Source organism: Diadema setosum, chromosome 19, assembly GCF_964275005.1.
Source record: "Diadema setosum chromosome 19, eeDiaSeto1, whole genome shotgun sequence".
In the NCBI taxonomy this organism is placed as follows: domain Eukaryota; kingdom Metazoa; phylum Echinodermata; class Echinoidea; order Diadematoida; family Diadematidae; genus Diadema; species Diadema setosum.
The window spans coordinates 32,049,115-32,193,293 of NC_092703.1; the positions used below are offsets into that span (position 1 = coordinate 32,049,115).

Consider the following 144,179-nt stretch of genomic DNA (forward strand, 5'->3'; position numbering starts at 1 on the left):
TTAACTCTACTCTTCGTAGATGAGATAGCTTGTTAGAGCATGGTAGAGAGGGAGAGAGAGAAAGAGGGAGAGGAAGAGAGCGAGGTCGCAAAAATACAAAAGCAAAATCCCAATGTGCCAACCCTTCACTTTAAGGCGGTGTTACACCTTACCGGGCAAGCCTAGCGTGCGACTTGCGAGGAACATTTTTTTACTACCCGGAGGTCCCCGCAGATGACCCGCACATGACAGTACCTAGCACGTATCTCACCCGTAGTCCCCCGGAGGTGCGCATGCAAATCTTTTTACCCGCAACCCTGTTTAGGCCCTGTCACACCTATCCGGGCAAGCTACGTGGGCTTCGCAGAGGTACACGCAGAACACCAGTAGGAGACCCTTGCCGGCAGCACCTCGCAGGCAACTCCAACGCAGGTACTTCTCAGTACCTGTAAGTCGCTCTAACAGAAAATGAATCTGTTTCACAGCTCTCACGCAAGTCACACGGAATACACGCAAGTAGAAGGTAAGTAGGAAGCGTCTAGCAGACAAGAAACAAATGCGAAACTCGCAAACATTCTTGTCCGTCCGGGAAAATTCTCCTGCGTGCTGGAAAATCCCTCCTCGCGACAAGCCCGCGTAAGGTGTGACACGGCCTTTACAAACGATTAAAGAGAGGTGCGAGGGAAAAAAATCGAAACTCTTGATCAGACCTTTCACTGCCTATAATATATATTTTTATCGCTCTCCCTCTCTTAAAGGTACTGTTTACCATTGGGAGCAGTGTTTTCAAAAAATGTTCGATTCATCAATTTTGATGCTTAGGTCAGTTGTATCACAAAACATCCTACCATGTAAAAATTTTTGCAGTAAAGACTAAAATACAAGGAGATAATTATTATCATTTTTTTCTCAATAAACAACTGTAGACGGTTTATTCTAGAAACAACTTTATGATATCTCTTGCTCAGATTTTTAATAACACTTAACATTGAATATACTGATTAACATCTTTATATTGGTTGTTTTTACCCCTAACTCATATTTAAGAACTATTTTGAAGCAGTAAAGCCGGATTTTGTTTCATCTGCAAATGGTAACTAATGTACTGTAAATAGTACTTTATCAAAAACAGCACAGTCAGGTCAGGGTACAACCCAAGTCCCCTGTCATTGTGTATAACTACAATTAATTATAAGCCTTTCCACATCCCTTCCGTTTATTTGATATTATCCAAAGTGTTTGCCTCACAAATCTTGATTAAATTGTAAAGTTGTCTCATTGGTCCCGTGAAGTATCTCACATGATGGAAAAAAATAAATACCCAAATCAAAACAAGACGGATAAGCATATTGGTGGTAATAATTTCTGCGCCCGTCATTGTTTATGTCATTACACATGCAATTAAAATCTAACATAGTGGCCAAAATGGCTGCGACCACAAACATCAGCCGGTCAATAATTGAATAAGTAAACCTGGAAAGACAATTCATAGGTTTGTAACCTTAAGTTTGCTATAAGCAAACCAGTATTTTAGTTTACAGAATAGCATTGTCATAGTGATCAGCTTCTCTACCATATGACTACCGTCATATTTGATATATTCTAACAACGTAAAAATACTTACACCATACTGGAAACTTTGATTTAAGGAAAATTACAGATTCGAAGTACACGATTGTAGCCTTGAGCTTGAAATGAATAGGAACCAGTATTTCATTTTGCAGCATAGCATTGTCACAGTGATCAACTTCTGTACGAAATCACGACAGTTATTTCAACTATATCATAATACTGCAGAATATTGCAGAAACTTTGATTCAAGGAAAAATACAGTAGTTTCTACATCATAGCATTGTAGAAACATGAAAGAAACATTGATGGAGCTTGAAAAAAAATAATGAGTGGCATGCGGGCTGCAAGTAAGAGCAGACTTTTGTGAAACATATGGGCCCAAACATGGGGGATCAATGGACTTTTCTCAAAATTAGAGCTTAAATCAACAATTTCATCAAAATTGTACTTGACAATAGGCAGAAAAGTCTAATACATTGGTCGGGAGATTCAAACATATTCATATCGATCTCACTGTGAAAATAATGGACGAGTATAATGCGATATTTAAAAAAATGCATTAGCTTAACCAGGTATACCCACATGGGCGACAGCTTACGAGGAAGTATATTAAAATAAATACATTACAATAACACAACAAATGCATTAACTTCCAGTAGCTACAGGGGAATCCCACATTTACGACCTATAGGTCATGGCCAGTCGTCGCAATGCTGAGCATGTTGCGACTCGTGACTAATCGACATGTCCATAGGCCGCGTTTAATTTCTCTCGCGATATTTTTTTTTTCCCGGAATTCAAACTCAACGTTCTGGTACACTTTGGGTGCAAAAAGGCGATCTTGTAAAGGGATTTTATCGTTTTAGTTTTCATCATTTTCAGTAGATTTCATGTAGATATCAATTTATTGTGTTTATGTTATATTTCGATGTCTGTAGAATATGTATATTTTTTCATCGTGCTATGCTTTGCACACTAACTCTCAGCGTGCTAACTCTTTGTTGAAAATGAAAATAATGAAATGAAAAAAAAAATGAATATTTCGGGAATTTTTAATCAAAAAGTGGAAAAAATAGAATATATTCATGGAAAATGTTAATAGGTAGGCCTAAATCGTATGGTTATCTGTCACATGTTGTTGTTGTTCCGCGTAAACAGCGCGCTTTAGATCTGCGACGCGAATGCTAAGATGACGCAGCTTCCCGGGTTGAACAATAATCTATAAAATGGAAGCATCTGTCCGTGCAGAACACATTTTTTTGTTTGTTTTTTGTTTTTTGCCGTCGTCTTGTAGCGTTTGCGTCGCAGATCTAAAGCTCGCAAAAAGGTAGCGTAATTACGTCGGAGCGATGCTCAGCCGAGAATATGCATATATGCTTTAGGATTACGGTTAGAGTTTACTCAGTTTAGGATTATAGGTTAGGGTTACAGTTAGGGTAACGTTGATCTCGGCGTCCGAGGGTATGAGTAAACTCGATCTAACCCTAATCCTATAAACATACCTATACACTTGTATTCATATCCTCGGCATGCATCACTTCAACATCATGCTATAAACCTATAAACACCACTCGCAAATATGTACAAGGTCTATATAGGTGGATCCCGCTCATTGGCAATGACTATGACAAAACTAACTGCAGTGAATGGAGTGATGACATGTATCTCACAATAGGACAACGAGAAATGTAAATCTTAAAAAAAAAAAAAAGACGTCAGCTACAACTGATTTTCTCATATTTACTAATCAAATTATTTGAAAGTCTAGCATCCAAGTTTTCAGCTGACTTCCGTAGATGTTCCTCCTCCTTCCCAGTTACTTGCCGGAAGACAGAGGGACAATATTGACTATCACGACACGATTATATTGTAAACAATGAATGTCGTTGCAACGAACAGAGAATTAAGAATGCTGAAGACGAGAATCCAGTACTGAATAAACACAACTTACCTAATTGGGAACTGGGTAGAATACACATGTTTCAGATACGTACAAACTGGCGGAGACCCTTTCCCCGTTCTCTCTGAGTCAGTGCTCCAACTTACAGAAGAGAAAATAGCAGTGTGACATCAGTCAAGGTATCATTCAGTATTCAGCAAGAAAACAAAAATTTAATGTATTGACTTCTCGGTTATCTGACTGCGGCGGACTACTGATCGTCAGGACAGCGCAAGTACGTAGATGTACTTCAAGACACTGATACAACTCTTTGGGCGTATGCTTCATTGTGATAGCGACATCCACTCATGATTTATGATTGTCTTGATTTTTATGATTAAATGAGTATAACTGAACATCACTGAAACTACGACCATGTCTCTTTTACTATTTTCAATGTCATTGATTTCTCTTGAAATTGCAATGGGTCTGAAAGCTCAAACTATCAGAACAAGTGCGCTGACTGCCTATCGCTACTGGGGAATCCCACACAAATAGCCTCATTGCCAGCCGCTCGCTGTACACAGCTGAGCAGTCACGTGACTTGTGACTGACACGTGTACTAGTAGGCCCTATTATATCTGCACGCGTTTTATTTTTCTCGCTATATTCTTTTTTTTTTCTGTATTTTGGTTGAGGTGCATATAAAATGAGCTTGAAAGCCAGAAAAACCAAAACAGAAATAGTTGTCTACGAGCAGTAGACGGGCCTGCATGGGCCCGGAAACCCGGCCCGAGCCGCCCTCCTCTATACAACCTCATACACATGCCATATACCATATATGTCCCAAAAAAGTATTACAACGTGACCATCCGCAATGATAACTTTAAAAATATAATGAATCAATCCAAATACAATTTCAGTGTATGAAACTTTGTCTCATTACCCACATCTTACAGGAAACTTCATTAGATTTGATTCAATGGTCAAAGAGAAATGATTTTTTTTTTTCCAATTCTGGAAATTGCAATGGGTCTGAAAGCTCAAACTATCAGAACAAGTGCGCTGACTGCCTATCGCTACCATGTACCACAGAACTCTTCAGTTCTGTGATCGCTACTGGGGAATCCCACAAATAGCCTCATTGCCAGTCGCTCGCAGTACACAGCTGAGCAGTGACTTGTGACTGACACGTGTACTAGTAGGCCCTATATAGGGTTGGACCTACTACTAATCGACCGCCTAATGTTTATTTGCTTGATAAGAATATTTAACACTGAAATTCACGTAAAAAACTTGACCTACGTGATTGAGAAAATCCAGCTCTATCAAATGCCGTTGTTCCCTTTTCGATTCGAAGTTTCAGTGCAAAAATATCGCCGACGAACTTGCGTGGCCTCGTTTCAGCTCCCCGCGGTAAATCGCGTTTTTAGGATCGACCGCTGATTTTGCATTGACAATGCACGTAAACCGAGTTGTATTGAACACCGTGTTGTACGAAGCTTTTTAGAAGCCTTTTAGAAACTTCCATAGACATTACATTGTGCTGTCATTACGATTCGGTGAAAATATTCATTCGAAATTTTGTCCTTGATTAAAACCATTAATGAAGAGTGAATTATCGCGTTTTCCCACACCATCCTAATCTACATTCAAAGCCAATCCATTTTTATGTGCTTTGCGCGCAGAGAAGTGCGTATTAAGTGTTCAGTGCGCGAATTATACGCGGTCGGTTTCAATAAGGGTGGTCGATATGTAGTAGGGCTACCATACCTGTATCATACGCATTTTATTTTTCTCGCGATATTCTTTTTTTTTTATGTATTTTGCTTGAGGTGCATAATGAGCCTGAAAGCCATAAGAACCAAAACAGAAATAGTTGCCAATCTACGAGCAGTAGACGGGCCTGCATGGGCCCGGAAATCCCTTGCAATATAACCTCATAATTATAAACATGCTATATACCGCCGGTATGTCCCAAAAAAGTATTACAACGTGACCATCCGCAATGATAACTTAAAAAATATAATGAATCAATCCAAATACAATTTCAGGGTATGAAACTTTATCTCATCGCCAACATCTTACCGAAAACTTCATTAGATTTGATTCAGTGGTAAAAGAGAAATGAGGAATTTTGTAGAGCATGTCAGGAATTTCTTCCCTCCAAGTTCTGTCTATTGTGTTTACACATTAATGTGCAGTTCCAAGAGCATTCAAGTGCTAAACTTGACATGACATACTTTATAATAATCTACATTTCTCTGTGACCGCTCAACAAAATTAAATGGGGTTTTCTGCAAGATAGAGCTAAAATGTTATATTTCAAGATCCTGAAGTAGCATTTGGACACTGTAATCGTATCGGGTGTTATCAATGCGAAAATCTGATTGTAATTTTTTGGGGGGACATAATGTATAAGGCACGAGAAAAGCACGTAAGGGAGTATACTGTTATTAAAAGGTACCTTTTTGGCATATGCATAGGAGGCTGTTTAAGAGACTATTAAGATTGACTATCGTCCATAGACAGTGATCACAATAGAACTTTGTACTTATCGATCGTACGCAAATGCATCACTGTTTTCAGGGCAGGTTTGACTTTTCAGTTCCTTTGTTGTTGTTGTTGTTTTTTTTTAATCCGCAAATTCTGAGAAACCCTTCGCTATTTCTCATCAGAACTGAGTTTATGGAGAATTACTGAAGCAAGAGAAAATGTGCTGTGGATATAATAATCACACTACCCAATAAGATCCAATTTTCAAATTTGTTGAGCTGGAAACGTTTAATATAGTAAACAATGCATTTGAACATGGAGTGATTAGCTCCATTGCGGTAACTATGTGACGCAGGTTAACTAAATAAACCAAGGAGTTATCAGTCTGAAAACTCCTTGACTGAACGCACGCGTAATTTTCCTTGCTGAATGGCAGTGGTTTTCCCCCGAGCAGTGATTTTCCCCGGGTTTTCCCTGGCGGTGGTTTTCCCCACTCCGCTTGGCTCCCCCTCTCCGATCGACAGATCAGGTATCAGACTGTACCCTCCTCGCACAAAGCGTGCTCGTTTTAGAAGTTCTTTTGTCCTGGATTCCATTCACACATAATGCCAGAGTAAATAGATAAGTTTTTATGATTAGTTTTGTTGTATTTATATTATAATTCACATTATGTCTTCTCTTTTTTTAATTAATTTGAATTTGCATTGGTATATATCAATATTAGTAGTAATTTTTTTCGGGGGGAGGGGGTGGCAGAAATTAGATGTTAAATGCTGGATTTATAGTGTCATTTGGTATATTGAAATAATCTAACAATCTTTATTGGGTTGAATATTCATTATGAAATTATATTATGATATGGTGTTTTATTAAAAGATGTAAGGTTAGTTTTGTTATTTGGTGATGTTAGATTAGGTTAAAGTTATGAGGTTAATGGAAAAAGTTATATATTGGAAATGTTATTATAGATTGGGAGATGGAGGTGAGATATTGTTTCGTGTATAATAATGATGAAGGAAATGATATTAATGAATATATTTATGAGTTGAATGATTGTACTAGGTGTTACAAAAAAAGAAAATTCCCACTTTTGATCCTTGATAATTCGAAAACTACATACACATCACATCACACTGTCATTGATATGAGTAATAGCTGAATAGTGTACAGTTTAGTTGGAGGCGATTTGAATATGAAAACATGAATCAGTTTTGTTAAATCTATGATTAATTTTAAAGTTAAGTTCCAGATTTTGGCCAAATTTGAACCCTCTGTACAAAATTGAACTTAACACAGGCACCAATGATGTGTACGTGAGTGTGTTCTTACAATGACCCTGAACAATAGACATGAATACCACCTTTTCAGACCTCTGCTGACTATACTTCAATAACGTGTCATTTATTTTTGTAAGTCATTCTGCTTTTATCATTCCATGTCACTTTTACACTTCAGCGTTTCAGAATAAAAATTTTCCACATTTCCGATATATGATACGTCATGAAAATTGTTTGTCATGCCATGACATGTTATGCGAAGAAGGCACGTAGAGATATATTCCCACGAAAGGATTTCGCATGTCTAAAATTTTGAATTCAGGAATTCCTGAAAATCATAAGACGCTGTCTTTACACAATTTTAGAACAAATTTCAGCATTTAAACATCAGAGTTTGACTGCCAAAGTCGACTCATACCATTTTCATAGTATCACATGTGTTTTTAATGGTAAAGCAATCTCGTACTGTCAACGCGTCTAGTTGGAGTCTCCTTTTTGTTTTGTTTTCGTGCCTATTTAATATATATCTTTTTTAACACAACGTTTTCTTATGTTGTAACTTTTATCATTTTGTGTTGTAATGTTGAAAACCGAAATACGTATCATGGTTAATTTCCATTTATTAAATTTAAGGGTAACTCTATTTTAACAGTATGTTAGCCGAGTTTGTCCTTCACTGAATTGGACCTGTTACACTTAAAATTCTTATGCTGTACAATATACATGTATTTCCATACAATTTCATTTCTGGATAAATCTATGAATTAATTGAATTTTTCTTTATATATACGTAAGATAAATGATGATATGTCATGATTTACAAAATATTTTCTGAAGGGTGCTTCTTGATGTGAAAATTTACGATCAATATTGGAATTAAGAGTCTATACCTTATGGGCACCATTGCGTAAAATTGACATTTAGATAATAAACTAGTACCACAGGAAAGGGGACATTATTGGTATACCCTGGTCACTATTGGGTGCAGAACAGAACTTGACACAATGTTCATATTATAGATATCTTTGTTCATGGGCACATTCGTTTTTAAAGGGAAATGAAACCTAAATACTAGTATGTTAATAAAATGAATGTAGCAATATCAGAACATCGCACATCAGCGAGGAAAATCGAACAATCCGTTGAAAAGTTATGAATTTCTCAAATTTCAGTGCAGTCATCACTGGATAATAATAAATGGTAACAGCCCCTCCCTTTGACAACACATAGGGTAGCCTATCACCAGTAGAGCAATCCATCCTGTGCATGCGAAGAATACAGCATGGGAATACATTGTAATTCCCGTGGACTTGCCTTGCGGGGGTTGCCGGTATCGAGAATTAAAAAAAAGAATTGGATTTCCTTCGCTGAGAAAGCAAACGATGTGGTTCCTCTTCGGGTTCGGCCTAAGAAAGCCACGTAGACGCAAGCGGCCGGGAGGGACATTTCCCGTGCCTGCTTACCACCTAGTTGAAAACAGAATGCACCACGGTGGGAATGTGAGATCCCCCCCCCGAAATTCCACCTCTCACTTATAGGAAAACAGCCTCAAAGGGGAGCAGGGAAGGGATAGAGTCTCTAGCCCCTCTTCGGAAATGTTTAAATTCTGTTGCGGAACCCTCAGAAGCTATCATCATGCTCTGAAGCGCTGCCCAAAAGTTCCTATTGACGAATCGGAAGGCCTTCAGGCTCGTTCAGGGCACCATCTGCGAGCAGAAGGAAGGCCAGGACGCGGTTGTCTTCAAAGCATTTCAGGCGTAATTATTATTTATTTATTTAGTCCTACATCATGATTAACCTTTAACAGGGCTATAGGGCTATAGGGTAGAGAAAGGACCACTGCCCGGATCAAACAGCGCTACATGTTTGACACAGTATGTCAGGTGACATTCGCGAAAATGTGTTGCAATGTCCAGGCAGCGAAACTACACGTACAGTTATACATGTACATGTAGAAACCTTCGTGGCACGGTCGAGCCCCAGTGACAATCACCACGATGGGGCACCCATAGAATGGGGCCGCCTAAATTTCTAGGGCTCCCTGCCCAAGGTGGTATGGGCCGGGAATTAGTTTATTGTGATGACGGTGAAACGGTTTACGAAATGGGTAGTGTGTACCCCTCCCTTTGCAGAGTGCCGAAGAAACGGCTCATTTTTTTTTTTTTGATAAGTTACCAGAGGTGTAATACTTGTCCCCTAAATCAAAAAAAAAAAAAAAAAGTTTTACTCCTTCAGATGACATAATAGAACAAATTTTATGATATGTATAGAAATGATCATAAGCAGAGAGGCACCAAACAGGAGGATTCGAATGGTGATGGTTGTAAGGGGAAAAAAAAAAGTAAATCAGGCATCTGATGTTATCTGTAAAAAGAGACCTATGCCATGTTCAAGTCCTGAAGAAAGCAACGACTTGAAAGTTGCGAAAGCTTTATTAGGGTGTCTGATCGCGCACTGCCAACCTTCGGACAAAACGCGCCCCTATCTTACAACACGCAAGCCCCGTAGAACACAATGGAGTCGCGCGCCTACGCTGTTTTGACCCCGCGTTTTGTGCTAAAAAATCGCATTTATTGCAAAATCCCCGGTCCATGCCGCTATCGAATCCTAACAAATTTGGTATCATATGAAAGAGGAAGTTTTGCTCCATAATCTGTCAAAGCGCTGGTACATGACTCCGACGATAAATTGGTGTAAATGTCGTTAGAATCACACCTATCTCGATATCTCGGCGTCTGCTTCGCTACTTGTACCAGCGTGTGGCATGCGAGTAGTTTAGGATGTGCTGAATCCGATGGTGAGGTCAGTTTTTCGCTAGCTCCACGTCTTGGACCGGGGATATTGCCTAGAAGATACCCCTTGCAATAACTTTTTGATCTCAGCGAACGTGTTAGGCGTGGCTTCGTATGCAACAACCATAGTAACGTCCGAGCAAATACGCTCATAAATATGTAAATCTACACGCATTCGCCGCCACATGGCACGCATGCAGCTAGCTCGCGCGCTGTGTGTGTGTGTGTGTGTGTACTAGTATCTCACGGACCTACACGTGTAGGTCAGCAGTGTGTCTACCGCATAGAGCTGTATTTACATACATACAATGTAACGTTAGTTCGCTAGATCGCTGCTGTGTGTGTGTCTACTTGCGAGTACGTGCGCGCACATCCGTGCCACTGAAAACAGACTGAGCTAGCTAGCTAGCTGTCACGTCGCTTCGCTTGCGATAGTTCTACAGCACAGAGTTCTATGGGTATAGCCAGGTGCCCGCACCTCGTCAGGGGCCCGAATACCGTCACCCCGCTTTAAATTGTTTTAAGCGCACTAAACAAAAGTTTATGACCGGGACTGTGTTCAGTACGCTTGAAACTTGGCAGGGCCACCACAACCAAGCAAATTGTGGTGAAAACCAAACAGTTTTTCGCGAAAATCTGAAATTTAATCGGAATACGTGTTATAAGTATCACCACTGTCCCCGCACGCATCTTTTACGTGTATGTCTATGAGAGCATGACGGTCACCCGCACACGTCTTTTACGTGCTTTGTCTATGGGAGTGCGGGTGACGAGTTGCGGGCCCCTTCCTTAGCGCGCAACTTTTTCGCATCGTTCGCGTTTGACGACGATAGCAGCAAATTTTCGATATCGATCAGTGAACTTATGATTCCATCGGAATTTTCAGCATTTTTCAATGTATGTGAGTTGGATTTCAAAGAATTTCAGTGGCGAAATGTGATTCAAGTATGCGCAAACATTAACTGTGACGAGGTGCGGGTCACCCAAGTATACCGTACCGGGTTACGATTGCCCAGCATTCACAATGTGCATGTATGTAACACGCTCGTAAACCACCTGGCGCATCAGTTTCAACGTAGTCAAAGTAACGTTACATGTACTATTACTGGATTGATAATGATCATAACAGGCCTACAATGTATGAGTTATCAATCCAAATGAATGACCATGTAAAGTCATATTTATTTCTTTTTGATACTTCAATAGAAAAGTGCACTAACGATGCACGAGTTACAGTCTTTCTCGCGATCTTATGCAGCACAACAGATAGGCCTAGGCTACACAACGCTCCATATCAGGCAAGTCAATTGTGAAGTGGTACCGCGGTGGAAGGTAGGTACAAATACCGATTTTTACGACTGAACTTCCAATTGACAAAAAAGGGCAGGCAACGATTTTGGAAGCTATACTCTTCAGCCACGAATGGTGGTAAAGTGGCATTCATGGCTAAATAGCCATATAACATTTTCACATGAACTGCCATAGATCTCGACAGCATCGACGTGTTATGTAGTCGTCGCATTCAGTAGCCAGCTTGTACATGATGTGTACACACGTACGTACGTAGTGCAGCGCATATAGCGTGTGTGTACAGTGTGTAGGTAGTACGCAGTACAATAATACACTCAAATGCACGCTCGCTAGCTCGTCCGACGATGTTGGCTGGGCCGCGCCGGAATGCATGCGCTACGTATTCATTCACAACGCTGAGCGCTGTATACGTACGCACAACATGTATTATGACGACACGAGGGGGAGTGGCTTCTGCGCTGGTTACGCGTTTTAGCAATCCGCTGTACGCTCATTAACCGGTCGCTGGCGATCTGCACGCGAATGCTACTTATCGGCCTTGTTTGCAAACATGATTTGGACACATTTTCGTGCGTGCTCGTCAAAAAAAAGTTGTAATATTGCAGTGATTTGAAAGTTGAATTTCTCGAGATAGAATAATTATTTTGCCATGAAATTTGAAATATATGCTAATGACATATTTTTCTTTCATATGAAATAGTTTATAATCCACCTTTTATAGAATTTCAAAAGTTGCAAAAATGCTACAGACACTCTAGCTTTATGAAGTACACCTCGACGGCAGAAGACACTTATCCGCTCGCTGTTATACAGTGTAACATCAGGTAAGCAGATGAGGTTGAAGAGTTACCGTACCAGGTGTAAAACTTTTTGCCCAAATCAGTTATAAAAGCCAAGAAGTTCCACACTTTTAAATGACACAAAACTTGTTATAAAATTTTGAAGAAAGCAACGACAAGAGTTGTGAGAATTTAACGAAGTACACCTCGACGGAAGAAGACACTTATCCGCTCGCTGTTACTGTTTAACATCAGGTAAGCGGATGATATGTTTAAGAGTTACCAGAGGTGTAAAACTTGTCAAACAAATCAACTAAAAAGCCCCAAAGTTCTATACTTTCAGATAAGACAATGGAACTTGCCATGGAATTTTATGAGAGAGACCACATAAGCAGACAGGCACCAAGGAGGATGCTATTCATTGAGAAATGATGATGGTTGTAAAGAAAAGAAGCAAATCAGGCATCTAATGTTGTCTGTAAAAGAGACCTATTCAGGCTCAAGGAGGAATACCCTCGAGTATAGATGTTGGAAAATCAAAATTTGCCTAACTGCGTCCACATGTCCTGCTGAGTAGAAAGTTGCCTCAGTATTTTTGCTTGTGTCTGTACCACTCCAATTTCTCCATTGCTGTATAAATGGAATGCACAAAGTTGATGCTTTGGTTCCAGAATACTACAGTTTTTAGATATATGTAATAATCTGTTCACCTAACTTAAAGAAGTGTAAGTGTATAAGCTCAATGAATGTGATCACGTCCGAGATGGCAATGGCTTCAGAAATCGCTACCCAGTGCGATATTCAGTGTACTGTTATGACCCAGTGGAGCGTATGGAAAGCAGAAGAGAATAGATCAAAGGCTTAACAAGTGCACAGAAGAAGGCACTTCCTGTAAGTTGTACGAGTACATTATAGACCTCATTCCTCAGTTTATAGAGCATAGCAATGAAATCATCAAAGATGCCAGTCACTAGCTTGGAAAGAGATGAAGAATCTGGAAACATCTTCCATGTATGATCCACGTCATGCACTATTGATAAATACAAGGTGACTTTGCTGAATAATACAGGTGCCAACACCAAGAGATGCAGAGTGTGCAATTGGCGTCAAAGCCAAGTCAGCCTATTCACGTCAGGAGCATGGGAGTCTTGTTTCAGACAATCTGAACCACACCAAAGACAACACTTCATTACATACACAAAGTACTTGGAAGACATCCAAGCTGAAGTGATCGAGCAAAGTCTCACTGTGGTTAGACGGACCATCATCCGGGCGGGGTCCCTCAAGGCTTCCTCTAGGACCACTGCTCTTTATTTCATATCAACGATTTGGTACAACATGTCAAAGTATGTAAAGTGCAATTATATGCTGATGATACCGTTTTATGTTTTCCAATTCTTCAGTATCCAACAATGAACTTGCTCTTAATTTGGATTTAGAAAATGTGTATAACTGGATGTGTCAAAATAAGTTCAGTGTGAACTGTCAGAAAACTGTATGCATGCTTATTGGAAGCAACCACATGATGTCCAAACAAAATGTTTTACGAGTCTCGTTACACAACACCCCTCCAAGTTCGTTATATTAAATACTTAGGTCTATGGTGTGACGAAAATTTAAACTGGAAATATCATATTGAAAGTACATGTATGTTGATAAGTATTGGAAATATAGTAGGTTTTCTCGGTAAACTTAGACACTCTGTAAGTGAATCGATTTTGAAATCAATTTATAAGTCATTGATTCTTCCTCATTTTGATTATGGAGACATTACATATGGGTCATCGTTTAAGAAACACTTAGATAAATCACAACAATTACAGAATAGGGCCGGTCGAATTATATTAAGATTACAACCCGATTCTCATATTTCTATTCTCGAAATGCATAACGTTTTAAACTGGCAACTTCTTGACCAAAGAAGACATCATCACTCCCTAACTTTTATGTATAAAATAATGAATAATTTAACCCCTTTTTATTTAAAAGATGAATTTGAATTTGTAACTCATTCCTATCCCTCCCGTTTTGGACAAAAATCAAGACTTACCAAACCTAGAACTGAATATTTGAAGAAATCATTTAATATGCTACGGAATATAATGACCTTCCCAGGATATTAAGACTTTTCCCAGTGTTCATATATTTAAATCTAAAATAAGTATGTTTAAGGTAACTGCCTCGTTAATTTTATTTTTTTTTTCTTTTTGTTGATGAAAAAGAGTTATTACTGAATTATTTGAATTAGTACAGACTATTATAAGTTATGATTTATTATTTTTCCCCTTCTCTTTCCCTTGTATCCTTTTCTTTTGTTATTTGCTTGTATCAGCTGTGATATGTGATGTTGTTGTTTTTTTTTCTCTCAATTTATGTATTTCAAATATCTCCATGTTTACACGTTATGTATTTCACCATTTCACATTGTATTTGTATAACTTCCATGTTCTGGACCCCATGGAAGACCAGCGATGCCATGCTGGCATCGCTGAATATGGGCCATCCAGCCGTTGTTGTTTTATACGGAAAATAATATCAATCAATGAATCAATCCCAGTTCAAAAACCATTTCATGGCAGAAGCGTTGGGAGTACTGCCAGCAAAACATTCATTCATTCAATCATTTTTATTGGTCTATGGACATGACAAGAAGCTTGAATGGCTTTACTTTGCAACTAGTCATGGGGAAGGTGTGGTAGATGGAATTTGTGGAGGTGTGGAAGGCTTTGCATTGAGCAGAGTAAAAACACGTAAAAACACGGTCACCGATGCTAGAGAATTGCTGCACAAAGCAAGAAGATCCGTTTCTCACATGACAGAAGAGGAGGTCTTGCACCGAAAAGAACCTTTTGAACAGGTATTCACCAATGCACCAACACCAGCGAATACAATGTATGTCCAAGGTCCATCGCATTGCAGTGACTGGGGACAAGGTGAACATAAGCCAGCACAGAGAGATAGGAAGGGAGATCCTTTTCAACATGCTCAACATCTCAATCCTCAGAGCATGATTGAATTGCCACACCTGGTATAGAAGTACATACAGGTATAACACTATTGTTTACGTTTAAAACTTAAAAAAAAAATTGTTCAAGACTAAAGGTGATGATATAAAAAAAAAATGCTAATTTGTTGATTTCTTTATTTCTTTAGTGCAGGGTCATTTTTTTTTCTAATACAGTAATTTCAACGGGAAAGAAGATACAATATGTTTATCTATTCTTTTTGTACCATAACCATTCCTTGGTATCTGCCTAATTTGCTGATTTCTTTATTTCTGTGGAGCAGGGTCATTCTTATTTTTTAATACAGTAATTTCAAACGGGAGAGAGGATACAATACGATGTTTATCTATTCTTTTCATAGCATAACTATTCCTTGGTATCTGATACCAATAATAATTGTTTTAATTAAGTAAAATGTATAAACCAGTTCACAATCATGCTTCTTGAGATCAAAGTTAACCCATCATCTAAATGCTTGAGCCTTGGCATATTATGGACAACATGTTGTGACAGTGTAGGACAATCTATTTTCATTCAGAGGTGATTGAGATTATGCAAACTTTTCATTTGTTTATACTTTGAAGGAGAAATAAGAAATAAGAAGAGGATGAAAAAGTAGATGTTAAACAAGGTGGAAAAAAGGAAGAGGTATAGATACCTCAGATAATATTAAAGCATACTCTGTCATATTTGTTCTTATATTCTTTCCCACTGACTTTAAAAATGAAAATTTTATGTTTCACACATAAAATCATACATGCATCTATATTTCATAGTAATTAAGGGGGGGGGGGGGAGGGGCACTGCTAAAATGTTCATAATGTATGCGCCAGAGGGAGTTGAAGATACATTTATTTTTCTTCTGAGAATCTCTTTGCATTTTATACATGCATGTTTGAAAGGTACATATCAGTTTTTGAATTCATGGTCCTTTTTACAAAAAAAAAATATAATAATTCTTCCTCAAATATTGAACCACTTTGAAAGAATGAAAGTGTTCATTTGTGAATTACAGTGTAGATGAAATTAAACAAAATCAGATCTTATTATATGTGTTTATTACTTTTTCTGAACATTGGCACAAGTAGAGTAACATGTGTTATTCAACTTATTTTACACCATTGTCGCCTTGCAGGATTGCGATAAATTCATGAATTATTACGGCTTAAATCTTTCAAGTTATGTAGGCCTATGCGCCAATGTTAACTAACCAGAACAAGTGGAAGTCAGAATTAAAGTTGAAAAGATATAATGAAGAACTGCACATGCATTCCAAAAGCATATTCTCCTATTTTTTACCACTAGTTTGCTTCATTACATGAAAAGATTTTGAATGTTGAGTATTTTTCTTTTCACATTACGTCTGGTTAGAGAGTCTTAGTTGAATCTGTGAGTAATGACAGAAGATTGAACAGAGAATCAACAGTGGACCAAATATAAGCTTTTGACTCTGGCCATTTAAAAAACATAATAATTCTCCTTTTTTTTTCTACCACTAGTTTCCTTCATCACATGAAAAGTTTTTGAATGTTGAGTATTTTGCTCTTCACATTACATCTGGTTAGAGAATCTCAGATGAATCTGAAGGTAATAAGAGTAGATTGAACAAAGAATCAACAGTGGACCAAATACAAACTGTAGAAGCTTCTGACTCTGGCCATCTGCTTGCTGAGTGTGAAATCTGAAGTGGAAGTGAATCCCCAAAATCTGATCTGGAAGTTGGTAAATACAGTACACTCTCGTTACAATGAACACGTTTACAATGAAACTCCGGTTACAACGAAGTGAAAATTCAGGCCTCATCATTATCAGCACTATATTTTTTCTACTGTTTATCAATTCAATTACAGTGTAAAATGAAATTTCACTATTACAAAAGAAATTTAACTTTCGGACAAGATGACTTTTGACTGTAGCATTAAATAATTAAGCGGTATGTCACTGGCAACAAAAAAAGAAAGAAAAAAGAAAAAAAGGTAGGAACCCAAGTTTGAGTGTCCCTGTAGTGGGGAAGAGGCCTTCTAAAACTGAAATGACTTAAAGTGACTGGATTTGTGTCACTGGTCATACTCTTTGATTTACTCTCAAATTATATCATGGATGATAAATGAGCCTCTTTTTTTTCTTTCTTGAGGTAATAAATACACAATGCCTGGAGTGTCAAAGAAAGATGGAAATTCATGCCATTTCAAGGCAAAACCTGTGGGCACAATAAATACATGTACCATCTGTGACTGCCATACTTTCTCCAAACTGGAAAGAAACAATGCTTTCACATTGATATCAGAGTGAACAATGGCAAAGGTTGCATGTTACAGAGAGGCGAGCATGTAAAGCAAAGTTTGTTCTTATTGCTATGGATACACTCACGAAGGAACTGGTCCAAACTCTACAGCATAAGCAGTGGAACGTCATAGCTGTACACCTATCACTGGAATTGGTAATCAAATATAATATTGAAATACACACGTAGATGGTATACTGTATATTTTGCATTACGATTTGAACTTGCAATAAAAAAATGCCTCCCATAAGAGGTAATACATTGTATATCATCTCCAAGGTTGGAAATTGCTAATTCTTTTGCTTGAAAAGTGACAATACTTCTTTCTTATCCTGTCAATGTGGTTCTCAATCACTAATTCAGCCAGTCACAAAGTTGCTTCCAAAATTCCGATTTGCAATACATGTATATACTTGCTACATATACTTAGTATAGAGCATACAGTACGCTGTTTCTCTGACAGTACTTTTGTGCTTAAGTTGAACATTTTTAATACACTAAAGAACAAGCCCTACTTTTGTACAGGTCTCTTTGAAAAGCCTAGCAGGAGTCTAAGCACCATTCATTGGTGCTATGAAGCAAAATGGACATGTGTCTTTTTGCTGCAAACAATACTGTTGTCTTACGCCAATGCACTTATCAAATTATGAAAGGGTGCTTAAAGTTTATATAATATTATGCATGAATGGCTACAGGCACCTCCAGATCATACTCTACCCACTGCAGTAAGGAAGATTAATCAACACACTGAATACTCTCAAAACTGAGGCTTTTAGGAATGGCCACTTGAGCACTTCAGCTCCGATGTCTTTCACCCTTGTCCAGCAAATTTGCATACCACGCTTGTGCATTCTTGGTTTATAAGAGACTGTTTGAGACTGGTGTCCAAGGTGCACTTGACAGTGAACACAGAGGTGTTGCTGGAGATGCCCACACTGCACACAACAGGGTCCAAGACCAAACAAAGGTGTGTCCGTCTGTCCACAAAGATTCATGGGCGTGTCCTCAGAAGTGTCTTTGGTGGTGGCCCTGGTGGTGTTGCTGGTGTTGGTGGTGCTGCTGGTGGTGCCCCTGATGGTGTTGCTGCTGCTGTTGCTGGGGGTGCTGGTGATGTTGCCCATGCGGCATCTTGCTGGAGTGCTGGGAGCCAGAGGATGGGTACATCATGCCCTGCTGCGGTTTGGTGTTTTGGCTCGGTCCGCCCTGGGACCCACTGCTGCTCTGGTATCCAGACATTCTCTGGAAGATCAGTTCAGAGGCAAAATTAAACTCCTTGCTTGTCGGTGGGTTGGTTAGTGTGAATGTAGTGTCTAACTTTATCACTTGTGTCACTTTCGTAATTAATTATCACTTAGATACATGCAGGGGTACATAATTTTTCATAGAATGTTGTATTTTTCTTTTTATGCAGACAAAGAGTAAATGAACAATTCTGCATAAAACAAGAGACCCGTGGGTCTAGCGCTCACCTGAGTATTGCAAGTTCACCTTTCACGCAGTCACTAATCTAAATTATTCACAGCTCTACTAAAATTTGACCAGGCATTCTCAAGTAGAAGATGAAAATGTACAATAAGGGCCCAAATTTTGTAAGATTCCTTAATTTCCTTAATTTGGGGGGATTGGGGCCCCCTGGGGCCCTCTGGGTGGGGCATGGTGCCCATTTGATAAATTGAGATCCTGACCCCCTAGGGATGCTAACTGCCAAGTTTTGACGAAAATCCATCATGAGGTTTTCAGGAAGATGAAAATGTACAGGCCCCAATTTGGACCTTCCAAAGCCCCCCCCCCCCCCTGCCCCCAAGAGGGGCACCCCTGGATCTGCTATGAACAAACTTGAAACTACAGTCATTAATGTACTCACTCATAGTATTATCTTAGCTCTATAACTCCTGATTCTAGAGAAGATTTTTAAAGATTCCTTCATTTTGGGGGGTTTGGGCCCCCCTGGGGGCCCCCTGGGTGGGGCATGGTGCCCATTTTAACAAATTGCGATCCTAACCCCCTAGGGATGCTACCTGCCAAGTTTGGTGAAAATGGGTCTTGGGGTTCTTAAGAAGAAGATGAAAATGTACAATTTAGGCCCCTTTAGGACCCCTCCCCACCCCCCTCCCCTGGGTCCCAAGGGGGGCACCCCTGATTCTGCCATGAACAAACTTGAAACTACAGTCATCAATGAACTAACTCATAGTATTAACTTAGCTCTATCACTTCTGGTTCTAGAGAAGAAGATTTTTACAGATTCCGTAATTTTGGGGGATTTGGGGCCCCCCTGGGGGCCCCCTGGGTGGGGCATGGTGCCCATTTTAACAAATTGAGTTCCTAACCCCCTAGGGATGCTACCTGCCAAGTTTGATGAAAATCGGTCTTGGGGTTTTCAAGAAGAAGATGAAAATGTGAAAAGTTTACGCACGACGCACGCGGCACGACGGACACCGGACGAAGGGCGATCGCAATAGCTCACTTGAGCCTTTGGCTCAGGTGAGCTAACAAATGGCAAATCTTAACTGTGATATCACATTTAGCATGGTCCTACTGATACAAATATTGATGCAAAACTTCACTATTTTGTGCATAAGGGAAAAAGCTGTCATCATGCTGATAAACCCACTGATAAAACTTTTATCTCAACTTGCCATATCGAATACAAACTAGGAGGTTGCCAATAGTACTGACAGCATTTATGCTTAACAGATGCTTAGCAGAACTGCATATTGATTAATCAAGGGTAGGTCCCTCTGATCACACTTACAACCCCTTTAAAATGTACAGTTAACCCTGTCTATAGCCGCCACCCAAAGGAGAAGGAAAAAAGTGGCCATTATAGACAGGTGGCCGCTATAAACAGGGTCTTTTACATGGCTTTTCTCGGGGGACAGGGAGGATCTTTTATTGGCCCTATATATGGCAGGAGGCCACTATAGACAGAAGGCCATAATGGACAGGTGGCTGCTAAGGCAGGTTTGACTGTATATAAGTACTTGACACATCTTGGGAGAACCTTGATATCTATGGTTTGTTCTGTGCACTACAAAAACAGGTACAAGCCAAATATTCAAGAAATGTCTGGCATTTTTATAACAAATCTCTAAAGATGAACTCTGTATTCCGGAACAATTTTGCCATGGATTTTGCCATAAATATTACAATCAGCAAAGAAGACATTCTTGGATTTTGCTTTTTGATTCATGCTGTCAAATCCAAAAAGTTCCCCTTGTCCTGGATGAAAAGCAATGTGCACCTGTTGAGATTGGTATTCCTGGGGCATCATGCCTCCCTGTGCTCCGCCATGGCTGGAGGTGTTCGTGGGCGCCACCCTCAGACGTTTGGCTCCTTGGGCGTGGCTAGATGATCCACCAGTCTGGGAGAGTAAGAAAAGACAGCACATACAAGCTTAACAGGACGCTCCCCGTCATGCCAGTGGACTTTGAGTGATGTATAATCCATGCTGAGACCAATCAGTTTAAAGGGATGGTATAGCATTGGTTGAGGTCAGGATTGGGCTTTGAACTTTTTGTGAGATACCAAGAAACTACTTATTAAATAGTACAGAGCATACCATTCTAAGAGGAATTCAAAGTTTATTTTGATGAAAATCAGTTTTGGAATGGCTGAGACATCCAAAAACAAAGTAAAGCAAAGCCACCATAATAAAGGGTGGGTCCCACACTTTATTAGAATCGCTCTGTTTTGGGTATCTCAGCCTTTTTAGAACCAATTTTCATCAAATAAGCGTTGAATTCCTCTTGGAATTACATGTTCTTTCATATTTCATAAGAGGGTTCTCATTATTTCACGAAAAATGTTAGAAACCTGAAGTTAGGTCTCAACCAAAATGATATGATCCCTTTATGCTGGTTATGCAAGAGCGCCATGAGCATCATTCTTAATGGATTTCAGCGCATTATAAGAGGCCACTATTATTATTATCATTATTGTTATTATTATTATTATTATTATTATTATTATTATTATTATTATTATTATTATTATTATTATCATTATTATTATTATTATTATTATTTGAGACCAAGAGACAGAAGAGGTGCACAGCAGTTTGGTCAAACACAGTGTAACTGCTTTTTTAACCAAGTTATGAATAGATGCTATTGATTATGTGAAATCACCCTCTCCCTCTGAAAAAAAAAATGTGAAAGTATATCACTAACCTGCATGTTATATAGTTTATAGTTAAATACAAAGGAAAATTTTCCTGTATTTCGATGGTTCATTTGGCAAACTGGAGGAAGGATAGGATGGTTACGGGAACCAGTGCAAAGTTAAAACTGACTCGTCACATTATTTTAGTCATGATTAATTTGAGTACTTAAACATGATAACATGTCAAAGAAAAAAAAAAAAACAATGGCACAGTAGAGAACAACTATACCACTAGACTGCCAGTCAAGCCAAGTGATAAGATTGATTGGCTTATTAAGAAACAGCACAGAGATAGATTACATGCCACAGAGAGAAAGGAATAATCTTTCAAACAACTGATAAAGCTCAGTACTTCGTGGTGGGTCCAACAAAGGTATAGAATTTCAGTGCCATCATACCCCTCTTATACATCATAATTACTTGTCAGGTCTGCCCACCAACACAGTGTATTTGAGAGACAAGTTTTCTCCTATTCTTCTATTTACACACTGATGCCTTTTATCTCTATGGCAGATATGGCAACTTGAGGGTTGCAAGGTCACTATGAGACCACAAGCCTCTAAGCTTGCAGAAAGAGGAGAGACTTAACTGATGGACTTCTAGAGAAAAAGAAAGTGAGAAAGGGAGAAGGAAAAGATGTCTGTCTAAATTAAGTGGATGCTTAAAGGACAAGTTCACCTTCATTAACATAAGGATTGAGAGAATGTAGCAATATTAGTAGAACACATCATTGAAAGTTTGAGGAAAATCGGTCAATCCGTTCAAGAGTTATGAATTTTTAAAGTTTTTGTGCAGTCACGCTGGGTGAGAAGACTACTGCAGTGTATGATGTCACATGCGTACAACAGTAATTATTATAAGGAAAATATAAAGAGAATTTCACAAAATGTCATCTTTTGAAAAAAGTACACATTCCCTTGACTCGTTACTGACATATGTTGTGGGTAATATTATTCCCATTGCTTTTAGAAAGAGGCAAGTCAAGTGCTCTTTTATTATGCGAAAAAAGTGAATAAGGAAAATATAAAGAGAATTTCACAAAATGTCATCTTTTGAAAAAAGTACACATTCCCTTGACTCGTTACTGACATATGTTGTGGGTAATATTATTCCCATTGCTTTTAGAAAGAGGCAAGTCAAGTGCTCTTTTATTATACGAAGAAAGTGAAAATATGTTGAATTTTCTTTACATTTTCTTTATACTGTTATACTCATATGACATCACGAGCCTTAGTAGTCTCCTCATCCAGCGGTTCCAACACAAAAATTTTAAAAATTCATAACTTTAGCATCGATTGTCCAATTTTCCTCAAACTTTCACTGATGTGTTCTACTAATATTGCTGCATTCTCTCAATCCTTATGTTTATGAAGGTGAACTTGTCCTTTAACTACAATGACTGCCTAGTTGTGCCAGCTAACAACATGTACCTGTATGCTATCCTTTTGATGAATTCTTAGTCATGATGGACACAGAAACACATGTGTAATTATTGAATTGATAAGAACATGTTTGAGAGATATTCTAGCACATGTACATTCATAGTAACATTTCAGGACAGAATAAAGTGGGGGGGGGGGAGCCTGGATGCAACTTATGATTAAATGTCCCCTTATCCATTAAAGACAAATAAATGAATTTATTGTATATGCAATGCGATTACTACATGATTGATCTCGTAGCTAAGAGTAGAAAAATGTATGTTGCATAAATATACAAATGCATGCCTAATAGTGACGTGGAAATTAGCATAGTGCAAGTGTGGGCAGTTTGTGACACAAAAAAAAAACGTGTAAACACGAAAATCTACATGCAATGTGCTACTTGTTGCAAGCTCTGTTATTTACATGCAATGAAATATTTATGCTAATGATTACGTACGAAAAAGATGAGGACACAGGTTATGTATTATTTCTCACAACGGGTAATATAAAGCCATTGGATTACTACAATGTGCTTACAATGTGTGCTGGGTCACATACACATACATTCATCATATATTATTCACATTATGTCACAAGAGTATGAATTTTGTGAAGCAAAGAAACAGGATAAAAAGGATTTCAGAGAACTATTGCAGAGTGCCACTCATAAGTGGTAGACTGATTACAGGCCTAATTCAATAACAATCCAGCCAATCAGACATACACATATATGGTTATGTGACAAAGTGCTCTGACCTTAAAGAGGAATTCTGGACCAGTGTAAAAGTGTAACACAATGTTATTACTAGCTGAATAACTTCAAAATGTGAGCGTGCACCACAAAACAAACAAAAAGTCGCACCCCTTGATTTTAAGTGAGGACTCAAAAAAGGTGAAATGGTTCAACTAAGTCAATTTTGAGTTTTTCATATTTTCTGAAAGAGCTACTTTTCTTCCATATTATTCTTTAGTTTGGTATCTTAACATGAATGGGAAAGTGTGTTTTTAGCAGTTTTTCTCCAACCTTTTTTGGGGGAAGAATGATCAGATATGTCTTAAAGGCCGCTTCTCATGTCTTGAAATCCTTTGCACACTCTTCACTTTCAAGTCCAATAACTTTTGAAAGGATGACGCTACTGCTTTGAAAGTAAGCATTAATCATGGGCAGAATGTGCTAATAGAACATGCTTAATTTCAGCTTAATCTGATAATCCCTTCACTATATTTGCTCCGGTGGTTTACATCCTGTGTTTTGTCCCTTTCATGGCACAGCTAGCACGGCTTGGTAAAGATTAAGCGCTTGAATAGACCGTGTACTGTAAAACGAGGAATGTTCACGTGCATTTTAATTTCGCGAATTTCGCGAGCGCGAAGATTTGCAAAATTAAAATGCATGCAAAAGCTCTTGTCTACACTATAAAGATTGAATGCCAGTGGCAGTTTGCGAAAATTTCATGCCGCGAAAAGGGCCGTCGGCTCCAAATCGCGAAAAATTCTTGCCGCGAATATATCATGTTTTAAAGTACTTCACAGCCTCTTTTCTCAGTTCACACTTTTCCAGAGTGTGAGCTTTCTTTCCAGTATTTAGGTAGGTTTGGGGAGTCCATTTGAATTGAGTTATACATCATTTTAAAGCGTAGAGTCTGCTCTTTCAGAATCTGTCCTTAACTGAAAATCCATGTCTGGTGACTTTTTGTTGGTTTTGTGCTGCAGGGTCACAAATAATGATTGGTTAGATATACAGACAACTGAGATAGGGGATAACTGTGTTAAAAAAGACACCTAGAAATTTCAAAATTTTATATGTGTACAAAGTACAGTGTATATGGTAAGTTGTATGGCAACCGCATCAACTCACTGCAATGTATTAGAATATTCATATTGACTGTAAAAATAGTTTGAGAAAAATGCTTTTATTTCATAATTCTTTGAATATTTTTTTTAAATCCAATTTGATAATTTTTTTCACTGTTATGCCTATTCAATTTTACTCTCTATTTTTAGACAAATGTTTGACTGATCCGGAATTCCAATTTTAATAAGACCTAACAGTTCAGAAGTTGACAAGCAGAATGTTAATCGAACAGTGTGGGCAATGTTACATTATACACTCTTCTGATTCTGACAACACAGCTAAATGAGAAGAGAAGGTAGATATTAGTATGTGAGATACAATGATCAATGTCCTGATTGTACTATGCGAGTAAGCGTCCATTCAGCTTGAAAACAGAGCCCTGATCTGGAGCCAGCAATGGTGACCACAACTCATGGACTGCCATCCCTTCTTGTCCGCAGGAAATTGACTGTACTCTACCACGTCAAACCTGTCGGAACAGCAACACATTGCAGTGTTGCCTTCCTGTCTTCCAAGCTCTTTTTGTTTTGTAGCAATCAGAAAAGCTTTTTCTCACTCCTCTATCTCTCTGTAATGTGCCCCATCCATGAATTGCACCAAAAAAACATGGATTAAAAGCATTTAGATATTTCATTTACCTGTGCTACATCTTTTCCAAGTTCGTTCTTGCTATTATTCAAAAGTGACATGTCGACAATCGGTGAAAATCAAACCAAACAAATTCATCGTGCTCATTGCCAACAAAACTGTATAATCACACAAAAATCACACTTTTACAAAAGTGGCCCCTTCCACTGTGTTTCTAACAGAAGCCTTCACATAAAAAGAGCAATTTGAATGTCATTTTTCATTTCTATTCCATTATGTTAAAGGCAACTGTAATTGTAATTTGATAGGCACCTAGTGACAGTGAGCATGCTAAACTGTATGCCCAATGCACGTAATAGAAAATTATCATCATATCATACACATCTAGATCAATATGCATAATTTAATCTTGAATTCCTCCCCCCCCCCCCCAAAAAAAAAAAAAGGTACATACAGTATGTGTACAACTATTTAAATATTGAATAGATTGTGAGTGATAAAAGATTTGCCCCAATCAAAAAGTAAATGATGACAAGCACTATCATGTGCCACTCAATAATATAAGTTGACACAAAATTGCTACTGATGCTATTCAACTGGTCAATTTGTGATGATTACTTTATGTCAAATATGTGAGATTAGGTAATGAATTTGGAGATCCACATGCACAGTATACACAGAAATGTGTAAAACTCATACATGTATAAACACACAGCAACCTTCCTCCCCCACCCCAATTCATTTCCAAATTGGTAACTACCAAAAGTACATAAAGATTCTGAAAGAATTATTCAAATTCTCAGGTGGCACATTACTGAACTTTGGAAACTAATGATTTTGAGCACGAATAAGTCAAGATTTTTGGCACACAAATATGAAATACTAGTAGAAGGAATATGTGAATGACAATGGTGATTGTGTTAAACTGATTGAACCATTCAGTGTTACAGACATAACTTTGACTGCCTCACACATAGTATTAAAGGTAATGAATTGAGCTGACTAGAATAAGTATAAGTAAATGTAACAGTGAGAGCTACAGGTATTAATGGAAGTCCTTCACTGAAATACAATAAATGGGAAAAAAGATGGTCAAAAAGAAACAGAAAGGAACAAAGATTGAGATTTGAAAACACGGCAGGATCAAAGGTAAACTATACTGTACATCAAATAGCTTCTTTCTCTAACTTTATCACCAGATGGATGAACAGTTTTGTTTCATCCATGCATGAAAATATGCATCTTTAACAATAATTACACATATCTTTTCATCCACTCATAATGCAGAAAGATTCTGCAATACACTCCTTGTATGTATGCACAAATGTGCTTCTGGTGAATTTGAGATCTTCCTTCAAAAGCACAAACCCAAATCGGTCATACATTTCCTCAATTTTCTATTCATCTTTAGCTTTTTATGTCATTCTTGTGTTTTCTGAAAAATCTGTGTATTTCATCCTTCTGAAAGATGACTCCTGAGATTTTGTTGTTGTTGTTGCTCATTGATAAGAATACAGAATCAAACCAAATAGACAACAATTTACTCATTACTGTTCATTTCTTAACCTGTCTGGTCAAATGCTAATGCTATTAAAGTTTTTTATCATCCGCTGCTGTAATTTTTTTCCCACATACGCTTAAATTTCTCCTCCAAATCAGGCAACAGAAAACTCATCCATGAATTAAATTTTTTGCCCCAAGTGACTGGACAAACATTCCCTCAAGAGCCTCTGCAAACCCCCCCCCCCCATCCCCCAAGCCCTTGCACTACACAGCATCACATCAAAATACTGCACAAGTGATACGACTAACCAGTGCACACATTGCGAAAGGCAGAAGAAAAATGAAGACATGATGTCACTTGTGTTAGCACTTGTATAGAGGCCTAAATTAAAATCAAACTGCAGCAATCTGGGTGACGCACATACAGTACACATGTATGTATGTCTGGTACTCATAAGAATGATTAAATACATTGTATCACTCTACAAGCACACATATGTGACTGCCTAGCACAAAACCCACAAAAAGTTGCAGATTAAGATTTGCTGTAATAGACCAAAATTTGTCATTTTGGTTGACCAATTCAAAATTTTAAGGTCAGTCTTAATACCTGAAAGAGTAATCTTTTCTACAATTACATACTTATCTAAACTTGGCAGCTTACAACAGAGCCAAAATTGAGACATTATCATTTTTTTTTTTCTGGACTATATTTTTTCATTGATTCTCCTGCACAGCACACCGTACTGACCCTACTTTTCAAATACCCTATTCTCCCCTTTCTATGGAACTGCACCTATAAAACTCATTTGCATCTATATATCTCATTTGAATCACTTTTTGAATGGGTTAAGATGGGCGAATTTTAACAAGTTATATATCATTTTACAGCTAAGAGCTTGCCCTTTTAAACTACAGCAGTAGAAAAGTAGAAATTCAATTCAGCCTACTTTTTATGGGTTTTGAGTTGGGCAGTCACATATGGCTTCAAAAGGTGTGATGACATAATACCCTCATCATTCCCAATATCAAATACCACATCCTGCCGTGCTTCAATTTGAAAAGAGAACTACTTAAAGCTACTGAAGACTCTTGCGATGTTGAATATAAATACCTTATACATTTTTTGAAGTTCCTGCATAATGGAGATACAAATAATACATATACACAGATGTTAACATTCCATGAAGATTTCGTATTCTGATGTTATCGAGTACATCAGGGTCAAGTTCAATAAGCCAGTTCGGGGTTAGCTCATGGGCACATCGGTACAAATGACCTTTCTTCTTTCTCAGTTGATTAGGCACTCCACGAGTTTTCAAAGCGAGAGAAGGTATTTCAGCTTACCCGACGTAACAATTTATGGAATTCATCAGTCATGTTCAAAGAAAGAATGAACTTGCGTAGACCAGGTGACCAGAATGATCCATCAATTAGCACTTTGGAAAGCATCCATTTCATTATTTCGCATTGAATGTATTAACAATCTTTTTCTATTGATATTGTCAAATACCGCATTTGCTGTCAGGTGGATGTGCTAGCAAGCACCACTCATAATGATCACTTGAATAATCATTACATCACAGATGCTTATCTCAGTGAATAAAAAACCAACATGCTCTGCCGGTACTGATGACCTTTTTCTGCTCATGCTCAAAGTGGAACCCCGAACTGGCTTATTTGATGGTCCCTTCACAACGATTTGCAAATGGGAGTTTCAAACCTTTTTTTTTTTTTTTTTTTTTTTTGCAATACACACAAGAAAGGTTGACTTCCACTGACTTAATAGACCCTAAGCTTTAAAGCACATTCTCTCAATTGTTTAATAAGTTTTAGATAATTTTGTTTTAGTGGACTAGGAATATCTTTGTTGTGTTAGTGCTATCATAAATTGTTGTAGTCTTCTTATCCAGCGATAGCAGTGCCAAAACTTTGAATGAAAATTAATTAGTTCTGAGCGGATTGTCCAATTTTACTCAAATTTCGCTGATATGATCTATTATAATTCCTCCATTCACTCAAGCCACATGATAACATTTGTGATTCATTCCATTTCAAATGTAATCTGTAGACTACAAGCCAAGGAATAACACCCAAGTATACTGCTGGCTTGCAACTTGTCTACTCCCTGGCAGAAGGTTAGTATGACCACACTTTTGTAATGACAGCAGAGGCCTTCTAGCAGAAAGCCGACCAACTAATCTGATGGCACTTGTCACTTGTTGCAATGTGTCTTCACTTCACAAACCAGATACATGCCTTGAGGTTTACCACATATTCTGTGAGCAATATTTTGAGTCAAGTCACTTCTCTTCACTATGAACATAAAATGTACTACATGTAGGCCTAACACCTCTTATTGGAACAGACCTTAGTGGATACAAATACAAAAATAAGGCTTAGATTTATTTTGCAGAGATATTGGGAATCAAATACTCCTGCATACTAAAGTGCCAGTAGAGATGAATAATCAATGTTTTTCTGGCATTATCGAGGGTAGATTCATCTATAAATATGGAATCCATCTGGTACATCACAATGATTTCACCCACATTTACAGAGACTTTGCATCTTTCAGACCATGTTTCATCCATACTGATATAGCTAATCTGCCCTTTAGACCTTGAGACATGCAATGCATGGACAAGTGACAAAAAAATAAACAAATATAAACCACAGACTTCAATTTTATATGAAACACATCAACATAATAGGATCCAAAGCATGGAAAACACTGAATCTCTACCATTTACATTGTATCACAGACTTTCTCTGAAGGTATATGTGACCCAATACAACAAAAGGATCCGAAAGTCGCTGACGGCTGAGCCGAGAAAATTGAGTTTGAAGTCATATCATCAAAATTGGTCAAAACCATCAAATTTCTATTGTTGGCATAATGTTGTAGTCGAATGTTTCGTTTATCATCTGCCAAAATTTCGAAGCTAAATGATCAAAGGAAAGTTAAGAAATTAGCATTTTTTCTGGGCTATGATTTTCTGACTTTCAACGGAAGACAAACGTGTGCAAAGATTTGGATTTAGTGCCACAGATAGACTCCGCCCCTAAGCAATGAGGGAGTGATCTTATTTGTCAGTGTGTGGCATCCTGGTTACTGATTGGTCATGAGTAGACCACTGGCGCTAAGCCTGAATGAACATCACGGAGGTTGCTATGTATGAGCGGACCTTCTATTGTAAAGAGGTGAAAACTGTCTTACCTCCCCTTGATCACGATTGCATCAGAAAGAAAACCTTGAAGGTGGTTTTCTCAAAACGCTGATTTCCTATACCACTCGACATGCACTAATTAAATCATCAATATATCCGCAACCGAGTACTTTTATGAGTCATGTTACATATGAAATTAGAGAGGAAGAGTAAGGGAATAATGTCACATCATTTACAGAAAATTGACCTCCCTCGACTTTGGATTCTTTTGTTGTGGTGGATCACATATTCTCAGCATGCACCGCCATTGGGAAGTACAATAATTGCATGGGTGTGGCCTTCATGTTTTTCCCGCTACCAGCAAAGTATATTTTGTAGGTTTGGAAGCTTTGCAGCAAAATAAAACAACAAAAAAAAAAACATGTGAACTGGCCTGCCATATATGCAAAGAGGACTACAAATTAAAACAACAAAACATGCAAAAATCAGGAATTATCAGAGCAAAAATCTACAACATAAATCAAAGCAACATTCAGCGCAAGCTGATAAATTTCCTTGCTTGTTCATCAGAAAGTGACAAATTGTTCCTCCTCCCACCTATTATGTAGGGGGGATATTCCAGATGGTAAAAGTTTAACCTTCTACTCCTACTTCTGACACAAATCAAATAATCTTAAACATTTCTGAAGAATTTTCAAGGAATTATGTTGAAAAAATAAAATGTTTCACACTTATAACACTGGAAAAAGAAATTCAAATTGTGATCAATGCAAAAGAATGATTTTAACATTTTTTCTATTACCTATAATGATTTCATTTGAACAAATTATCATCCAACAACATTTTTGATGATTGCTTTCAGCCGACATAGTCACAACAAGTTTGCCTGGTCTACAGCTCCAAAACAGGTCAGAATCATTTAGAAACAACTTCTGTCTTGCAGAGACAGTATCAAAGCCACACTTGATGCATTCTGCTTTTAACAAAGACAGCAATCTGCCTTTAAAGGGACTGTACAGTTCTGGTTGAGGTGAGAATTTAGCTTTTAACGTTTTGCGAGATATTCAGTAACCACTCTATGAGATGTCAAAGAGCATGCAATTCTAAGGGGTATCAAAAGTTTATTTGATGAAAATCGGTTTGAAATGGCTGAGATATCCAAAAACAAGGTGAAACAAAGAGATCCTAATAAAAGGCGTGGCCTGTCGCCTTTTATTATTATCACTTTTTTGGATATCTTGGCCATTTTAAAACCAATTTTTATCAAATAAACGTTGAATACTTCTTAAAATTACATGCTCTTTCGTATTTCATAAGAGGTTTCTCATTATCTCACTTTAATAGGAATGTTATAAACCAGAATCCCCACCTCAATCAGTACTGTACAGTCCCTTTAAACAGGGCTGTGCATCCCCAAAGAAACACTAATACAGATTATCAAGGTCAGTGCTCTTAGAGAACTACTCCCTTGATGGGACAGAATTATACATCACTCAGAAAAACATTGACAAGAATTGTTTTTTCTTTTCTTTTCTTTTGGAGGTTTTTGTTTTTGTAAGGTGTAAGACCTCTGTTCTTGTTATGGCATTTCTGAGAAACAAGCAAGGTTTGTAATTTGACGTTGTTGGCGCCAAAACGTGTATCTTATCACCAGCTGCCTACAGGTACAGGACAGGGCATCCAACAAGGCATGCACAAGGGGGCAGGCAATGGCATCTGATACATGCACAAATGTGAGTGCAATCTGTTCAGTTTGCCAAGGAAAACACACATACATGTATTAAGCATTCTATATATTCTATTATTATTATCATTATTGATATTACATTTACATATATACGTATTTATCATAATTGTTCTTGTTTGACAGATTGATATGCAGCAGGGTGCTAAACCCTGGCTTTTCCTCGTCTATGTTCAGACAGCTGGTGATAAGACACACCATTCCACCTACACTGCCTTGCTGCGACGTAGTGCCAGCCATTGACGTAGCAACGCGCTGGCGACGTGCATCGACCATGTGGGTGGAGTTGCGGCTGGATGACGATTTCTGCAGATTGGAGGAGGGGGAGGGGGGCAAAGTTGTTTGAAAACAAAAAGAGTGCGATAACAAAAAAAATAAACTGCTATCATCTTACATCAGTGGTGTGCTATACTTATCTCTGCCACATGTGCCATGAGCGCAGGTGACTTTTAAAAAATCATAGTGCAAGATATCAACGCAGTGGGAGGAGGGGCAGAAACAAATAGGAAGACAAATTGGAGAAGCAAATGAAAAAACAGTGATGCTTTGTGAATGGATGCTTTGATGGGGGCGTAAAAATGAGATGGAGAAGATGATCTGATGAAGAGCAAAATGGAAGCATAGCTTTTCATGCATCAAAACAAAGTGAATGTCCCAAATACACTTCATTGATGAAGGAAGGGTGACTTTTCAAAACCTTTGATAGACCCCACATGATATCAGATTAATCATCACCACACCACATAATTACAAAATGTTCCTTAAGAAAATACAATGTGCAGGGCTGCAAATTGTAGAAAACCACATGATATTCTAGTATTTTGGCATTATTCAGGTAATTTTTTTTTCCACATCAAATTCAAGTCTAAATCAGTAGGCATTTTCATATGCTCATAAAATGTTGTTTAATAGTCAAACATAAATGCAAAGGAAAGGTAGACTCTATACAGAGATGCAAAATTTAAATGCAAACCACAAAAATGCAACTCATTTCATTCACCTTTACATAGTTACAAAACCAAAGGTACAAGTAAATAAACCACATGATGAATACAAAGCTATAAGAGACATTACATCCAAGCATGGTTTAAATACAAACAAATGCTGACACAAACAAAATCACAAAGGAGCTCAGATGTTTACGCTATGTTGTTTAATACACACAAAACAGAAAGAAACAGGATCAAGTTCATTCACTAATTTCATTGAGGAATGGATAATTATCCCCCCCCCCCCATCACAATAAAGAGACACAAATTACTTTGAATTCTTCTGCTTTCTAATTCTAATGTATTCTCTTCACAGCAAATGGAAGGGGAGCATTATACACCATTATAGAATTGTCAATTTCTGTTTGATTGGTCAGTGGTCATACTTCCAAAAATTTCATAACTTTTTTTATTTTTAATCAGAATTTTATTTTTTCTGGTTCTATTCAAACAAACTTATTTTGAGGATGGACATCCCCTGAACTTCTCATTAAATCTGGTGGGGAAGAGGTCAAAGGTCACTTGAACACAATGTCACAGACAGAATTATCCTAACTGGTGACAAATACAACATGTATTTCAGAGGCGGATCCAGGAATTCTGTAAAGGGGGGGGGGGGGGCGCAACTAATATTTCTGGTGCCACTTCCGGGTTTCATTTCTTTTTTTTCTTTTTATTTCTTTTGTTTTTAACGAAAAATAAAGGGGGGCGTGCGCCGGTTGCGCCCCCCTCTGGATCCGCCACTGTATTCACACATGAGAGATATTCAGTGTTACATGCACATAGTTTAACATGTCTGATGGTGACAATACGCACACAAACTGTCAAACACACAAGAAGTACGATTAACATTGCAGCAGGGACTAGGAAACACGAATAGGTCATATGAAATGACAAGTCAAAGAAGGAGATGACAGTCACAGATCAAGAAAGTGTGAGGTATGGATACAAATGATAAAACAGAGAAATTATAAACACGTATTACAGGGTAATGTGAATTCTACAGTACATGAGAACAATGACAATGCAAGTTGCACAATGATTTTTGCAATAAAACAATATGGCAATATCAACAATACATTTTGTCACATCCCATCACGTGTATTGTTTATAACAATACAAATACACACATATTACTTTGTATGTACACACAGTAGCTAGAAGTCTTAAACACTTAATTTGAGTAAGCATTTGAGGCTAGCATCCTTCCTTTGCACACCCTCTTTCAAATTTGGATGAAATTCACCTTCGTACACACTACTGATACAAGAACACTGCATGCCTACCAATAGTACTGTATACGCTGTTATTTTCAAGTACAGATATTTTCACGAATAAGGAGGTCATAGACATTTTTGCGAGATGTTGTTATCGTGAATTGATGCTGACGCTAATGTAAATGCTCTATCATCCAAGCGCATCAAGACATATTCGCATGTTGCTAAATTTGAGATCCAACTGTGATTCGCGAAATTCGCTAAAATTAAACCCTCGCAAAAATAACAGCCTATACAGGATTTCACGACATGTGTCACATGATTAGGCTATGAGAAGATTTCTTAGATATCCTTCAATGTTCTCAAGTGCTCAACCCAGTGAAAATGCCTTCATCTTTTTCATTTCCTACAAACCCCAGTCTAAGGGCGCTGGGATCACTCTTTAGGAATTTGCAATCATTTTAAAGATAAAGTCTTATTTACTTGAACTGTACACAGTAGCTGTGAAGTTCCCATGCAAATGTAACATTATGAGCACAAACAGACTTTTGTACAGAAATGTACACGAACACACATTCATAGTCAAACACATAATATGCACATGCTCATACACATACAGACACACAAACACACATCAATATACATAAATACACACACACACACGTGTACATAAAACACAAATATGGTCATAATTGTGGAATTTGTGCAAATGTGCATGTATCTGCATGTATTGAATTCAACCGAAGTACAAAATTACATTTTTTTTTTCATGTTTCTGTGTCATTTTGTCAAAACCCGGCTCACAGGAGGGAAATTACTTTAATTACTATTACTACATACACAGTGTAATTATGCAGTTATTCTCATGTTCAGGCGGAAGATATCATACTAAAAGATAAAAGAATGAATCATTCTTTTTAATGTCTTTACAAGGTGTACATTGATTTGTACTCATATATAAAAATGCTCTTTCACAAGGAGAACTAAAAATATCTGAATGTTTCCCCACATGCAGACATAAATACAGAACTGAACATTAATTTAATACTACTCACACTAAAGACAGAACAATGAAAAGCTGTTGGGTGTTTGTACAAGTAGCTGACAATCACAAACAAACTATATCTCAACACATCATACATATTACATATGTGACCCGCTACAACAAAATGGTCCTAAAGTCGCGCACGGTCGAAGCTGTGAAAATCGAGTTTGAAGTTAGGGCATCAAAATTGGTCAAAACTTACGATTTTCTGAATTTGACATATTATTAGAGTCTAACATGTCTTCTATCATCTGTCGAAATTTTGAAGCAAAATGATGAAAGGAAAGACCAAAAAATAGCGTTTTTCTGGGCCATGTTTTTTGGCGTTTCACCGAAGCAGAAACTGGTTCGAACATTTGGATTGAGCGCCACACATAGGCTCCGCCCCTAACAACGACCAGAGTGATCTCATTGGTCAGTTTGCTGCTTGCCGCTAACCGAAGCGTGAAGCTCGCACACTGCCCAGTCGACTGGTGCGTGCGGGCGGGGTGCGCTATGCCTAGCCGCTTCTCCTAACATCCTTGTCACTGATTGGTTGGTGAGGAGACCGCTGACGCTGTGTTTGAATGAGCATTTCGGGGGTTGCTAGGGCTTAACTTCTATTGTCCGGAGGTGAATACTGACTTGCGTGTCTCTTGATTGTGATTGCGTCGCAAGGAGAACTTTTAGGGCGCTTTTCTCGAAACAGTGATTTCCCAGACGTCTTGACATGCTCTCTTTTAAACATTGATATCTCCGCAGCCGACTATTTCTATAAAGCGTGTTATATATCAATTTAAAGCAGAAAGATTAGGGAATTGTGTCATGCAATTTTCAAATAATCGACCTCGCCCGACTTTAGGATCATTTTGTTGTAGCGGGTCACATATATTAAGCATTTATGGTCATACGAAAGAGAAACTGCAAATGTTTGTGTCTTTTGCTTTGTTTTGTTTGTCTGTTTGTTTGTTTTACCCAAGATGCTTTGAGAGACAAATTAATAATAAATTTATAATAAATCCACATTATGCATTTTGGGGTAAATTCCTGTTTAGGAATGTGAAGAAAATGATGGGTTAGCTTGTGTTTTCTACATGTAAACCTTGGAACCATGCTCATGTCATTTTTTTTTCTTTCATCAACTGCACAAAAATGTTGTGGACCCTGGAAAGGCTAGCAAAGCAGTGCTTCTTCACACATTTTTATCAGAAGCTGGAGGAGGGCACAAGGTCTTACCTTGTTGTTGTCCGATTTATCGTCGTTGTCATCATCTGTCAAGAATTCTCGCTTGGGGTACGGGATGGGTTTGCCGTCAAATACACTGAAGGAAAACAAATAAAAAAGGAAGGAAACAAAAAATAGAGTGAGAATTTTATATGTCTCTATTATCATGTGATGTAAGTCTATAAGCCCCCACTCCCCACGTCCCAAAATAAAAAATTGTATTGGCATAACGGGCCATATGAAAATAGGATCGGTAGGTCGATTTATTTTTTTTTTTTTTTACCGCCGAACTTTGCGGTGAAGCAAACACTGTACGGCTTCATATGATGAAGTACGAAAAACAAAAACTTGTGAAAACAACCAAATGTTGTAAAAAATTGTGCTAATACACATGCAGATGAAATAAAAAGAAGCGGATAACTCACATAAAAAATTGGGGGGGGGGGGAATTCTAGGATCAGGGACATTTTAGGGTTGGCCGCGTTATGCCAATGCAACATTTTTTATTTCTTGGCCTAATTCTGAAAGTCAGCACTTATTTAGAATTAGATACTATCTGGTCACATGGTTTAGATCTTGCACTAAAATTCGAAAAGGCTTTCGATATGCATAACACTGTGTTTGCATTGACTGGTGACATAATATTAAATATGGATATCTTTATTGAAAAAGTAATTGAACTAAAAATCCACAAACAGCTTGATACAATTAATTTGCATGCTTGGGTGACTAAAATAATTATTTGTTAAAAACATTTTTGTACAACTTTATGTAATTCTTCAACTAATTTGAAATATTTCTGACATATTTAACCCGTTGAGGACGAGTCCCGAGTATACTCGGGCAGGTGTCTATGGGAAATGTGTGTTGTAGCAAAATCAGTCCGTCCTCAACGGGTTAACGGAAATTCACCCCAAACAGAATATGCAGACTCAGTGAATACAATTTACTATACTGGTACTCCTATCCACTTGTACATATTGACATAATCTTATTCAAATTCTGAAGTCCATCCCATGCTATATCTTCCCCTTACTGTACGTACCACTGTCATTCAGATTCTGAAGCAATTATAAATCAATCTTACTCAGCCGTGTGAAGAGGCTGCTCCTTGAAGTACAGATCACTCATAGCTTGCTCTGATGTCATCCGCTTGGTAGGATCCATCGTGAGCAGCTTGGACAACTGCAAAATCAATTCATTTCATATACGACCATCATCATCATCATCATTGGCTTTATTACTGCTGTGTCTACTTTTGCTGCCTTCCTTACTACCAATTCATTCAATATCACGAATCTATCATGACCAATTTTCATTTCCAATTTACTTTAATTCATTGTATCATCACTACCGAAACTACTCTTTCATATGTCTAATTCTTCTACTACCACTGCTATGAGTACTAAAGGTAATGTGTTTTTCCATCATAACAGTCTAGTAGGTCTCACAGCAGAATGTGCTGAAGATCAATCTTTCTACTTGTTGCATTTGAGTTGAAGTTAAAAGTGCGTACAGAAAGGTGACATGACATTTGCTCCTGCGACAATTGTTCCGGTCTTATTTTCTCTACTAAAGGACTTAGGGTTAGGGTTGGGTTGTGATAGGGTTTTAGGTTTAGTTTGATGTGAAGATTAGGGTTAGGGTTAGGGTTATGCTTGTGGGTAGGTGTTATATTTGGCTTAGTGTACAGATATTTCATGGGAGCAATTGTCGTAGAAGGAAACGTCATGGAACTGTGAAGAAATTGTAACAATGACTCATGGTTTCTCGCCATCTGCGTGTAGTTGGCAACGAATTCATTCATGCAACCCGTTGCTGTGAGAGCCTGATGGAGTTGCCAAACATTGACTTGAAGACTGGTTTTCAGTTACATTGTACAAAATGTTTTTATCAACACTCTCTTGATTTTAACCTATCAATGATATACAAAAATAATCCATATTCTATGTGCAGACTGAGTTGAAAGAAAGATAATTTCACCTCGCATTTATTTCATAACACCTATCGCAGCAAGTGTGCAGAAGCTGATCATGTCATAAACAAATTTTTCGAGAAAATTGGCTTTGAAGATTAGATGCAGTATAGCTGATAGCTGGACGAGTAGGGATTAAAACACAACAGGCAAATTTAAATGACCTACTAATATACTGTAAGAGTAAATAACATACTTCATTAAAAATACATTTTGGGATTTCAAAACATTTCCAAGACATTGAAATTTGCTCAGGAAATGCCAGAGACACTAAACTTCAAATTATTGACAAATTATAACAATTCTTTAATTTTCATCACAATCACCATATTTTTCATATTAGGCAGCTTTAATATCTTCAACTTCATTATGGTAAGGTGGTGACAGTCCAGATATGTTTTGCATGGATATAATAAAATACATAATTATACAAGAACTCACAAGTTGGAATGCTTTACTATCCTTCGACACTTTGTGCTTCTCCATGTATTTCGGTAAACAGCAGCTAGCATATCTGTAGGGTGAAGTTTTAAAAAAAAATATTTGCAATATTATCACATACCACCTTCTCATTCAATTTCAACTAACTATCCTCCTAGAATTCTAATAAGTCTCTTTTGGATTTACAAAGGAAAAGAGAGAAAAGGTTAAATATCTGAATTACAATAAAGTTGAGTACATACAAATGTAAATTTGCCAGGAAATGTTTACACACTTCACAGCAATAACATTCTTTCACGTAATACAGAGTATGACCACGGTACTCTTTACAAGATTCATGGAATTGAAAGCCACTAATAATCTGTTAGAGCTGACATCTGCTGCCACACTGGTCCACTGTGAACAATATTTTGTTGTTTTTGTTTGTTTCTTTCTTTTGTTTTGTTTTGTTTTTTTCCAAGAGAAAAAGGAACAAATGTACACGTCAAATGTAAGTATCTGATATCTACTTTTCTCTTACACTATTCCATACCTGCCAACATTTCAAGATGAAATATCTTACTCGTGGATTGCAAAAATCTTATTTCATATGCAAACTGAAGTTAAAAATCTTACTTTCGGTCAAATCTTCAGAAAATACACATGAAAGGTATATCTAAATATTTTTAAAAAATCTGATTTTGCTATTTTTAACGTAAAAAATCTTACTGAATCTGATAAAATCTTACTAGTTGGCAAGTATGCTATTCCAATGCCTCTGTCAGTTTGTATTTCTCTCTCTCTCTCTCTCTAGCAAGGTACAATTGTAAGAGATGAAGATTTATGGGAAGGCAAAGGGAAGGTAAGGGACTGCTAGTTTGCAGGCACAAACCCTTGTTGGTCGTATAGGAGTCTGCATGCGCCAAGACTAATACACGCACCACTACACTGCAGCTTCTCCCAACAAGGACCTTGTTGGGAGAAGCTTCAACACAGGGCCTATGGGACAGTGCCAAAGTGGTGCATGTAGTAGTCTTGGCGCAGACTCCTTTACGACCAACAAGGGTTTGTGCCTGCAAACTAAGGGACTGCTGCAATGACCTTTTCTTTATGATATTCTAAAAACTTTTGTAGACTTTGTAAAGGAAGCACCAGATTCTGATGGACAATGGGGTAATGACATACTAGGGATGACAACCTCGAAAACAGCATTGCAGTTTCCCAAGAGCTGAAAATGCACAATTTTTTTTTTGGAAAAACAGTATTTCTACCTTTCCAGCAATAGACATGACTGTGTAGTCAACACTTTCTGTGAAACCTGTTGTCAATTTTAATAGCAAAAATAAAGACGAAACAAAAGAAAACACTGAAAAAAATGACAACTGTTTTTCTGTGATATACAAAGAGTGAATGGTCACAAGCGCAATGGTCCAAGATTTCACACGAGATGAAAGATAGAGGCACTCTACAGTATGCAATGAGGCAAAACGAAGACGAATCTTTCACTGCATACAAATCTTGTTCCACGGCATGAGTTATGACCATACATCTTATTTGTTTGTACATCTATCTGTCGGACAGCTCGTACATCAACACTTGTGTTCCCAGGTGACTGCTGAATAGTACGGCAACCTTTTTTTTTTTTTTATGAAAGTTGAATGACTGTCTTTTTCGAGCATGTCACAAGATGAGCAGTACGCAGTCAACCAATCAGAGAGCGAGAATCTTTGAAGGTGTGGTATAGCAATCATCATCTAGGATTTCTCATTTTCTTTCCTCTCTCTATCTCTACATTCTCATCTTCCTGTATCTCTTTTTCTCTACATCTCTCCTTCATGAAAAGAGATTTGAAGGGGGGCAAACTTACCCTCCTCTCCTGAAGTCTTTCATGAGGTTGCTGTGTTCAGGCATCTTCTTAATGTCCTCCCAGTCTTTCTCTGCCATACAAAGGTCAAATGCAAACAAGGATCATGTAACACAAAGGTCATGTAATACAAAGGTCATCATATTATAAACAACAAGGAAAAGTAGAAATTACGCGGTGCGTAAAATATGTCCCCGCCGGAAGTAGCATTTAGTAGCAAAATGTACAATATAGGTAAAAAGATCAAGGTCAAAGGTGAAAGAAGTCAAGGGTCAAAATTCTATGTAGAAGTTTTGAAGCCCTCACCTAGTGCCATCACATAAAGCAAACGGAATCGAAATCGGGTTAGAAATGACGAAGGAGTAGCATTTTGTAGCCAATGTACAATATAGGTAAAAAAATCAAGGTCAAAGGTCAAAGAAGTCAAAGGTCAAAATTCTGTGTAGAAGTTTTGAAGCCCTCACCTAGTGCCATCACATAAAGCAAACGGAATCGAAATCGGGTTAGAAATGGCGAAGGAGTAGCATTTGGTAGCAAAATGTACAATACAGGTCAAAAATCAAGGTCAAAGGTCAAAGAAGTCAAAGGTCAAAATTCTGTGTAGAAGTTTTGAAGCCCTCACCTAGTGCCATCACTTAAAGCAAACGGAATCGAAATCGGGTTACAAATGGCGAAGGAGTAGCATTTGGTAGCAAAAAAGTACAATATAGGTAAAAAATCAAGGTCAAAGGTCAAAGAAGTCAAAGGTCAAAATTCCGTGTAGAAGTTTTGAAGCCCTCACCTAGTGCCATCACATGAAGCAAACGGAATTGAAATCGGGTTACAAATGGCGAAGGAGTAGCATTTTGTAGCAAAAAAGTACAATATAGGTCAAAAATCAAGGTCAAAGGTCAAAGAAGTCAAAGGTCAAAATTCTGTGTAGAAGTTTTGAAGCCCTCACCTAGTGCCATCATATAAAGCAAACGGAATCGAAATCGGGTTACAAATGGCAAAGGAGTAGCATTTTGAAGCAAAATGTACAATATAGGTCAAAGGTCAAGGTCAAAGGTCACAACTGAAATTCTGTATAGAAGTTTCAAAGCTCCTATGTAGTGCTATCATATAAAGCAAACAGAATCAAAATCGGGTTAGAAATGGCGAAGGAGTAGCATTTTGAACATTTTGATCACACACGGACGCACGGACACACGGACGCACGGACGGACACACGGACACACGGACGCACGGACGGACACACGGACACACACACGTACGGAGCCCGTTTAATAGTCCCCTGCTCGAACTCGTTCGGCGGGGACAATTATAAACAAAGGTCAAGTAATACAAGACTATGAAAGTAAGGTAAAGGTCATGCAATTATAAGGATGGTATGTAAGACGAAGGTGAAGTAAGACAATGTTCATGTGATAAAAGGTCATGTAAGACAAAGGTCAAGGCAAAGGTCATGTAATAAAGACATTATGCAAGAAAAAGGTCATGTATGACAAAGGTCATGATACACAGGTTATGTAAGACATAGGTTGCATAAGACACATAAAGAATTAATGGTCATGATATAGAGTCGAAATCAAAATATGCATTGAATTCAATATAAAATAATAGACAGTGTGAAAAGAATATGCAAATTACATTGGCTGGTCTTGCAGGGGAAAAAAAAAAAATCACATAATCATCATGACCTAGGGATGCTGCACAAGACAAAAAGTAATAGTTCTTTTTTATGTTGCCTGATACATGAACTACATGTACCTTGCTTCACTTTAGAAAATAATAAAATAAAAATATTCAAACACAATCTGCTGGCACTGTTAAGAAACGATGTTAACAGAGTACATGAATGAGAACAGAAAAATGCATCACAGTGGAATCTTGGTGTTCAGAATGATAAAATCTGAAGAGTTAAATAATTGAAATCATACAATTTTCCTGTTCCTAAGACCTGTTTATGACAAACAAACTTTCCTGTTCCACAAGCCTCTTTATAGTGAGTTGTTAGCTTTTATTGTTTAATTGTTTAGGCTACTGATATAGCATAGTTCCTGTTATGATGAATAACATTTTCCTCTCAATAGGGCCCATCTGTACCCAGTTGCCACTGTTTGGCAGACAACATCAATGAGGCACAATTATACACAGAGAAGCAATAAAGAAAGAAAGAAATAAAACCAACCTTGTGGGAAGCCCATGACATTGAATATCCTGTCCAGCTGGTCGTGATGGTACGGATTGCTGGTTTTGATGTCTTCTTGCCGGCAGTGGAAGATGGGTTCTGATGTCAGAAGCTCAGCAAAGATGCAGCCTATGGCCCATATATCTGAATTGAATTGAATTGAATTGAATTGAATTGAATTGAATTGAATTGAATTGAATTGAATTGAATTGAATTGATATGAACTGAAATGAAATGAATTGAATTGAATTGAATTGAATTGAATTGAATTGAATTGAATTGAATTGAATTGAATTGATATGAACTGAAATGAAATGAAATGAAATGAACTGAATTCAAATGAATTGAATGGAACTGAATTTTACTGTTATGCATTGAATTGAATTGTGAATTGAGCTGAACTGCACGGATTGGAGTTGAATTGAATTTAATTAAATAAACTTGAATTGAATGACTTTTTTCATATCTCTCTGTTGATAATCATCCAGGTTATCTCACATCTAAAACGTTTTTTGTGTCAGTGATTGGTGCTAATAATAAAGGGTGTGTACAGTTCTGGTTGAGGTGAGGATTTAGCTTTTAATGTTTTTCGAGACATTCAGAAGCCACTCTATGAGATGTCAAAGAGTATGCAATTCTAAGGGGTATCAAAAGTTTATTTGATGAAAATCGATTTTGAGATGGCTGAGGTATCCAAAAACAAGGTGAAACAAAGAGACTCTAATAAAAGGCGTGGCCTGTCGCCTTTTATCATCATCACTTTTTTGGATATCTCAGCCATTTGAAAAACAATTTTCATCAAATAAACATTGAATCCTTCTTAAAATTATATGCTCTTTCATATTTCATAAGAGGCTTCTCATTATCTCACTTAGGAATGTTCAAAACATGAATCCCCACCTCAACCAGTACTGTACAGTCCCTTTAAATCAGTGCTGACTGATCTACAACATGCTACATAGTTTTAACTGTTACAACTACAATGTATCAAGACTATTCCTATCACATGCAAATATTTGTCAATTCATTTTGTTTATCATAATAAAATAACATCTTCTTTATCTAAGGTAGCCTCTTCAGTGTTGCCACTGTTCTACCAGAGGGCCCTGCCATTGTTATTACACTAGTATTGCTGGGTATCCATTCTTACATCTGGGTCAAGAGGGACATGATAGGTTAAAACAAAATTGTACTTACATGAAAATTTGCATATGTCTGCCAGAGGATGAACTGCTCACAATTTATTCAACAAACTCCAGCTGAGACACTGAATTCACTCAGAACTATGTATTCATGCAAAGACATATCACTAATGTACAGGTTAAAGTTGTTATTAGTTTTCTTTTGCCCACAGGAAAGCTACAACCTTTGTGTTGCACTAAGTGCTGATTTGCACAGAAAACCCAATAGTCTTGTACACACAACCCTGGGTTCCTGGCACAGAAAGGGTTCAGGAGAAGAAATCAAACAAATCTAGAGATGTATCACTCAAAACAGCCACTTTACCCACCCATATTGTTCAAGGTATATATGCCCTACAGGCTACAGGTAACAAGAAAGTCGTATCTCCACCAATATAAACTGGCTTGCTGCACAATTTGCTGCATCATACAGTGTAGATATGTTGTCAACTCACCTATTGCTTTTGTGTAATGTCTGGCCCCCAGAAGGAGCTCTGGGGCTCTGTACCAGAAGGTTACCACCACTGGGTCCAAATCAGCCAGGGGCTTGAGAGGTGAGTTGAACAGCCTGGCAAACCCCATATCAGCTGGAAAGGGTTATGAGTAGTTAGTCTTTTGTTATAGATTTCCAACATACACAAAACTTGTCAGGTGAGATGATGTACAAGGCAATCTTGACAGATGTAAAAACATTCTGATGTAAAATAAAGAAATTACATTTTATCACAGAGACTGTATAATTTTAACTTTCCATATTTCCTTCAGAGACAACAGCATTCTAAATATTGCAAGAAGAAACAAGTTGGCAAGTCAAGTCTTGAGCAGGTGATCCTCCATCAATGTACATAGGATAACTATTATAAAAGTGATCAGAATAGCCCCAAAATGCAACCAAATGTCAGCCAATATTTCAAAATCTCAATCACTACACAACATTACCAATTTGATCAATAGAAATCAATAATTGTTCAATATGTGGAGAAAGTCCAATCATGGCAGGGAACATAAACATATATGAACATGACATTTACATTGTTACATATGATGGCACTTTAATGTACCGGTACTAGGGGAAAAGCCTTGAGTAATGAATGGAACCAAAGCCACTATCATCTAATACAGCAAGTTTGTACAATCACATCATGGTACTACCATATAGTACTGTAAAAGTGGAAATTTTTGTGGTGTTGAAATTTTGTGCATTTCGCACAACCAGAAGCTAGCGCAAAAATAAAAGCACGCAAATATTTTTGTGTGCCATATGCTCCAGCAGTTGATGTCTTGATTTTGCCGAATCAAAAACATGTGAAAGTCACTCTTCTTACACAGCCAAGCGCAGAAAATAAGTCGTGCAAAAATAGCCACTTTTACAGTATACCTGTATTGCATTGACACATACCTATTTTCACTCTTCCTCTCTCTGGCCCCTCACCCATCACCAATATATTGGCTGGTTTCTGCTCAAAGTGTAGGAAAAAAACAACAAAATCATGCCTGATTATCACCTTTGAAGGTAGATTTTTAATAACAAGATATACTGTAAAACAAAGAGTGGTCTCGTTCATTCTAATTTTGTGAATTTTGCGAGAGCCAAGATTCGCAAAATCAAAATGCATGTGAAAGTTTTTGTCTACACTATATACACTGAACGTTAGAGGCAACTCACAAAAAATTCATGCCATGAAAATGGCTGTAGGAACAATGTGCAGCTCCAATTTGCAAAATTTCATGCAGTGAAAACATCTTGTTTTACCCTATATGAGAGTCAGCAAATAAAGACATATTTGTGAACACTCCGTGAAAATATGAGGAAATCACAAAATTCACTCAAAAGTAATCAGAGTTAAATTTTTTCGTAATTTCATCCATCTCTTGACAAGAATGCCTTGAAAACATGATCAGGTCAGTATAACAGCATAACCAAATAGACATGGAATTGCACAAATATTCATTTTTGTGAAAAGTACACATTCCATTGACCAGTATTAAGGTATATGTTCCAGCTGTACGGCAAATTCCATGCATTATGGAAGAGCTACGTCGAGTGCTCTTGAGATGTCTATGGCTGTGTTTATCAACTTTCCCCTTTTTAAACCGCTTTCGAAAGCCGTTTCCAAAGCCCTTTAGAAATGGCTTCCAAAATAGTTGCGTTTATCAACTCTTCGCGAACACGATAACTGGCCTGTCACTGCACAGCTGCATTGCGCAATTCGACCCGAGGAGAAGAGGTCATATAAGGCGTGCATGGTTCGTAAATGCAGTACAAAGCTGTTTCAAAACAGCTTTGCGTTTATCTCGCTTCAAAAGGATTCTAGAAACAGGTTTCTGAAAACCTGTTTAGGAAACCTGTTTGGAAAGCCACCAATTTGCGGCTTTCGAAAAGGCTTTCCGAAAGGGCTTTCAAAACAGCTTTGCGTTTATCAACTTGTAAAAATTCCTTGAAAGCTGTTCGGAAAACCTGTTTCTGCCGAGAAAAAGAGTTGATAAACGCACCCTTAGAAAACTGACTCTGGCCATAACAAATGATCTGGAACTCAAACTTGGCTGCATAGGTGCTAGTTGGCACAGAAAATTCCATGGCATTATACACACTATCTAAAGTCTCTGGCACAGCAACGCGCTTTTCATGAAAATATGTGCAGAAAGGATTATCAATGTAAAAACAAACCCTAAACTTACCAAATCTCTGTGTAGTACCCAGTTTGAGTGAAGATAGTGAATGCCATCAAGGATCTGGTAGAGAAGTGATTTCACCATGATCGGAGGCACGGAGGTTGGCCCTTTCTTGCTCGCCTTGTTGGCACGGTGATACTTGATTATATGCTGCATCATATTGAAGAAAAGAGAGAAGTGAATTCCTGTCACTTAAATCCAGTTAACCTCGCCTTTGACACACATGAATTTCAACTTGAGCAATAGAATCGTCACATGTTTATATCCATTTGGGGAACAATTGTGACCTTCTAAAACAAAAGGATCCGAAAGTCAGGGGAGGTCGATTTTCTGAAAATGACAGTATTCCCTTTCTCTTCCACTTTAATTTCATATAACACGAGTAATAAAAGTACTCGGTTGCGTAGTTATCAATGATCTTATGAGAGCATTTCGGGAAACAGCAAACCGCCTTCCAAGTTTTCCTTCCAACGCAATCATGATCAAGGGAGACAGTTTTCACCTCAACAGGAGGTATGCTCCTAGCAACTTCTGCGATGTTTAGTTAAGCTTAGCACCAGCGGTCTACGCACGACTAATCAGTAGCCAGGATGCCACGCACTGACCAACAAGATCACTCCCTCATTGCTGGAGGCGAAGTCTATCTGCAGCGCTAAATCCAAATGTTTGGACACGTTTTTGTTCCACTGAAAGTCGGATAATCATGGTCCAGAAAAAGCACTTATTTCTTGCCTTTCCTCTGATCATTTAGCTTCAAAATTTCGGCAGATGATAGACGATACACTAGACTACAAAAATATGCCAAGAACCGAAATTTGATGGTTTGGTCAATTGGACTGATTTTGGTAATCTGACTTCAAACTCAATTTTTCTCGGCTTAGCCGTCAGCGACTTTTGGATCCTTTTGTCGTGGCGGGTCACAATTTTTCTTCAACCTAGCCAATTTTTTAAGTTGTGCAAGGTCAACTTTGGTGAGGTTGACTGCAGATTTGTTTTGCTGACATACACTGATATGATGTAGAATTGTTGTAAGCAAATCTTGTTATAAGTGGATACCACAGGTACCACTTCACTGAACCCCTACTGTGCCTTCTTTGCTGCTTGGCACAGATGACTTGTCTGGCAACTAATTTTTGTCAATGAATAGAGATTAATACCCAATCTGCCTAGACTCGACTGCATCACCATTGCCTTCCTGTTGGACTGAGGCATTGAGTGGCCTTGCTAACTTTACAACTAGATCATGTCAGTCTGGATGAATTACTGAATACCAATGCTTGGCAAGTCAAGCTAAGAGTCTGGGCGCATACAGGGTTAATCAATTGAAAATGGTGGTCACAAGTTGCAACTCTTCAAACCGTGCTTCCTCTTTCCTGTCACTAATCAACAAAGCATGCAGGGGCTATCATATTGCTAACCTAGCAAAGGTCGGTCAAAAAATTATCACAAAAAAACAAAACAAGAATGTTATTGCATAACATAATCTGACTCTTAATTGTTTACAATTTCTAAAATGCGCAACATACTCTTGACTTTGCAACTGATTGACAAATTGCCTATATCAACGTAAATAAGCACTGAATTGATCAGCGTTTTAGTAGTAGCCATTATAAAAAATCATGGGCGTACATACTCCAGCACGATTCGAACCTACGACCTCCTGATCTCCGGACAGATGTCATCTCCACTAGACCACCGAGCTTCCAAGAGACAGCAAGTGTTGGTTCTAATCCTTAATAGCATTTACGTCCATGTAGGGCAATTTGTCAATCAGTTGCAATGAAAACATCTCGACGGAAGAATTTCATGAATTGAATAATTACGCAGTACCTGCTGCATGCTAAAGGATTAGAACCAACACTTGCTGTCGGGCGAAAGCTCGGTGGTCTAGTGGAGATGACGCCTGTCCGGTGATCAGGAGGTCGCAGTTTCAATTCCTGCTGGAGTATGTACGCCCATGATTTTTTATCATGGTTAATACTAAAACACTGATCAATTCAGTGCTTATTTACGTCGATGTAGGGCAATTTGTCAATCAGTTGCAATGAAAACATCTTGACGGAAGAATTTCATGAATTTGAATACTCTTGACTGTTTACAATTTCTAAAACGCACTTCATAAAACTGCTGACACCGTGTTAGTATTAAGTAAGTCAATACTGTTTCCAGCTTGGACAGTGAATTTGCTTTTTTTAAAATATCTAAAAGTTACCAAAGAGAATTTCTGTCTAGAGTGGAATAAATGATAAACCACACGATGACAAATTTTATTGACACAATCCTGTCACATAAATCATAACACATTGCCCATCCTCATAACAGGAGAGCATTCTGGTTCTATGGATAGATTTTCTTTGCTTAGTATCTTTCAGGGATCAGTACATTTGACGAAATACTTGAAAGTTCCAAATGATATTGATGGTTTCTAGTACCACTATTTTCTAAAAACATACAAAACCACAGTGTTCATGTTTCACATTCACCCACTAATGACGAAAGAGAATATATCATCCAGCACAGGAATTTCAACTTACCCACAAGTCATGCTCTGAGAAATCACAAAGAAGATACACCTTTCTGTCACTGTGCGACAGAAACACTCTTCGTAAACATATCACATTAGGATGTCGCAATTCCCTGAGAAGCTGAAAGCAAAACAGAATATTGCAAGAAACTCTTTCAATTTTCACCATAATGAGCACTGTTAGAGCAAACATCATCAAAGTAGTGAGATATCTAGGCAGGCTTTCAAGTATTACTACATGCTTTACTCTGTTGCTGGAACACTACAGATAATCAAATGTAGTCATGTGAAATACATTCCAGATAGTTAAACTCATTAATCCAGTACACTGAGGATGGTAAGACAGGAACAAGCATACCATGAGAAAAGGTTTGAAATAATACAACTAATATTATAACCTAACTTCTGATACTCCATGAAAATAGATGTTACCTGGTATGCTAAAAGGGGGCAAATGCAAATCATTTCAACTTACACAGGTTATGATGTTGATCTATATTCATTTGATGACCCTAATCATACACCTTCCACAAAATAACAAATGAAGGTTTATCTGGTTTTCAAAGGGAATAGTCATCAAAAGGTCACACTGCAATAAAATATTGATCAACGTCCATCAATTAAACAGCTAAAGACTATCAAGTCTGCTTAGTCCCACTTTGGAACAAGAGCAGGAGTTACTTGCAAATGTTATGGGAAGGGAGAGTACTCTCGCACCTGAAACAGCCCCTGCAGCAAATAGGTACCCTGTCACAAACAGGGATGACTACTCAATGTACACGTATATTTGAACTTTGACCAACTAAGGACGAGTCCCGAGTATACTCAGGCAAGTGTATGAGAAATGTATGTTGAAGCAAAATCAGTCCATCCTCAACAGGTTAAAGTTGATTTTCTCAAATTTATTGGTGGCTGGCTGTCTTGCCATTTCTGTCATTGATTTTCAATTCATAAAATGCGACAAATCATCTCTTTTTTGAAGGCAGAAAGTAGACAATAATAAATAATAATTTATAATTTAGTCTTTTTCATAGCGTATTTCCAATATTGAACTGATCGATGTGCTTTATATCCAAATTCGTCTAAGTGACAAAGTCAAAGTGAATATAAGAACTTATTCTTTTTGAATATCAAAACCAAGGGTGATGAGCCTAGTTCCTTTGGCAAGGTATAATTCCATGCCTTTGGCCAACAAGATGAGAAACTCTGCTCAGCAGCCTTAGATTTTACCACATTGAGAAAAAAAAAAAGATTTGAAGTGAGTCTATCACATCATCATGGTGATGGGTTACAAGTGTACTTACTGCCACCTCTCTGCAAGCAGACATTGAGATACCCGTCCCTTCAATCTGCTTCAGCGCATACTCTCTCTTTGGTTCCTTCTTTGTGGTGGCTTTGTACACATGGCCATAGGTGCCACGGCCAACTTTGCATCCCTCAAAGTCAAACAGGTCTTCCACACTCTCGCGAATCTTGGCTGTCTGCTGCTTGAATTCATAATCCATGCTGACCTCAGGTTCAGTGCTTCTTGAAGATCACAAACTACAGAAATGAAAAGAGAAGTGGTTACGAAGTGTTATGTCTGGGAACAAATTAACCCGTTGAGGATGGGTTGAGTTTGCTACAACATGCATTTCCCATAGACCCCTGCCCGAGAATACTCGAGACTCGTCCTCGCCGGGTTGAAGGGGTAAGAATAGGTACCGAATATAAGTTAAAAGTTTATGTAAAATGTGAAGGCAACTTTGCTCAATAAAATGTGCTGTGACCTTTAGCCTCCCCCCCCCCCCCCCACCTTCTTCAAGGGTCTCATGCCATTCCTGTTATGATACTTATAGCAATTCTTGCTATAGAGTGACAACTTCTTGTGGCAACAACCAATCATTAAGCAAGATTCTTGTTGTTTCCATTTAGGAGAGTTGATCGTATCACCGGATGCTTTTTTTTTGTGGCTCTGAATTCCGTACCGGTACTCAGAAGACAAAATTTCGGCTACAAATTGCACAAGTTATTCACAAAGTCCTGAAAATTACAAATTCGGCAAAATTATGAAAATTATTCACTCCGATTTTTGGAAAATAGACTTCAAATATTGTACCCCTCTCCAAAAAGTTGTCTTTCGCGCGGTGTAAAATCGCATTATTATTCCGGACACGATTTTCGTAATGAAATCATCCATGTCTTTTGCACCTTGTCCTTGCACCAGAATCACAATTCATCCCACGAATCACCGTACACATTCTTCCCGAACGGACGACAAAGAAAAAATCAGCAAATGAGGCTCAAATTTGTATTTCACGGTAAAATGTCTATCTTGAACATTTTGAACAGTTCACGCGATAAAAAATTGACTTCTATTTTACATGCTTTGTCTACGGGAGCACAGGTGACGAGTTGCGGGCCCCTTCCTCGAGCGCGCAACTAATGCATCATTTGCGTTTGAGGACGAAAGCTGGAAATTTCCAGTATCGATCAGTTAACTTGTGGTTCTATTGGAATCTTCAGCATTTTTCCTGTATGTTTAGTGGGATTTCATAGAATTTCAGTGACGAAATGTGATTCAAACATGCATAGATATTAACTATGACGAGGTGCAGGTCACTCAACTATAAATTTGGGGTAAAATGTGAATTTCTTCTCGTTTTTAAATTTTTATGTCCTGTTTTTTGCGATTTCGGTCCACACAACGTTCTGTGAGGCTAATCTATGAAGTCTCACGCGTACTGAATGTCATTAGTACGCAAACATCTGCGTGTCCGGAATTACCATGCTGTCCAGTAATACCATACCTGTATACTGTCTATATACATACACTTGCCACCTTGCAGTAAGAGTCGAGTTGTATCATAGCAACTTTTTTAATGAAATAAATATCCAGTGTACAAACTTAAAGCAACTTGACTGTGGTTGATTTAGACATGGAAGCAAAGGCAGAGACTCCAACTCTCCTGCTTTATAGCACAAGAGAGCATCTAGAACCCTAGAGCAGAATTCAATTCAAGGGCCCTTTAAGTGGGCCCTGGACCTTGGCTGCAAGGGACTTCGCGCTCGTGATTTGTGCTTTGCGCACATCAAGTTGGAGTCTACAGTTTGCTAGCGGTTTCAGGTGGGAGAATCTCCGGATCAGGTGCATGGGGTTGGGAGTCTCTGCAAATGTATGGTCTATGGATTTTCATTTGACGATACCAGGATTAAATTTTACCAGATTCTAGCGACACTTGGGGGGGGGGGGGGGTGGGGAGCTGAGTGAGTGGGGTTGAATTATTAAAGGATGCGATGGAGCTGGAGATTTAATACATGTAATTCACCATTCATTCATTTGCTCTTGAGCTCCCTTTACACTGTATACAATTTACAAATGTTTATCTCCTTGATTTTCCAACCTTCTCCTTCTTATCAATCTTAATCTCCCTCCATTCTGATCCATCTAACGTTACGTGTAACATGTTAGGCCTAGGCAGGGCCTACCATACATCATCATCAATCATGCACACCTCCATTAAACAACACATCAGACATAAAAATGGAGACTCTCAGGGCTAGGGGAACATAGTGTTCGTGCACACATACGACTAGTAGAGAATCTAGGTCAAATGGTCATCACTGATGGTGCACACAACACTGCAGATCTAGCAGACCAAACAGAGACTGAGAGAGAGTGAACAATAATATCTGCCTTTGTTTACCGACTGATGTCACTCAAGCAAGTGATGACCGGTGGCGGTGCGGTGCCTGTGATCAACTGATCAAGTCAGGTCGCAAATCCCGTTTACTCGATCAAACTGCTCGACTAACGAGTAGAAGATATCTCAAAAACACTTTCAGGTTCCTCGTGTCCGTGAAAGGTCGAAGTCAACGCCAGGCCAGGAGCATCACTATTTCTCAGTCAATGTCGATGAGGAGGTCGGTGCACATAACACATGACATAGCACCAGCACTTTCATCAATCCTACGTACCCGTACTACACCACCAGCCAGTGATATACGGTGGAAAAACATCCACAGTAAACCCGCTGCAAACTTTTAGCTTCGTAGTCTATTATATCAAACGCTATTATTTTGGAAAGAGATACAAATAGAAATTACCAACGGTAACTTTCGTATTCAAACAAACAGTTAGAAAGATAATATTGTAAATATTAATATAAAGATATGCACTGATATTGCACATGCATTCAACTTGCTAATAATCACCTTATCTTACGTTAAAGCTTACTGATGTCTAGTAAATACATCTAGTCCGAATAAGGTTGATGTAGCCGATCAAGAACGTGATATCAATTCGATGGTAGCTGTAAAGGGTAATCACGCGACAGTCGAGGGCGTGACATTCGGAACGCAATGTACCATTATAGATCTTCACAGCAAAAAAGAAAAAAGAAAGAAAGTAAACACTTTTTCCAGTTCATATTTTTCATAGAAGATTTTGATAAAAACAATTGTGCCATATACCATATTAAAGGGTGTGTACAGTTCTGGTCGAGGTGAGGATTTAGCTATTAACGTTTTGCGAGATATTCAGAATCCACACTATGAGATGTCAAAGAACATGCGATTGTAAGGGGAATCAAAAGTTTATTAGATGAAAATCGGTTTTGAAATGGCTGAGATATCCAAAAACAAGGTGAAACAAAGAGATCCTAATAAAGTTGTGGCATGTCGCCTTTTATTATTAGCACTTTTTTTGGATATCTCGGCCATTTGAAAACCAATTTGCATCAATGTTGAATCCTTAAAATTACATGCTCTTTCATATTTCATAAGAGGCTTTTCATTATCTCACTTAGGAATGTTCAAAACATGAATCCCCACCTCAACCAGTACTGTACAGTCCCTTTAAAGGTGATTTAATTGGCTATTAACTTGGTGGATTTATGCAAAGGGAAACCTTACGCATGAGTGAACACATTCGTTTTTGTCCTCAAAGCACAACTTGAAGAAATGGACATATTGACATTCATTGGCAAATGCCCTTCAAGATAGCAATGACAACAAAAGACCAATTTAAAGCAATTAGAGACACGAATTCAAAAGCAGAAATAAGTTTCTGTTCCCATGTTTCTCTTTATATTCTCAAGCAAAAACATGATGGGGAAACTGAAGGGGAACTGTAACATAGGGAGTAAGCCGCAAGAAGTGATAATAATGGACAGAATTTCGTTATTTCATCTTTTAATTAAAGAATTTAAGAATTCATGAGGCAAATTTAATAACCAAATATTATTTCATGTCTTTTTGAATATGGATTTTACAGAAGATTCGTCATTTTCCTCCATTATTTTTTTCCTTTCTTTATTTTTGGAGGCTCACCGAGACATTATAGAGATCATAGGTTGATTTTTGCAAATTAATTTGCATTTCTCATTGTGTTGAATTTGTGTTTTGTTCTCATTGTGGAAGAGCACGTACATTTGAATAACATTTTGTCAATTTTTGCAATTTTTACTTGTTTTGTTCCTTGGAAGAGAAAAAGAAATATGTTCACTAATGCGTGAAATTTCCCTTTTTTTTTTAATTGATCTACTAGGCTGATAGCCAACTAAATAACCTTTAACATGGTATAATAGAACATTATATTAGCCGAATAATCTACGAGAAAGATGAACTTTTTTTTTTTTTTTGCTAAGTGTACAAGGGTCTTAGCAACAGTGAAATGCTTACAAGTCTTACAACCTGATGATTAGTGACACGGGGGGGGGGGGAGGTCGGGCAAAGCAAGTGGAAACGATAGAGAGAATCTCCGCCGATAACCAAATGATTTGCTTTTAGTGCGTTTTTGACAATTTTCTCTCAGATTGATAATGTTGCCTTAGTGTGTGCATGAAGCTAAGCTTCATGGTGTGTTAGACGTGTGCCGTGTTTGGGTGTGTGCGCGTTTTTCTTTTTGTTTGTTTTGTTTTGTTTTTGTTGGTTTTTTGCTTTTTTTTGGGGGGGGGGGGGTCAAAGGAAACAGAGTGAGGGATAACGCAGGCTCATATGAGTTCAGGCCTAGACCCCTTACACCAGCAGACAATATTGTTCGTATTTCCTGCTGTAGGCCTGTCAATTACCACACATCCATTCCTTCATTAATTTTGTTTATTAACAGTATATTGTCATCAGTCACGGCTGAGTCAGTCACTGTGCAACTTCAACAAAACAGGTGTACAAAAAAAAATAAAGTACAGATTAAAAAAATAAAAACAGGCCCTTCTATAGTGACCACACAAATATAGTTTACATGTTATATTGGCTACTGGACACAAAAATAGACAAAACAATATATAAGATTACAAAAAGTGATACATCTTCATTAAAACTTATGAGTAGAATTTACAGAGATAACAATTAACGGGGAACAAACAAGTCACAAAGTATCCAATGCATATACGGTAAAAAACAACCAACAATTGAGTTTACATAATATATATCAATGTAAAGATATCCAATCACTATATAAACACTAATCTCCTTCCATATTATGTATGTACTATATATATATATATATATATATATATATATATATATATTATTATGTGTGTGTGTGTTTGTGTGTGCGTGTGTGTGTGTGTGTGTGTGTGTGTGTGTGTAAGTACCGAGATCTAAATATAAAAAATTCCTTTAGCTCTCTTTACTCTAAGGCATCTTCTCAGATTGGAAAATGAACAAACAAACAGTGAAATACAATTATCATGATTCATTGATTCGTCTTTTATAACTCCAAATAAAGCATGCCTTTTTGAATGGCCTATTCCCTGAATTTGAGAAAATCAAACTTGGAGGCACATCGGTAAATTTAGGGGCCTCCTTCCTCGAAATTGGAATTATAGGCCCTATATATGTTTTGATTACCAGGTATTCTTGTCATTTTTCTCCTTGCCTGATTGCCTTGCAAGTACCCTATACATTCATTATTTCAGTTTCAGTGAGTTATTCATTTCATATGCAGAAATGAAAAAAAAATCTCATATTTCAGCTGAATAAATATAAAACTTGTCTTAAAATCACCCAAGATAAGAAAGGAACACATGTTAACTCAGATATATATATTGGAATGGGAACATAGCTAAAATAAAAATTGATCCGAATTTCATATATAACATGCATGAAAAATAGGGTATGATATCAATTCGCTCCTTTGAATATTCATAAGGATTGGTCAAAAATATTACCCCAAAAACGTGAAATTTCAAAATGTCATATTATCTTCTATTCTTTGTTCTTCATCCGATTTTTTGGCATTTTGTATCATTCTTTAGGAAGTCTTTTTCTCTCTTTTTTTTTTAAATGTATTAATTTTTGTGGGTGGATTTCTTCTTTAACTCTCTGCTTTGCCACATTAATTACCTAGCCATCATGAGGTATTTGGGAGCTTTAGATTTTAGACGCGCGGACGTTCAAAGAGAAAAAAACATGATCTGAGCGTGCGCAGTAACTTGATCCGCGCTACTGCGCACGCTCAGATCATGTTTTTTTTCTCTTTGAACGTCCGCGCGTCTAAAATCTAAAGCTCCCTATTGTTAGGTAACATTTGTGCACTATTTTGACCCATTGGCACAGAACGGGTTAATATGTTCAATACTGCTCTTGCTCTCTCCCGCTCCCTCACCTCCTCCTCCTCCTCGCTCCTCCTCGCTCCTCGAGTCTTCTTAAAGGGATGGTACTCTCTAAAAAAAAATCGAGTGAAAATATTCACTCTTGAAGGAGTGAATACAAAAAAAAAGAGTGAATTTAGAGTGAAATTTTAGTGAATTTTGAGTGAAAATGTTCATTTTCACTTGTTTTCAGGGATCACTCCAAATCTTCGAGTGATCCCTGAGGTCACCCCAAAATGAGTGAAAATGAACATTTTCACTCAAAATGCACTCAAATTTCACTCTAAATTGACTCCTTTTTGTATGCACTCTTTCAAGAGTGAATATTTTCACTCGATTCTTTTAGAGAGTATAGTTTCGGTTGACATGGAGATTCAGGTTTTAACTTTTTTGTGAGATAATTAGAAACCACTTTACTGGTATATATAAAATCTCAAAGAGCATATAGAGGTATAATAAGTTTATTTGATGAAAATGGGTTTTGAAATAATTGAGATATTCCACCAACAAAGTGGTTACCCACTTTATTTTGTTTCGGATATTCAAACCCATTTCAAAACCGATTTGCATGAAATAAACTTTTAATACCGCTTAGAATCGTATGCTATTTAATATTTCATATTTTAGTGGTTTCTAATTATCTCACAGAGGGCCTAAAGTTTGAACATGAATCCCCATCTCAACCAATATACCATCGAGTTAAACTCAATTGAAGGTTGTATACGGGCCCGCCAGTAATTAAACAAAGTAATTGTCATTGAATTAAATTGAATCACAAATATATTTGTGGTAGGCCTACACATTCTGCCTCTTCATTTTGCACTTCTCTCCCCCTCCCTCTCCCCCCTCCCCCCCCCCCAAAAAAAGAAGAGTATTGGCCGATATGAATGATCATATTTTTGTGTATATGTTTAATTAAAAAATGTGCCCTGTATTAAATTTCCTTACCAATTTGTCTTTTTTACAGAAAGTGTTCAGTATTCATTTTCAGCAGTCTCATACAGTTAACTCTTCATAGTATTGAACTTCTTGTGACAAAATGGATCAGGCAATCGAAAATGGGTTCGAAAAGTTGCTATAAATACGTACATAAATCCATTTCTGCTTTCTTCCAAATGTGGAGTGAATTTGCTTTTCAACTGCACCATACTGAGTAATCAAACGCTTACTGCTACTCAGTATTCCTTTTCTCACCTAGCTGAACCTGACGTGACGGTCTATTATTACCGCGTATGATATTACACGTCGCCTGAATCAAGGTGGAGCTGCTCGTTCCGCTAGCTAGTTAGTCCTCTCTTGTTCTTCGGGTAAGTTACTTTGATTTGTTTCTGCGTATGCAGTGCAACAATTTTATTAATTGATTACCTCTCCTACAGTTTATTGAAAGAAAATGGTGTATAGAATTAGAACAACGAGAGTCTAGAGTAGAGAGTCGCAGTCTTGACATCGCACAGGTGCCATGTTCAGCTTAATCCGACATTGTTCAGTCCCATATGTTAGGTTTGCTGATGTAATGGGATTGTGAAAAATGAAAGTGTGTGTTGCCTGTGATTTTTTTTTTTTTTTTTTTTTTTTTTTTTTTTTTTTTTTTTTTTTTTTTATGGGGACTGGGCCTTGGGCCTGCGCCTGGGGTTCTATCCAAAATGTAGATCTAGTTACAATGTACCCACCATACCATGGCTTCTTACATCTTTTATTCAGTTTTAAGATAGAGTCTAACGTTAGAACTAACTTTAGACTAGGGCCTATGTGAAACATTATTAGGCCCTACAAACATTTATTTAAAGGTCTAACGTTAGAAACCCTAAATTTTATTGCAAATTAGTGCTAGGCAGGCCTACTACTACTGCTAACGTTAGACAGAAAGATCCGTCTGTCTGGAGGAGTCTTTTATTTTTTTGACGTTATTGCTCTCCTCGGTAGACAGACGGAAGTTAGTAGTACACATCGGCATCGCTGTGTGGATGGTCTTAACCACTGTCTCTATGGAAAATTGGGTGAGGTGCCTCACCCTTGTCGATTGCGTCTTCTAATTCACGGCCCTAGGTCGGCAAATTTAATCTTGTATATTGAAATCAACTATTCAAGAATACACTACACTCACCAGATTAATGAATAATCCAACATTTTAGTAGAGTTTTCAACGTAAAACACACATCAACCAGCCCGTCGCGTCGTCACGTTCAAACTGCAGAAACATATGAATCCATTAGCCAATCACATGCGAGGTAGTTTCTATGTGTTTTTGTATTAAAACACGTACCTCGCATGTGATTGGCTAACAGATTCAAAATGGCAACTTACAGCTAGCGAACGGCGATGTTGCGATATGGATAAAATTTCTGCGTTATAACCTAGTTACTGTGAGTATTTCGATTGCACAATGTGAGAAATTTACCCCAAATATTGCTGCATAATGTGTCATGTCATGTCAAACTTGTTTGAACGTAAAAAAGCTGTCTGAAATTTGGTTTATCATAACGTTTGATCTGTGCGCGACCGCTGGCAGCGCATCCACACAGGAGCCGGCATCAATGACTTCGGTCTGTATACAGTACAGTAGTAGTCGTACACGCTCCGTCCGGGAAATCCGCTCATGAGTGATGAGGGGGGCTCCATCTCACAAGGCACTTCCCCCTCCCCCCCCCCCCCCATCATGAGCACCTCTTGGGTACTCAAGAGGCTCCCTCCCCGCAGTGCTCGTGAGGCCTCCTCTTCACTTCTCGTCCATCTCACATCTGATATAATTCATAAAATTGACATGTAGCTACAATAAATGGTCGCAAGTTCGCACTGTGAATATTATCTTATTTGTGATTTTTTTCTTACAAACACGTCCACTCTCTATGATGAGAAGAAGAAAAAAAAATATCTATCTGGATGACTAGATCTAGGCTATGTCTATTTGTTTTGACAAAAACGGAATTTTAATAAAAATGAGTAGATATATTTTTTTCTACTTCTCATCATGGAGAGTGGACATGTGTGTAACAAAAAATCACAGTGTGAACTTGCGACCATTTAGATAAGATATACATGTACATTTTGTATCTTAAGAGTTTGTGGACTTTGTGGCAGTAAAGCTTCTGACACATCCCCTTGAAATTACCTACATACATGTAGATGTAAGTTTGTGGGTTGTGTAAGATTATTTTTTTCCTAACATTTGCATGGCAATATGTTTCTTCCTCAAACAGCTTCACGGAAAAAGGAGAAAAGGTCATGGAAGGTCCCAGTGGAAGTTTTCCTCAGATCGACCTCAGTAACAAGCTCATTATCAAAGCCCAGCTTGGTGACGACATCCGGAGAATACCCATCCACAATGAGGACATCACGTACGATGAACTGGTCCTCATGATGCAAAGAGTCTACCGCGGGAAGCTCAACCCCAGTGATGAGGTTGTCATCAAATACAAGGATGAGGGTACGACTCCAGCAGCTTTCATTAAAACTTAGCAAAACAGACATGCTTGAGTTTGCTCATAGTGATATTACTACATATGGCATCATTATGTAGACCATACAGTTGAGGTGATTTCAAAGTGATGGCTTTCATGAGGGTCTAAAACAGAAGAGTATCATTATATAAAAAAAAAAAATAAAGTGAACAATTTTGTTCTAGAGTACATTTTGTTTTTCTTTCGCAGTATTTGCATGTACATGAATATTCTTCCAACAGTATGTCATGTTCTTGCAAAAAGTAAAAAATGTGTATACACCGTTATGTGCTCTTAAATTCTTGTTCTATAAAATTCATGATGTTATTCTGTGATACTGTAAAACGAGGAATGTTCACGTGCGTTTTAATTTTGCGAGCGCCAAGATTTGCAAAATTAAAATGCACTCAAAAGTTCTTGTCTACACTGTATGCCTTGAATGCCAGTGGCAGTTCACGAAAATTTCATGCTGCAAAAAAGGTCGTCGCCTCCAATTCGCGAAAAATTCATGCCGCGAATATATCGTGTTTTACAATATCAATCAATGTTTAGTCAAAGAAAAAAAAAAGTTTATGAAAGAGTGGTAGTTACGTACTAGTGACAGGTTTACGCCACAGTGCTTGTCATACTGTCTAATCATTTTCATCTTTCTCTGTGTCTGTCTGTTTGTTTGTCTGTCTGTCTGATCATTTTTCTCTTTCATTCCTTCTCTGATCTGTTTTATCCTGTCCAGATGGAGATCTTATTACTATATTTGACAGCACAGATCTGTCCTTTGCAATCCAGTGTAGCCGTATTTTGAAAATCACATTATTCGGTAAGTTTTTATTCATTCCATTCTGAATGTCACAATTTTCAATATGAAGACTTGTTTCATTTGAGATGTTTTGATTTGAAAGTGTCTGTTTGATTTGTCTCTTTTACATTGTCCTTTTTTTTTCTTTTACATTTTCATCTCCTTGACAATTGAAGGTGACATTTTACCAAACTTGGCAGCAATTGTCCAAAGGAAAATAGATCATGATTTGGACCAGCATGGCATTGATGGCTGTGGCCCTTTGGTGGGCACCTAATAACCCAAAATGTGTAAATTTTAATCAGATTTTGAAGGAACCACTAGTGCAAGACTGTCTCTTAGCTTGGTAGAAATAAAGCTTTGTTTAAACCAAAGCAGGCACCAGGTCACAGAACAGGTTTTTTGCTATGGTGCGCCAAAAGGAACCATGTCTATTTCTGTTACAATATTACTTCCCCACTAAACAATTTTGTCACAAAATTTATTTTCTACTGTTGATATTATTGCTCTTGATTTTTGACATAAGAATATAATTTTGGGTGATTTTGTACCACATTACTGATTTTTTTTTTAGCAGAACCAGACATGGTTCCTTTTGGCATACCACAGCGAAAACCAGGCTCATTGCCCATACCGTGCTCGGTGTAAACGCGCCATAAAATGTGGGGCTTTCAGCGATCCCCAAATCTCAAGATTTTTGAAATAGTTTGCATGAGGTGGAGTACCATGAAGGCAAAGCGCAATGCTCAGATGAGTGCTAGACCCACAGATCTCTCTTTCTTTCTTTTTTTTAACCCGTTCCTTACGGGAACCTGGTATACCAGGTTCCCATGGGAGCAACTGATATACGGGAACCTGGTATACCAGGTTCCCAAGATGAAGACAAGAGTGCCTGCTTTCGTGGCCTAAATTCATGTTTCCTTGTGTTATAAAGTCCCCCAAAATGGGTTTCATAAAAAGGTTAGAGTTTGTTCTATCGGCACTTGTTCTCTTTCTGTTGGAAGAATTCGTATATCACAGTATTTTTTACCGTTGTTCTGATTTAGTTTGCCCTTGCTCTGCTACTTATAAACAAAACTCGTATGAACATGTACATTAGAAATCAAAGCAGATCACAGTAGATATCTGTGTTCCCTGACCCAGTCATCGCAGTCTGGTGCCTGATTTGTGTAGAACAAAAGAGTCTGTGAGCCCATCAGTGCACGCTCTATTCGTACATCGCACCCGATCAATATTTCTATTGTTCAAGGGTACATGTAGTTGACCATTTGGAGGGGATGCATGCACCGCTTGACTGCTTTCACATGTACTACTTGTAGGTGGATTACCTTCCGTCTGTTCTCTGTCGACGGGCAAAAATAATCTCGTTTGGGGACATTGAAGGTATTTTGAGAATTGCGAAAGGAACGGGTTAATGTCATAAAATTATAATGCTAAATCCTTCCTGATCTCATTTTGCTTCTTCCCTTCCTCTTCAGTAAATGGGCAGCCTCGTCCGATAGAGGGTGACCAGATTAAGAATCTTAGAAAAGAGCTGCAAACGATCAGAAACCAGGTCAACCACCTCTTGGACTCACTGGAGCCACCCACTGCTTATGAAAAACCTGAAGGTAAACACCTAGACAGGTCAAAGGTCAATCCGAAGAGCAGAACCAAAGGTATTTTTTTTCTCTCCTTGTGAGACCTCGTCATGCTCACACCGAATTTGCCTGCAGCTTGCAGCATGAGCTGTAGTCCCACAGATTGATTTTCCTGTGGTGACTTTAATTGCCTCTAATGCATTGGTGTAATGCATTGCATCATGAGAATGTGATACTCACACTTTATTTTCTATCATGATACATTTGATGATCCATTAAGCACATTTACAGAATGCTAGATATTAATGCCGAAAGTCATCTATGGGTGTATGCATGGTATTTGTAGCACAGTCAACCTCAAGTCGACTTTGCACAAGTCAGAAATTTGCTAAGCCGAAGAACACTGTTAGATTTAAAGGGTGTGTACAGTTCTGGTCGAGGTGAGCATTTAGCTTTTAACATTTTGCGAGATATTCAGAAACAACTCTATGAGATGTCAAAGAGCATGCAATTCTAAGGGGTATCAAAACTTTATTTGATGAAAATCGGTTTTGAAATGGCTGAGATATCCAAAAACAAGGTGAAACAAAGAGATCCTAATAAAAGGTGTGGATTGTAGCCTTTTATTATCATCACTTTTTTGGATATCTCAGCCATTTGAAAACCAATTTTCATCAAATAAACATTGAATCCTTATTAGAATTACATGCTCTTTCATATTTCATAACAGGTTTCTCATTATCTCACTTAGGAATGTTCAAAACATGAATCCCCACCTCAACCAGTACTGTACAGTCCCTTTCAATATTATGCAATGACCTTGTTCAGTTGACTCTGTGTTATATTCTTGTATAAAACAGGAATGCAGTTCTAAGATTGATAAAATCAATCAGCCAGTCAATTACATTAGTCAATCAACAATAATTTTACCGTGGATGGATAGACGTATGTGAATTCCATTGTGTAAGTTGAAATCCATGTAAGCTGAAGGGTTACAAATTGACTTAGGCGATGTTATCTGTCTTGATATTTGTATTAAAGTAATACATCAATTCATCAAATAACACATGCTTTCTACTAGTATTAACCTTATTCTAACTGGGCTATTTGAGACCAAGTTTTTACTGGGGGGGGGGGGGGGGGGTCAATTTGACCCCTCCCCCCAGATCTCGGCAGCCGATCGCGCAATCGCCGCAAAATTTTGCCTGAACATAGAGCCGGATGTCAACTACAAGATTACATGGTCATACAATAGAAAAATGTTGATTTCATATTTTTAAATAAACCAATTATGCAAATTAATGCATGAAATCATATTTTCACCTATAATCCATCAAAAAGACTGAAGGATTATTAAATTTTTGTGTCAGAGTTCCTCAAGAAATAATCAAACAATTTTCTTGTAAAAAAAATAGCGCAATCAAAATCATTTTCTTTGTTTTTTATTGTTTTGTTAATTTCTTATGTATTTTATTGTTTTTTCGATCTTTTGTTTTCTATTGGTTTTTTTTTGCCAAAATTTGTGGGAGGCACTTTTTCAAGCTTATCTACATTAGAAATGATTTATTTCAATGGTTAAAAGCTGAAATAATCTAATTTATATCAATTAAACCAAAAAAACACAGTTTGCATTTTATTTGCACACGAAATCATGAATTCGGTTTTGCGGGTTGACATGCATATATATGCAAAACATTGCATAACTTCAGAACGGTGTACCCGGACGTCGCAAATTTGGTCTCAAAATATGCGGGAGACTTCAATGAAAAAAGTCATGAAACGACGCGGCAAAATCTTTGTGCGTTGCGGAATCGTGGCACGAAACATCGAGGGGGGGGGTCAATTTGACCCCCCCCCCCCCAGTTAGAATAGGGTTAACAGGCCAACTAACTTTCCAAATTATGTGTTATTGACTCTAATGCTAAAGTGTCAAAAAACTTAAATAGTGTCAATGCCTTTTATTGATTAATAGAACTAAAACCCTGATATATAACTGCATGTCCTACTTACCGCAAATCAGCTCATCTAAATCATGCTTTTAAGTTTTAATATGGATGTTGATGATTGTACCACTGTTTTTTGTTTGTTTTTTATGTACATTATGTAGGGTAGAGTCGTCAAAAACATTGCACCAGCCAACAATTGGATAAACATGAATATATTGGCAGAAAATTCGTGGCATTTTTCTTCCATGGTAGAAGATTTTTGTGTTGATAAGTAGCAAACGAGGGAATCAGTACGTGCTGAAATCAACAAACTCTTTTTTGGGTGTTAACCCTAACTGCACTGGGGGGGGGGGGGGCCTGGGAGGCCCCCCCCCCCTCCATACTTTTGGCGATTGCATCGCGACCGCTGGGAATTTCGGATTCTCGCTTCATGACTTTTTCCCCTGAAGTCTTGCGCACATTTTGATACCACATTTGTCCATATCGGACCTACCTAGGGGGTGTTATGGGCCAATTAGTATGCGCATGTCATTAAAACAGCTAATCGCTGCATATATTTGTGTACAGTTACATACTGTCAGTAGACCATGGCTTGCATTACTTTATAAATTTTGCTCAGGAATTGGTTTTCCACTTGGTTCATGCTTCTATATTGTTTGAAATAAACTGGGCAAAGTTTAGAAACAATGATATACATAAGGAATATAAAATAATAATAATAATGATAATGTACATTTATATAGCGCTTATTACAGTAGTTTCTAAGCGCTTAACATTTAAATCTTAAATTAATACGTGTATAAGAATTATGAAAAGCATAATAAATTATATAACATTACGTTACATAATATTACATTAAATTACATTATATTACAGTACAATTACATTACAATAGAAAACATAAGAAATAAAAACAGTACAAAACATAACAAAAAAGGTTTTTTTTTCTCATTTTTTTTCTCTCTCTCTCTGAGGGGGAAATTGAGTTTTTATCCACGTAGATGATTCAAATAACTCTTATCCTTAGGCTGAAATTATGAAAATATCCCCCAAATGCATAAAATATGCATTATGAATAATTAATTAGCTAATTATGCCAAAAAAATTGCATAATTGATTAAAATAAATTACACCCCCACCCCCCCCCCCCCAGTATTTTCATGGAGCCAAATAGCCCAGTACAGTAAGGGTTAAAGCACCAATTGCCTGAGATGCAAATTCACCAAAGCTGCATGTTATGTATTTAGCAGCTCGTTGATGATGCTGCAAAACGGCTGCCACAGAAAATTCTATTTGAAGGTATATGTGTGGCATTACTCTCAAGGTACTTCAACTTACCCACGCAATAAAACAGATGAAAACTTTTATATTCGAATTACACAAAATATGCTTTTCAAATCTGAGGGTTTTAAATGTTTTCCAGGGGATGTTATAAGTCCCTTGACTCTGTCTGGAGACTAATTAGCTCCCTCAATTCAAATCAAATCATTTGAATGGCTCATTCTTTGTGTGTGCTCCTAATCCCTGCCAGTTATCATCTGCATTTCATAATGTAGACCTTTCCAAGTTGTGCAGTAGCATCTACCGTTGTTATGCATATCTGTGTAAATAAAAGCTAGGTTTTGGAGAAAATTGGCAGATCCTGGAAGTGGATATGAAATGTCAACATTTTGAAAGGCTTTAATCACAGAATTTCTAGATGGACAATGTATCTGCCACTTATATAGTAAGGAATCTCTCTTCCATTATGAATTATTTTTGAATTAAGTTTTTAGAGTAGAAGGAATTTGACCTTAGCTACTTAAGTGAGTGTTTTTGCAGAAAATCATTGTTGTGACATATGGTTCTTGGTTTAAAACTTCTATTGCATGTCACTTTGTTTTAATTCATTCTCGTTGTTGTGGTGGATGCATGTTTTTAAAATTGCTGGAAGTTTGCTGGAAGAGGGTCTTAGGTCACAGTTGATTGGACTGGTTTGCAAATGAGTCTCACCTGACTTCTTTCATGTGAATCTGAAGAAGTTATATCCTATGTAGTCAGAGCTGTAGATTTTAGAGATAGTAATTATCTTGTGACCTTTGTTGCAGGAGAAAATGTCCCTGAAGAACCAGCAGAAGTGAAGCCAGCTGTGAATTCTGCCCAGACGGCCATGTTTGATCCTTACAAGCAGCCGGCTGCAAACCCAGCTGTCATGAGCAGTTTTGGAATTGACAAAGATGGTAAGATGATGAACTACCTAGCCACCACCTCTGCAACACTTAAATGGAATGTTTCAAGCATGCATGTATGTGGATGTAGCAGAGTGCAGGCAAATTACTGATACATGTCGGAAGAAGTTACATGTATCACAAAAAGTGTCAGTTGTTTGTTTACGATTGTTTGCATCTTTCTTAAAAACTGCCAGTGCATATAAAAATAAAAAAAAAAAAATTGAGGATCCGCACTGCTCCTGACCAATAATGCAACATAGAAGGAAATATCTGGGCATTTCCAAGGATTTTGACTTGTTTAATAATGGAAGTCCTTGCTCCCTACACATGCAGAGCCTTTTTAATGGAGCGTTATGATTATACAAATGTATTGGCAATACTGTCAGTGCTCAGCCACAGATACATTTTAGCGGCTTGTTTATTCTTATCACCAGTCTTAAGGTTTTGCTGTTAATGGTTTTATGCAAGGACTCTGTATTCCTGTGTAGGCATAAGTTAGCACAGAATCCCAGAAAATTCTCAGGGCACCATGTCTTCTGGAAAGGATGTGAGCTGTACTGGTTTGGAGCTCAACAAACCATGCATTTCTTAGTTAGGTTGTTCAGTTAGTTTTCCTTGTACTTCCAAGACAGGATGCTCCATTGGAGTAACGTGCGGTAGGTAGAGATGTGTCAGACAGAATGTGACTTCACTCTAGTATGATACAAATGTTTTGTTTTGTTTTTCTTCGGATAAAGAAGCAGCCGATCGACCAGCGTCGCCAGCAGACAGCGTGTCCAGCCGGAGCTCAAATCTCAGCCAGCAGCAGCAGCAGCAGCAGACGAGACCCCAGCAGCCCCCTGCCAACCAGCCGGGCACCCCTCAGGCCCAGCCTGGTGCCCCTGGTGGGGTGCAGGGTATGTCCCCCGCCCACCAGCCCCACCCTGGGCAGCAGCCGGGTGCCCCATCCCCACAGCAACAGCAGCAACAGCCTTATGCACGTAAGTCTCTCGCACACTTTCAATGGCATATACCCTCACAAGGCTGTCTGCTGCATGAATTGGGCTGTTACTAAATGTTGTCAAGTGTTACCCACTGCTGTTTAAATTCCCATGTACTCTATACTAAGCACAGTATATTTTGAATTGTTTTTATTTTCATGAATTTCGCAATGCCTTAATGCCTTATCTTTGTGGCATTTTGATTAAAAGAATGGAAATACAAAATTTATTAAAGACAACTATATTGCATGATGATTGAGTTCTAAAATTGCAAAAATAAGTTTTCCTGTTGCTGCCTTATACCTAATTTTTGCTTTTATTTATTAAAGAAGGTGGTTGCTGTTACCTTATTGCCTTCTGATCTGTAGAGCATGAATTCATTTTTTGAAAAGATCAGTTTCACTGTGCATATTGCATAATCTTTCTTGGCCTGTCTGGAGCAAAGGTTTCATGATATTTCTCTATCAGAATGAGTTGGAAATGGTGATTTTCTTTTCAAAAAGAAAAAGAATTCATATTATAGATTATTCACAGAATTGACATTGCTTATTTTATTAAAAAAAAATACACCAATGCAAAGAGGGGTGGAAAGTACTCAAATTCAAATGAATATGCACAATTTTTGAATCAGGTGACAATTATTTCAAGTTATTATTTCATTTTTACTATTTATGACTGTGCATACAAATGTAGACTGAAAATTTTCTTTTTCTGATTCTGTGGTATGCTATTATTGCTGAAGTTACCAAAACAACAAAATCATTGTGGTGCCTGTAATAGCGATAGCTGTTCAGCTACCAGGTAAACAAAGTCCCCCAGATTGTTATTCAAGGAAAGAAGAAGAAGAAGAAAAAAAGAATGGATTTTCACAAAATCAGCAAGCCAATATCTTGGCTCTTGCCACATTGATTGCAATGTATTACATCTGCAAAGAAAGAAGATACCCCTAACCTTGATTCCCTAAAAAGGATGAATACTTGCTCATCAGTTAAAGGGGCATTCCGGACGATTTTCATAATTTCACATCATGTAGTACATAAATCAACAGCTCCATGTATAGATCCGTGGAATTTATTGTGGTCCTTGAGCAGAGAAACCAATAAATTGAAAATCTTAAACAGATTACACTGAACAGTGATGATGACATCAAAGCCTCATATATTTCAGAAATGTAGCAGTGTAATTCCATTACAATACCACTTGCTCAACAAGTTCACCTGTGAAAAATCCATGCTTACCGTCTTCTTTTGTTCTGCTTCCTTGAGCCCCAACTCATGCATTCTTATGGTGAGGCTGTCATGTCATCATCCATGTTCATTGCAATTCACAATAAATTTTGAAAACATTCTCATTACTTATCCTAATCACTATAAATTCTGAAACTCTGTACTCAGTTTGACTAATTTATAGTTGTTCAAATGTAAAAGTCTGAAAATCATCCGGAGGTCTCCTTTAATCGACTGTGGTCTTCACTCTTGTATCGCCCCAATCACAAAATTGTCTTTAATACAAGTCCCATTCCACAAAATGTTATGTTTGTGAAAGTAGAAGTCATGTTGTGTACAGTATGGGCTGGCAGTGTGTCTAACCTCATTACCTTCCCCGCATGCGCCACACACCCCTTAAATTTGTCGAGACTTGACTTGTGTTTCTCACTGTGATGCATGCCTTGTGATTCCTGTCTCTCCCACACACCCCTCAGCCATCCCGACCAGCCAATCCGCCGCCCCTGGGCCCTATGGAGCAGCCTCCTTGGGTTACCCTCAAGGTACTACTTTCAGCACTTCCTATCGCTCTTTCTAGCACTTGGCACTCATCTGTAGCATGGTAGTGCTATTTTTGAGACTGAAGCATCTCATTTCTGGTTATTCAAAACAGCTGACAATTAGAATGAAATTAAATAAAGCCTGGCAGAATTTACATTGGATAATAGGATATCTTGTTTTCTCTTCAGTCTCTTCAGTGAAAGTTTAAATCATGTTTTATGGTCTATCAGTCGAATTCACAAGAACTTAAAGGCTCTCTTGCATTCCAGTAAGCCATGGGAATGCTGTATCCCATGCAGCAATAAGGAGACAACAGTAAAGATGAGGGGATGTATTGATCTTGTTGCTTGTGTATTTGGTTGATTATTTATTAGGAACAGTTTTCTTCTTTCCTGAATGGTTATTGTCTCTCAGACTTTGTCATCAATGAAGCTTCCAGTTGCTCAATTTCTAGATGCATACAGCACTCAGTGAAGGTTGAGGAAAATCCATTAAAAAGTTATGAATCTTTAGATTGATTGTGCCACCATCACTGGGTGAGAAGACAACAATGGTTTGTAGTGTCACTAGAGGACAACAATGTACAAAGAAAATGTAATGAGAATTCCACAAAATTTATTTTTTTCATCAAAAGTATGCATTCCCACTACATGCAACTGACATATGTTAATTTACTCCCCCTGCTTTCTGTAAAGTCAAGTGCTCTTTCATTATGCTGGAAAAATGAAAATGTGTTGAAACTTTAAAAATTCATAACTGTGTGGATAGCCTGCTTTTCCTCAAACTTTGCTAATGTGTTGTACTAATATTGCTGCCTTCACTTGATCCACATATATTTATGGGTATCATTCTCCATTGAAGTGTTAATACCATGTGTGATATATACTGTAAAAATGGAAATTTTGGCGGTGTTGAAATTTTCGCGAATTTCACGCAACCAGAAACATGCGCAAAAATAAAAGTACGCGAATATTTTTGCTTGCCATACGTTCCAGTAGTTGATGTCTTGATTCCGCGGAATTAAAAAAACACGCGAAACTCTTCTTACCCTGCCAAGCGCGAAAAATTAGTCGCACGAAAATATCCACTTTTACAGTATGTCAAGGCAGTTACCTCATAGTGTGTTTGATTGTTGTGTGTCAATACCCAGTCAAGCTTACCTGTATATTTGTTACAGTCATCAAATTGTTGACATGGCCTTTATAGATATCGTCGTTAAAGAAAAAGAGTAACTTTATCATATGATGACTCGAACCTGGTTGTCAAAGCTTGCAGAAAATTGCCACACGCTTGAAGGAAGTATTCATCCATCAAAAGAGCTGATAGACACAAACTTTTTTTACTTATGCTGCAACATTTATGTTCATTTATTTTGGTACTTATTTTAGGCAATATGCCACAACCACAGCAACAGCCAGCAGCATCTCAAGCATACGGCCAGGCACCCTCACCATATGGCACACCGCAGCAGCAGCAACAGCAACAACCACAGGCTGGTGGCTACTACCCGCCACACTCTCAGGCCCAGCAGCAGGGACAGCCACAACAGCAACAACAACAGCAGCAACAGCCTGCCTACAACCCACAACAACAGACACCGTACAGTGGGTACCAACCACAGCAACAGCAACAGCAGCCATACACGGCCGGGGCCGGTGCTGCTGCGGGAATGCCAGCTCCAGGAATGCCGGGCAACCCGTACGCAAGGAACACCCCCTACGGCAGGCCGGGGGCATATCAGCAACCGGGTGTGGGCTATAAATGAAGCACTCTTCAGCCTAGTCTATACATAAATATAAATAGAAACGTATATTTCCATATCTAAAGATGTCTCCAAAATGTGAGGAGTTAAACATTTGTACATTTGCACCAATTCTGAACAGCATTTGATGAATTTGCTGAAGATTAATGTAATCATGAAAAGGTCAAACAGAATTGATTGATTTCTGGATAAGACTGATCGATGGTTATTGCAATATTGTAATGATTTCATAGCTGTAGAGAAGATGCCACAATTGTTAAGGAAAGCCTGTGGCTACATTATGTAGCGATGTGTGTAGATGTTCTCTAGCACCCTCATAGATGAGACAATACCAACAAAAACAGCGAAAGAATGCTTCGCTGTAGATTACAAACTGTAGAGTATAGGCAACCTACTATTGTACAGTGCAAATATAGCAAAGATACTGCCTTTTAGTTCTAGTAAAATATGTGCATAATATGAGTGAAACAAGCAAGATACAATGTAGATCTGTTAAACAGGAAGGAGGCGGCTGAAATAGATGTAGGTGTACCCAACTTTTCTTTCAATGCTTTTGCTACAAAAGAAATTCTTTTCAAACCATGGACAGTAGCAAGAGAAAAAAAAAGTGTTTAAAAGGGCAAAAGGAACAAACATTTTACTTTTCAGCCACAAATGCAAAAAGATCCATTATGTGTCAGAGTGATGTTTCTTTTCCATTTTCCATCTTAATGTAAGATGCCCACACAGAATTTTGAACATCATACTGAGGCTAAATTCTGAATTTTTAAAAGTCTTGCGCACACTACACAGCATGGTGCCAGTAAAACAAACTGTGAAAATAGATGTTTTTATGACAAGGTGTAAAATGATGACCTGCTAAAATGTGCATTTTCAGACTTTGCATATCAGCATTCTTCTTATGTCATGTGCACTGTCCTCCTAAGTAATTTGTGAAGTGATTCTCAGTATCATTGTTTGTTATCATTATTATTATTATTATTATTATTATTATTATTATTATTATTATTATTATTATTATTATTATTATTATTATTATTATTATTATTATTATTATTATTATTATTATTATTATTATTATTATTATCATCATTATTATTATCATCATCATCATCATAACCATAATTATCATGTTATGAGAATATCTTTAGCAGGTGGAAGATAGCCAGATATTTTTGTGACATTCTTGCATTTACATATGCATTATGTCACTGGCTGTGAACCAGAAGGGTGCTATCGGGCTCCAAGATTTGAGCTTTAATAAAAATGAAACAATCGGGATACATGAAATGAACATTTCATTTTTAATCAAACTGGGTAGATCTATAAGCATTGATCCAAATATCGGGCAAAATAGTGACTGTCTGGTTTTAATTCTTAACATTTTACTGAAAATCAAAATGATTTAAACTGACACTATAATGTAGAGGAGATTAAGCTCTACAATATGATACCAATAATTCAGTACAGTACCCCCAAATTTGCTTTAACGGCCTTCTGGTTCTCGGCCGATGATGTACCCCTTCAACACAAGGGAGCACAAAACCATCAACAAACAAATTACTGTATACGCTATAATTTTCGCGTACATAAATTTTCGCGAATTGCCGCTGTCACACATTTTCGCGAGTGGTTAAATTCGCGATTGGGGGACCAGAGAAAATATGAAGTGGCAAAGAAAGTGTGAATTTTCAACTTACAAGCAAATAAGAATGATACTACTAACTAGTTATACACTGCATGAAAAAAAAACTTACCAAACTCTGCGAACTAGTAAGTTAGAATTCAACATTTTTGAAGTGGTTAAGTCCATCGCGCTAGATTTCTGACTAGTGATAAGAGGGGTTGTGATAATGGATTGGCTCTACAGTATTCGTATGTAGACGTGGACTAGCCCGACCACCCCAGACGCTGTTAATACGCTGTGCTGTGCGAATGCTACTTACAGCGACTGGGCTGTGTATACTAGTTAGTAGTTAGACGTGGACGTGCTATATGTACGTAAACAAGCTTAGCCAGTATGGTCTGTTCGGTAAGTCGTGACATGGTATACTCGTACTGAAATGTTCGTATCATCAAGGCAAGGGATTCATTTTTGAAGGTAATATTTTCGCGTGTTGTTAATTTTGCGAATAGCTCCTGACTCGCGAAATTCGCGAAAATAAAACCCACGTGAAATATATAGCGTATACAGTATATCAAAGAAACATCTCTTTTTATATACAGATGTACATGTAGCAGCCTGATGGTTTTACAAACTGCTAGCATATGTACAAAGTTATGGTTATACTGTAATAGCCATTCATTAATCAGTTTGAAAGCTTATATTGAAGATTATGAAGATTAACCTAAAACTAGACTTCATCTATTTCTTTTGGGAGAAACTGATAGCTGAGCATCCTCATCCCTTATGCGTGTAATTGTTTTGCTTACTTTTGTATTCATTATTTCCACTCAGCTCTTTTTTTTAATGTAAACCACCTGATGTCTTGATGTATTACATCTCAGAAAAGAATTAAGTAGCCTTAATACCAATATCTGAATCTGAATGCCCTCAATAAATGCCAGTGTTGTCAGAAGAACTTTTCTGATCTCTTTTGTCTTGTCCAGTCGTGTAATATGCTGCATGTTGCTTCATTGTGAAATGGGTCGAAATAAAGTCCAGTGCTCACTGTAGATGTTTTGTGTTTCAATGTTTTACATGGTGCTGTAATAATTTTCCATCAATACTTCAACATTTTGTGAGGTGTGACTGACACATGGACATATGAAAGAGCCAAAAGTTTTTGCAATTGTAAAAACGTGATGAATCAGGGACCTGGTCATATGAAATTATTTCATGATCTCAAGAGTCACAACATGTAGTATCCATTCCTCTTTCTGGCTGTATCCCACGAAAAAAGAAAAGAAAAAAGAGGTTAAAGAGATGTTTCCTGTGTATAGTATTGGTTGAGATGAGGATTCAGCCTTTAACTTTTTCCAAGATACTTAGAAACCTTCATATGAAATGTTAAAAAGCATACAATTCTGTAAAGAGGAATTCAAAGTTTATCTGATGAAAATCGGTTTTGAAATGGCAGAGATGTCCAAGTACAATTGTACAAAGTACAGCAACCTTAATGAAAGGTAGGTCCCTCCTTTTATTAGGATTGCTTTGCTTTGGATATCTCAGTCATTTCAGAACCCATTTTCATCAAATAAACTTTGAATTCCTCTCAGAATTATATGTTCTTCTATACATGTATTTCATAAGAGATTTCTCATTACCTGAAAAAAAAAAATTATAATAAAAAAAAAATAATGTTCAAAAAACATTGGAAACCTGTAGCCCAATCTCAACCGAAACTGTACCATACCTTAAAGTGTGTTTTGTGTTGATCTGCCAAGAAATATAAATTTAGAAGTGATTTCAAGTCTCCACCCACAGCAGTGGATACAAACTCAATTCTTAAAATGCAATCTTTCCTTGCAGTCCTGTATCATCCTCATTCTACACAAAATTTCTTCCAGACAAAATTATTTTGTTTGTCTTCATGTGAGAAAGGCTGTAAAAACTCCATTTTTGCCAACATTCCTCTGAGAAGCATTGTATCATGCTCATCATATCGTCAGCTGAAACCAGAAGGGCGCTATTGCATTTTAAGATTTGAGCGTAAATAAAAATGAAATAATAAATTTTCTTGAAATAAAAAGTTAAAAAAAAGTGGGTAGATTTACAAGCATTGTTCCAATTGTAGTGTAAAATAGCACCCTTTTGGTTTTAATTTGTAACATTTTACTGCAAGTGAAAATAATTTAAAATTGACACTATGATGTAGAGGAGATTGAGCACTACAACATGATACCATAATTCAATACCCCCCCCCCCCAAAAAAAAAAAAAAAAAAAAGAATTGCAATAAAGCCCTTCTGGTTCTCAGACGATATCATACATTCAAAAAAAAAAAAATTGAGGTACAAGTATTCTATTCACTTTAGATTTGTGACAGAAGGCTTGAGCGCAAATCACTCTAGTCGATGGGGTCTGAGACGGTGGCTTATTAAATGCAAAGTGTATGGTCCGCAGTTTGTGATTTCTCACAGATTAATTCATTTGTGTCCCTTCAACAACTTCCTTGAGTGTTTGACCATTAACAGGGGTGGATCCAGGAATTCTGTAAAGGGGGGGGGGGTGGCGCAACTAATATTTCTGGTGCCACTTCCGGGTTTCATTTAATTTTTTTCTTTTTATTTCTTTTGTTTTCAACGCAAAATAAAGGGGGGGGGGGCGTGCGCCAGTTGCGCCCCCTCTGGATCCGCCACTGATTAAGGATGTTTTTCCAGGTACATTGTACATACACTGTATTCACTAAAGACATGTGATCGGCCATATGTATTCTGCCTTGTGAAAAGTGTTGAACTCAAAGACAGATAGGAGTACAATACATGTATACCAAAGTACTTTCTTTGCTAGTTTATTATGTGACTGTGACTGTGACGAGTTCATTGCAACATTCATGTACATTGGCAATAGGCACATTGTACTTTAGCAATAGGCACATTGTACTTAACCGCGCCAATATGCATACTGTACTTAGCAGACTGTATTCAAATGTAATACATGTATATTGGTCATCGAATGTGACATTGCCAAATAGACCTGGAAAAACAAAACTTGAGAGGAAATTTGTGAATTTTGTATGAACATTGAAATCCAGACTGAACAAGCGGAATACAATGTATTCTCATATTCTCATCTTATTTCTCCTGCACACAGCCAGTCCCTGCTTGAAATGAACTGGTCTAAAAATATGGGAAAATATACAAAAAATAGACTACGAAAATTTAGTTTTTCACTATTTTTCTTGTTAAAAAGTATAGAAAAAATAGCTTGAAAATAGCATCAAAATATAGTTAAAAAATACCAAGAAAATAAATTTATTTTTTATGCAGTATTGGAACCGAAAACTTGAGTATTTTTTTTTTACTATTTTGCAGAACGAGTCTAAAAATATGGGGAAAATAGATGAAAAATACACCACGAAAATATAGTTTTTGACTATTTTTCATGCTAAAAAAAAATAAGAAAAATAGCTTGTAATCAGCATCAAAATATGTAGTTTAAAAATACCAAGAAAATATATTTTATTTTCATGCAGTATTGGAACCGAAAACTTAAGTTAAATATATGATTATATACATGTATTGTATCTATTTCACGAGTATTTTGAGAAACCATGGGGAAAACTGTTTGGAGAAATACATTTCTTCACAATTTCTTTGCTATTTGATAAATAGAGAAAATATAGCACAATAAAGTCTTCAAATATAGTGATGGAATAAAAATGTTTTCAGCAGATTACATAAATCAGAATAATAATTTTATATGTGGCATCCGCTTCGATTAAAAAAAAATGAAAAGATCGGGATGGTCAGTTGGCCAGCAGTCACATTGACCAGCCACATTTGGTGCATTTGAGTAAGGTGGCATAATTCAATTCAAGTCAATTCAATTCAGGTTTTATTTCGAATATCATATACAATATTTCAATTACTGTTCAATGATTACAAGAAGTTAATGTAAAACAAAAATACAGTGTAGTTATAATAAGCATTGGTCATGTTACAAAATAAATGTGACAAAACATAGACATTGGAATCCATCATACATTCGCACAGTGGTGTTCTTATTAAACGGCTAAAATTCTTTTTTTTTCCCTCTCTCTCTTTCTGAAAACAATGTTTGGTGTAATGTATAAGACAGATACCACTACAAAGTTGGAAGATGTCCACAGCGTTTGTAGAAATGAATCTGTCATAGCAAGCAGAAGGTCATTTGCTTCTGCCTTTTATTACCAGTTCAAAGCAACTAGAAACATAATTACTTGCATATTTTCAGTATTACGTTGCACAGCAACATAATTTTCACCAAGTTGTACAGGTTATAGATATATTTCCATTGCATAGGCCTATTTTATTGTGTATTTATTCTTTATTGCAGCCATATTTTATGCTTTGGGTAACATTGCACGACAGCAGTCCATCATTGATACTACGCATTATCAGTGATTTACGAACGCCTCCAGAAAACACGTTCAGACAACCTTGCCATCATGAAATTGCGTATGAGAAATACTTAAAATGCATGCTTAGATCTCTGCGTAAATCATGTACCATACAAGATGCAACTCGTACTTGAGATCAACTTTCAAAGCGAAATCTACATCACGAAGCATAGTCATTGCATGATAAACAATTGGCCAACACAGTCACCTTGATCAGCCACATTTGCTGCATTAGGGCGAGATTGCATGTATAATTCAATTAAGTTCAATTTGATTTCGATTTTATTTCCAATATCATTCTTTCTTCGAATACATTATTACAAGAAGAATATGTAGTGTAAAAGTAGATGAACATACATGTGAAAGAGAGAAAAAGAGAGAAAATAAGCAAGTGCATAAAATACATTCAACACACCATGCAAGCCATATATTTGAGATCAACAATCAACACGAATTCCTATTTTTATGCAAAAACCATTGCATCCACTAATATAAGAAAAGGAAAGAAATAATAATGGTGATGGACAGTTGGCCTACAGGTACATTGACCAGGATCACGAGTACAGAATAGATCCAAAGCTCAAGTCAAAGAGTAGTAAATACCTGGAATAGCCTTTGTGCAGAAGCTGTCGAGGCAACATCAGTTAACTGCTTCCCTTCAAGTCTAAGCTCAATAATCACTGGAAGCAGTAACATAACAAATTTAATCCAGATTGCATAAATTGACCATCCCGTGGATACATCACATGGAACTCCTCAGGCTCAGGATTGAATCATTATTTTGAATGGCCCTCTACAACAAATACTTCAACTTCATCGCAGGGAGGTAATTCAATGTGTAATAGTCCATCTAACTCGACGAATTGTCTTACGAATTTGCTTACAACAGGGAGGTGATCACCTCCCTGCTTACAATCAGGTGACAATAGCTCTAGATAAAACGACTTGTCACAGACATTTCTAACTTGAAAGTTGTGGATGCGAGCAACTGTTGTCCATGCCCTTCGTGAATTGACCTTTCAGTCCTTACTTCTGTCATTATTCAGCCCACCCATTGTCCATCACATCACACATCAATTCAATAAAAAAATTTGCAGCTATACGCGTCATTCATGTTTTTGTATGCATGTTAATGTACTAAACGTACTGCGCATTTATTGATCCTATTAGTGTGTGTAATGGAATCATTGAGGTATATTGTTATTACACTTACGTTACACATGTTATTATCAGTAGTAATGCATCATCACACGTGCTTACTACACCTATCCACAATGTGCCTGCAATACACCATTACCACTGCCTACATACGTACATGGAGGTTCAAAACAGATATGCACGACACTCACTAAACTTGCCTGTTAGACTGACAAAAACATACAACTTATGACACAATGTTGACTGGTAAGAGACCTTACCAGTCAACAATGCATATTATAGTACATGTATATCCATAATTATAGTGATATTCGATTCATGACATAGCGTAGTGTACCGACTCATCTTTTCCAGACAATAATGCGTGCTCGCGAAACAAGTGTTAATTACTATATTGACGCATGTTATATTCATTATCAAAAGCACACGCATGCTTCACAATCAGCAAAACTAAATAACCAGTTTGACAAAGACAATTTAATACATAAATTACAATACATAACGAACAAACTATATAACGTGTTAGAGCGGGAAGCAAAGAAAGTTGAAAGAGATAACTACAAGTCATATCTTTCATCACCAATGATGAGAAAGTATTCTATACGTGAGCGTATTCAACTCATGAGAACCGTATAAACAATGACAAAATGTCATTTAATAGTAATCGAAATAATTTGCCTTCACGTTTATGTTTAACACATATCAAAGCGACAGCACTAAATGCTATTAAAGTCCAAGTGAATTCTCGGGGAAATTATTCCGACAATTTGGGGGGATTTTTATTCATTCAATTTTTCTGCAATCGCTTAAAAGCATACAAGTAGAGCATACAAGAACATCGCATTTCATTCAAATACTAAAATAATAACGTTTTGCCTCTATTCGCGTTAGCGTCTTATTACTGTTTTTATCATTTGCCACTGCATATGATATTCTTTTCTTCTTATAGATTATTGATGAGGGTCAAGTAGCATGTCTGTGACTGACCCCTCCCTGACATTTGGTGGCGCTCTAATCCCTCATGGGGAGACCCCCTGTCAAAGTTCTCATGCGTTGTCTTGGTGATGCAGCCTCGTCTGCCTTGTTTCATTTGCTTTGAATGCTGTCTACCATCTTGTGTGCATGTGTACTGCATCCTGGAATATCCAGCTTGTGCACTACTGTGGCCCAAAGACTTTCTCAATTTAATCGGACCGCTTTCCGAAAGCGGCATCATCCCTTGATCTGTTTCTTTTCTTGGCAGGCGAGACATTTTCCCCAAGTCGAGCTGCGAGTTTGCCTGATGGTGCTATTATTATAGACCGTCTTCCCTTCGCCCCGCGTGATCTATATCCTGGATTTATTTTGGTTGATTGATTGATTGATTGATTTGATTGATTGATTTGATTGGTTGATTGATTGATTGATTGGTGATGGATGGATGGATGGATTGATTGATTGACTGATTGATGCATTGATTGATTGATTGTTTGATTGATTGATTGATTGATTGATTGATTGATTGATTGATTGATTGATTGATTGATTGATTGATTGATTGATTGATTGGCCAGCGATCACGTCCCTCGTTACTGTCAAGCCAGCTAGGGCATCGGCACCAACGAGCCTTGTTTGGCGCTGGCTGTCTCGGCAGGAGAAGTGTCCATACTAATGAATATTATCAAAGTTGATCCCCAGTGAGGTCTTGCACATTCAGACATACCGACAGGTACTGGTCCAAGCCTAGATAGGAGTCGCTAACTAGTAGGAGGTGGCAGACGGTGAGACCTGACATAGAGAACACAAAATCACTTATATAATTTTATTTAAGACTCATCTTAAAACAAATTAATTCTCAATTCGATTTCAGGAAGCAGTATACTGTGGAATTTCTTCTTTATCTCAACGTTCGTGATCACTTATATATTCCTCTTCAAGTAATGCTCTTCATTTCCACGTAGATAACTATCATGATAGCAATAGAATGGTCGTTTTTATCCAGGGTAGCCTCTGGGTGTTGACACTGCTCTACCCGAGGGCCTGCCATTATCATTACCCATAGCGTTGCCAGGTATACCCATCATTTCACACCTGGGTCGAGAGGGACATGCGGTTGGTAAAAAAACAAACAAACAAACAAACATCTTGTCCAAGGACGTAAGGACTGGACGGGATTCGAACTCGGGTCCTCCGATGGAAGTCAGAAGTCTTATATCCACTATGCCACAGTGCCCCAACAACAGACGAAGTTCACAAATTTTGACCTTTGACCTTTAACCTTGAGGATAATTTTCGCCCCCTATATATAAAAAAAAAACAATTACATCTTTTCTTTCCTTTCATTAAAATCTGTTAAATCTTTCTACTTTCTGACCATGAGACATGTTTCTTGTTGAAGGTACAGTGAAAAGATAATATTATATATATATATATATATATATATATATATATATATGTATATATATATATATATATATATATATATATATATATATATATATATACATACATACATAATTATATTGCCAAAGAAAGGCATACTCTTACCCGTTTATGGCTGTTTATGGCTGGAAAATGACATTGACGTCCAATGTTCTTTGACTTTTCCCTTTGACCATGTAATTCGCCATAACCTTATCAGCATAATATACCTAGTATGCCATTACACTTTGGCTTTGTATCAAGAAAATCTACCTTCTAAAATTGCTCAAACAAGATCTATAGCGCAAGGACTGCTGGAAGGTACCACTGACGTACGGATGGTCAACTCGAAATCATACCAACTTTTGTAACGAAAGTATCCCGAAACGCGTGTAGGCATCGTTGGTCTTTGGGCTTACCATAGATTGAAACATTAATTACTAATGGACAGAACTCTGTTTGACAGCTAGAAAGTCACCTCAAGTGACTCTTGCTCTTGTCGTTACCAATGCTGGCACTTTAGTATTACCTCGGACAATACACGATACAAAATAGTGATGTTCATCAGCCAACATTTAGCAGCTTGTTTAGAGGTTAGCAACAGTTATACTGAAAGTAAAATACATTTACCCCCTCTCAGTATCTTACGTCTCCCTAACACAATTTCAGGTAAAGATTACTCATGTAAACGTCTAACCATTCAGATAAGATGGATAAAAAAGGGAACTCAAACCTGCTTTAGCCGGAGTCTTAACAGGAAGGCGAATCTTGCCCGTGCCGCGGGCTTGTTCGACTTTCTTCAATGCTAGGAGTCGATTAGTAGCATTGTCTCCCATCATCACCCACCAACCAACGTTTCTTCTTTTTGGATAGCGGGGAGCATGAGCCATGTTCTGAAGAGGGGTGTATATAGAAAAGAAATGATAGAATCTCATGAAAAATACATAGTATACAAATAATGACTGCTATGAGGGGCACAGTTAAAATTATGGGCTCAAGGTGATGTGAAAACCATAACTATGCCCTCAGCTTCACTTCGGGCATAGTTATGGTTTTTACATCACCGAGGGCCTACATAATTTTAACTGTGCCCCGAATATCAAGCTGTCATTATTTGTTTTATATACCGAAAATATAGATTTCGAAATATAGATACCGAGAATATAGATTCTAGTCTCTTTTACAGCACTCGTACTCAACGCTGATCGACAGCGCGGCGGTCGTATCATTGGTGCGTATACATTGAGTGATTTATGTGTACGGGGTTGCGACTGTCTCCAAACCTATTTACAGAGCACAGTTGATTCTATGCCCCGGGCACAGTAAATCATGACGTCATTTTGATCAAAAATGGGGCACAGCTATTTTCATGACTCCACTTTTAACCAATCAGATGAGAGGAATCTATATATGAGGTATGTAATATGACTTACATCATGCCAGGATAGAGAAGATTTGATATTATGTCATTTCATTTCATTTCTTTATTTCAGCACAGTACATACTAATGTACACTTATGTTTGAGATAATAAACGGAAAGATGTTAACTCCGCAAATGCCATGGGTCGTCAGCAGCACACCAGGGATCACCAGTGTTTCGGCCATTTAAGTGCTGTACACCTCCCCCTGGCTGGCCGGTGCTGCGTTGGGATCCCCTTGACAGCACCCCCATGGCATTTCAAAGAAAAAAACAAAACAAAACAAAACACAACATCACAAAACAAGACAGAAAAGAAAAAGCTTGGCATCAATCACCTCTCCTCACTCCCGAAACACTCTCTCTACACCCCCCTATTCCCACCACCCCCCCCCCAAGCCTTCCCTACTATCCATGCAGATCCTGTCTCCGCTGCCCCACAAATTCTCCTGATCCACCTTTCCCCGTCCCTACCACCTATTCCCATCCCTCTGACCCACCTCCTTACCGATCGACCAGCATATCCCCTGCACCCCACCTCCACAGTATGCACCTCCGCTCTCCACCCCCTTTTCTCACACTCCTCCCTCAACTCAGCATACCGATCCAGCTTTCTTTCCCTTGCCTCATCCATCCTTGTCTCCCATGGCACAGTCAGCTCCACCATTGCTAACCTGTGCACAGACCTAGCCACCAGCACCATGTCCGGCTGAAGGGCAGTTACTACCACCTCCTCTGGCACTGTACGGTTTCCCTCATCCGCCCGCACCTCCCAATCATCCCCCGCTGCTAAGATCCCCCCACCATCATCCCTCTGACCCTTCCTTCTCACACTGCATCTCACACCCTCCTTCACAAACCTGATTCCCCTCACCCTAGGAGGCCCATTCTTCTTCCTTGCCTCCACCGCCACCCTCGCCACCTCCACCATCTCCTTCAACACCTGGTTATGCCTCCATAGGCCTGTAATAGACCTCCACATGCTGACAAAGTGTGCTCTAGTGAGCCCTTCGCCTTGTTGCAAACCCTGCATCCACCATCCTCCACAATGCCCCATCTCTGGAGATTTACTGGAGACGGCAAAACATCAAAGGTGGAACTGATCATGAAGCGCACAGCTCCTGCCAGAGGACATTGACCAAAGGTCATTCCTTGACACCTTCCTCTGCTCCACCCCTTCCCATCGGGTCCATGCTCCCTGCACTCCCTGCTGTACAGCCTTGGCAATAATAAGCAATAAGCAATAATAAGCTTGCGACATGATGCACAGTTAACCTTACAAATGAAAAAAAAAAAGAAATCAAAAGGTATACAAAGTGGACGATAGGGATACTGAGGTAGATTGAACTGAACTCACATTTTCTCCCTGACGCACTGTTGTAAGGATCACATCCAATCCGTACTCCTGAGTCGGCAACACATCGGCATAGTGCGTCTCCACACCTTCTACATCGGACACTGGAAGAGGATGTGACAGTAGGGAGCGAGTAGATAATGTTTGTTCTAAATTATCTCATTCGTTATGACATCTTTAGCGGAATAAGTTTGAAAAACCTCGTTGAGAGAGTTTGATGATTGACTTCTCCATAAAACAATCTCCAGAATGCAAATTACGCGCAGTCTTAATGCTGCAGTGAAGACTATTGTAAAGAATAATATTCCTCTTGGCACGTCGCCTTCCGTCTCTGACAGTGTATCGTTTTCCTTGCCCTGAAGCCTCGTCGGAGGTCGAATACGACATATACTTTCTCTGCGGCCCCATTGTCATGTATTTAAGGACAAGTCCACTTTCATAAACATGTGGATTGAGTGAATACAGCAATATTAGTAGTAAGAACACATTCATGACATCAGTGAATGTTTGAGGGAAATCGGACAATCCGTTCAAAAGTTATGAATTTTTAAAGTATCTGCGCACAGCCTTTGCTGGATGAGAAGACTACTACAGTGTAGGATGTCACATGAGTAGAACGATATAAGGAAAATACAAAGATAATTTTACGAAATTTTTATTTTGAAAAAAGTACACATTTCTTCAACTTGTTACTGACGGATGTTAAGGGCTAATGGGTAATATTATCTCCCCCCCCCCCCCCCCCGGCGCCTTCTGGAAGAGGCAAGTCAAGTGTTCTTTATATTATGCGAGAAAAGTGAAAATATGTTGAATTTTCTTCATGAGGTTTTTTTTTTTTTTTATATCGTTCTACACATGTGACATCACAAGCTGTAGAAGGCTTCTATCTGATCCAGCAGTTACCCGACTGGTGACTGAGCAGAAACTTCAAACCTGTGTAACGTTTGAACGGTTTGTCCGATTTTCCTCAAAACCTCACTGATGTGTTCTACTAATATTGCTACATTCACTAAATCCGCATGCATGTATATCAAAATGAAGGTGAACTTGTCCTTTATTATACAGCTTTCGTCAACGCTAAGTTTGAACGAACCGGTATAGCACCACAGACATGTAATGGATGTGCTGAGCCAAACTTCCTTGTATCATTCAACACTCTTCAGCTACTTGTTCTATTGTTCTCTGGTTCGATTTTTCTTTTTGTCCTTGATTACTTGGAGTCAAGCATTCTCTGGACATAGGATGACCCATGTACAGGTTATAGGATTTGTTATCTATGATTTAAAAACTGTCCATCTGTAGACCGATCTATATATCACAATTATAAAATTATAATGGATTCAACAATGTGCATGACTATAATGAAGTCTGTCTTTTTCGCTTTTACAGAGTTGGATGTGTAAATATAATAGGTGAGTGTGTTTATGTACGTGTATAAACTTTCTTTGCATGCACTGATTTAAGTGATTAAGCAGCATCGACTGGAATACAAGCTGCCTTTTTTTTTTGTTTCATGATTGTCCAATTTCAATTTCAAATTCCATTTTCTATTTCATTTTTCGACAAACACATAAAGACATAATTTTGGGGTAACAGAGAATAAGGTGCGTAAAACTATGTTATCAATATGATGCTGATACCGAACGACATTCAAATTAAAAATACCATAAAAAGTGTGTGTGTGCGTGTGTGTCTGTGTATCTGTCTGTCTAAAGCTACTTACTCCTATTGAGTATATCAACCTCTTGTTGAACATCATCAGTAGAAGCATCTTGCGACCATGGCCGTAGCTCCAAGTCAACCTGTACTACAGGTAGCCTCTCGACAACGTTCCACATCTGTGTTTGTTTGAAGATATCATTTTTTTTTTTCAAAAAAAGAAGAAGAAAAGTTTATGACGTGAATAAAATCATATTCTTTTGAGAAATGCAATCGTACATCAAACTTTAGCAATAATGTTGTTTTTTAGTGCAGGGAGCGACGAAAGGGGAAAACCCACTACTGAACCAAACACAATACGAATAAATCAAGTTTAAAATGATGCAACGAGTGGTCGCTTGAATTAGTACATTGCTATAATGACACCCATGAGGAAATAACCCCCCTCCCTCTTGCTCAGACTACATGGACTAAATAAAATTTAAGTTTTATCCTCTTATTTTTGGAGTGTCAAGACGATTTCATACAGCAAAAAAAAAAAAAAAAATGGCATAATGCCTTGTCCTTAGGCATGCGGTAAGCTTGCTCTCACATTTATTTCCATGATCAAAGCATGATAGTAAGGAATGGATAATTCTTAGAAAGCTTTTAATAAGAATGTAAGCCTTCCGGGGCTAAATTAATTTTGTTTATATCGTGGCTATACACAGTGTTTCCTGTTCATGATGCGGCATTATGGTATACACGTATTTTATGGAGGGTGTTTGTCCACAAATAAAATTCACTTATATTTCTATTTTTCTTCTAAGAATATGGTGCTTGAATGTTTTCCCTAACTTTTAACACAAATCCCTTTGGCTTATGATGACGGTCCCCTGTATTGATTTCTCCTTTGTTCATAAATACAGTATGCCTTAATATGTTGTTTTGATTCATATGTCATTACAGACTGATGTTGTTATGAAAATGACATTTCTTGTATTGATTTGTATGTTAAACTCTCCTTTTTTGCTTACTCTGTATCACTTTGTTCTCATTTGTTTTTGTATTTGAAGAAAGTAACTGCAGAAATAAACCAAACAAAACCAAACAGTAGATGAAATGTCTTTGTAAATAGAAAATCATCTCCGTTAAAGTAAAATTTCGTTATGATGTTGACCAATAGGTTGTACTCAATCGGTGGCAAAAATATGATGAATTATTGCAAATTACATGTAATTACATTAATACCATCCTCCAAAACTTTCTAGTGTACATATTAAAAATCATATTTTTTATTATATCATGAAATTATATTATATTATATCATATTATATTATGTTATATTGTATTACACTGTATTATGTTATATCATATTATATTACATTATATTATATATTATATTATATCATATCATAATATATCAAATCATATGTTTTGCCGTAATTACGTAACTATAAGCCCCCTTACAGGTAAGTAGTGTTCTCACACTCCTATGTTGACTTTGATATTTACACTTGGAATCGAAACAAAGGAGAAAAATTAGAGGTGACTCGAGTGTGAGACCATGATTAAAATCACTTCATCTAATTTGCATGTGCGGTTGTAAAATGCATGGAACTTTAAAAAGCGAATAACTTTCTGATGTAATGTCAGATTCAATGGATTCTATGGTTCAATCTATTTATTCATAGATTTACTTACACATGGAATGACTTTCAAAAAATATTTACAAATCAGTTGAATTCTGCTGCTGTACCTCATCAACCTGATTCTTGCTTAGCCTTTCCTTGAGCATGGCGTTGAGGACGCTCTTGTTACCACCGCAGATTGAAACGAGCTCTCTCACGGTTTTGATCTCTTCTTTGACCAAGGATTCGCCGCTATTGATAGGCAGAAAATAAATGAAATGAATGAACGAATGAATAAATAAATGAATAAATGAACAAATTGACTAATTAATTAATAGTGAATAAATAAACATATGAATAAATAAATAAACTAATTAATTAATTAATTAATTAATCATTCGATTAATTAATTAATAATAAATAAATAAACAAATAATAAATAAATTAATGAATAAATAAATAAATAAAAAAACCTAGTCTCTTGACCATGGTAACATAAGCGTTATCACAGTACTTTACGTCACATCACTTCGGTCATCCCACGGACTATAATATCAAATTGAATCTGCTGACTAGTAAAATTATCTTGTGCAATATCATTGGCCACACTGAATCGTGAAAAATGTCAGTCACCACGGAGAACACAGTTGAATCTTGTATTCAAACGACTGCGAAATATGACTTCATCTAACATCTAAGATAAAATAATGATATAACTGCTAATTACATGCACCGCCTCCCATTTTGCAAGTACAAATAAAATAGACTTCTTGAAAATAGCCCCTAAACTGATGGACAATTCGGTTTGAGTCTAGGTTGTTGTTTTTAATAGAAAACAGCATATCGGGTGTCAAACACGTATACACGCGGAATGAATACTTTGGGCTTATAGTGTGTAGGCCTATATCAGACAGCAATTTGAAATGCGACGCAGTATCACAATTTATAGAAACAGTAACTCACAGACACACGTTTGTCTTGTAAAGGATATGTGCAGTAAAACACGTTTGAGTATCTTTATAATCCAGACAAAGAAAAAAAGAGTAAATGTATTTGCACCTATTATGCACGAAGAAGGGAAGCACGGATTGGAAGACATTGGGTAAGGTGAGAAGAGAATTCTCGCTGCTCCACTGGGCCTGGACGACAGCTTGGGTGAGGTACATAACATTCATGGCTGTCTGATACCACTTCCACAGGTCTGCGATTTCCACCAGTGCCTATAGGTGACAGGAAGCAGTAATCACAATACCAGATAGTATCTCAGTTCGAACACATTTATGTCATTCATCAGTATGTGTAAAGATAAGCTGTGGTTTGTTTGTTTGTTTGTTTGTTATCTCATGAATGCATCACGCGCATTTTATATTCAGTTTAAAAGCGCGGGCCGACACCTTCCGTCAGGAGCTTTCGTTCGGCGCTAGTAATGTGAGTGTTTCTGTCCTGTGCAAACAAACAAAAAAATAAACAAACGATGGCGGATGTCACAACCATAACATCATTCCACCCCCTCATTTCGCCATTTCCCTAGCTCTGAAACGAGAACTTCAGTAGAGGAGCTGCTCCGCTGAATAAAAACCAAGTTGACAGGTGATTGGTCATTTTTACCTTAAGAATCCTATCGGAATGTTCTAGCACAGTTTTCGCGTCCGACTCGTAATCCGTGCACGGCAGGGCCAGCCGACCAATGTGCGCCTGAAGAAGGAGGTTAGCCTTGGTGTGGGGACTGGCGAAATCCGTACTGGGCGCGTCGATTGGGTAGCGCACCTCCTGAGACAGAGTCCTCATATTGTACATTTAAGTTTGTGAACAAAAAGAACAAACAATCTCTTAAAAGGATTCAACAAATGCACAACAACAACATAAACAAAGTCTGCAACTGGACCGTCGCGTATATCAAACTTAAACAGAAGAAGGAGCACATTTGCCAAGTAAGTAGAAAGTAATCATTTTGTTCATACTAAATTGCAAAGTCAAATAACAGTCAGCGGTTGGATGACCATGATGACGTAACAATTGAATATTTGCAATGTTTATCTACAGGCAGAATGTTTTCTAACTTCTCATATAGAAACATACTTTCATTGTGAGCTAACTGCAAACGATACAAAATTGAGGTACCCCGATGCGCACAATGCTTCATGGTTTTATATCAGGATTTATGATAATGTGTTTATATGATACTTCGACAAACATTTACAATGGTATGTGGTCAACACATTCAAGTATTGTTTTCAATCAATTTTCGAGGATGTCATTTCCCCCGACCTATTATACCAGGCGCTGTTAACAGCATTTCAAAGCGATCATTTTCTGTCATCTATATATGCCCCTCTCCCCCCTCCCCCCTCCTCCTCCCCCCCCCCCCCCCCCCCCCCCGAATTGACCGAAACCCTCATTTTGTGTACTGGGTAGGTATCCCTATAAAGGCACGAAGGTATCAACCCAAGTGTATCAACAGTCATGTAAAAATTCATAATTTCAAGTCAGCAAGTTGAGTTGTAAATCTTTTCAAGCAAGTCTGAAGTAATCTTGTGTATTACCAGTTCATGTTTTCTTCTCCAAATGACACCGGTAGCGAGGAGAATTCGATGGATTTCTGTACAGAAAACATGAAACGGCTGGTTTAAACAGCAAAACTTCATATCCACACAACCGGCATAAAATAGTGGATGAAATGAGTGGACATTGCAAGGATTTGTAATTACATATTTTTTATCGTTTCATAGGTTTTCTGGATGATGAAGAGGTCAGTATTAGAGTTGTTTAAAGATATTGTTATAAGCGTACAGTTTAACGTGTGTAACACATCCTGTGAATACAAGGGGGAAGCTATTCGATTTTGACTAAAAGGGAAAAAAAGGAAACTTTCGCATACAGTACTGTAATTTCACGAGAATCATACTGTCAATATAAAAAACTGATATTATAATGCTGCTACTCCATTCACAGAATGGTTTATTCTAGCAATACTGTCAATGGGGAATATCGAATAATGTAGTAAATCCGGTCACTCAATGATATTAAATGATATTGTTTTGGAGCATATTCACTATTTATTTGCAACTTTATTTCTTTTTCATAGCTTCATATTCACACAACAGAGACTCTGGTATACAGCATTAAAGACCATGATGCAGCTCAAATTTGTCAAACTGGAAACATTTATAAGCAGTGCCTTTAGCTATTTATACAGATTGCCCGACGAACACGGCAATTCTCATAAATATAATATGCGTATAAACGTTTACTTAAATGCCATTTTTACTGATAAAAAAATGCCTAGAAAAAAGACCTCATTGTTTTATAAATCACGTCGCACATTCATTTGCTGTTCATCCTTCCGTATCACCAAGAATCTCCAAAGAGAGAGAGAAAAAAAACTAACATAATTAACTTCGACAAAGTTATATACCGAGATGATGGTGAGAATGTCGCGGACGGAACTGTTTGGTTTGAATTGATCTCTGATCATCATAATGGTGTCGTGATGTATGTGATTCAGAGACGCTATCCGGCCGAGGGGCAGCGCAGAGACAGAGCGATCCTCATCCTGACGTATTTCGAAAGACAAAATTTGGGATTACACGGAGGCAGGTTTTGCAACTCGCATTGAGTTATTATGACTTGCCGAAAAAAAAGAGAAAACAAGAAATAGAAATCTCTGTAAAATGAAAGGCATATTTAGATGCTTGGAAAAGAGCAAAAAATTGGTGATCCCACTAGACCGACAACCACGAGCCATACAGCTCACGAGTTCGACATCCAAAAAAGGGTCCATGAGTCAGACAGCCCACAAGTCATACAACTCATGAGTACGACACTAGACAAAGTAAGGCCCACGAGTTCGACACTAGGCAAAAACAGCCCACGAGAGTGATGAGTTCGACATCATAACAAGGGGCTTAATGTGTCGGTCTCGTGGGCCTTGTTTGCTTAGACTCATGGACTGAATGATTCCTGGGTGTCGGTCTCATGACGTGCACCCACAAAAAAAAAAGAAATATATCTTGTATAAGACATTATTTTGTATTATTACATGAATAAAAGCCCATCAAATTACGCCAGTTATATCACTGCTCTTCTTACGAATATAACTGAGCAACAATTTCCACGAGGCATATAGAAGTTTGAAATAGCATGTACATGGTACCTTGTGTCTGTAGATGAATTCCATGTCGGACAAATCTCCCAGGATGGCGTCTACCATGTCATCCATGAATTTCTCCGCAGCTTGCTCACTTGAATCAGAGGCGCCATAGTAGCTACATGAGAACACCGAAAAAAAATTATGAAGGCAATGTGGGCTTAAAGATCAATACACCTATGCAATGGACAGACGCCAGAGGATTATGCAGAGTTCCGCCGGTCAAGCAGAAGGCCTTCATTTATTACAGATTCTTAGAAACATTTCTCTCTTTTTTTTTTGTCTCTTTTTATGGGGGCGTGCTTTTTTAGATAACTTTATCATAGGACTATTACTATTAGATAATTAATGATTTCATGCATTGGATCATATACATGCTCAAAATTACCTGAAAAATGCTCTATGACAGTAAAAAAAAAATCATGTAATGTCAGTCATAAGTACCAAATTTCATTGATTTGAGATGCTCAGTTATGAAGATACCATAAAAAATGGATTAGATGATAGACAAAGACAATTTGTATCTTTTTACATAGGAGATGGGGGAAAAAAGAATTTAAATAAGATGATTAAAGATTCTGTACACGTTGAAACCGAAATGTTATTTACGTATACGTGTTGTGACACATCACCGAAATGTTTAAGGTTTGATCTGTTCCAATACCTTGGGTTCGCTCTCAATCTCGTGTACATGAAAGTTGTCTTCATGTAAGTCCCCACGTCTCCCTCAGTCTTGATGTTTCCCTGTACGATCTCTGTGTTGACGTACTCAGAAAATGTCTTGCTAGTTACTGGCCTGCAATGCATCAAAGCGAGGAGAAAATACTGGGGTAAGTCGAGTCACCAGGTACTCGGGTGGAAAGGATGAACAGCCCCCCCCCCCCCCACACACACACACACACACACAATATATATATATATATATATATATATATATATATATATATATATATATATATATATATATATGTATATTGATTATATATATATATGCACACACATACACCCACATCTATACAGAGTTGACGAAGGAGTGACAACGTCATAATTAATATAGGCAATTGAAAACTACCAGTGTTTCTGGATGCATGTATATGGCACAATTTACACGGCTAGACGTGGGCAAAACGTGAGGAGCAAAAACAAAAACAACAATAAACAGAAAAGCATTACAAATGATATTGCAGAAATCCAAGGTCCTCGGATCTGCTAATTCTTCCTCGACAAAAGAAAAAAGTTCACACAATTTGACGCAGGTTCCCCGAGTGACGTATTTTTGGTACACATTTATACAACATCATCTAATTGCTATTAATTTCATATTAGTATCCCACACAGTAGAGTTGTTATTGCAACTGTTCTGCATCCGAATTAAGATGTCTTCCTTGTTATGAATGTGGTAGGCTGAACAATAACGGTTAATACACAAACAAAATACTACAGCAGGTGTGCAGGTGATATAAAGAGTATTCATGAAAGGCGAATGTGATAAGTAAAGGTTTGCCACCTAATGAGTTTTTCCAGAAAGAGCCTAGGCCCCATTTTATCAAAAGATAAAATCAATTCTAAATTTCCTTACCACACAGGTTGCCATAGACTTACAGTTGAAATCAACTTTATAATCAATTTTAACTCTTCATAAAACAGGGCCCTGGGCCCCGTTGCTAGAAACTTTGCGTTTAAACACAACTTGCAACTGATTGTCACTGGCCAATCAAAATCATTGTTGCATGCATGTCTTCTTAATAGGGCAGACCCTGAGCCAACCAGAATGGTTGTTTCAAAATTAGCAATTATTTGCACTTGATTGCAACTTTCTTGCAACGGGGCCCAAGTCTACTAATTATTTCATTACGATTGCTTTTCAACTCTCAAATCATTTCTTATTTTCCTTTTATGCTTTTGAACCATTCTAAAAAGAAGAGACTATTCCTGTAGAGGTTTAACTATATACTTTACTTTTAGATTCAGGAAAGCTTGGTCTACGTGTGAGTTATGATATTGATTACATTCATAATTGCTCTTATCGTCAGTGTTTTTTTTTTTTAATCTATTGTATTTGAAACCGAGATTATGTGTAAGACTACTGTACAGGAGCCATTTCTAATCACCAACGAGACTCTAAAGTGACCGGATTCCGCAGAGCTTTTTTGTAGAATCCTCTCTTCGTATTCTGGACCAAGACCAGAGCTGTACCACGACCGTCCTTCTTGTTGCGTCCAGCACGGCCGATCATTTGTAGAAGGTCTGCGAATAAATATGAAAAAAAAAACCGGTAACGCTTTGCTTGACTTATTTGAATTATATGAAAATTGAGCAGGACATTATACATTATTCCTCCCAGTGTGGCTGTCCTTGCATTATGCTCCATTAATGGATACCGGAATAACAATTAAAAAAAAAACATACAAAAACACGTGCGAGGATCATACAACCATTGCGCACGCGACTATACAAGAAATTAATCATTCAACTAATCAACAGCCAACCAACCAACAGAGTTCTATCATTGATTACTTTGGGTATATATGAAGTTATCATCTCTAATAGTATATAGGCCTAATACTTGTATCTAATTGTTCAAAGATTAAGTTTTATCATTTAATAGCAATCAGGTTGAACCACAAAGAGAAATAACTAATTAAAATGATTTTATTACTGCTAAATATTGTGCTGTGGTACGTAAATTGGACTTGTGTGCCTTTTTTATAGACTGAATGCAGATTTTGGATGATATAATCGATCAATGTATATCACAAAGTTTGGGAGAAAATATAGTTTAAAATTTGATGTTAATTCTCCTTGCAAAACATAATTGAAAATGCAATATGTCATAAAAATATCTTCCCCTTATGAAGAAAACTAGTATGAAAAATGAACAAAAAAGTGAATGTTATTACAATGGAAACATTGTGCCTACATTTCCAGAAGAAATCCATGAATGAATTGCGAATGGCAAGTGAGAAGTACGACCATGGAGTCATATCGGTAAATGCTAGATGATATCAATAGGAGATTATGAATACAAAATGATTTCCCTTCTGAACATGATAATAACCATTGACAGTGCGAGAGAGGCCTTGTATTGTGCGTTTGAGAATAAGACGTCTGTGGAAAGAAAATATAAGAGACACATCTTGGATCTTCCCAGATTCTTTCCGGATGTCCACGGACTTAACATGGACCTCCAGGGATGCCTATTAGGCGTCTATACACGGATCTCTCCCCGGATCACCCGGGATGAAATCCAGCGTGATCCGGCATGTATGTGTGACTGGGGCTTAATAATGTCAGTTATTGTCATCATCATTGTTATCATCACTGCAGGCTCATATTATCATTGAGGTTTTATGATTTCATTGATTTGTACTGTTTGGCTGATGCCCTGCTTACCAGTGATAGGCATGTCCACATATCGCTGGGCCCTGGTGTCGTATTGTTCGGTCCCCTTGATGATGACGAGACGAGCTCGAAGATCTGTAGACCACGCCAGGTTCTTGGTTGCCACTAGCACCTATTCACAGTGAAATGGCGTGTATACAGTGAAAAAAGACCGACTGACCAATCGAGTTCACCAACGTAATCCGTGCACTTTCGAAATTCCAACGGATAAAATACTGATTGCCCACTGAAATCAGACATCAGATTTCTACGTAAAAGGGAACTTGAATTAAAAAACAAACAAACAGTCGATTCAACCTTTGAGCTATGATAGGATTCATGTTGAAAAGAATTTTGAAGGTTAAAAGAAAAAATATGCTAGTCACACATTTGGCAAGGCTCTAGAAATATAAGCTATGGTTATAATTATTATGACTCTAACACCCCCTCGCCTTGTAAAGATGTGTTGTGTAAAGAACGGAATCATTGTTTGTCTCGAGAATGCATGAACTACTGAAACTTCCTAAAGGAAGTATATAATTTTATTTTCATGAAGAAGATTCGCAGATTCATGATTCGTTTAGCACAAAAAATAAACACACAAACACACTAGGCATTGGTGGTTTTACTGAAGCAATGTAAGAGCCAAGGCCCAGTGACGACCTTTGATAAACCTTTAATTGCCAGTTTGGATGTCCAATATTGCCGGATTCATGATTATGTTGAAGAATAAAATGCGATTCAGCTCAAATTCTTACTGATTTGTACGTTCACATTTATCATGTGCATGGAGGAATATTTACTTCTTGCTGCTAAATCTCCTTTGAAACTTTGTAAACAGAAAAAGTCAGATGGAGTGAAGAGAAAACATATTTAAATAGAAAAGCACTCTGAGAGCGCAGACCTCCGCCAAGTAGCTCATTCCCACCGATACTACGCAGCGTCTCGCCTGAGCAGAGCACGCCCTTATAGAGCGAGTATCACAAACCTCAAATTATACGCGCAGCTTGAACTTCCAGGTTCATTAACCCTACTGCCAAAATATAGCGAGTCCTTTTTAAAAAATCACGAAACTTCCCGGATCACTAACCAACTAAAATATAATCATCTGTTCCTTGTGTCATTATCATTTTGCCTGCAAACTTCATTCAAATCCGTTCTCAACTTTTTGAGATATTTTGCAGACAGACAAACGGACAAACAAACAAATGAACGAACAAATGCCGATGAAAACATAACCTCCTTTCTTGGCGGAGGTAATATTAAAAAATACCGGTGGACTCTACCATCAAAAGTAGCCCAAAGTGATCCTTACCTTGAGGTGCTTGGCACGATACAGCTTCTCCACAGTTTCCCTGTCACCAGTTGAAAGACCCAGATGGTACACGCCCACACCGTAGGACAGCGCCAGACGAAGGATCTTATCGGACACACTTGCCGCCATGTTATCAATCTATAAGAAATGATCGACACAGGTGCGCATTTATGTACAGAGAGATGTACAATGGGAACAATATAATACATATAAATTAGCTTCCATCTTTCGGAGATAGTATGGAAAATGTGTGCCAAGTGTTGTCAGGAGTGAAGCACTCGGATTGAATGGAATATTCAGTATAGTAGAAAAAAGGAGACACAAAGTTGTGCAAGGAAGATCTTGTATCACCTTAATGTATTAATCATAACCATAATGTCTCTTCGAGCTTCCATCCCAAGAAATATTATTACAATGAGGTGTGTTAGAATGATAATAATAGCTAGTTTTTATACAGCGCATTATAGACTTGTTAAGAATCCCAGTGCGCTTTACAGACTATTATATACCCCGGTCACTACATGACGCATCACATGCACTTCCAACCAGCGCTGAGAGTGCTCAATCTCCATTCCCTGGGGAGCATTCCAGCCAGTCGCCATTTTACAGGCGAGCACATGCTGATCAAACAACAGAAACATTCTCATCCTACCGGGTACCCATTAGTGTACTCCTGGGTAAAGAGCAGCAATGTGGACAAAGTGCCTTGTTGTTGCTGTTGTTTTAAAGAAAGAAGAGAAAAATGGAAAAACTGTGCCTTGCTGAAGGGCAAATGTGTCGAGCTATAAGTTGGGCTCGAACGACGAACCCAACGAACCCAAACCGACTCAGAGAAGTGTGCTCTTTAATATCCACTCGCCCACGACACTTCTGCATCATCATTATCAGCTGATTATCATGCCTGATCTCTGTAAACCGAGTAAACCATTATACCACATTACCTCTTCTTTCTTCAAGCGGCACCACATTTGTGGATCCTCCTCGTGGCGGAGGAATGCGATGAGATCGTAGGCGGTGGCTGTTGCCTGTTTCCTGGATGACACAAACACCAGTACGCGCTTCTTCGTGGTCTTGATCGCTGAGGGAAGAAGCGGAGTGCAGAATATCCTCAATAATTCTTCCACTTTTCCTTCAGTTTCTTTTTGTGAGTTACTTTGGCTGCTTGTAGGATCCTTAACTTTTCTTTTATTATGTAAAAGAATTATCTCTAAGAGTGGTTATCACATTTTGGAGTTTGTTATTCGTATTTTCCGATATTTACTGAATATATAATTTCTGGTCCTTAATTGCCATGGGAATTTTTGGTCGGCAGCCATTTGCCTACCAAATGTTGACCAAATAAAGACTGACAGCTGACCATTAGCCTCTACAGTGGTTGCCGACCAGCAATAACAATACTGAAAACTTGTTTCCAGAGCACGTCTGTGTTCATAGTTATACCCAACTTGTTGCAGAGTTTCACACGAAAATCACCCCAACTGGCAGCCAATTTCCAAAGGTCTTCATGACATCGCCAACCATTTGCTGACCATTTGCAAACCTTTCTGCGCGCTATCGCCTATTTATCATCACTTTTTTTTCTCTGTTCGCAAAACGATCGCAAAGCGCTCTTCATTCGGTCGTCAAATGGTTTGGAAAATGATCGGCAACTGGTTTGCAACCGATCGTTATGATCAGTCAGCAAACCAGCCACCGATCAAAATTTCGGGGGTTTGGTCGCCGATTTAGTTATTGATGTTCGCCAGTTAGCTTTGGTACCCAGACATTTTTGGTCGCCGGAAATTTTTGGTTGCTGAAGGTCGGCGACCAGTCTTCGTGTATGTGAGACCAGGCTCTAAAATCGCCGTTCATGTAGTTGAGACATGGGAATAATGGTAAGAAACAAATTGGCCAAGTAAACGGTCGCTGATCAAAGTAATCCAGTGTTTTTCTGTACATGTGGGCGAATATACAAAAACTTTCTGTTTGTATTTTCCGATAACTTATAAAAAAGTTTCCCGTTTCTGATGTCCTCACCGTTGTACACGGGTTTGTTCATTGTTGCCATCCGGATATGGTAGAGTTTGCCGGAGAACCCTACCACGTCCAGTTTCAGTTTCACCGGTCGATCCGCGGTTTGGAAGTTGAAGAGGTCGTCCTTGGAGGAAATCAAAACAAATTAACATTGTCATTTCCACTGTTTAAAGATTCCACTCTCATCGTGTTACAGTTGACAGGTGATCTGCTTAATGGTTTTCTTAGCCACTGACAAAGGAATAGTTAGTTTTAACCACACTACAAAGCGCGTTTAAAAATCTGTTTTAGCGAAAATCCACATCGTACACGTCGTAGTCAAATAGATATAGCGCATGAACAGATGAGTGATTTGCTGCCTACCTGTGGCCTGCTGTCACCTACAGCTTAGTTTATTAGCAGCACCTGATATGTTTGTTATGCGTATTCAATTCAATTCAATTCAATTCAATTCAATCATAGTTCATTTCCTATCAACGAAAATCAAAACATAGTACAAAGTATACATGTCATGAAATAATATTGTTCAAACATTTGCAAAAGATTCATGTAGTATCCGAGATAAATTATATAACAACATATATTTATATTTACATATACAATAATTAGGAGGAACAATACATATATACTTCGTGGGCGTGCGGAAAATAGATTCGATTATGGAAAATAGTGATCCACTAAAAAGCAAAGCTTGTTTGACGTGGATTGCTAGATAAATAATGAGTAAATAATCTATTATTCGAGGGTTTTTTATAGCTATTATATTTGATATATATTATTTAAGTCATTTGTTAAGATATACATGTAGTTATATTGAGATACGCAGGTCGGGGAAAAAATAAGAACAGAATATCAATGCTAATGCCCGGACACTGTTCACTGAACCACGTGTACCGGGAAAATATGACAAGGACAACACACTCGTACACACATTACCCACACACATATAAGACGCGAGACAGTACCGAGAGGAGAGAAGACGGTAACAATACAAGTCTACGAATAACAAAAGACAGGAAAGGAAGAGGAGAGAAGAAAGAAGAGAGGTCTGCATACAGAACACGCCAAGTGCTGCGAGATCAGGACAGGTGAAAGCTCAAGCATGAATCAAAACAATTTGAATTATCTAGAATTATAAATAGAGAGTAGGTGTTTTCTGAAATTGTATTTAAATGTGACGAATTTAGGGGAATCTTTTAAACTCTCTAGATTATTCCAAAGTCTGGGTCCAGTATAAACATGACAAAGAAATGTACTTTGGGCATGTGCGGTTCTCATTAATGGAAGATGAAATTCATCGGATCGTCGCGTGGGATAGTTACGTACATGACTGTTTCGATGAAATGAGTCGTGAAATATTTTTGGTAAAAAATTACTGTTATAATTAAACATAAACTGGCCAAGTTGGACCACATACAAATCTTTTATTTTTAGTATTTTATGGTAAAAAAAAACCAAAGCATCCGTATTTTCTCGGGTAGGTAGATTAAAAAAACAATTTTGAGCGCTTTCTTTTGCAATAAAAAAAAAGTTTATCAAGTAATATCTGATATGTATTGCCCCAAGCAAGAATCCCGTAGTTTAAATAAGGTAATATCAAACTAGAATAAAGAGTTAATAATGCAGACACGGTGGCAGATGAAGGAAGATAATATTTTAATCTGTTCATTACGTCAATATTACGTGAAATAATTTTACATATGTTATTAATATTACTCCTCCATGAAAGCTTGTTATCAATACAAACACCAAGAAATTTAAAGGAAGAAACTTCTTCTAGGGGAGTAGTATCAAATGTTATATTGCCTGGGAGCCTATCTAAAGAGTTACTAAAAAGCATAAATTTTGTTTTTTGAATGTTTAGTGACAATTTATTTGCGTATATCCATTGTATGACCTTTTTCAATTCTTCATTTACTGTTCTTGTTAAGATATTTGGGTCAGGGTGGGAAAAGAAAAGGTTAGAGTCATCCGCGAATAATATGAGTGATAGTTTCTCCGAGGATCTATGAAAATCATTGATATAAATAATGAATAACAGTGGGCCTAGTAAACTCCCTTGTGGAACACCACATGCAATTGTTTTATTTTGAGAGTCAAAGCCGTTGACATGTACAAATTGGGATCTTTCTGATAGGTAACTCGTGAACCACTCCAATGCCTTTCCACGTATGCCATAATGGGATAATTTGGCGAGAAGTATTCCATGGTTAATCGTGTCAAAGGCCTTGGAGAAGTCCAAGAAGATACCTATTGTGTGTGAAAATGTTTCGAGTGCGTGTGTGACTTTGTCGATGAGGGCGAGTAGTGCGTGTGTTGTGCTGTGATTTTCCCTAAATCCAAATTGAAAGTTTGAAAATATGTCGCAGGTTTTAAGAAAACGTGCTGTCCTGATATAAACTATTCGTACCATGATACTGCATGATGTATAACGAGTGACCACATCACGTTATTATACTATAGCCCATAATCCCTTCCGTCCGCGCCCCCCATAATGATAATGATAATGATAAAATTAATGAAATATATTCCCCGTAGTGGCAGGCCTACAATGTACCTTTGAATTGTAAAGAGGTGTTATATGATATAATCATTAACGCAAACTTTTTTTTTAACAAATAAATTGTATTCACTTAAAGGGACTGTACAGTACTGGTTGAGGTGGGGACTCATGTTTTGAACATTCCTAAGTGAGATAATGAGAAACCTCATATGAAATATGAAAGAGCATACAATTTTAAGAAGGATTCAACGTTTATTTGATGAAAATTGGTTTTCAAATGGCTGAGATACACAAAAAAGTGATAATAATAAAACGCGACAGACCACACTTTTATTAGGATCTCTTTGTTTCACCTTGTTTTTGGATATCTCAGCCATTTCAAAACCGATTTTCATCAAATAAACTTTTGATACCCCTTAGAATTGCATGCTCTTTGACATTTCATAGAGTGGTTTCTGAATATCTCGCAAAATGTTAAAAGGTAAATCCTCACCTCGACCAGAACTGTACACACCCTTTAAACATCAGGTTCAAAATAAATGTCACATACAATAAACAATGACAAATAATACAAAATTGACAGGCAGCTACAAAACGTCTAAATAATATGAATACGATTCCAATTGATATTAGATACAAAACCTTTAGGTTTTCAGACTTATATTCGTCTGTTTTCTTCGCTTGCTTTAAAAATTGACAACGTTGGCTAAAATGTAATAATTTGTTTTTATTTCTTATAGAAAATGTAAAATATTTTGCATACAGATAAACCACGTTGTAACACTTTGGGGTTTTCTGTAGAACCAAGTATAAAAGCACTTCTAGTAATTTGAGTTTGATTCTGTAACATAATTTCCTGTATTTGAGCAATAAACCTTCGAGTAACATCGCATTCCCAAAACAAATGTTCAATTGTTTCTGTGCATATATGGAGCTGGAACAAAATTTACAGAGGTGTGTCTCAGATAGTCCCATTGCAAAAAGTAATTTATTAACACCAATATTATATACTGACATAGCGAAGTTTGATTCAGGGTTGATAGATAAGAAACATTATCATATTTTAACCCAGTCTAAGTTTAGGTTATATTTCTTCCCATTTCGTATTTCTCTTTGCATTCTTTACTTTGATTGTAAATGACACATCGACCGCTACGTATTATTTTTGTATCCCTATTTCTTTTTGTATATATCCAAGCTGGACATTCTGTATTATTATATTTTGTTATTTTCCATCGAGAAATACGAAAATAAAGTTAAATTGAAATTGAAAAATTCTTTTCAGATTTAGGTGGTGGAAATATTCTATCACATAATTTTCGCTGTATAGGGACCTACATATATCAACACAAACTTACATCGTCCACCTCTAGCCACCGGGCAACATCTTTGGCGTTAGCCATTGTAGCCGACAGACCAACCAGACGCACGACACGCCCCGTGTGCTTGGACATCCGCTTGGCTCGTGCAACGATAGCCTCCAGTATGGGACCGCACTCATCACCTGCGACATGAATGAATGCATGGAAATAAACTCGTATGAGTCGTATATCCGCGGTAATTCTGAATACGGTGTATGTATACATCACAATCAATGAGCGAGGCTTTAGACGACATGATTCTATAATTTCATATCTGATGTATTAACCAATGGACCCCATGCTCTTATCATTGATTAGGAATTTTCTCGAAGACTAATTGTACAAATTTATGAAGGAATACCATAAAAGATATAATTATTGCAAGCAAAGTCATAAATATATAATAAATAAATACAATTTGACGGACCATGCATCATACATGTCATATCTCTTCTACATATCGTTCTACTGTATTGGATCACATAACCATGTACTCGTTAGTGTTATCACTGCTTTATCCTTTCGTATTTTTTAAAAAGTACGGAAAATATCAACTCGTAAATCCTGAATGCACAATTCCACATCTTTTTGTTTTATTTGGTATTAATCTTTACATTGCCATTTTGAGCCATCTAGAAATACCTGAAAAAAAGTATGACATCATCATTTTAAGAAAAAGTAAAAAACTACTCCAGTAACTGACTAGAAAAAGCAGTATATAATTTTCTGGAAAATTTCTATGCCCTATTAGGAATTGAAGAACATCAGGTAGGTTTATCAAATGAGAACCATTCTACTTCACCACTACTTAACAGTTTAGAGAAATTATGTGGTCCTAGCGATAGATACGCTTTCCTGAAAACGGGCAAGAATATGATACCGACCCCTATTAACAGCTAGCGCACGGTATCAACCAAAGGCATGTAATGTGTTACCATGGTTACGAAAGATGAAGCGTCATACCGAGGAACTGAAGACCATCGAGGATGATGAGTGAGACATCCTTGACAGTCTCCCACGTGCGGCTTACTGCTTCCCAGTTCGCCGCTGTCGTCACTATGACGTCAGCGATCTGGGTGGAGCTTGCGTCTGAGGTGACGTCACCATGCAACATGCGTACTCTGATGAGGAAAAACGCGATTAAACAAAGTCAAGTCCAGTATTTCATTTCATTTTTATTTCATTTCCAATAAAAATGCTATCGCAAATAAACATTTTAATACATAGAAGAATACAACGTTTGGACGTTGATCCATTACTATGCAATACAGGGGGTTGAAAGAGACAAGATGTTACATCTATAATATCAAAGTTTCATAGTTACCTTTTGTTGAGTTTTTTGTCAAATCGAGACTTCCAGTCGGTGAACCGTCTGACAGCCATCGCCACCAGAGGAGCGATGTAAACCACCTGCATGTCAATGTGTAATAAAACAGTAAGCAGAGACATAAAACGTGACAATTCGGAAGAACTTCCATTAAATCTTATTTTGTTCCAAAACGCAGACTGGTGAGGGTACGAAGTGTAGCGGCGTGGTTGTTGTTGTTGTTGTTGTTGTTGTCTTGTTTTGTTTTTGTTTTCGTTTTTGTTTTTTGTTTATTTGTTTGTTGTTGTGGTTTTTTTTTGGGGGGGGGCTTTTTTGTTTTTGGAAATATCTAGTGCCGTTAATATTGCTACTTTTAAAGGTACAACTTCGGAAATACATAGACAAAAGAAAAAGAAATATTAATATCGTCAGTTGTTATACACCACCTCATGAGGTGTGATAATGAGAACAGAGAGAAAGTTTAAAACATGAAAATAGGGATAAATACAGGACAAGTGTAAGGGATACCACTTGTGTGTAGAGTAACGAGTTGCGTTTCTGGTGTTGATAGCAGAATCACTTGTCTTACCTTGGACTCTGGATCTCTCCCGAACACTCTGAGCATGGCGAGTTTAGTAGCCACAGTTCTGCCGGAGTAACTCGGGGCGCCAAGCAGCACGTTACTGTCGCTTTTCGTGTAGACTTGGCCGAGGAAGGTGTTCTATACAGCAACAAGAATTGTCGACGCACAAAACAAGAAGCTTCTTTCAACACATACAGCCATAGTAAATAAACATCTACACACCAAAAAACAAAAAACAAAAACAAAAACAAAAAAAAAAACACCCCACATTACAATGTGTTGCAGAGGATAAGACTGGCGACTCTTAAACTTGTTTACCCCCCCCCCCCATGCTTGTTTCAGATTCCTAGAAATACCCTAAGGGTGGATATTGATTGGGATTAAATTAGGTGTATGAATAAGTATTTTGCTAATATAGGACACATTGTTGGATGAGACTTTGGGTTTGCCATCAGGCTCTCCGAATTCATCACTAGCAATTCCCCATGCACTCTACTTCGTTTCCTTCTCTTCCTCCTTCCCTCTACCTCTCTCTCACTTTCTACCCAGAGCTGGACGGCAGGCACCAAGTGAATTATAATGGCTATACATTTTACTTTTTGTTTCTTACTTATCATAACCTTGTGATAGTTTTAATGCAACAACAGATTATAGCGTATATACCTAAAGTACCCTTTATATGGAAATCATGCTCTATTCCGGAAACCAAAGATAGCACGGTCACAGTATAGTTACACATTTGGTATAGTTTTTTTTTTAAGGCATACCCCGCTTTTCTTATTTCTTGCCATTAAATCACCTGGTCTTATCTTCTATCCGTTCTCCGTTTCTTTTCCACAAACACTGTTCACTCGGGGCCTACAGCCAAACAAGCTTGCTTTCATGTATAGGTCCCATCATACTTTTCTTTGTTCAACCCCATTTCGATTTTGACCAGTTATCATTACAACTGCTCCGTTATCACCATGTATATTGTTTGTTTTCTGCACATTGTTAACAAGGTAAAAGAACTTGTATTATTATTTCTGTTGTAACGTTAATAAATGAGAAGTATGAAAATAAAATGAATATACGAATATGCGAAGACGGGGGATTCAGGTTTTATTTTTCCTAGATATTTTGAAACCACTAAAGAGTATACAATTTTAGGAGGAATTCAAAGTTTGCTTGATGCAAATTTGTTTTGAAATGGCCAAGATATACAAAAACAAAATTAAAAGGTTGATCCCACCTTTCATTAGGACATCTTCTTTTCAGATATCTCGGCCACTTCACAACCAATTTTCATCAAATAAGTTTTGAATTACTTCTAGAGTTGTACGCTTTTTTATAATAGCATTCTGATTATCTCACAAAAAAGGTTAGAAACCAGAATCCCCATCTTAACCACAGCTATACCATTATTTTATAGATTTCCCTGGATGGTTGGAGGGACAGGTCCACTGATGAAGCTACTCTGAGTAAATAAGAACACACTGATATCTCTATCAATAAGCAGGAGTAGTAGCATTATTCATAGTCATTAACATAGACCTAATTGCTGATCTATTTCTGTTAGTTTTTTATTTTGCTATGGAAACAGTACAGGTAAACTAGCACTCATATAATGATAACGGCCAAACAACGCAGGCGGAATGATAAAGTTGAACTTGATAATGCTAAAAGTTTGGAAGGTTCATTACTCCGAACATTCTAATTTCATATCTTCGGAGGATCGTTAACCAGAAATTGCACGGGGCTCATGTGTCGATTGATTGATTGATTGATTGATTGATTGATTGATTGATTGATTGATTGATTGATTGATTGATTGATTGTTTGTTTGATTGATTGTTTGTTTGATTGAGTGTTTGATTGTTTGTTTGATTGATTGATTGATTGATTGATTGATCTATTGATTTTTGATTGATTGGTGTATTCTAACATCGTATATTTTTGCATCAAATGTTATATGTTGTATGTAATAATCATGAGAATCAAAGTGGGGAGCCTAAATCAAAAGCATAGATTCTATTACTTTGGCCCCCGATAATGTACTAGTATTACACCATACTGAGACAATTAGATACATTATAACAGACCAAACTGGTATGAATAACAAACAAATAACAAACGCTCCGCTTTATGGAAAAGTGATGGGAGGAGAGGTTACGAGATCGAGGGAATTTAAGATGAGACAATTTGAGATGAAAAGGGAAAGAAGAGATGAAGAGAGGAGAGGATGTCGAGTAGGAGGTTTTAGGTTTTCAAACACCGAATATCTTTGTAATAAATCATTCCAGGGCCCTGTTTTATGAAGAGTTAAAATTGATTACACCTGGATTATAAAGTGATTTCAACTGTAAGTCTATTGCAGCCTGTGTGGTAAGGAAATTTAAAATCGATTTTATCTCTTGATAAAACGGGGCCCTGAATTGTCTATTAAAGTTAAACGAATTTCATATTTCTTTTGTAGTCACTGAATACCATATGAGTTATCTAATGCAGTTATCCAAAATTTCTTGACCATGGAGCTCCATGGTCACTTATGGTTGAACCAACCTGTATGACGTTGAATTCCTTGAAGGGAAAGAGTATGTTCATCTCGTACTCTGTGAAAGGGTTCTCCACGACAGTCTCGACAGGTTCTGCACAAGTAAGTTAAAACACACACACACAACAACAACAACAGCAGCAGCAGCAACACACACACACACACACAAAAACCAGACAAAACAAGATACCAGAAAATAAAATTTGAACGCAAATACAAGTATACACAATATGTATGAATGTAAACATAATACATCATACAAACACATAGGTATATGCATACTATAGAGTTTTAAACTCATGATAGATAAACATTTTAGACAGAGTGCATATAGTCTGATACACTGTAGTGCCATGCACCTTCTTGCAAACATGACGGTGCATAGATAAATTTAAGTAATCCTATTTTTGCTATAATCCCAACTTGACATCAGAGCTAGGTATGATCAGAGAGCTGTTTGTTTAATTGCAGCATACATTTCATCAGCTGTCCTTTCACTTGTCTGCCTTTTATCAAGCATTTGTAAAGTCTTTTCATGAAATTATTTGAAAAATAGGAAAATGTGATGTCTTTGAAATCAGCCAAATAATTATCTTTATCGGTAAAAGTGGATATTTTCGCGCGACTAATTGTTCGCGCTCGGCGGGGTACGAGGAGTTTCGCGTGTTTTCAATTCCGCGGAATCAAGACATCAACTATTGGTAGATATGGCAAGCAAAAATATTCGCGTGCTTTTATTTCTGGTTTCTGGTTGCGTGAAATGCGCGAAAATTTCAACACTGCGAAAATGTCCACTTTTACAGTATCTAGTATTCTGTATGAGAGTGTACTACCGGAGTAGAATTCGTCCAGGGAAGGCATCGCAAAGTCTTTCAGCTCAATGGACACCTCAGCTGCTACTCCCAGCCAATCCTCGGATACAGCACGCACGGTGTACATGACATCTTGGTTGCCTGGGCGACGAAGAGTGAACATCACCTCCTGGGTCTCATTAGCTTCAACCTTGAAGAAATATAAGACATATTATTATCACCTTTAATTCTAATGATAAGTATATGTGGGGGCGCTGTGGCATAGTGGATAAGATTCCCGACTCCCAATCGGCGGACCGGAGTTCGATTCCCGCCAAGTGCTTACGTCCTATAATAGGACAAGATGTTTTTACCCAACATGTGTATAAATGGGTACCTGGCAATGCTAGGGTAATAATAATGGCAGGACCCTCTGGTTGAGCAGTGGGAACACTGAAGAGGCTACCCTGGATAAAGAATACCTTATTATTATTATTATTATCATTATTATTATCATTATTATTATATAGTATCATTCTTCTTCTTATCATTATTATCATTATCATTATTATTATTATCATTATTATTATTATTATTATTATTATTATTATTATTATTATTATTAGCCTTCAGCATTCTAAAGTGCTTCTCTTGACAGAGAGGTATGAGGATTTTTTCCTGTATTTTGCTCTTAAAGCTCATTTTTTCGTACTCTCCTTTCAAATCGTTTTTTTTTTCCTGTAAGAAACCCGCTGAATAAAATATTTCATACAAAGTACGCGGATATGTTTCACATATTGACTTTCGATTCAACTCTTCAATTCAACTTTATTTTCATTTCCATTAAATACTAGTAAACAAGGAAAATCATATACAAAGCATTAGCAGAACGTATTTGTAATGATTTCAAAAATGTTAATAAACAAAATACATATAAACATGAGTAAGAACATAATCATGATAATTGCATTTTGAAGGTATGTACATATGTATTGTACAAGGATGGGAATGGGAATGAATGGTCCCACTAAAAAGCAAAGCTTGTACGATACGGGAAGTGAACGAATAATGACTTCATGAAACTACAAACAGATATTATGAAACAAAATTAAAAAAAACCCAATGTCAACTGACATGAAATCAATATTGAGAATTTGGTATTACACTACAAACAGTACTGTTCCATTTTATGACATTCCATTTAGTCTTTTCGTCAATAACCTCAAATAAAGCAACTTGTTCATTAACTTTTCATTCGTGTTTACCCATGACAGTTTAACAGTAAGAAAACAAATTTGTATTGAAAAAAAAACACCCAACTCTATTGATATCTTGTTTTTCAGCTGAGATTTGATGAAATGGACAGATATGAAAAGGGCCAAAAGTCTATCAATACACTGAAATAAGCACGGCAACCGTCAAGAACATCTTCTATCTGATTCGGTGCAATTAGATATTTTTGTGACGGTGACTTCAATACACTGTATGGATTGATGGCATGGTGTCTCCAAGACAGTGATTGTCTTTGCGTCTAAGGACGATTATTTTGTCTGTTTGATATGGTAACAGGGCCCAACAAAAAACAGACAGACTACTGACTAGATGGAATAAAAATTGGCTTGAGAACAGAACGGCAGAAGTTGTTCAACCCTATTTTCATTTCGACCAGTTATCATTACATTTGCTGTTTTATTATCATGTCTATTGTTTTGTTTTTGCACATTGTTGACAGGGAAAAGAACTTGTTCTATTATTTCTGATGTAATATTCATAAATGAGAAGTATGAAAATAAATGATCTGAATTGGAAAAGTCATCACAGATTGATTATGGAGTACAGTCAAACATGTCATAGTGACCACCTGTCCACAGCGGCCACCTGCTGTATAGACAGCCACTTTTTCCTTCTTCCTTGGTAGGCCGCTATCATAGACAGGTTTTACTGTATATGTATTGGCGCTGAGCTCACCAAGACATAATGTTACACTTGCAATGTGTGACACAGTGGTATGAAAGTACATCCCCGACCAGTGAATATACAGGGTTTACCTGTCTCTTATTGACATTGAAGTATTCGTAGTGGTGAAGTTTATCCATAGCGCGATCTTCCACCCAAATCCACCATCGTTCCGAGCCGTACACGTGACTACATTTCCCCCAAGTGAAATCTGGCGTCACCTTCAGGCAAATCCGTAGCACAGATTGATCCAACGGCTGGAGGGAGACGCTAAGGTTAACGAGTGGTAGTTGGCGCGCTACCTCTTTGACGCGAAGACCAAATTGGATCTTGTCTTGCACACTCTTGTCCTTAGTGTGTTCGTACACCAAGTTACCTGATGCATATGAAACGAGGATAAAACGCATAAAAAAGTGTGGGAAAACAGTCTGATATCATATAAACTAATCTCCAGTGTATATTTTACAAACGATCTATATATTCTGGCACTTCACTAGCGCGTAATTGTGTGTGTATCTGTGTGGGTATGTGTGTTTGCGCCTAGTGCGTTTTGTGCTGATAGTGATGTAATAGTAATAAAACGTGCATTCGTACAATAAGCATTTAATGCAATCTTCCGAAAAAGACTCTGATCGCTTGCGTACTGTAATAGAATCAATGACAAAATAGAAAAAAAAAAACAATGATATGCGGAGATACGTGTTCAGCATATTCTTCTCAAGCATAATGATAGAACATAAATAATACACACTCTGCATAGTGTTCCCATTTGAGGTGAAATATGTTTTGGTGAGACTATGTTAGACTACAATATCTCCCTTTGAGGAATATCTCATTTCAATATTGCCATGGAAACTATTATTATGTTTTTTGTTGTTTTTTGTGTCAAGTTGTGTTTGTAATGTAATGTATTTTGTAAGGCAGCTCACCACAAGCTCTGCTTTTTTGAGGTTCTGCCTTCCTGTACAATAATTTCATGCATGTGATTTCCCACATGAAAAAGACGGAAAATAAATGTTTCACAAACTTGAACTTGAACTTGAACTTGAGAACTATATCAATGACAAATGATTATATCACTGCATCGTTGACGGCTGAATGTCAAGGCAAACCACGAACCTATTGCCAGGTCACTCATCTCCCTCAACTCTTCGGCGCCAAGGGACTGTTCCGATGGAGCAGAGGCAACGACTAGGGTGCACTCCCAGGACTCAAGTTGTGTAAGAGGGTTCTCCTTGGGCCATATTTTCTGATCCGCGGCCTTTGCATACTTCAGAACTTCATCAGCCATGTGCGGACGTCCTGCATTCACGGCCAACTCAAAGAGCGCCCGCATGAGGCGAACTGCATTCTACGGTAGGGATGGAGTTGGGTACCCCATGTATTAACTTCAAGCGAGTTGAGAAGTAGTACATTAAACACACACACACACACACACACACACACACACACACACACACACACACACACAAAGTCTATCGCTTCACAACAATGCACACATCCTAATTCATAGTCTTGGTTCCTCTTATACCCTCAGATATACGGTAGACTCTCGCTTTCGGCATATCATTTTTTTCTCTTTTTTTTTTTTTACTAAGTGCAGGAGATTCAATGAATGAGGTCAATTATGTTAATGTCTTGGCAACATATTGTGTTCCAAATTGCACAATGCTGCGACAGAGTTATAGGGATAGACCTGAAGATGGGTTATAAAAGGAACACACACTCGATCATAGCGAACTGTAGTTATAATGGCATTGCCACAAGCTGTAAATATTCATGACCAATTTGAAAGAGCCTGTTATTGCAGCAGAATATGAGGAAAACAATAAGAATCGCAAGATATGCATCGGCATAAACACCTTGATCAATATCCGTATAGATTGAGATTGCCGAAAAAAAAAACAGTTTTTCTCTCTATCACTTTGGTCAGAATTCACGAAGGTAGTGCCATCTTTGTCCATGGTTCAAACATGTACAAGGACCGTAGTTTTGTATGGGGCGCCGGTTATCGCATGGCCTATAGTTACGAAATCAGTCATTTCATCTACGAAATGACAATTTCGTTAACGAAAAGACCATGGGACACTTGGCGCCCCATGCGTTTGTCCATGGCTTTCACCAGTACCATGGACAAAGATTGTACCACCTTCACGAATTCGGGCCTATCATATAAGTACAGCTACCCACGCATAAGCACCCTTACCTGTGCGATGTTGTTCAAACTGGAGACCAGCGAAGAGTTTTTTGGTTTCACCTGCGAGATGTAAGTCTGCAAAAGGATATTGACCTTTGCGGGTCCTTTGCTGATGGGCAGTGGTGAGTTGGGTACGTTGATCTTGCAATATCGTTCCTTGAGAGTTCCTAACTCTTTCTGCTCCTCCTTACGAACCTGTCGCATAAAGCCAGTAAGTAATGGGCTGTAAAGTTCTGTTTCAATTTCATGTGCATGATTTTTAGTCAACCATGGTTTTCCATCAAGAATAATTCGAAAATTTGGAGGGTTTGCTAAAATAAATAGGGGATGTGGGTGGATTGCCTGACCTTACAACACTCGTGAAAAATTGCATGTAAACCTAAATCCAACACATGTCATGATATGACAAGTGTTGTATTTGTCACGTAATAATTTGTCTTAATTTATCAATGTTCATCCTGTCAAAGATCATGTAAGGAAATGATGTTATTGTAATGGCTAGAAAAGCAGTGCAGCTTTAAAAAACAAAAGCCTGCAGCAACATGACCAAATATGGAGATTTTGCGATGCATAATGAAAGTAAAAGACAGTGATTTGGAATTAAATGTTTGTAGGAAGAGAAGACCCTATAAATGTGATGTCAAAATACAAGAAAAGGGTATCCCTGGTAGTATGCTTCATACTGTCTGGAATGTTGACGTCATTCACGACGTCAAACACAAGTTTCTAGCTAGGTCAAAACAGGACCATTTCATAGAATTTTGGTTTCCGTGGACAGGAAGTGATGACAGGAAGTGATGACCAATGCAAAATGAGATACTCGGGAAAGTTTTGACAGGCAGAAAACGCCAACCAATAAGAAAAGGGGGCAGGACTTCTTTAAAAACTTTCCCGGAAGTCATCTCACTTAAATTGTTTTACATGGAGACCTATGGTCCAACAAATGTATGAATATACAATGTTTAGGCACAAAATTCAGATGCCATATAATTTGTGGAACACTCAGGACCAGGCTACGGTACTTCGAGATTGCGAAGTTAGAGAGTAGCAGAGTGTTATTAATTTTGGAATCAGTGTGATTCAGGGATTGTTGCATTTCGGCTTTGACAGCCTGACCGTCCAGCAGAGAATCTGGGAGGATTCGAGTTTAAACACCAACAACTGTTGTAAGTACACTATCATTTAATTGAAATTGTTTGTGCCTTGTAAATTTCTATGTAATTCCCGATATGGCATTGTATGTGTGATGTTTGTATGTCAACCCGAATTCTAATTGCATTGTGAAGGAAATAGAGACCTAGAACAACGCTTAGATTTTAATGGGCTGATTAATCACCCCTACTCAACATTGAAAGATAATTATGCATTGTGAAACATTATTATGGAAATTATGTGTGGCTAATCAGTGGTAATATCATGGAATATAAATGTGTTTTGTTCAAGTTATATGAATAGAATCAGGAATAACCAAAGACCACAAATTATAAGGGAGGTATCGTGTTATTAAATTAACAGGGTGTTTAGGGTTCCAGCAAGGACCGAGTTTAGGGTTCCAGAGAGGACCACAGTTCAGGGTTCCGACAAGGACCGAAGTTGGAAAGCCAACGACCAGATAGGGGAGACGACCCGCTACTTCAGGCAGGGCATCATCGACAGCCTATTAGAGCAACCAAGCACGGGAGCTTCTAGAGTTAACAACTGAGCAGAGCAATCAAGCTCAAGATCAAGTGGAATGGGATATCTGTACTCAAGTTTGTACTATGTTATTGTTGTAAACGACCACAATTTTGAGACCAGTATAATAGATCTCATTGATTGATATATTGTAAGAATACTGTGTGATTGGCTACTTATTTCGAGGCACAGGAGTTGCACAAGTCAAAAGAGTTGATTGGATAAATAGTCCGCTAACAATCTGCTGCATTTTGAGAAAGTCAACCTTTGACTATATAGAAAAGATCCCAGTCGCATGGAGGACTTTATTTCCCCACATTCAGAGGAAAGTCCCCCTTGACAACAACCATGTGACACACTTGCCGATGATGTCATGAGATCATCACCAGAAAAAGGGGACAGAAACACTCCTCGACGGTCAATTCATGTAAATTGATGGATCGACCCATGGTTTCATAAAAGCAGATTTGTGTCTTAATTTGTTCTTAATTATTGTTGATATGTTAAGCTTTTAATTAATTGACAGTGTCAAGGCAAGCATGAGATTTTCCCAATTGCTTCAATTGACGATGCCACAACGCACCTAAGTTCCGAATGTATAACTGAGGCATGCATGATATTAATGTCACCTACGTGTATATCTTATTACATGACTTTAGTAGAGGGAACGATCCAAACTGAGAAAGGGCATAGAAATCTATTGATATTTGTCAGTCTCACTAGGCCTGATTGGGAGAGTGACCTTAAATTTAAGCTATACCCAACATGCCCAAAGGAAACAAAATGGAAAGTATTGGGCTGCCGCTGTAATGGCTGCAATGAATAATCTAATGAGGAAAGATGTAATTGGAGTGTTATTTTTCTTTTTTTTTAATGCAACTGGTCTCATCATCACCGGTCTTGCTCATGTATTACATCCACGGAAAAGGAGAATACAGATATTAGGCAAATCTCACTTTGATTCCCTATCGAAATCAAATGGTAGAGGATAGGCACTCTAATCTCTTTCTAGGTGCTGAACTTTTTTAAATTGAGGCGTTAATTAAATGAGATATTTTCTGAAGGCTGTCATAAGGATTAAAGTTCAAAGTTCAAAGTTCAAATTTATTTCATATTTCCATTTCTCAATGATGACATTAAAAAATTATTGACAACAAAACAAGAATACAAAATATATACAATCATGTCTTTTGATCGTAGAAGAAAAGAAACAGAAAATATACTTGACACAAATGTACAAGGTCATATTGTGTGAAAATGTCACTAGTAAGTATAAGAAATATGATGGGGCCTACATAAAAGCTTTAAAGCTTGTAAAACTATAGGTTCCCGAGTTCATAGGCATATAATTTTACACGGAGAACGGATATGTTTGTCTTGACCAACTAAAATTACACAAGTTCAAAAAATCGATGAGTAATAAACTAATGAACCACTTAGATATCGCACAAACCAGACTGCATACAAATCTCGCAGTGTTTGAATAACAAAAATGCTATATTATTAAAAGATGTATCGGTACCATGAAATAACTTGAATGACTTGGTGCTGCGGACAAGGACAAAAGACTGGGAGCATAAAAGGGTTGCTAAAAAACTTGGTAGTGTGTATCCACTAAGTAATAACTGTTTTAATTTGCGTTTGAAGGTGAATAAAGATAAGGAAGAAGTGATATCTAGAGGGAGATCATTCCAATATCTGGGTCCAGTAAATATAATTGTTTTCTTTGCAAAAATAGTGCGAGTACGGGGAAGGTGATAGGCGTCACTCTGGCGAGTGGGATAGCAGTGGATAGAACGATTCCTTTTGAACATGTGGATAAAAACAGATGGTAATTCATTAGTTGTTAGTTTATACATGAAAATTCCGAGATTGTAATAAAATAGGTCTTGAATTTTCAGAATTCTGTTTTGATGGAAAAAAACAATTTGTATGGGCAAAATATCCGGCGTGGTTTATGATTCTTATTGCACGCTTTTGAATACGGAGAAGGGAATCTAGTAATGAGTGAATTGCATTTCCCCACGCCAAAATTCCATAATTAAAGTGTGGAGATATTAAACAAGAATATATACTCTGCAAAATATGAACAGGAAAGAAATGTTTGAGCTTATTCAAGATTCCAATATTTCTAGACAAAATTTTACTTACAAAATTAATATGAGTTTTCCAGGATAATTCTTGGTCAATCCAAAGCCCTAAAAACTTTGTATTATTAACCTGTTTTAAACATAAATCATTTATTTTGATATCATATGGAACAACATTTAAGGAATTACTGAATACCATATAATGAGTTTTTTCTATGTTCAAAGATAATTTGTTCGCATAAATCCAGGATTGCACAGACCTGAGCTCAGTTACATCACAATACTTTTGACATCACAATACTTTTGACAATGGTTTGCTATACGTGGCAAAGTCAATCAAAGTGTTTCTCAAGGAGGAGGCAAGAAACGCATAACAAAATGACACAAATCAGACCGTTTTGGAACCACGTCACCCCACGCCTTCACTGCAGAAACATCGGTGTTAGATTTAACACCATAGGTGTTAAATATGACACCGAGCAAGTGTCAATAGAGGATCACACCCATAGGTGCAGAAAGTACGTTGTGATGGTGTTGAAAAGTGTTCACCTGGCACTTCGTGGTGTTAATTTGACACTATAGCTGTTGACATTTTTGGCACTGCGCATGATGTTGATTCGATACTGCTGGTGTTTATGTTTAAGGTATAACACCCTCCCAGTGTAAATAGGAGACCATACCAACTTGCATTTAATAAAGTGGTGTAAATATGTTCATATCTATTTTTCAAAAATCAAGTAGGCCTACTTTATCGGAAAATTCTTGAAAGTCTTGTTGAAGTTCAAAATCAACAAGAAGAACAGTAACTATACGAAACTATTAAAAAACATTAATATATTGAAATGACACCCGGAGGTTTTAATCTAACACCATAAATTAGCACCGACAATTTAACACCAACTCGGTACATTTCATAAATCTAACACTGGACCTTTTGCGGTGTAGTCTCACCTTGACGTATTTGAACACGTGAGCCCTACTGATCACGTCGAATATGTCTTCCTCGTCGCGAAATTTCGGGATCCTACCGTTGAACAGTCGAATGGTTCGCCAGGAGACGTAGAAATGACTTGCGATACGCCCAATCTCCGTGTACTCCAATGATCCCTTAACCTCGCCGGCTCTCGCCATCCTGGACTCCAGTAACTGTGTCGCTGAGCTGGCCACCTCACCTTCGAGGACAACATCCAAACTTCGATCATCCTTTGAGTAAAACAAAAAAAAAATGAAGCCTCTGAAATCAAGCTACATTCATTCTACACATGGGCGTAAATCCCGGGGGGGATGGGGGGGATATATCCCCCCCAGAAATGGAGGAGGGGGGGATGGCCTGTACAATCATCCCCCCCTGAAATTTGAGAAAAAATGGAGGAAGCAGAAATGTGATTGTATCAATTTTGGCATATTGCATGACGTTCGTACGCCCGCCTTCAGACAGGTAACAGAGCTGAACAGTATTCTTTATCTTGTAGGATCGTAAATAATTTTCTCAAGCGCTCGCTCGCGATGAAAGTAACATCAACATAAGGTATGGTCCAGACGTTGACAACGTCAAATACAGTATAGGCTTACGTGTAAACATGCTATGACGCGAGCAAGCAACTCGGGACCATCTCCAAATTATGTACGAAAACAAACAAACAATAACAAAAACTATTCCGCCATAATTGAACCCCCTCCCCTCCATTTCCTGATTCATTCCTGAAACAATGATGACTCTGATACATCTATGGGCATACCCAGGGATGATCAGGGGCGTCGAATCTATCTCGGGGGGCAAAAGGGCATTTGCCCCGCCCCTACGGAAATGTTGGGAGCAGACAAATCATTTGTCCCCCAAGCAATTCCCGAGATGAGGACAAATCTCGAACTTTCTTCATGGAAAATTGTCCAACTACCGCCAGAACTATGCACCGGATCGTTGAATTGCAATGAGAAATATGCAAAAGCTCCGCTACCGGGTTCCTTTCGATAGACTTTGCACACTTTTGAGATTGACGTTATATTTCATTAAATTTTATCAAAGAGTGTGCAGCAGATCTTTCACTTAAAACTCCCTCATATGCAGAGGCGTCGATGGAGGGGGAGGGGGATGGTTCCCCCATAAAAGTACTGGGGACAAACATATCATTTTGCTCCTCCTCGTAACTCCCGAGATGTGGAAATGTTTTTACTTTTTTGATAGAAAATTATTTACATGTTTCACCCAAAGATGGCTGAATTTCAATTCTGAAAACAGGGGCACGTGCCCCCCCCCCCCCATCCGCTGGTTAAAAAAAAAAAAAAAAAAAAAAAAAAAAAAAAAAAAAAAAAAAAAACTTACGAAAATGGTAATTCAAGGGTTAGTAAACTGCTTTTGAAATCGACATGAAAGGATGATCATGAAAATAAAGATAAACTTTCTTTTTCTAAAATCTCTTTTAACCATAATAAATCCCGGGGGATGGGGGAATGAATCCCCCCCCCCCCTGAAATGGGAGAGGGGAGATGGCCTGTACAATCATCCCCCCTGAAATTTGAGGAAAAAATGGAGGAAGCAGAAATGTGATTGTATCAATTTTGGCATATTGCATGACGTTCGTACTCCAGCCTTCAGATAGGTAACAGAGCTGAACGGTATTCTATCTTGTATAAAGGATAATGTATACTTTCTCAAGCGCTCGCTCGCTTCGCTCGCTCGCGAAGAAAGTAATGTCTACATAAGGTATGGTCTAGACGTTGACAACGTTAAATAGTGTAGGCCTACATGTAAACGTGCTATGACGTGAGCAACTCGGGACCATCTACACATTATGTACGAAAACAAACAAACGATAACAAAAACTATATCGCCATAATTGATACCCCCTCCATTTCCTGAATCTTTCCTGAAACAATGATGACTCTGATGACTCAGTCAGGATACATCTATGGGCATACCCAGGGATGGAATCTATGGGGGGGGGGGGGGCGAGCAAAGGGGCATTTGCCCCGCCCCTACGGTAGTGTTGGGGCCGACAAATCATTAATATTGTCTTACAACCAATTCCCGAGATGAGGACAAATCTCGAACTGTCTTTATGGAAAATTGTCCAAATACCGCCAGAACTATGCACAAAGTCGTTGAATTGCAATCATAAACATGCAAAAGCTCCCCTACTGGATCCCTTTGTACACTTTTGAGATTGACGACTTCCCTAATATATTATTATCCAGTGGCGTAACTACGGGAGGGGGCAGGGAGGGGGGGGGGGGAGCACGGGGGAGCACGTGCCCCCACCCTCCCCCATCCACCGGTAAAAAAAAATACCTAAATGGTAATTCAAGAGTTAGTAAATTGTTTTTGAAATCGACATGAAAAGGTGATCAAGAAATAAGATATTTTTCTAAGATTTCTTTTAACCATAATTAAAGAGGTATATAGTGTGAAACATTGTTCAAAAAGCCCGGAGCCGACAAATAATGATTGTGATTCAGCCTGATTCCTGGTTGGCATTCGGAATACAAGCAGGATGTGCGCAGTGTCAGAAGAGTCGCTGCAATGTTGCGCAAAGTCTCGATGTAGAATGTACACCTTTGTACCTTACGCTTCATTATAATATTATTATCAAAGCTAGATCATTGATTTTGCGGTGTTGCTTCACATACTAGTCTATATCAAAATGCCTTGCATTGCCAATAATAAGACTTGACTTGGGCTATTTCCTAACTTTTTGATGTATATAAAACACACACACAAACAAACTCAAACAATTAGGGGATGTTCTATAAAGTGCAGATTTTGGACATCCTTCCCCAGCTTCGCCGCTTGGTCACTTTGCGACGCCTCCTCGCTGGTCATATACTCAGTACCTCGCCCAATTATGAACATAAACCGACACCCTTGACTACCAGTGGCGGATCCAGGGGGCGCACCGGGCGCCCCCCCCCCCCTTAATTTCCAAAGCAAAAAAAAAAAATATAGCTACAAACGGCAGTTTTTGGACTGTAAAATGTCAAAATTTTCAAACTCGCTTGCTCCGCTCGCTCGCATTTAATCGTTATGCCATTCTCCTGATGTTGCTGCCAGTAATTGCCAGCAGTTGCGCCCGGTGCTTCCCCCTCTTAATTTCTAAAGTGAAAACATATAGCTATATACAAACGGCAGTTTTGGGCCTGTAAAATGTCAAATTTTCAAGCTCGCTCGCTTCGCTCGCTCGCATTTGATTTTAATCGTTATGCCATTCTCCTGATGTTGCTGCCAGTAATTGTCAGAAGTTAGGCCCGGTGCGTCCCCCCCCCCCCCCTTAATTTCCAAAGCGAAAAATATATAGCTACAAACGGCAGTTTGGGGACTGTAAAATGTCAAAATTTTCAAGCTCGCGCGCTTCGCTCGCTCGCATCTCATCGTTATGCTATTCTCCTGATGCTGCTGCCAGTAATTGTCAGCAGTTGCGCCCGGTGCGCCCCCCTTAATTTCTAAAGCGAAAAAATATAGCTACAAATGTACAAACAGCAGTATGGGGACTGTAAAATGTCAAAGTTTTCAAGCTCGCTCGCTTCGCTCGCTCGCATCTAATCGTTATGCAATTCTCCTGATGTTGCTGTTAGTAATTGCCAGCAGTTGCGCCCGGTGCGCCTCTCCCCTCCTTAAATTTCAAAGCGAAAAGATGTAGCTACAAACGGCAGTTTTTGGACTGTAAAATGTCAAAATGTTAAAGCTCGCTCGCTCCACTCGCTCGCATTTAATCGTTATGCCTTTCTCCTGATGTTCCTGCCAATAATTGCCAGCAGTTGCACCCGATGCGCCACCATTTACAACATCAAAATGCAAAAAATTCTCACCGTAGGAGGGGGAACATCCCCCTCCCACACCCACACCCTCGTCCTCTCCCCCCCCCCCACACCTCCCTCGCTTGCGTTAGGTCGCGTTCATAATATTCAGTGTAAGAATCAATACAAGAAGTTTATTTATATGATACCATTTTATAGCAAAATTGTTAAATAATAATCGACATCAAAATATATTGCTATACCTTAAACAAGTGGGACTGTTTCAAGTCGGCAAAACGCGCAAAAACATGCACCGCTCCCTCGCACATCCTCGGTCCGCCGAAAGTCGGCTGACAAAAAAAAGTGTGTGTGTGTGTGTGTGTGTGTGGGGGGGGGGGGCACCAAGCTTCACCAAGCCCCCCCCCCCCCCCCCTCCACCAAGGCTGCGCCGGTCCGCTTATGGGCTTGTAATCGTGGTGATGGTGACTATCTCCGATCATCCCCCCACTCCTCAGTACGGATTTACGCCGTTGATTCTACAACTCAGTTATGGATCTTTTGATATCAAACTCAGCTGCTGAGGCAATATGTAGGTTTTGATAATTACGCACAAAATACAGTAACTCATATTTACCACGACGTCGGATGATAACAGACCGTATCTCTCCGGGTTGAGTCTCATTCGGGTGTAGAGGTATGTGTACTTTAGCCAGCGAAGAGCTTCCTCGGTGTTACTCACTGTACCAAGCACAATCTGTAACACAGGAAAATAACCGTCACAACCATATGGCTAAAATTTGCCTCTTAGTCCAGGAACATTAGTTTAAACCTGGACATTTTTGGTAACAAGCTGATTTTTTCAGGATAGGTCCAGAAAAATGTCCAGAATAACATACTAAAACTCCTCATAAATCCTCTTTGAGCGTTTTCCGCAATCCAAGATGACGTCCAAAATGGCCGCCATATATCCAGATATTCTTATAACTTTTCAACCAGAGAACCAAAATACAAAATTCAAATGTCTAAATATATGTTTTTAAGCATGAAGAACTCAATAAAACACATTATTAAGAGATGTAGATGCACGCAAGTACCGCAATCCAAGATGGCGTCCAAAATGGCCGCCATTTTCTGAAATTCTCATAACTTTTCTGCCAGGTAACCCAAATACAAAATTTAAATGTCTAGATATATGTTTTGAAGGATGAAGAACTCAATAGAATACATTTTAAGAGTTGTTGAATCACGCAAGTACCGTAATCCAACATGGCGTCCAAAATGTTCGTTATTTCCTGATTTTTTTTTAAATCATAATTTTGCAAGTAGATTTCAACTGTACACACTTGGAATGTCGAAATATACGTTTTGAGTCACAGGGAACCAAATGTAATACTTACTCGGATATTCTGAAACACAAATAAAGCACGTAAGCACTTTCAGAAATCCAAAATGGTGTCCAAAATGGCTGCCATTTCCTGTTTTTCTCATAAGCCTGCAACTAGGTAACCGCAATGCGCACTTAAATGTATAAATATATATTTCGAGACATAAGGAACCCAACAAAATACTTATTCAGTGATCATGAAGCACGTAAGTACAAATAAAACCACGTGAGTTCTTCGCGAAAACCAAATGTTGCCCAAAATGGCCGCCATTTGTTTATCAAGAGACAAAGATATTCAACATAATGTTCGAGATTCAAAAACTCAGAAAGTCCAGTGGAATCTTTCCCTAAAATGTGCACAACACGGGTATAGGTTCGCTTGGATGCATCCCCCCTCCCCTTGCGGAAAGGGGTGGCCTGTACAATCATTATTTTCCAAATATTCATCCTGAAGTATATGCACTTTGTCATTGAACTGCAATCATAAAAATGCAAAATGTCCCTCGCTCGGCCCCTTTCCATAGGCTTTGTACACTTTTGAGATTAACAAATTTCCGAATATGTCATCAAAAAGTGTGCACTAGATCTTTCACTTACAAAATGCAAAAGTAAGGGTAATTTGTCCTTCCTACAAAACCCTTCCACCGCTGACTTTCCCAATATGAATTAAATACCCCTTTGATTAACAATTCCCAAATATTCCATCAAATGTGTGTAAATGATATAATTAATTTCATTTCGATTCAAGTGTAAAAGCTCCCTGGGGTTGGAGGGGATGGGGATACTGAGACTATGAATTATCTACTCCTTGAGGATGGACAATCAAAGGTGCACTAGGCCGGTTAATGATCAAAGAAATGCAAAACTCCCTCCAGTCGAAAGGGACCCCCCCCCCCCACATCCTCTACTAGCTCACTGCCTTGGATATACTAGTCTTTATTCTTTAGTCTACTTACAATTTTTAATAGAAACAAAGAAGAGTTTGTTCTCAAAAACCGATAAGTCCATATTTACCAAATGGAGATATTTGCGATTAAAGGTCGAGAAAAATAAGGAGATAATAAGAAAATTTTTGCTTCTTTTGACCATAACTTCAAAAATGTACCTTTATATGTTGTGACCAATATATCATTTAAAAGATGTTATTTTGTACTTTATGACAGAGACCGTACTTCAAAATCTTCAAAAAATGGACTATCGGTTTTTGCGAACAAACTCTTCCTCTAGTATGTCATCAACATTGTGCACCATAAAACCCGTAACCGGAAAAAAAAAAATCATTTTGTGTTAGGGTGCATCACCCCATACACCTCCCCTGCATATTTCCATGAATACACTGTATATATTTTCTTACTTTTAGGACGAAAACAAATCTCAGATATTTCACCAAAAGGATGCGCTAAATCTCTGAATTTCAAATTGGAAAATGCCAAAGTCTCCATCGTATGGGAAGGAGTATTCTCCCCACACACTTCCCCCTCCCCGACACTTTCCTGAATATATATTTCTTCCAGCGTTTAAAAGAAAGCAAATATCTGATATTTCACCAAATAGGTGCAATAGATCCGTAAATTTCAAGTCTGAAAATACGATATTTTGCCCTCGTGTGGGAGCGGGCAACCCTATGACCGCGCACTTCCATGATTACATAACTTTTTTGTTCCTTTTTTTACGGAAACAAAAATTTAATATTTCACTAATGGGGTGTATGAGATGTCTGAATATCAAGTCTGAAAATGCAAAATCTCCCTCATGTTGGGGGAGGGAGAGGAAATCCCCCTTCCACACCCTCCCATATATTGCCCATTTCCCTGAATACTACTTTATATATTTCCTACTCTTTGATGGAAACAATTCAATATCTTATTATAAAACGTTTGCGCTATATGTTTCACTTTCGAGTAAAAAAAAAAGAAGAAGAAGAAGATCCCTCGTGTGGGAGAGGAGTATTCCTCCTCCATGTACCAATAACTATGAGTGCCACATTCTCTGATTTCTATCTATAATATGATTTTACCTAATGTACACGAAACGAATAAGATAATTTAGACACTTTGTTTTAAGGTGGAGCAATATGCTGCAGCAAAGAAATTCACTGTCATGTGATGAATTACACATTGTTTTGTCGCACATGCAGACACTAATTTTCAACAATTATGTAGCACAGACATCAGCAAGAATTGTTTTTACTTCTTGAGTGATAACTGACAGTTTCAAATGTAACTCACCTCATGGTAGACACCAAATGCGTTGGTAGTAAAAAATGTAGTATGTACCAATAACTATGAGTGCCACATTCTCTGATTTCTATCTATAATATGATTTTACCTAATGTACACGAAACGAATAAGATAATTTAGACACTTTGTTTTAAGGTGGAGCAATATACTGCAGCAAAGAAATTCACTGTCATGTGATGAATTACACATTGTTTTGTCGCACATGCAGACACTAATTTTCAACAATTATGTAGCACAGACATCAGCAAGAATTGTTTTTACTTCTTGAGTGATAACTGACAGTTTCAAATGGAACTCACCTCATGGTAGACACCAAATGCGTTGGTAGTAAAAAAAGGGCTAGCACTTAATTTTCATTTCATGTGCTTGAGGTGACGAAAATAGACCATGTGGTAAAAAGATCTAGTAGGCTCTCTGTTTAGCAACAAATCTGATGGTGAAATGTTTCTCTCGCAACAAGGGCACACTCCTTGAGTCTAACATCCAAATGTTTTATTTGTGTACTTTACTCATAAGAATAATTTTTAAATAAAAAAGCTTCTTATAAACTATACTGACATTTATTTACATAACTGTGAGATAGAATTGTGACTGCCGGCCATTTTGCACGCCATTTTGCATTTTAGGAAGAGCTCGAGCGGTTTAATCGGGACATGCGTGCGTCAACATCTCTTCATGTGTATTTCATTGAGTTCTTTATGGTTCGAAACATAGACACTTAAATTTTGTATTGGGTTGCCTAGTTGAAAAGTTATAAATGATTAAGGAAATGGCGACCATTTTGGACGCCATCTTGGATTACGGTACTTGTGTCAGTCAACATCTCTTAATATGTTTTTTATTGAGTTCTTCATCCTTCAAAACATATATTTAGACATCTAAATTTTGTATGTGGCTTACCTGGCTGGAAAGTTTTAGAATTTCAAAATATGGCGGCCATTTTGGACGCCATCTTGGATTACCGTACTTGCGTGCATCGAAATCTCTTGATATGTGTTTTATTGAGTTCTTCATTCTTCAAAACATATATTTAGACATTTAAATTTTGTACTTTGGTTCTCTGGTTGAAAAGTTATAAGAATTTCTGGAAATGGCGGCCATTTTGGACGCCATCTTGGATTGCGGAAAACGCTCAAAGAGGATCTATGAGGCCTTTTAGTATGTTATTCTAGACATTTTTCTGGACCTATCCTGAAAAAAAAATCAGCTTGTTACAAAAAATGTCCAGGTTTAAGCCTTTTTTAGACCTAATGCTCTTGGACTATCTTGGGAGTTTTGCAGTTATGCACGACAGAGCTTATATTAGCTCATTGCATTTTGGACAGTGTTATGAAATTGAGTATTCAACGAAAATGAATTGCTTTTGGAATGTTGAAACAGTGTGGTGTTTCAGAAACATTTTCGTGTTCATAAAAGGGGAATAAAAGGTAGAAAATGAAGCACCAGAATGATTGCTCCGCACTATCTGCAGGGTGGTATTGAATACCAATCGCAATGGTCACTTTATCATATGGCGGTCCGTTTGGGGATTTCATTGACACTTGCGTGAGACCGACAAATTTTCCTAATAATTTCTCTGCTCAACGATGCATTCACGCGTTGATTTTGAAAAACATTGGATTCGACAGAAGCAAAATCGTTCATTTGATAGATAGACACACTTAATTCCTTTCTGTATGAAGCCAACTTCCACCTAGGGACCGCGGACCCTCCCCCCCCCCCCCCCCCCCATTTGGGATCTTAAAAAATCGGGGAAACGTGAGTTAAAGAAATAACAGGACTCATGATTTCCCGAGGTTCCGTCCTTGCAGGTTTTCTTCCTAAGGGGGAGGGGGCACCATCGACTCTTGACCCCTCAGCCCCATCCTAAAAGACAAAAGACTAAAAACAAAACAACAAAACCGCTCCCTATCCTGCCTGTGATCAGTATACGAGGACAAGTCCACCTCAATTTGCATGTGGATTGAGTGCATGCAGCAATATTAGTAGAACACATCAGTGAAAGTTTGAGGAAACTCGGACAATCCATTCTAAGGTTATGAATTGTTAAAGTATCTGCGCAGTCACTGCTGGATGAGAAGACTACTACGTCACATGCGTAGAACCATATAAAAAATATAAAGAGAATTTCAGAAAATTTTATTTTCTTGAAAAAAGTGCACATTTCTTCAACTTGTCAGTGACAAGTTGTCACTGACATATGATAAGGGTAATATCATTTTCCTTGCCTTCTGAAAGAGGGAAGTCAAGCGTTCCTTTGTTACGCGAGAAAAAATATGGTGATTCTTTAATGTTTTCTTTCAGTCGTTGTGCACATGTGACATCACAAGCTGTAGTAGTCTTCTCATTCAGCAGTGGCTGAGCAGAAACTTCAAAAATGCATAACTTTTGAACGAACTGTCCGATTCTTCTCAACCTCTCACAGATGTGTTCTACTAATACTGCTGCACTCACTCAATCCATATGTTTTTTAAGGGGGAATTTTCCTTGAAGATATATTGTATTGTGTAAATCACCACTGACACCCTTTGTTAGGCCATCACCACAAGCACTTACCTCAGCATTGAGATTATCTGTCAGTTTCTCCTCGAACTGGCTCTCGATCGGAGTTTGGGTCATGAGGAGCTTGAGGTAATGCGGCAGCTTAGAGTGAGATGTGATGATATACCCTTCTCCGAAAGTATCATACTGAGGCCGACCTGCTCTGCCGAAGATCTGAAGCACGTCCAAAATTCCGACGTCTTCATAGCGGGACTTCTCCGCGTTGAAATACTGCGTGCCCTAAAAGCATGGCATGATTGAAGTTTGAATTTCAAATCACATAATTTCATCTACATTGTATATTAACCCTCAGACGTTCATCCAACCCCGCCCCCTCTACTCTTTCTCTCTTCCATAAGGAACCTATTCCATATCATAGCCTTATCTGTTAATTCCTTCCACTAGAATTATAATCAGTTCTGCTCTATCTTTTTTTTTTTTTTTTTTTGCACAGACACTTTTATAGTAGTTCCTTTTTTCATCCCCGCCCAAAATGCATTGCCCGTGAGATTATAATTATAGATTGCCTACTGTATTGCAATTTGTATTACCGCTTACTTTAAAGAAATGTGACACAATCTCCACTTGTAAATTGTCTTGTTTTGCAGCAGTATTGTCATGAGTTACTAGTATATTCATCACCAGTAATGTTCATGGTCGGCAGAACGGGGGGGGGGGGGGGGGGTGGGGGGGCACTTTTTGTGCACCATACAAAGGCATACATAAGATAAACTGAAGAACTTTTTTGCACTTGTGGAAAGGGAGAAATGAGCTGAAGACCTTTTTTTCTTTCTTTTTTTTTCCTTGCTTTTTGGCTCATGCAACCCGGAAGTGAGCCCCCACTTATGAAAACGCTCCGCCGGCCTGATGTTTTAAACTGTTCGTAATACGTCACGTTTGTGTTAAAAAGTGGAAATCGATGTGAATTGGAGTGAGTTTGATTTTGAATGCATTTAGACTCAACTGTAATAAATTTCAGTTGTATCATTTCCCATAGCAAAGAAAAAAACACAGATAGATTGCATTCTATTCGCCCTGTATTAGTGACACCCCCCCCCCCCTACACACACACATACGCACACACATACACATAATTTAGTAACCGCCCGAATCCTGTTAGCTTCATGCAGGAAGGTGTCTCACCTCCCTGCTTCATGTAGTCTGGCTTCCATACCCTCTGCTATTACTATTAGGCCCTATTTGCTATGTAGGATATTGACGCCCTCAACGTCGAAAACTGGAGAAGGTTTAGGTGGATTTGCCAAAAAAAAAAAAAAAAAAAAAAAATCGGCCAGAGTGTCGGGAAAGGCGACGACTTCATCGCCGAGGGGGGCGGATTTTGTAAAGGAGTCCAGTTGGCAAAGGGTCTGGAAATCAGACTAGTACGCTTCATGCGATCTCTCAGTTCACCTGAAGAAAGAGCGAACACATTTCTGGCGGTGGTGCAGCGTTGTCATGGAAACATTATGGGGCGGGGGAAACAACACTAAAAGAGCAATTATTACCATCCTTTACAGCATTTTGTCCATACATCAGTCATCATACACCGAGTTTCTGAGCTCCGTGTACCTTGATAATGACGGCATGGGCAGGGAGGTTCACACCCCAGGCCAGAGTGGTGGTGCAGCACAAAACTCGGATCAATCCTTTAGCGAAGTACTTCTCTACGAAGTTGCGGCCCGGCCTCGAGATACCGGCGTGATGGACGGCGAACCCCTCGGGCACCAAGTCCTTGAGAACATCATCGCACTCCTCCAACTGTGTGGCGTTCAATGAAAAAAACAAGCGGATTGATCAATGTATTATTATAGAATCTAAAAAAATCCGGGTCAGAACTGACCCGGAACCGGGTCCGTTGGGGTCACACCTCGTTCCGGGTCAAAAATGATTTGGAATTTGGTCATGAAGACCCCGAATGGGGTCACTCTGACCCAATTCATGACTCTGAATGGGGTCATATCTGACCTGATTCCTTGTCATTTCTGACCCGGAACGGAGTGTGACCCGAACGGACCCTTTCTTGCTCAGTTCTGACCCGAATGTTTTGAGTGTAAACTGTCTTTGCTTTCTTGTGTGCTTGTGTGTTTGTGTGAATTTTTGATTCAGAACAAAAATCTTCTGTGGCCTATCAAGGAAAAAGCTCGGTTTTGTTTTGTTTTGTTTTGTTTTGTTGTTTTTTTTGTTGTTTTTTGTGTTTTTTGTGTTTTTTTTTTTTTTTTTTTGGGGGGGGGGGTTAGTTTTTTTTTTATAGTTTTTTAACCAGAGTCTGCGGACAGAAATAAGCTGCTTCATCAGTAACGTCTTGAACCATTCTCAGAGATGCTATGTTCAAATAACTTTGACCCCCATCGCCATAGGTGCTTGATGGGGAAGCGTTAGGGATTTGTTAACACTGTACATTTTCAAAATATAAGCTAGCACTTCCAATTCGCTGAAAATTAGAACGGTTTCTCTTAGTCACTAGCTGTTTAAATAAAGATGAATTAGATAAAACCTCATTTTAAATCTCTTTGATTCTCATATCTGTGTGGCAGCACCGATGTGCAGGGTGGATCACTTTGATATTCAATTCAATACATTTCTATTCTATTTTATTGTCGATATATGGATATTTGTTTTGTTTGCTTGCATACACATTACATCAGTACATACATAGAATGCATACTTACAGAGCTATAAACATAGATACATAGACGTGATAGACATACTAGAAATATACAGCAATATACCATCAATATCAATGTCTGGAAATACATATAAACCTCATAGAATTCGAGAAAATCTTAATCTGTATAAAATTATATATTAATTAGTATCGTGTTAAGTGTAGTATGCGTATATACAAATATATATACATATATATATATATACTATATATATATACATATCGTATCAGTAATAACTATATATTAGTTTTAAACAATATGAATAAATATATTATATGCCAAAAAATGTATAAAAATCTTGAATGTTATATACATGTGTGTAAATTATGTACATGTGTTTGAATGAGAAATATATACATACATATATGTATTATATAATGATAACTATGGCTACCACAAATGTATTATGATATAGAGAATAGAGTCACCTTTTTGTTTTCATAATTGTCACTCTCGACCCTGAGGAAGACGTATGTGTTCGTCAAAAATTTGGTCTGAATAGATAGCACTGTTGGACTGGATTGCATAACTACCCTACCTCCTCATCTTTTCTTATATATATATTCATAGTTATTTTTATGTATCATACCAACCTCTTTCATTGCTTCGAGGTATGATGCGTGTGATTGTGTAGAAAACAACGTTTTTGACCTGCTTCCAAGTCTTCTCAGCATTTCCTTCGCGGTGTCACGAGTGCCATTTCGCGAAAACACGAAAATTAGCACCTGAAAATGAACAACATATAAATAAACAAATGTTAGAATATCAACTAAAATCTTTGAACATTCACCATGTTCATGGTAAGTGTATTGCCTCTCACCTGCAATTAATCGGACAGGACTTTAATGAATGAATCTTCCCATTAGGTGATAAACTCGGACAAGACGTTGAAGCAACTTTATTTAAAGGTCCAGTTTACCTTTGGGAGCAGTGATTTCAAAAATGTTCAAAATATCACATTTGATGCATATGTGTAGGTCTGTTGTATCACAAAACATCCTACCATGTAAAATTTTCACCATAAAGCCCAATATATAAGGAGATATCAGTGTTTTTCTCAATAAACCGTAACTGTAGACGGTTTTAGATGGAAACATTTTTATTATAACTATTATTCACATTTTGTGTATTTAACAAGACTTATCAACGATTATACAGATTCAAATTTTTGCAGTGGTTGTTTCTATCCCTTACTCACATTTTAGAACTATTTTAAAGCACTAATGGTGTGTTTTTGTTTCACCTGCAAATGGTAAATTATGCCTTTAACAATCAATGTGAATACAATTCTCAGTCTCAATATGAAGTTTTACATAATTCATATTTTTGATGAATAACAGCACTTTGACTCAGCATAAAGAATAATTGACAGACAAGCAAAAAGCACCTGGAATCAGTCTGTAGCTTACATTGAAAAACAAACTGACAAGGTCATATTTTCGAAACAAACATGATGTATATGCCAGTTCAGTGAAAGCACGAAAATGGCAACAATACACAATGATCCTTTAAAGGGACTGTACAGTACTGGTTGAGGTGAGGATTCAGGTTTATAACATTCCTAAGTGAGATAATGAGAAACCTTTTATGATATATGATAGAGCATGTAATTTTAAGAAGGATTCAACATTTATTTGATGAAAATCGGTTTTCAAATGGCTGAGATATCTAAAAAAGTGATAATAATAAAAGGCGACCGGCCACGCCTTTTATTAGGATCTCTTTGTTTCACCTTGTTTTGGGATATCTCAGCGGCCATTCCAAAACCGATTTTCATCAAATATACTTTTGATACCCCTTAGAATTGCATGCTCTTTGACATCTCATAGAGTGGTTCTGAATATATCGCAAAACATTAAAAGCTAAATCCTCACCTCGACCAGAACTGTACACCCCCTTTAAAGGTCCTGTTTACTTTCGGGAACAGTGATTTAAAAAAAAAAAATGTTCAAGATATCACATTTGATGCATAATGTGTAGGTCAGCTGTATCACAAACATCCTAGATCCTGCCATATAAAATTTTTGCAATAAAGCCTAAAATATAAGAAGATATTGCATTTTTTTCTCAATAAACCCTTACTGTAGACGGTTGAGCCCGGAAACATTTTTATTATAACTATTGTTCACATTTTTCCCTATTTAACAATACTTGACATTGATTATACTGATTCAAATTTTTACATTAGTTGTTTCTATCCCTAACTCACATTTTAGAACTATTTTGAAGCACTAATGCTGGGTTTTTGTGTCATCTGCAAATTGTAAGTTATGCCTTTCAGTTCCAATATTAATATCAGTGTACTGACAAGAATGGTTCTTGCGTGATATTAGCATGAGGGGAGTTTATACAGTCGCATGCCCAGCATAAAAATGACACTATTCAAATAAAACGACCAAAATTGGTTATCGGACTCGAACATTTCATTAGAATGGAGAATTTCAGTGTGATAGAAGCTGAGCTATCTGCGAGTTCTTCCACGAAACTAGGCAAAACATCATATTGTTTTCTTCCTTGACCAATTTCAACGAACATTTATTATTCTTATTATCCCACCTTTAATAGGCCTATTTATGCCTTACTGTAACGCCATTATTTATACCTTCACACCCATTAGAACCTTTACAATCTCGGTCGTTGTTCCCCCAATGTCCTTATTGGTAGCAGTGTTGCAACATATGGCCTTACTGTATTTTATTTAGTAACATTTATTTGATCGGGTTTTATGATTTGTTTTAATCGGTTCCCCCAGTCATAGTACGGTCTAAACATAATATCTGTATTTCATAATTCCCCTAATCTGATTTACCACGGGACCTAAGACTGTACAAGCTTGCTTTTACGCAGGCCCCATCATATTTCTCGCATTATGACAATAGCTCAACTCTGATGTATACAGACCTTGTATTTGTTCGAAGACAAACTTTTGTTCATTCCGGTGAAGTTTCATCTAATTAATGTTTTATACAATTTTCGTATTGCATATTCATACTTTTTTGTGTGCTATTTGTGAGAAATATGACAATAAATTGAAATTGAAATTGAAATATTTCTCCATTCCCTTCTAAAGCCTGGAGGAAAATCATGGATTAACCGACCTGATGGCCATATCGATCATTACAACCTGTCCATAGGTTTGTGTGCGAAATTTGTGCACCATTAATTCATTGTTACAGCGTGGGTTAACCGACCTGATGGCCTCCCTTTAGCAGCTTCTTCACCCTCTCGTAGCAGATATCATCCTTTTGTAGTCTCTCAATCTGGCGTGGGAAAATAGCAGATTCCTTCACGCCGATCAGTGACTGCCGGAGTGGTACGGGGCGGAATCGGGCATCGAAGAAGAAAAGCCCCTTGTCGAGATCGACGTGGAGAAACTTGGCGACGTCCTTGTAGTTTGGCAGAGTAGCCGACAGCCCAACGATGCGGATGCTGTTATGATAGGCCTCGACCTCGATTTTAACAAATATCATTTAAGATATGTATATAAAACACACACACATTATATACATAGTCATCAAAATAAGAAAGTTCTGCGTCGGTGTGTAATGAATAGATATCAAGGGTAGAAACAGCGTATCCGGGCAATTACCCCCAGAGGGCAATTACCCCCCGGACAAATACTGGTTAGTGGTAAGGTTAGAGTAAAGATTAGGGTTAGGTTTAGGGTTAGGAGTTTGGAATAGGGTTAGGGTTAGGTTCAGGATTAGGATTAGGATTAGGGCCAGGGAAAGGATGCGGGGTAATTGCCCAGGGGGTAATTGCCCTAGACCCATATATATATATATATATATATATATATCTTAAATGACGATAGATTTAGTCTAGGTCCAAACATGTTGCGAATTCACGTATTGGCTCCAATATAGCGAAGAATCAAGAAATAAACTAGTAATGCATTATTTCGCCAATAAGAATGAGTTTATTGAACAACTCAAATTTTCGGTGGCCTCCACCTTCTTCAGGAGTCTCGACGGGGAATCGAGACTCCTGAAGAAGGTGGAGGCCACCGAAAATTTGAGTTGTTCAATAAACTCATTCTTATTGGCGAAATAATGCATTACTAGTTTATTTCTTGATTCTTCGCTAAATGACGATATATATAGATATATGTATCTTGTTATTGACGTTTCGGTCAAAGGCCTTTATCAAAGATAAAGGCCTTTGACCGAAACGTCAGTCCAATTTTTTGGCTCCTGCGGTGTTTAAACGACTGTTTCTACTCTTTATATATATATATAATATGAAGAACTATATATATCTATATCTTTATATATATATATATATATATATATATATATATCTTATATGAAGAACTTGTTCCAAAAGGCAGAAAATCCAAGGCAGTAAATCCATTATTTATCAATGGATTTAGTGCCTTTTGATTGGAAGCTCTTCATATAATCTTATATATGCCTATATATATATATATATATTTACATCAAAACACAAAAGAAAATTCGTCCGATAAGATCATCTTTGTAGGTAGAGAGAAACATCTTTATGATTCATGACTCACTGGCATTGCACGTCCCTTCCTTTCTGTATAATACGGTTTTGTTTGTTTTTTCTTTCGACTGGAAGGGCCTCTGAGGTCAAGTCTCTACTGTTAATTGTGTACTTATTAATATCTAGCAACACACTAATACAACAATGAATTTGAACTCCTCAACAATTGTCTCGTAAGGATACGCGGGGTAACTATTTCTTGGTATACTTAATGAGCACATTCAGGGCATCACGGCTTTTAAGAACAAGTGCTGCTGGTAATCATCTTATTTTTTATTTTGTTTTTTCTATAGCTCTGTGGTTGAGAGAAAAACTGCGGAAGAAAAGAAAATGGCAGACCGAAAAAAAAGACATTAAAGGAAGAAATAAGAGTAATCAATTACATTTTGATATATAAGAATTTATGAAAGAAGTACTACATGACTCCCCTTATAACGAAGTCCTCTGGACCGGCAGTTTTCTTTCTTTATATTATAACCGAACAAATTAACAATGCAAATACATACAGGTGATAATGTTGGGGCCTGAATTTTGATTCGTTGTAACCGGAATTCTGTTGCATCCGTGTTCGTTTTAACGGGAGTGCACTGTATTTTGCAGGCCTGTCTTCCCACGCTTTGCCGGAAATGGACCTATGCAAGTTGGTATGAGTCAGATTGGTAATAACTTACCATGCCTCAAATGAGCTTATATATCCTACCTGTCTCAAAGTTCGTGCGACCAGGCTTTCGATGACGGCTCCCCTGTCTTCGTGCAGGATATGGACCTCATCGATGATAAAGAGGTTCACCAGATGGATGAGGGCGGCGTCGCCCGTGCTCTTTCGAGTGATGCCGTCCCATTTTTCGGGAGTGACAACGAGCATCTGTAACGATTGGAAGTTGGCTGTAAAATCGTATAACACGTAATTAAGCAATCCAGAGGGGTTTGGGGTGCTCTCAGTTTACATGTGTAATGTTTGCAGTTTCGTAGGAATTAGTGTATAATGTAGCCAACCCAAAAGGTCGTGGGCAGTAATTCTTGACACTGACTGTTGCAGGTTTGCTATGGTGTTATGTACCCTTGCTGCGAACGCGCGCATTTAGAGATTACAACCAAGTAGACAAGAGTGGTAGAAGAGTTCTACTGCACACATTATCGCCGCCGTAAACGTATGTTCCTTTCGCTCTTTGGCAGTAATCGTATTTCCTACGCAGTCAAAGTCAAGACATATCACATGATAACACATTAATACAAACGCAACATGCTAAACGATTCGGAATGATGTGAATTAGGTTTCTGTGGCCAAGATGTAGATTATGATCATTAATGTTGATGTAAGGTTCTGGGTATGACAAATCATATACCCTACTTTGGGAGAGGTTCGGTATAGGGTTTTTGGTACTTTGAAGTTTTTGTTTCAATGATAACGTAAGATAAAACAGTGCAACCTGTAACAAAAAACCGAGGATTCTAGGTAAACGCATACAAGTGTATTCGTTTAAACAAAAAGTTAGTCCCATTATCAGCATGTATGCATCAATAAATGTTCAACACATTCTTCATAGCCGGTAGAACTTATACTATACTTTGTGAGTGTTACATGATCTAACTAGGCTACGGTCACAACCCCAAAAATCAGCCTGCTCGGCGACCGGTTGGCGAGTTTTTAGCCAAAACCGGTCGGACAACGACCGGTGATCGACCAGTGACCGACCAGGCGCCACTGATTTTTAGAGCATCGGTCGGTCGCCGCTGAAGTTTTAACGCGGAGTTAAAATTTCAGCGGCGACCGACCAGTTTTCACTCGCTGCCCAAAATACGCTCGGCGTTCGAGCGGGAACCGCCCAGGCATTGACCTAATCGAGCGGTCGCTGCCGAGCGATTTAGGGAGCAAAAATAATAGAGACAAAAAATGACAACAACACATAAGAAAATCAAGAGAATAGATCGAGCGGTCGCCGTCGAGCGATTTCGGGACTAAAAATGTTAAGATAAAATTGACAGAAGCAACAATGGACTAGATGGAGAAGATAATCTAGCGTGATTTGGAAGAAGCAGGGGGAGGGATAAGAGGCAAGGAAACCACACCAACATCTCAGCATCTCAACATCTCTGCAACCAACATGAGGGACATGGGAAAGATGAAAGCTAAAAGTTAGTGTCGATATTTTGACATAGTAAAAGATGGTTAGGTTACCTTATCATTCATTAAAGGCCTATTGATTGAAGAAGAAATGAATGACGAGAGATGGGGAAAATTGAAATATAAGATTAAATAGGAATAGAAAAATACTGTAAAGTATAGAAGCAAACAAGATATTTTGGAAAATTCTAATCTATTCTACTTTTTGTTCCATCTTGGGTGTTCCTCCCTTTTGTTTTATTTCCTAATTTATAGTTATCTGTGGTATCACATAGCTGCGGTTTGTTAGTTGATAATTTAACTCTTAGATCTTTTTCCTCGAGTTTTAATCAATTAATTAATATAACACATCACAAATCACATAGGTACATTAATAAACATAGGTAGCTCGTGAGAAATTCCGGCAGAGACCGGCGGGTGGCCGCCGATACGCCTACGAGTCACCGGTAGATGACCTATCGATCACCCGTCGGTCGCTGAGCGATTTCGTAAAAAATCGGCCGGTGGCCGGTGGGAGATTGTCCAGTTGCCGATGGGGCATCGCTCGGTGACTGCTCGGACTCTGCGCGTTGCAGATCCCCATATTTCGCCAAAATTTCACTGAAAATCGATCGGTGACCGACGGGAAATCGACAGGGCACTGCTCGGTCATCGCTAGGGTTTTACAGCCTGCTCAACATCTCCAAAAACTGCTGAGCGGTGCCAAGATTTCAGCAGCGACCGAGCAGGCTACAAATCGGTCGGTCGCCGCTCTGAGTTGTGACCGTAGCACAGTAACCTAACTATCAACAGGTTCATTGTATTAGCATGTCGTATGCAAATTGCTGGAAAAGGGGTCGAAGGAGAGGTTCAGGATGTCATTTTGTTACGTGTCATAATTATATCCTGTGAATGTGTACAAGATACACCTGTCATTCTTTAAACAAAACCACTAACCTGTGCCTCCATGGTCTCCGTGACTGAGAGCTGTGTGTCACCGGTCAACTCCCGCACGGTGATGCCCAGCGGCTTGAGGCGGGAACCGAATGTCTGGACCATCTCAGCTGCCAGGGCTTTCAGTGGTGCCACGTATATGATCTGAATTATTCAACGGAAAAATTGGGGGGAAATGCAGCAAATATAATTTATGTATACTTTATGCTTATAAAGAAACATTTTAAAATCGCAAATCTTTGCTCCTCGCCAAATTCGCGGCTTTGAGGTTTGATTCTAAGTTTGATTTGATTTCTAAGTTTGCTTTTAAATCTATATGATTGTGTCTTTGTGTATGCTTGTAGAACACGAAAGGGAAACTGAAGGAATGCACTTCTTCGACGCTAGACACTATTCCTTGAATAAACGAAAGCAAGTAAAAAAGAAGTGTATCCACAGATAGATGATAATGGATAACTGAATCCAGAGATGAATGAATGAATAATCTTTGCTAATGAATAATTCATGTATCAGCTTATTAACCCGTTGAGGATGGGCTGATTTTGCTACAACACGCATTTTCCATAGACATTAGCCGGAGTATACTCGGGACTCGTCCTCAACGGGTTAAAAGGCCACGCACCTTGAATTCATCCGTTTTGACCACACCGTCACAGATATGCTTCCTGACTTCGTGTAGGACCGCCAGCATGGCGATGTTCGTCTTCCCCGCTCCCGTGGGGGCGCAGATCAGCAGATTCTCGTCGGTGTTGTAGGCGGCGTCGAACGCGATAGTTTGAATGAGATTCAGTGTTTCTCTCCCAGCAAAGGCTAACCGACTGACCTTTGGGGTTTAATGTGACGTGGCAGAATCAGTAATCAGTGTTAGTAGAGAAAGCTACCAACATGCGTCAAGTCTGAAGACCATGAAATACTGATTGTAGGCCTACACAGAATTTCGTTGCACTAAGCCACGGAAATCCTCGTAAATCGTAAGATTCATTATGCAGCGATGTCCCAAACACATTACAACAGGATTTTCGTGTTGATGACTTCTAATATGATTAAATTGTTTAAATGCTATTGCTCAGGGTCTTAAAATATAACATCTTAGCTATATTCTGCAGAAAAGTCGGTTAAGTGGTCACAGAGAAATGTGAATCGTCGTAATAAAGCATGTCATGAGTCTGATTCTTCCAAGTTTAGGACAAAATTTGGATGCTCTTAGAACTGGTGTGTGAACACAAAAGACTGAACGTGGAGGGAAGGGACTCCTGACATGCTCTGTAAAATTCCTCATTTCTCTTTGACCACCGTGAAGCAAATCGAATCGAATTTTGTGTACGATGTGGGAAATAAGTATACTTTCACACCCTGAAATTATATGTGGATTGATTCAATGTTTTTAAAGTTATCGTTGCAGAGGGTACCGTTGTATTTTTTTTTTTTTGAGGGGGACATGCGGTATAGTTATTACATTATTAATCTAAATTTGATATAGTATTACATCATTTATCTAAACTTAATCTTTAAATGGAAGTGAATCATTCAAGGTGTCTTACATGATTGATAAAATATGATGATCAATCTATTTTCACATTGCATGTGATTGCAGTCATGCAGGATCTATACCTCATCCAACTCTGTGATTGGAACCAAATCCTGCTCCTCTGCGGCGAGAACAGACTCCGGCGGTGGCATGACGACCTCCTCGTACGAAGGTTCGTCGAAGTGAATGCATTTCTCCGGTAAGTCGATCTGTGAAGTAAATGATAATCTGATGAAAACACTTTTGGAAATTACACTGGGGGCGGGGGGGGGGGGGGGAACCCTTGAACTTGCCCACTACCCCCCCCCCCCAGCCACTCACTTGCGTCAAATTGTACCCCTATAGCAATTAACGACTACGTTGATGGTGTAAGAAGTGTAAGATTTGGCAGCGTGCATTATTCACTCTTATTACAGTCAAACTTGCCTTAGCGGGCACCTGCCGTATGCGGCCACCAAAAATGAATAAACGATAATAATAATGATAATAATGATGATGATGATTTGTTTGTTTTTTGTTTTTCATTGTTCCATATTCCACATTTCAACAAATACATAAAACATAAACATCACAATACAAAAGCCTGGATGAATTGTCAAGTACAGCTTAGAAGACAATAAAACATGTGAAATATGAGGAATCTACATAGAAGCATTGCTTGTAGGGTGTAGATTCCCAGATGCGGATGTGAGATTATTTCTTACTTGGTATATGTAATTAATTAAAGGAATGACAATTTGTGAATTGGAGAAATATAAACGCCAAAAAGTAAAAAGAAAAAAAACAAACAAACAAACAAAGAAAACAATGTCCGCGGCACAAGACTTCTTGAGAGTTGCGTGATCACCCGAGCGAGGTAAAAGTCAGATGCAGTGTACAATAGCAGAGATACCAAATGTCTACAAAGGAAGTTCAGGAGATAATACAGAAATCACGAGCGATGCACATGTTACATAATCGATAATGTCAGTAATGTGAAGTATGAACAGAGAATGTCGAGGATGATTGAAGAATAGCTAGAGATATGAATTCAGAAATACTAGTTTAAGTTTATGCTTAAATGAATAAAGAGACTGAGATTGGATTATTTCTCTATCCAACTCATTCCAAAATTTAGGTCCTGTAGTGGTTATTGTTTTTAAAGCAGATACGGTGATGCAGATATGATATAAAGCAGATATGATGATGATGATGATGATGATGAAATAATGATAATAATAATAATAATAATAATAATAATAATAATAATAATAATAAATCCCCTTAGTGAAAAGCCATGTTCAAGACCCTGTCTATAGCGGCCACCTGTCTATAAAGGCCCATTTGTTCGTCTCCCTTGGATGGCCGCTATAGACAGGTTTGACTGCATTATCACTGCTATTTCATTATATCTCCATCATTATCATCCCAAGACACATGAATCCATCCATATGACATCGTTTATTGTTTTCGCATTAATTTTACACAGAGGTGCGTATAGTGAAACAATCGTATAGGGGACAGACACAGTTATCATACATTAAAAAGTTGCAGTATTTGCCTACTATAGAGGTACAATTAAAAATTCCTCACCCAACCTTTAAAAACAGGTTCGAAAATACAAACGAGTTCGTTTACCTTATCTTTAATAATTATCTCGCTCAGGGGGAAAGGTATATTTTATATACTGATTTTAGTGTGACAAAGATTATGTCGAAAAAGCTTTTACCGACTCACAGATATAACCTGTGTATATGTGCCACATTGAGGTTGATTTACATATAGCGGCAACTGTGCAAGGCAACAGTAGTAGCATAAGAGTATAAATCAACAACAGTTACACTCTAGAGTGTATAACTAAAGTAGCAGCACTTGTAGATGAAGAAGAAGTTAGAAGTAAAGTGATATGATTAAATGGTAATAGAATGGTTATAGAATTGAAAAACACATCGATCACTGTTGTATTAGAAGCAGCAGAAATGATAATCACCGAGGTAATGCGACTCTTTATAACAACAACTCGGTAATGACATTAGCTCCATTATATTGATGATGTGATCATGTAAGTGATCCAGAAACTCGCAATAAAATCTCCGATTCTTACACGCGTTTCGGCAACAACGAAAGTGGCGCATTTTTCATCGGCCATGCTGTCATTTATGTTTGGGTAGATGATCTCTCTTCGTCGTCTTCTGGATGTCTGGTGCATTGGTTTCCTATCGAAGGGAGAAATAATCAATTTGGATGAGTTTAAAAAGTAATGTTTCCCATTGGGAGAAGTGATTGCATACTGTGTAGGTCAGTTGTATCACAAAACATCCCACCATATAAGAATTTTGCAATAAAGCCTAGAATATAAGGAGATATCACTATTTTTCTCACTAAACCATAAATGTAGATGGTTTAGTCTAGAAACCATCTTATTACAACTATTGTTCACATTTTTCATATTCAACTACATTGATTATAATGATATATAATAATGTAAAATATGATTTTACATTGGTTGTTTCTATCTCTAACTCACATTTAGAACTACTTTCGGAAACACCGTAAAGCTTGGATTTTGTTTCATCTGCGATTGGTAAAAAATGCCTTTAATTACTATCTTATCTTACCTATAACATGTTATAGAGGAGGGAATGTATGCCACAAAGGTTTTTGTTGTTGCTGCTGCTGTTGTTGTTGTTGTTTTGCATTTTTATCAATCATGCTGCCAATGGGAATCCATCTCAAGGTGAAAGTTCAAATTGGGTCACTGTCCCTACTTGTGCCTTTCTGACACAATAGTGCACCAAAGATTTAAATTGTAATGATAGATAATCGAATTGCATGAATTAAGGAACCTTGAAGCACTTAGATCTATGAATTAGTGAGATTTGAACATTTTCGCTTAAAACCTCACCCTTGACCCTTGACCCGATGGCCCACAACTTCTTCCAAGTAATCACCATCTTGTATAAATGTGTATACATATCAATGTTCATGACAACATTGAGTCATTTTAAAACTACGCAAAAGTGACACGTAGGCATATTCACTTGACTTCGGACTACAATGGACTATCAGGACCGAAGTTCAAAATCGTTGCCTATTACACAGGGCAATGATTGTGTGGCAATGCATGCATACAGCATGCGTGCAACATAGCCACAGTATACGAACAAAATACAGTTATATAAGAATAAGATACAGAGTAGTACCATTTTAGCCTTTTAATCTGACCTTTGACGGTTGACATTTGACCCCATGACCCAAAACAATCCAAGAGACTCATTTTCAGGCAATACAATTACATGTAAATGTTTAGAGTTTCATGAAGAAACTATGAGCCAATATTACCGGGATATGGAGAAAGCAATAAGTTTCAACATTATTTTATACTTGACATTTTACCTTTAACTCGGTTGTCCAAATCTTTCTCTAGAGAATTTTTGTGCATGTGCGCAATAAGCATCATGAAAATACCTTCAGGCATTGCGGAAATACTCCACTAAAGAGCAAAATTTGAGAATTTGACCTTGCCCTTTGAATTTTGACCTTGAGCATGTGTGCCCACAAGTTGATAAGTACAGCTTCGTCACCTCATAATTATGCAAATATGCCCCAAGTTTAAACGTGATGATGTATGAAACTGTTACTAGAAGAGATCGTAGAACAAACTTGATTACTGACGTTCGGACGGAAGGGGGGGGGGGGGGCGGACAACCCGTAAACATAAGGGAGGGAGATATATAAATACTTCAAAAATAATCTATGTTCAGCGTGTTTGTGTATGAGGGGGTGGTATAATGTATTGCTTGCATTAAGCAAAACTACTTTGTGGATTTGTTTTGTTTCATTTTTCATTATTTACGTGATATTTATCAAAACTGGATGGCATTCTATTACCTGATGCCTGCAAGAATCTGGTGATCGAATTCCACTCCATCGCCGTCTTCTCCACCCACACGTTCTTCCACTTTAGGGCTTTCCTCATCGACATCATCATCATCATCATCATCATCTTGACCATCACCAGCTGCAGCTCGATGAGTTGATTTGGTGGTGTCAAACACGTCCTCGTCGACGTCATCGGAGGAAGCTGTGCCGTCATCGTCACTGACATCATCGATGTCGCTGGAGGAAATTGTGTCGTCGTCGCTATCATCCTCGGTGTCGCTGCTGTCACTTTTCGGGTCATCGTCAGCGGGTGGCGAGCGTTCGAATGATGCGCCGTGACACCGTCGAGGACGGAGCGCAGCTTCTCGCACTGGTGTCGTATCGCGGTATAACGCGCCGAGTCCAACTTCAATTACATCAGGCAGCTGAATACGTATTGGTGATGGAAATCTCACCTTGCGTTGAGCACCAGAAAGTTCCGCCTTGTCACTGTGTTTGAGAGGATCTAACTCGGGCCCCACTACAGAAGATAGAAGAATCCTAACCGATTCTGGAATATCTAGCTTCGGTGGACTTTTGCTGCTGCTGGCACCTGCGGCAACCTGTGGGATTTTTATCGTCTTAGGTTTCGTGCCCTTTGACTCCATGTTTGGAAGAGAAATTCCTCATCTGACAGTTAGGAAATAAACAGAAATATTAAAAAAACACACAGATGTATCTAATTACAGACATCGTATCAAATTAAGTCATTAACATACAGAGACTCCAACTCTCCCGCTTTCGACGGGAGATCTCCCGCCGAAAGCTCATTTTTTGCAGAATCTCCCCTTCTCCCGCTTGATGTTTAGTTTCTTGAAATGATGTCTTACTTAATTTCAATGTATGTTGAAAAATAAGCCTTAGATAGCACGAGAGAGCATAGAGCCATAGACCACAAGAGATTTCGCGCTCGTGTGTGCGCTTCGCGCACATCAAGTTGGAGTCTCCGTTTGCTAGGGGTATCAGGCGGGAGAATCTCCAGATCAGAAGGTGCCTGGGGTTGGAGTCTCTGAACATATCCTCTAGGAGAATTTGGCATCCCACACCTAGCACCCATGGGATACATGTTAGGGGTTCATCTGTGTGAATCCAAATTGAGGGAAATTGTCGACACATTAACAAAATAATTTGCTCTTCAAAATAGAAATAAAATCCCCCCCCCCAAAAAAAAAAAAAATAAATATCACAAAATCACAACGAATCCCACGACTCCCAAAGAGAAGGAGATCTTTCATGTCAAAGCCGGGGATGGGGAGGGGGAGGGGGATGGAGGGGTACACACACACACACACATCCACACTCACACTGAAAGGCTGAAAGGTGCGTTCTGCAGCCCTGGATAGATAGCCGGAACTTTCGATCTGCATAAAGCAATACGTGCCGGAAGTAGTAGGCCTATCAAGCAAGTATACATGACAGGGCTCACACGGGTAAATAATCCCCCATAGAGACGTGTGTTAAATTTCAAATTTCAAAAATTCTGTAAAATAGCTGGGAGAAGCTTCACTAACCTGGATAAGTGAGATATACCCTTTCATCCATCAAATTTCCAGGGTAGGTTCTTGTGCTCAAATTTTGTCCAAGGGTCCGCAAAGCTAGACTACGTGTTCTTGTCACTCAAAAAATCACCTATTTTCCGTACACGTACCCAATGAAATATAGTCCCCTCAAATTCCATCAGAAAAGCTTTCATCTTCCAACCAAAATGCAGTTTGTAGAGGAATTCATGCTCAATATCTACAGCTATTCAGTTTTTTTGCCAAACTACATCATTGATTTTTAATTAATTTTTTTCTTCATTTATTTTGGTATCTTTGGTACGAATTTGTGAAGGGGTCTGGGACAGTCCATTTTATTTAAAGGTGTGAGCCCTACACTTGCTCGGCGATGAGTATTATGCCTGAAAGTATAAATAATGCATAAGACGACGCAGTTTCCAGGTTGGGCAATGGAAACACCTGCCTCGAGCATGTGCAGAACACCATTTTTTTTTTTTAATTAGCGTCGTCTGAGCGTTCGCGTCGTTTCAGCGTTCGCGTCACAGAACTAAAGCTGGCTTATTATGACGAGTAGCTGCGCAAAAATATGACCAACTGGGTATACACTGAATGTAGCTTGTGGGAACAAAAACAAAACAAAACACGATAAAACCAAAAACTAGATCGATGTTAGGAACTCAGCCAACAATAAACGCTTATTGCATTTTGTAAAAGCAACGAACAGACAAAACAAACATCAGAACATTAAACAAATTAGGACTGAAAGGATTAAGGTCGATATAAGTTTCATCGTATCATTTGATTTAAAAAAAAGTTTGTTGTTCTTTTCATTTGATGTAGTGTAATTACTAAAGTCAACATGGATATAGGATGAATTTGGCTTAACATCCATTTATAACCTCCCCTTCCCGTGGCAGTACCTCCTCCTGCACCACTTCATAATAGCATAATAGCATAATATTATTATGTAATTATTATGTAAAATTATATCATATAAAGGATTTGTTATAGTTCCCTATATCAATAGAAGAAATGCGATGACTGCCAACAGGTAAATAACTCCGGTTATACATGTATCATTCCAATATCTTACGTTAAAAGCCAATAACTAATGATTTAGGAATAAGTGGGCGAAAGCAAAGTTATAATTATAATGGGTTGGGAGGGGGTGGGGTTCGTTCCATGAATTTAAGAATTTTTAATAAGCTAGAATGCATGGATTAATGCAGCAGATTGTAAAAACACAGTGACCAGGCGATTGTCGTATACAGGTTTGGATATTTAGACGAATAGATTTTCTGATGAAAATGTTCCAAAACTCGTTAATCACAGAGGAAAATGGATGAAGCTATCATATATATTTGAGTTATGATTAGGTGATCTTAATTGTTAGTTCTATAATGTTTGTGATTGAATTTTGGTGTCTTCTATAAGTACGAGTCATTGCTTGCTTTCACTACATTGAGAAGAGAAGTGAGTGATTAAAGAAAAAACTTAAATACT

General features: G+C 38.0%; 3 protein-coding genes and 1 long non-coding RNA gene across 6 annotated transcripts; 1 reads left to right on the forward strand and 3 right to left on the reverse strand.

Moving 5' to 3' along the window:
* Positions 1-16,881: 16,881 nt before the first annotated feature.
* Positions 16,882-69,276, reverse strand: LOC140243004 (cyclin-dependent kinase 8-like). 3 transcript variants are annotated; one of them, XM_072322745.1, is made up of 14 exons: positions 69,260-69,276; positions 50,385-50,622; positions 49,091-49,201; positions 46,563-46,706; positions 45,283-45,340; positions 44,339-44,470; positions 42,703-42,846; positions 40,536-40,605; positions 38,690-38,762; positions 37,361-37,458; positions 36,286-36,370; positions 32,030-32,125; positions 20,616-20,735; positions 16,882-18,613 (listed from the first exon to the last, which is right to left on the reverse strand). In XM_072322745.1, exons 2-14 carry the CDS (start codon positions 50,583-50,585, stop codon positions 18,380-18,382), a joined length of 1,566 nt encoding a protein of 521 aa, XP_072178846.1. In that variant the 5' UTR covers positions 50,586-50,622; positions 69,260-69,276; the 3' UTR covers positions 16,882-18,379. The 3 variants fall into 3 exon arrangements, with proteins under 3 accessions (XP_072178846.1, XP_072178845.1, XP_072178847.1); XM_072322744.1 differs by lacking the exon at positions 69,260-69,276 and adding an exon at positions 52,767-53,017; XM_072322746.1 differs by lacking the exons at positions 32,030-32,125; positions 69,260-69,276 and adding an exon at positions 52,767-53,017.
* Positions 59,864-72,073, forward strand: LOC140243006 (uncharacterized). Its single transcript, XM_072322747.1, has 7 exons — positions 59,864-60,078; positions 60,825-60,908; positions 62,366-62,497; positions 66,501-66,632; positions 67,361-67,603; positions 69,306-69,371; positions 70,758-72,073. The coding sequence occupies exons 1-7, from the start codon at positions 59,877-59,879 to the stop codon at positions 71,132-71,134; spliced, it is 1,236 nt and encodes a 411-aa protein (XP_072178848.1). The 5' UTR covers positions 59,864-59,876; the 3' UTR covers positions 71,135-72,073.
* Positions 72,074-88,401: 16,328 nt separating this feature from the next.
* On the reverse strand, positions 88,402-90,315 carry LOC140242813 (uncharacterized). Its single transcript, XR_011902154.1, has 3 exons — positions 90,189-90,315; positions 89,317-89,372; positions 88,402-88,556 (listed from the first exon to the last, which is right to left on the reverse strand). It is a non-coding gene; the product is annotated as an uncharacterized lncRNA (long non-coding RNA).
* A 180-nt stretch (positions 90,316-90,495) lies between these two features.
* Positions 90,496-141,785, reverse strand: LOC140242430 (activating signal cointegrator 1 complex subunit 3-like). Its single transcript, XM_072322167.1, has 28 exons — positions 141,148-141,785; positions 139,361-139,472; positions 137,361-137,486; positions 136,372-136,572; positions 135,753-135,893; positions 133,392-133,556; positions 131,377-131,634; positions 127,089-127,277; positions 125,535-125,759; positions 119,989-120,108; positions 115,575-115,826; positions 110,869-111,054; positions 109,782-110,013; positions 108,755-109,038; positions 106,749-106,917; positions 105,924-106,009; positions 103,389-103,520; positions 102,818-102,903; positions 102,457-102,614; positions 101,491-101,636; positions 97,633-97,753; positions 96,558-96,694; positions 95,617-95,754; positions 94,314-94,434; positions 93,032-93,167; positions 91,585-91,716; positions 90,927-91,038; positions 90,496-90,522 (listed from the first exon to the last, which is right to left on the reverse strand). The coding sequence occupies exons 1-28, from the start codon at positions 141,783-141,785 to the stop codon at positions 90,496-90,498; spliced, it is 4,830 nt and encodes a 1,609-aa protein (XP_072178268.1).
* Positions 141,786-144,179: the final 2,394 nt, after the last annotated feature.

What these genes read in the sequence shown, in the direction of transcription:
- LOC140243004 (XM_072322745.1), bottom strand. Translation starts at nt 50,585, where the DNA reads ATGGATTATGAATTCAAGCAGCAGACAGCCAAGATTCGCGAGAGTGTG. An exon ending in TGTCATGGGCTTCCCACAAG is followed by an intron (nt 40,606 to 42,702) that starts GTTGGTTTTATT and finishes TTTGTATGGCAG; the next exon opens with AGAAAGACTGGGAGGACATT. An exon ending in CTACGTCGCAGCAAGGCAGT is followed by an intron (nt 20,736 to 32,029) that starts GTAGGTGGAATG and finishes TTACTCTCCCAG; the next exon opens with ACTGGTGGATCATCTAGCCA.
- LOC140243006 (XM_072322747.1), top strand. Translation starts at nt 59,877, where the DNA reads ATGGAAGGTCCCAGTGGAAGTTTTCCTCAGATCGACCTCAGTAACAAG. An exon ending in GCAGCAACAGCCTTATGCAC is followed by an intron (nt 67,604 to 69,305) that starts GTAAGTCTCTCG and finishes CACACCCCTCAG; the next exon opens with CCATCCCGACCAGCCAATCC. An exon ending in CTCCTTGGGTTACCCTCAAG is followed by an intron (nt 69,372 to 70,757) that starts GTACTACTTTCA and finishes TACTTATTTTAG; the next exon opens with GCAATATGCCACAACCACAG.
- LOC140242430 (XM_072322167.1), bottom strand. Translation starts at nt 141,785, where the DNA reads ATGGAGTCAAAGGGCACGAAACCTAAGACGATAAAAATCCCACAGGTT. An exon ending in ACGTGTTCAAATACGTCAAG is followed by an intron (nt 111,055 to 115,574) that starts GTGAGACTACAC and finishes TTTATGCGACAG; the next exon opens with GTTCGTAAGGAGGAGCAGAA. An exon ending in GAACAAACCCGTGTACAACG is followed by an intron (nt 96,695 to 97,632) that starts GTGAGGACATCA and finishes TTCTTCCCTCAG; the next exon opens with CGATCAAGACCACGAAGAAG.